The 144,179-nt window shown below is 40.4% G+C and overlaps 5 protein-coding genes across 14 annotated transcripts; 3 read left to right on the top strand and 2 right to left on the bottom strand.

Annotated features, from left to right (window-relative positions):
* The first annotated feature begins 4,721 nt into the window (after positions 1 to 4,721).
* On the top strand, positions 4,722 to 18,502 carry opn3 (opsin 3). Its single transcript, XM_063875477.1, has 4 exons — positions 4,722 to 5,100; positions 9,800 to 10,119; positions 13,151 to 13,402; positions 14,115 to 18,502. The coding sequence occupies exons 1-4, from the start codon at positions 4,788 to 4,790 to the stop codon at positions 14,385 to 14,387; spliced, it is 1,158 nt and encodes a 385-aa protein (XP_063731547.1). The 5' UTR covers positions 4,722 to 4,787; the 3' UTR covers positions 14,388 to 18,502.
* LOC134859138 (kynurenine 3-monooxygenase) lies at positions 17,232 to 33,282 on the bottom strand. The gene is made up of 15 exons (XM_063875475.1): positions 33,033 to 33,282; positions 32,647 to 32,716; positions 32,404 to 32,501; positions 31,553 to 31,642; positions 30,456 to 30,504; positions 28,359 to 28,446; positions 26,509 to 26,674; positions 24,272 to 24,343; positions 21,988 to 22,109; positions 20,805 to 20,952; positions 20,663 to 20,720; positions 20,493 to 20,575; positions 19,652 to 19,753; positions 19,516 to 19,575; positions 17,232 to 17,707 (listed from the first exon to the last, which is right to left on the bottom strand). The coding sequence occupies exons 1-15, from the start codon at positions 33,090 to 33,092 to the stop codon at positions 17,561 to 17,563; spliced, it is 1,413 nt and encodes a 470-aa protein (XP_063731545.1). The 5' UTR covers positions 33,093 to 33,282; the 3' UTR covers positions 17,232 to 17,560.
* A 1,535-nt stretch (positions 33,283 to 34,817) lies between these two features.
* Positions 34,818 to 67,553, top strand: ide (insulin-degrading enzyme). 4 transcript variants are annotated; one of them, XM_063875049.1, is made up of 25 exons: positions 34,818 to 34,941; positions 36,190 to 36,374; positions 37,138 to 37,345; positions 39,210 to 39,379; positions 40,231 to 40,353; positions 40,726 to 40,838; positions 41,551 to 41,713; positions 42,299 to 42,391; positions 43,458 to 43,549; positions 43,872 to 43,952; positions 44,347 to 44,450; positions 45,406 to 45,508; positions 46,035 to 46,157; positions 46,360 to 46,442; positions 47,368 to 47,512; positions 51,486 to 51,596; positions 51,771 to 51,891; positions 53,743 to 53,834; positions 55,499 to 55,610; positions 58,446 to 58,613; positions 59,608 to 59,880; positions 62,421 to 62,482; positions 65,287 to 65,359; positions 65,442 to 65,509; positions 66,769 to 67,553. In XM_063875049.1, exons 2-25 carry the CDS (start codon positions 36,215 to 36,217, stop codon positions 66,862 to 66,864), a joined length of 2,937 nt encoding a protein of 978 aa, XP_063731119.1. In that variant the 5' UTR covers positions 34,818 to 34,941; positions 36,190 to 36,214; the 3' UTR covers positions 66,865 to 67,553. The 4 variants fall into 4 exon arrangements, with proteins under 4 accessions (XP_063731119.1, XP_063731118.1, XP_063731117.1 ...); XM_063875048.1 differs by lacking the exon at positions 47,368 to 47,512 and adding an exon at positions 48,755 to 48,899 and having other exon boundaries at positions 34,818 to 34,945; XM_063875047.1 differs by having other exon boundaries at positions 34,818 to 34,945.
* A 999-nt stretch (positions 67,554 to 68,552) lies between these two features.
* On the bottom strand, positions 68,553 to 97,018 carry marchf5 (membrane-associated ring finger (C3HC4) 5). Its single transcript, XM_063875307.1, has 6 exons — positions 96,556 to 97,018; positions 82,693 to 82,895; positions 73,034 to 73,164; positions 72,025 to 72,208; positions 71,544 to 71,710; positions 68,553 to 69,996 (listed from the first exon to the last, which is right to left on the bottom strand). Exons 1-6 carry the CDS (start codon positions 96,597 to 96,599, stop codon positions 69,880 to 69,882), a joined length of 846 nt encoding a protein of 281 aa, XP_063731377.1. The 5' UTR covers positions 96,600 to 97,018; the 3' UTR covers positions 68,553 to 69,879.
* A 101-nt stretch (positions 97,019 to 97,119) lies between these two features.
* cpeb3 (cytoplasmic polyadenylation element binding protein 3) lies at positions 97,120 to 143,689 on the top strand. Of its 7 annotated transcripts, none has more exons than XM_063874679.1 (11): positions 97,120 to 97,209; positions 99,279 to 100,183; positions 107,752 to 107,905; positions 118,434 to 118,490; positions 123,721 to 123,744; positions 125,430 to 125,597; positions 127,045 to 127,134; positions 139,221 to 139,339; positions 139,961 to 140,075; positions 140,502 to 140,683; positions 143,394 to 143,689. In XM_063874679.1, exons 1-11 carry the CDS (start codon positions 97,152 to 97,154, stop codon positions 143,619 to 143,621), a joined length of 2,100 nt encoding a protein of 699 aa, XP_063730749.1. In that variant the 5' UTR covers positions 97,120 to 97,151; the 3' UTR covers positions 143,622 to 143,689. The 7 variants fall into 7 exon arrangements, with proteins under 7 accessions (XP_063730749.1, XP_063730750.1, XP_063730751.1 ...); XM_063874680.1 differs by lacking the exon at positions 97,120 to 97,209 and adding an exon at positions 97,561 to 97,681; XM_063874681.1 differs by lacking the exon at positions 97,120 to 97,209 and adding an exon at positions 98,794 to 99,025.
* The last annotated feature ends 490 nt before the right edge of the window (positions 143,690 to 144,179 follow it).

Genomic DNA, 144,179 nt, shown 5'->3' with positions numbered 1-144,179 from the left:
GTTGCATATTTGAAATGATCTATGCATCTCTTTGCCTGCGTGGCTTGAAAATACTCGCCGCAATACCAGACACCGAACTGATAACAAACCCCTTTTGGATGTGTGCCTCCACTGTGGGGGAGAAGCTGGGGATGGGACCTCCAGGGGAGAAAAAGCATCCAAAAATACCTGAACTACTCCTCTGTGGCTCTGAACGCTGTAGACCTCCAGTCAATGCTAACCTTTTTATGCGACTCGGAATATGGAAATACAATTTAGATTTGTAATCTTGAACTCTGATGTATCACACATACACACATCTGTCCTATCCAATTACTGCAGGATGAAGATATTGTTTACTTTAATGAATTATTCATAACTTAATTAAGGTGCTCTATAAAAGTCAGCGGGTTAATTCTAGAGTCCGCTTCTCTGAATCCCTTTAGCAGATCATTTCTTAAACTCAGCTGACATCATTGATTAAAATAGTTCTGTTGCTTTGTGCAGGGGCAGAATTGGGCCACCAACCTGCCACTCACTATGACTGCAATTTAATTATGGCTGTCCTCCCAGCTGTACTTGTAATTTGGCTTGGATGTCATGAAACATTAAAACACAATAATTAATCTTGTTTTGAAGGAAATTAAGGACATTGTCTCGCCACATTCTAACAACATGTGGACACGAATAAGGGATAATGTACAGCGAGGCAGTCATTAATGAAAAAAGAACATCGACAGGGTGAGCAGGATCCCAAAGCGAAGCAGCAACCAACGACCTGACTCACAATGTTGATAGAAAATCGTTTCAATGATTTAAAAAAATATTGTACTGCTGCTGCTTGGAAAAAATAGTCCCTTCCACAGCATACCAATGTCGGGAACTGCGACAACAGCTACGTAACTTAAAATGACGGCAGCACTGATCGAGGTTTCTGTCCAAGTCTGTTCACCTTTTCATTTCCATTAACCAGTCTTTAAACACTGCAAAGCCAATACCTTTTCCCTTTAGTGTTTACTTCCTGTCTGTCTTTTTCAGCCGATTTCTCTGACGTCCAGCGCTCTGTCTTTTAGCCTCTTTCCTTCTCTAGTGCTCTTTTTCTTTTCTATCCTGGGGACACTTTAGCCACCATGAATCCAACGTTTCCTGCTCTCCACAAATATAAAAATGAATATTCAAAAAGTATCCCATAGTTTTTCTTGATTGAGGAAATTGTATGTTGGTTGTCCACAGATGATATTAAATTGACCAGACTGTTTTCTGCGGATTGATATCACATTGATCAGAGCATCCTCCTTAGCAACGGTCTGGTATCCTTAGCACCAGTCTGCTAGCGAAAAATAGCATACCTCTAGAATGTCCAAATTCTCCAATCATAATCTAGTAATCAACTAAACCGTGTAATAATTTGCCATAATGTTAATCTATTCTTCAGTTATAACTGGATATTTGGAAATCTGAGATTTAATAACTTTAACAAACTTTTTATTGACCTAGAATATCCTAGAAGGCATATTTTAAATGCAATAGACTCAAATGTTCAAACATTAATATTCCTGACAGACAGTAGAATCTCTTTGGCGAACGCCAAGCGTGATAATGACAGTGACAATCTTTGTCCTAGAACGAAAATGTTCTTTTACATCAACCCCTGTGCTCTATTTAATCAAACCGCTTGAATCCAACAGCCTGCTGTAAAATCTACAAACCACTTTAGCTGCTACAAAAGGGTAAAAGAAAAACAGATGTGAAAAACTAGAGGCACACTTTTTTAAATCATGTACATATTTTTTTGTGACAAACTTTTTATTTTAAATGTGTTCATGTCTTCACACATTTAAAATAAATAAAATCCACACATTCTTGACATAACATTTAATCTTTGTACACTTAACAAACCATGAGTCCTCTCCTCATCATCTTCCCATATATCAAGTGGTGCATTTATTATACTATCATATTTTACATAAAAAATATAACCAGGTCAGCTGCTCATTTAATAGCCTGTCATTTTTATCTTTTAGCATTGTGCACAAATGTGGTTGACAGCTTTGAGATCGGTCATGTAAGGAAGATATTCACTGTTCGATAAATAAAATATGTGGGGGTTTCGATCATTTCATGAGAATATTTTTCGTCTGCCAGCGAAAAACACGCTTTTCTGGTGGTTTGAAAGAGGCCTTTTTATGCTTTTGGGGTTCTCCCTTTCCTGTAGTGTGTTATTTAGGTTTTTGTGCATGTAAATGGTCTGCAAAGGCAAACATCCCTGTATCTCTCTGATCCCCCCATTAGCAATCAGACACATTGTACATGATTTGCTAATGGGCAGGACATCTCTAGGGGGCGGGACGGGATATATTTGGAGAAGAATTGTGATTTAGCAAGTCCTCCACATATTGCGAACAGCTCAGTAAAGCCCCACAATTCCCTGTCAACAGTTCATGTTCTCCTCTTATAGGACCTCAGTGGGAGGAGGGGATGACAAGGTTTTAGAGAGAAACTGATTTTGGACTGTTATAGTAATGAGCCTGGTCTAAATTTAAGTCAAGAGGCCCCTTCACTGCCACTTCAGGTATGATAGCACACTGTTGAGTGGAATGCTATTTATCTCTCAAGGACTCATCAGCGTCATCACTGACTGAAAGAAAGCAGACCCATTAGAAACAAAGAATGAAATCAGCACAAATGAAAGGGAACATTATTCTAAAGTACCTAATTCCAAACCCAGAAGATTAGGTCACTATTTGCTATAGATTCTATCTACAGCAAATATTGTATTGTGGGTATTGTACTGAAATAAATTATTGCCATTGGAAACTTGACCTAATTGCACAAACTGTATTTAGAAATATCAAAGCCAATAAGCAAACTCAATTAAAAGCATCTGTATTAAAATAACTGGCAACAAACAAATACAAAATGAGTGACGCAGGCAGAGAAAATTCAGTGCCAAATTATTTCTTGTCAAAAAGCCTGTTCAGTTTCTTTGAATTCTTTTTCTGACGTTTAAATGCTGTAGACCTATTTTCTCAATTGGATTCATTTTGCAGTGTTGCAGGCTGGAACAAAACATGCATGGATTGCTGGTGACGCAACCGTTTTCCAAAACAGTAGCACTGCCGCAGTCAATCTACACCATAAATCCTGGCACCCCTGACATGACTCATCTTCACCTCACACTAAATACATTCAAACTATGAATGAACACAGTGGATGAGCCTAATCTCACGCAGTATAATTAGAACTTTCCAAGAGTCTGTGTGTCTGTTATGCACATTCCCAACACTGACACTCACATCCGTTGTTTTGTTCAACAGAGATGTGCTATTTTGGATCAACCTTTGTGCACTGAGAAATGAGGTCAGATGTGATGTGATGTGGAGTCCAGCAGCAATGTGACATTTCTGTGTGGACACACAGGCAACAGATGACAGAAAATCCCTTTGAAATGTCACTGGAAGTCTAGACAAACATTACAAATCTGCAGAATAGTCGCATTTCGATGCCTTCTGCATTCATAAGAAATCGGGTAGTCAAAACGTAGAGGTCATTCCACAGAGGATCCCAAAAGAGTGGTACAGGAATGAGTTCGAAAACCCAGAGTGGCTTCGCATTTGACCAACTCCGGTTCCCTCGTCACAAAGTCAACAATTGTTTAAAAGTATTTTTGGTAAGGTGCAGAAGAGATTTTTATTACTGTTTTACGCCGTATAATACGTCAGTTAATACCCCACTGGTGAATGTCCGAAGCTTAAATGTGTAATAAAAACTGTGGTGGATAATAAGTGACTAAATAACGTAGCGTATTTAGCGTAGCGGTGTTGATGCTAAGCCAAATGACTGTAAAATAGTTCATTTATAGCCTAATGTTAGCTTTTTACTATAGTGATTCCACTTCCACTTCCACTATTATTTAAGTTCTGTTAAGTTTATCCTCTTGAACAAAACGTGTAAGAATCATTAACAAGTATTTGTAAAGATGTTATTTCCTCCTTCCAAAATCAAATGGAAAATTTCCATTGCTGTTGTTGAAGCTAAGCTATGGCCTACAAAAACAAGCCATTACTGCAACACTCTATGCAAATGAACACTACTAAAAATGCCCTTTTGGTGCATCATTTCCTTTTTTCCACACTCTCTCCTATAATTTGTACCGTTCATTTCCTGTCACACATCAAGTGTGTAAGTGCACCCTGTTCCAGATTCCGCAGATGGGGAGTGAGATGCTGGTCACCAGCGCTTCAGGTGAAAGAACTCTCTGTTCAATATGCTGGAAATGTTGTTGAGCTTCCACCTGTCTATGTGACATTTTTTCATGACTGTTCTATAAAAAGACGTCAAATTCTACGTCTGAATAAATAATTTGATTTAAGACACATCAATACAGTATGTATTAAGGTTACATTATGTTCATGAACTTTGGTGAGAGTGAAGAGTGAAATTGCCTACTACTGCATCATCTGTAGTACATTCCTTATTTTTATAATATTACTTTAGAAACGTTGTTTTTATATGCTAACTCTCAGTTAAAAAAAACAAAAAAAAACAGTTTGGTGCCAAACAGTTCATCGTAGTTCAAAAAACCTTTTACTTTGAAAGTATAGGCGGAAATATACTGTGTATATTCATTTTAAATTCTGGTGTGACAGTGTTATATTGACCCAGTTTGAACACCAGTCTCGGTTAGGTTTGAATTAGAGGCGCGGGGAGCTCGTGGAGGAGCGGCGTGGACTGTGTCTCGTGTACCAGACGCGCGCTCACTCAACCTCGCGCAGCACAATGCTGGACACCAGGAGTTTGTCCCCGCTATGAATCCTGCCAACGAAACGGAGAGAAGTGCAGAACATTATATTTTCGCACTTGGCACCTACAAACTTCTCGCTTTCACCATTGGGACTATCGGGGTGTTCGGCTTCTGTAACAACGTCGTTGTCATCGTACTGTACTGTAAATTCAAGAGACTGAGGACCCCCACCAATCTGTTACTGGTCAACATTAGTTTGAGTGACCTGCTGGTTTCTGTCATTGGAATTAACTTTACCTTTGTTTCGTGCCTCAAAGGCGGATGGATATGGAGCCAGGCGACATGCATCTGGGACGGCTTCAGCAACAGCCTATTCGGTGAGAGAAATAAACACCAGGAACATTAGTTTATACCATAAGAGTTTACATCACAATTATCAACAAACTTTTAAGAAAACAGAAGTAATTTTAAAAAGTAATTACTCCTTTTCGACATTAACAGTTAATATTCTGACAATATATGAGAGTATGAGCAGTCAGAGTCAGGTATAAGCTTACGGTATAATTGATCATATAACACATGGAAAGGCATAGCCTACAACAAATAAATGATTTCTATAAAATGTGTTTTTAAATGAGTAAAACCTAAACATTTGGTCAAAAACAGCTCACTGACAATCTAGTCCCCATTATTACATTATGACCTTCAATACATTAGACTGAAATACTCTGACAGTGTGTGTTTGTATTGAAAATGAGCATGATGTACTGGTCTGTGCTTTATGCAGAATACTGTTTTTTGTCACCTGTGTAACCCCACTGCCCCCATTAGCTGTAAAATGCATTAGCTGCATAACAGAGTGTGAAGGTCTCAACCTGCAGAATAACAGCTCAGGGAGGGTGGGTGTGTGGTAATGAGCTCATTACTGCCCTGTTCTATTTGTTGTCGTTATATTGACAATTGCTTATTTTGCACATGTTCTAAAGAACGTGATTGCCTGCCTCTGGTGTCACAGTCATTGGCAACACTGCAACAACTAATTGAAATCAGAATTATGTTTTTACCCAGGGAAAGGTCCGCATTGTACTACAATATAATCATGTATAACACACTATTTACAGCGGTATATAAGTATACATAAGCTTAATTGCACAATTAAAATGGATAGTGGCTGTTGAGGTTCTCTGGTGCTTTATGAACATATTCATAATGCACTGTAATTATCTTGTGTGTATACAGTGTCTTGCATTTTAATGCATTACAATCACTTTTGTAATCCATAATCAATAAGGACATAATGTATAACAACTACAGGAATTATGTTACACTGATCCTCAAAAGAAAAGGTGTGAGTGAGCAGCAATTATGAAGTAATATGATATCTGACATTATAAGGCATAATAACATGTCTTATAATGTGTTGCAATTATTGTTATGAAGCAGTGTTGATATTTCAGACTGTCTCATATATAACATGTTGCTATTACCTGATTATAGTGCGTTATAGGTTTGTACAGCATTAGATATGGAAACCGTTTTTGTGTTAAGTAGGTGTTCATGCCAGCCTCCTGCAGATATAGATATGTATATAAAAAATACACTTAATTCATCATGTTATTATAGTAGAGCGGAAGATGAGCTCATCCAGAACCAGCTCACCGAATAATGCATGGAAAAAGCATTTTCCAGAAAGAAATACTTTTCATAAAATACATCGTTTTGACATGATTACAATTTAGATAAGCCCTACTTATTGATAAAATGATCTGCTTGTAGTGCTGTAAAATTATAGTGACTCTCATTATAATGCATTATATACAATCAAAATGTATCATTTCTATAGGAGCTAATATACATTAAGATACTTGGAAAAAATAATGTTGGTGAGTGTTAGTTGACAATACATGTTGTTAAAAAATGCTTTATGATGTGTTGTGATGAATAATATAAAGAATGTGTAAATATTATGTAGTATGAGTGCTTAAAACTGTCAATGCACAGCGCTATAAGCTGTGTATAGGTATGTTTATTAAGCATTATAGACTTGGAACATTTGTACAAAGTAGGTGCTTCAATCCAGATTTATAGGTGATGTGGTAATTCAAGATATGAGAGTGTGTTCTTGCTTCTCTTATTTGACATTGAGTAGTGGGGATGTGATGTCCTGCTCTTTTTGCCCCTCACTCTGATGGGCAAACCTGGAATATAATGTAAATGAACTGTGTGACATTTCTAGATGAGAGAAAAGCGTCATTGTGTCATTAAGAGGAAACCTCCCTGCACCTGCCCCTGATAAGACAAGCACAATTTATGGCTTCCTGCTGACACAAGCTGTAATATAAAAATGGAAATGTAAAAATACAAACCCCATACTGTAGCTCTATCTGTGTCCTCTAGTCCTCCAATGCCGTCATCTCTTTTGACGTATTGCTCAGAGGAGGCTGGTGTCAGTGTGACCGACACACACAGCGCTGCAGAATAAACTCCACCAGCTCCATCAGTGCATGTCTGTCCTCCTGAAACTCGAGCGGGGTAACTTTAGCTCAAGTGAATAACAGAGAGAACAAGTCCCTACAGTATGTAGTTTGTTTGTAAAATACACTTCACTGTAAGGGGAGATATTAAAGCTAACACGGGTGAAAACAATCTTTTAAAGAGGCCCTATTATGCATAACAAAGTGTGAGTGCTATTATTTTCAGGTTCATATTAGTATTTTGTGTCTCTACTGGGACATGTCTCCATGCTTTAATGTTCAAATAGGTCTTTATTTTTCTCATACTGCCGGTGATACAGCACCTCTTTTCACCCTCTGTCTGAAACCTGAGCCCAGTCTGCTCTCGTTGGTTAGCTGGCCGGCAACCGGACCAACATCTGTCTTATTCACTACTGTAGAGAGAGTGACACTCAGGGAATAATACAAACATTATGCGGACTGCGGCTTGAAGATAATTGTGTATTTCACGTGTTATCAAAAGTTATTTAGAAACATGCAAAGTCAGCGTTATCAAATGCTGACTTTGAATTCATTTTTTTGCATTTTTTAATTGAATTATAAAAAGTTAACTCAATCTGTATTTTGGATGTTGAAGATATGGCTATGGAAGCATAATGTCCAAATATCAATGTTTCCCCTTTCCTGTAGTGGGTTATATAGGTTTGTGTGCACGTAAATAGTCTGCAAAGGCTAAAATCCCTGTTTTCCCTCCAGAGGGAGTTTCTCTCCCACACACTCCGTCCTTGCTTGAAATGCCTCCATTGGACTCCTTTGTTTACTACTAAAACATAGTGACATCATTATATAGCATTTGCTCCAAGATATTGTACGTGATAAGCTAAGGGGCGGGACATCTCGGAGGGGTTGTCCAATCACAACAGAGCCAGACAGCTAACCAATCAGAGCAGACTGGGCTCTGGTTTCAGACAGAGGGTGAAAGAGAAAGATAAAGAGCTTTTTGAACGTTAAAGGATGGAGACATGTCGCAGTAGAGGCACAACATATGGGTGATGTGATGGTGTTGCCAAAAAAAGGCAGATTCAATTTTAGATACTGTCTAAAAACTGTCTAGCAGACATGCTGGAAATGAATGATGCACCAGATAACAGAAGAGCTACAATGATTCAAAGCCCATTGGAACCACATCATGTTACCTTTGGTGAATGCAGGTTGTGCAATGCAGCTGTCAGATGTATGTGTGGGAGTCTCTTTCTGTGAGTTTCAAGGACTCAAGTGGATGAATGTGCAGCATCAGGATGTTAAGATTCTGTTTGTGCATAGAATGATGTTGATCAGCCTCAGACCCAGATCCCACCAGAGGTGTAAAGTACAATTACTCAAGTACTTAAAGGTCTCCTATTATGCTATATTTGAACAATATATTGTAGGGCAATATCTATACAAAACATCTCTGTGAAGTGTTTTGCTCAAAATACCAAACAGATCCCCCATTGTAGCATGCCTCATCCCCCTCTATTTCAGCCCTGTTCCTGAAGTGCTGATTCTGTGACTGTCGCTTCAAATTTGAGCTGACCTGAAGCTGGCCACGCCCCTTTGGAGCGCATGCAGCTCTCTCTCCTCTGTGAAGAGAGTTTTATACAGGGAGAAACTGATACACGTGGCGCATTGTTTCTGATAAAGCAGATAGCTTGACATGTTCTTTGTTCAGTGTTTACCGCCAGATAAACGCCATTATATGTATTATATATAGACAACAACTCTAAGTCCCTCCTGCAGACATCCTGCTGAATACACAGACACAGAGAGGTGCTGCAGAGGGGATTCAGCTTGCCGACCTTAGATGGGGGACGATAGGTTGGGACGTGTCACATGGGCGGGACGTTGCCAGGAGTTCAATGGAAAGCCAGCCCACATTTTCCTTATTACCTCATAAGGAAAGCAAATCTGGATCAGCTCGTTTGTACCCCCGATTTTAGAGATGTGGGTAAGGAGGAGAAGAGAGAGGGTTGTATTTTCTGACACATTGTGAATCTTCTTACACACCAGGGACACATATTTATGTACAGCAGCAAAAAGTGCATTTTGCATAATAGGGGACCTTTAAGTACAACTTTTAGGTCCTTGTACTTTACTTGAGTATTTCAATTTTCTGCTACCTTTGTACTTCCACCTCACTACAATTCAGAGGGACAAGTGTACTTTTACTCCACTACATTCACTGAATACCTTTAGTGACTTTACAGATTTGGATTAATGATGAAATATAATCAGCCCTTAAATCAGACTGTAGTTCACCTGGAGTAAATCCAGCAGCTACCCTGCAGTATACAGAGTCATTCAAACTAGCTGCACCTTTACCAGCTCTGAGAACACTTTAATGATCAATCATTATAAAACATATCAGAGATATTATTCTGAAATGGACCAATCAGACAATGACTACTTTTAAGTAGATGTTGATGTTAATCATTTTACTTGAGTAACATTTTGAATGCAGGACTTTTACTGTATCAGAGTATTCCTACACTCTGGTACTTGTACTTTTACTGAAGTACAAGATCTGAGAACTTCTCCCCCCTCTGGATCCCACATTAGCATCACTCTCTCCCTCTTCTGCCAGGCATAGTGTCCATCATGACTCTGGCTGCTCTAGCCTACGAGCGATACATCCGGGTGGTCCATGCGCAGGTGGTGGACTTCCCCTGGGCGTGGCGGGCCATCGGCCACATTTGGCTGTACTCCGTGGTGTGGACGGGCGCTCCTCTGCTGGGATGGAACCGCTACACGCTGGAGATCCATAAGCTGGGCTGCTCCCTGGACTGGGCGTCTAAGGACCCAAATGATGCCTCCTTCATCCTCCTTTTTCTCCTGGCCTGTTTCTTTGTGCCTGTGGGCATCATGATCTACTGCTATGGAAACATCCTTTACACAGTGCAAATGGTAAGATGGTTAACATATTTCATAGATAGTGTGCTGCAAGGACGGTGGTATTTTGAAGGCCAATGTACCCCTGGTTCCCTCAACAAAAAAGCCAATAACATTTTCCAATTGACTTTTAGAATACCACAAGCTCTGTGGCCAAAAAGCATTTACAATACAAAGGGATAGCAAGATAAACTTCAAAAATTAAAAAGGCAAAGATGAGTCCTAAAATCGGAAAGATTAGCATTTCAAAGTCAATGGTTTCTTTTAACGCGTCTATGGTTAGAAGCCTGAAATAATGTCTGTGGTTAACACAAGCTTTCCAGATTTTCACAGTTTGTTCTACGACATTAAATACATCACTAAAGACCCCACTGGTAAATGTCTGAAGCTTCTATGTGTCATCAAAAAAGCGGTTGCTAAGAAGTGACTAAATGAGACTGCTAACACGAGTCTGCCTTTAGCTTAGCGTTGGTGATGCACGGCCATGCTACCTTGATGTCATTCGTTAATAGCATTACGTTTGCTTTTTATTTTTTCAATTGAATTGAAAGAAATATGGAGATTATCCTCTCCTTATCCTGAACAAAACATGTTAAGTGTCATAAACGTGTGTTTGCCACAGAGCTTATTTTATGCAATATATAAAAAATCCATTGCTATTTGTAGACGAATCCTTGCAATGCTAACTTCCGGGTCAGCCTACAAAAATGTCTCATCACTGCACCCCTCTATACCATAGTTTTTCAGTTTACACAAATAGACAAATAATACATTTTTCCAGAACCTCTACTTCAACTGACTTCCAGATAAATGTATCGCCTGCGCTGCTACTGATAAAGAGTTCAATCATTTGGAATTTTTTAAAGGCTGACCTGGAGGTTAGCATGGCAAAAAGCAAAGGGATTCTTCCATTTGATTTAGGAATATTGTAAAAAATAAGGTCTGTTGCAAGTTTATGATACTTAGGGGATTTGTTGAGCAGGATCATACCCACATATTGACACCACTTTTATGTGTTTTTATGGGTTAATGCAATCGGCAGGAGTAAAAAGCTAACGCTAGGCTAAAGGGCCAGCTACACCATGGTCACTGCGCATCGCCACAGTTTATTTGACATTTGTAAGCTTCAGACTTAACGAGTGGGGTATTTACTGACGTAATTTATGTCGCAGGACGAATCCTGAAAAGCTCTTGAGCTTGTGTTAACCACAGACCTCCTTTTAGGCAACTCATCAAAAAAGTGTTTATTCCGAGACGAGGGAACCAGAGGTGTTAAAATGCCGACTCAATTCAGGTTTGGGGACTGATTCCTATTTCAACTCATTTCAGTGCCTTCACTTGAACTTTGCTCAGGATTATACTTCAGTTGACACTTCAACTGTTGCTTCTATCAGCGCTTACTTTAAGTAGCCAGCACACCTGCATTTTCATCAGAAAGTATTTTCTTTACCTATTAAAGAGGTCAAAGAAAGCATAAGATTTATGCTAAATTTAAAGGGCTTCGGAATAATAATACTGTCAGACCATCTCTGTTAAAGACTCCTCTGGGCTTTCATTTTGATGAAAAGAAACTCCTTAACTTCACTCCCCAAGTGCTGCCTCTCACTCTTCTTCCATTATGGGCTCCCTTATGTGTATGCAGGTGTGTCCTGAAGAGTAAAAATCAGTGAAAGCTGATTGTTTGTTGTGCCTTAGAAGTGAAGCCTTTAAGTGTCACTGATGTCTTCAGTCACAGCAGACAGTGTGTTCATATGTGACATGTAAACAGGCTGTGAAAACAAGGGTAATAAGTGTTCACGTTAAAACACTGAAGAAAGTGTGTCGGATAGAATTTGTGGAGCCACAATATTTTCCATTCTATTTGTATAGATTGAAAGTGAACAGGATATTATGTGAGCAAACATATAAATCCGTAAAACTAAATCTGTATCAGTTTGGTAGTTGCTATGTTTCATTCCTGATCTATTCCAAACCCCCAAAATCTCCCTGAACACCTCAGACTCTTGGGAGGAGTGACTCATCACACGTCATAGAGTTGCTCTTGAAATCTTCGAAGAGAAGTATTCTGAACCTTACAGAATATTTTTGGCTTGATAAAAAAGAGGCAGTCGGCCTGTGTTGAATAAACCAGACAATCTCACTGCAGACGTCTGAAAAGCGTGAGAACCCTAGAACCCTGACATGGGAACAGATCATGAAAAGGAAGAACAGAAATAGAAACACAACTTGTGAATTCATGAATATAAATAAAAAGCTTAGTAAGAGTGATCAGGGAGTTCCTGAAAAGAGTGCCAACTTTATTAGCAAACTATAATTAGATATTGCACTTCACTGACTTTATGACTCTTTTCCAATTTCACCTTTCGCCATTTGTTGGCAGTAAAAAACGGAAATATTCAAACAACTTAGGATTTGTTCACGGTCGTTTGAATCGGTTATTCCTATCTTGGGATCAAGAGGGATCAGAAGATAAATCAGAGGTCGCAAAATCATTAACACGATAGGAACGAAGATTAAAAACAGAAGGTTTTAGCTTTTCAGGACACTCAAACCTGATTAAGGCTAAAACATGTGCGCAGCCTGTGAGAGGGAGTTACAGATAAGCAGAATTGGGCTATAAAGGACCTCTCGCCAAAAAGGTTCGGAACCAGTTTTTTAGTTCCCGAGAATGATATTAAACCATTTTGAGAGACTTTTCTTCATTCATATGTGTCAAACCCATAATGATCTGCACTGAAAACACTGAAACGTTGACGTAAGTTAAATATCAGCAGATTTCACATAACTGTATTAGGTTAGTTTATAGCAATAATATTACGTTCAGTGATTGCTTTCATCTATCCTAATACAGTTGTGAAATCTGCTGACATATTAATACATTTAATCAAAGTCAATGTTTCAGTTTCAGTGTGCGTATACTTGAATAGTCATATATGGGGAAAAACTACAGTTAAACACAAAACTTAAATGGAAAACCAATTAGGTCAGCCTTTGATATTGTACGGCCAAAATCCCCTCTTGTCTTTTTCTCTCCTGTTCCTTGTAGCTGCGCTCCATCGAAGACCTTCAGACAGTTCAGATCATCAGGATCTTGCGGTACGAGAAGAAGGTGGCCGTTATGTTTTTCCTGATGATCTCCTGCTTCCTGGTGTGTTGGACGCCCTACGCTGTGGTGTCCATGATAGAAGCCTTCGGCAGAAAGAGCATGGTCTCTCCCGTAGTGGCTATCATCCCCTCGTTCTTTGCCAAGTCCAGCGCGGCCTACAACCCCCTCATCTACGTGTTCATGAGCAGAAAGGTTGGTCGTCATAAAGTTCTGTAAATAATAGCAAACCCTGCAAATATGGGACTCTCTGCTCTCCTTCTTGCTCTGTGCAGCCTGTAAGGTCAATAAAACCATCCAATGATGTTTGCAGAGCCAATGTGTTGCATCTTGAATATATTCCGTTTTTTGCTAGAGAGTTCTGATTGGCAACCTTCCTGTGTGTTCCGCCAATTATTTTCCCTCCAGTGACTACAGCTGAATTGAGAATTCAATAGGACAAATCAATGTCATCTCAAATAGGGGAAGTGATTTGTTTTCCTCTGGTGCTGCTCAAGTTTGTGGTTAAGGTAGAAAAATCAAGGCTTTTGTTGTTATTGTAAAATGAAATTGGATTTTTTTTTAGCTTTTGTCAGAGGATTTTTACCCAAAGTAGTGCCTACCTTATTTAGCCACAGGTAGGCTACTTAATGAGAAATCTGCCAAATAGTAGAAAGAGATTTATTTAGAATTGAATCTTATATATATATAAGTATAATTATTCCATAATTTACACATTTCACATATTTTCCCTCCAACAATCCCCTTTATGCAAAGAAAGAAAAGAAGAAGCTGTTTTATGGAATGAAACCCATGTACAGTATTCATTCATTGTTTGTGTAGGTCTTAAACTGTGTCGGAGTGAGAAAAGGGTGATATTTCATCCCTTTGTTGAGTCATATCCTTTAATCTTGCTGTCCCCTCACAGTTCCGGCGCTGTTTGCTGCAGCTGCTGTGCTCGCGGTTCTCTTGGTTGCAGCACAGCATCAAAGAGCGCCCCATTGCTCCGGTCCAACGCCCCATACGACCCATCGTCATGTCCGGAAACTACGGCAGGAGAAACCGACCTAAGAAGAGGGTGACTTTCAGCTCCTCCTCCATTGTCTTTATCATCACTAGCAATAATTTACACCAACTGGATGTGACCTCCAAGGCTAGAGACCCTGCGGAGGTTAATGTCATTCAAATCAGGCCCCTCTGATCCGCAAGGACTGGACTTCTCACCCCACCATCACTTTGCCTTAGGACCTAAATCAAACCAAAATAACCCTGTCTAACCTCCTTAGATATTTCTTCGTATATACACAGTTATGAACTTGTTAAAAGTACTTTTAAATATGTAATTGTCAGCCCAAGACCTCAGCTGAACCTCCTTACACTGTGTTGTCTGTGTAGCAGATAGTATTACTTCCTGAGTTACCATCAGCTATGGTGATATAATGATGTAGTTACAACCTGTAATATGTATTTCTTCACAATGAGTTGTTGAAAATGCCACATTTGACAACTGCAGAACCGTGTGGAGTTGTTAGCAGGGTTAATGGAACTGAGTATGTGATGATTGTTTTGGTTGGTACCCAACTGTAAAACCACAAAAACAGGCCTTAGCTTATTAACTAGCAAACTGACATTATTGAGTATTGATTCAATAAAGAGATCCTATTTATAGCTACCTGTCTTATGTAACTAATCTCCTTTCAATTAATCTCCGGATTGGCGATAGCAGGAACTGTGAAATGACATTTGGTGGATCACCACAGATGAGGACTACAGGAGTGTAATTATATAAGAGGCGATGAGAGCGAGACCTCAGTGAGCCACTCCTTTCATAACATCCTGGCCTGTCAGCTATGAATAGACTTGATGAATGGCTGTCCATCGCTGATAAAACCCTTAATCCTTGGAGACGTTTCACTTATCAATCCGGTTTCTAGAACTTTATTAAAGCTTGCTAATAATTGTATCCTGCCCTGAATGAAATAATTGGACATCAGACATGCCTGTATACATGTTAGCTGCTAGCTTAAAAGCTGTGATTACTCACAGTAGGAATGTTCATCGTTAATGTTCATAATGCTAATTTAAGAAGGATTGGCTTTGGAGAAGCCTGAAGACACTGAGACATGCTGTCAGGGTTGGCAACGTTTTTCTACAATTGGAGATAATGATGCTTGCTACTTTTAAGATTAGCAGCATTTGTTTTCTTGGTTGGATACTTCCAAAATCTACCATCTTATTGTTAGTTCTTAATCCATTGCTGAATGAGTTTCAGCATAAACTAGATTCTCAGTCAGAGGAAATTTAGCCATACAAGTTTGGCACACCAAAATGAGCGACTAACAGGTATATCGGGTTTAGAAGTTAGCGTCTTTTATGTATTAGCTTCTTTGCGTTGTAGGATTCAACTGATATTGGATGACAGCAATGTGGTGAAACATACAATTCTATCTTGGGATCGTTGGATAGGTAAGGAGGGAAGATCCAGGGTCCGGTTAACATCTAATACAGGGGTCTCCAAACTTTTTTCACCGAGGGTCACTTATAGAGGTGAATATTGCCTCAGTTAAAAAACCGCCTACATCCCCTCTTTTTTTAGGGTTTCATTTATTTTGTTGGCAGCTCCTTCCTTAAAACAGAAGCCTCAGATTGCTTATAATAAGAGCAAATATGAAGGTTACATTTGAAGCTTGTTATGGAAATAAGTTATTGGGATTTGTTAGAAAATGTTTGACATTTGAAATGAATACATTTATTTCAAATTGGGTTTATTAACTCATGAATACTGTGTCATATATTTTAACATTTTGAAAAGTACAATAGAAGACAAGCAAAAGTTTAATTTGTGGGCCATATTCCATTATACATTTGGAATTTGCAGAGGGCCAATTCAATATGGCCTGCGAGGCCGCATTTGGCCCCCGGGCCGTAGTTTGGACACCCCTGATCTAATACCTTCTCTTTTTCTGTCCAAACATTCATTAAGTTAATGCTAACTCTCGCTCTCCGTACTGACAAGTCCCCTTTGTGGTGGAATTGTTATGTTTCCATGTCAATCAGTCTCTGTTTGCCCATAAGACAAAGATCGGTGTCATTGGTGACATCTTGCGCAGGATGAGTATGAATTTCAGATTTCTACAGACGTATAAAGAAAACCCCTTTTTCAGAAGAAGAATGGGAAAACCCTCTCTACTGGCAAACTTTGAAAAGATACAAGTCAGTTCAGTCAAGGTCAGACATTTTAGGGGACTGTCAAGTGTCTCTTCTTGTCCCCTAAAGTGTCTAACCTGTCTCATCTTGAACTAAATATAAAGACAAAGTCCACTAACTCAGCTTGAAGGTGTTTCCAATACATCACAATATTTTTATATAATAACAATATCGGTTGAAACAATTCAAAAATGGATTAGGAAAGAACCCACGTGTACGTCCAGAGCCTAGCAGCTTGTTTGAAGTTACTTGTTTTTTATGTGACATTTCTGATGTACTTCTGACTTTTTGCTGTTCTGTTCTAAGTCTGTTGGTTGTACTTTTATGCTAAAACATTTGTTTATATCTCAATGGGCATACATGGCAGATTTAAAGAAAAACCTATTTTAAAACCTGAACCAGCAGCTCTCCTCAGCTTTACAGAAAATTAATATGTTGAGTTTCAGCTTTATGATTTGCTGTTCCACCCACAAATGCACTGTTCTGGTTTGCTGTTAGTGGGTCTGGCAGCAATTATCCGACTCTCTATAAAGGCATCTGTACTTTAAGCACCGCACACCACTGTAAGCAACTGTTGATAGAACAAGAGCACCTAAAGATCCAGATATTTGTTTAAGGATTAAAAGACTGAACCCGGAGCTAAAAAAATGGGAATTTGTTGTAAATTCTTCAAGTAGACACAAACAGGTCTCCAAATAAATGACCAAGTTGCTAACATGTTCCACAACTGAATATGGTTTCATACTGTACATTGTTTCTACGGCCCCCCCAAGTGGCCTAAATTGTAGACGTAAAAGAAGTCCCTCATTCTGCATAAATTCAATGATGATGAAAGATCTCAGTAACAGTGGGGAGTTTATTAGCTATTTAGGGAATGGTTGTTCTCAAATTGAAAATCATGGTATGGAAATATTCAAAAACGTTAGGAATTTGTAGTAACACAATCAGTTAAGCAGCGAATAAATGTTATATAATTATATATCTTTCTGACTTCTAGTAGTTAGGTTAGGACAGTCGCTATTAACCAACATGTATTTGCCAGGCTGGCAGAGCCTTCATTGTGGTTATAAGAGGATTCAATCGAACTCTTTTCACAGAATGGATTCTCTCATTTCTGTTGTTCCTTGCTGCACTCTTTGCACTTTTCTGTCGGATCCGAGCCGGTGCTCAGGAAGTCCAGAGGGACACGAGCCTGTCCCACATTTTCTCAGCGGGGATGATGAGCTTGTTGATATCAGGAGGGTTTTTAATGAGAAGGTAGGAGCCTCCCAAAACAGCTCCTGTAGCACCGAACAGCAGGCCCCGGTTTATCACCTGTGAAAAATACATCCATACATTTTCTTAATTCTATAGGGTTCAGTTTTATCAGTTGCACACAAACAGATGTTGTTGAGGAACATTAGTCATTCGAAAGCATTAAGCACAACATATTTGTTATTTTTTAACCTCATTTAGAAATGAACTGTCACATGATACTGTATTACAATAGTACCAATAAATGAATCTCAATTCACTGCTGGTGTAACCTATACCACATTTTACTGAACATGTAAAAAATAAAGTTTCCAAGAACAAATGCATATTTCTGAGCAGTAATGGATCTTAGTATATTTATATCAAACTGTATTGGACAAATTCAAAGTTTTATGGAAAAGTGAATACCTATGTACGGTATGATAATGTGTGCTATTATGACTAAAAATAAACCTAGTTTTGTGTATAAATTGGTATAATGCATTTTCTTTGTGCTGTTGTGTACTCACTTATCTCCCCTACAGTATCATTGACCTTAAAACTCCAACATCCTCTTAGACATACCGTTATGTTTGTCTCTTTAACAGATCTCAGGCATAGGGGGTAATGGGTTGCATGTAACTGGATTATGTAATCAGGATGCAAAGGTTACTGTATTCCCTCACGTAAAAAAGATGTTATCAGATTACAGTTTATTTCTCAAAATGTGGGATTACTCTCAGGATTACAATGTTACAAAGAATCTAAAAAGAGCATAGTGTTTGTTGTAAAGGATCAGATGTTCTCTCTCCTCTGTCAGTTGTTCTGTTCTGTAGGCTAATACTTTAAGTGTTAATCTATACACCTACTGCCTGAATCTGCTTTATGGTTTCTCTTTCTTTGGTTCATTTGTTCCGTTTTTAATTCAGTATGTGAACCTATATGTTCATAAAATAGTTTGTATTAAACTAAAATGTAGCATTTTCTGTTTGCTCATAGTTTATTTCCACAAACAAAGGAGAGGTTATCTTGCCCTTTGCCCAAAAAATTCCACAGAGTCGAAACAATTTACCAAAGAGGCTGTAAAGTCCCCCTGTCCCTCTGACAGGGGACCATTACTGCAGAAGACATCAGGTCATCAGACAGTTTAACACAGTACCAAGGACTAACCGTCTCATGATGTCCTAACAACTGAAATGAGAACAGATTGTTTTGCTGCAAATCTGTATTTGGGAATACAGTTTAAAAAAACAAAGTATATGAAGAAGACCTATTACGGTTTTTGAGTTTTCCCTTTCCTGTAGTGTGTTACAGTGTAGTGTTTATGAACCTACAAATGTGCATATGTCCTCTTAAGGTATGAAATCAGTGATCAGTGAATACAACCAAGAACATTTACTTAAATACTGTACTTCTGTAATGTTCTCAAGCTTCGTGTGTATTTTCATTAAATGCTACTTTATTATTATTCTGGACTGCAATAAGAGGCAAATACAGTTACAGTTACTTTTTACATATGAAGCACATGATATGCTAATGTTAAATTCAGGACTTGTACTTGAGTATTAAAAGAACATACACTGAAAAAACTGAAATGTTGAGTTTAATTAAATGTATTTTGTCAACACATTTCACATAATTGTATTATTAGGTTAGCAATCAATTTAGGTTTCAATAAAAAAATATTAGGTTCAACTTAATATTATTGCTTTCAACGAACCGAATACAATGATGTGGAACCTGTTGGCAGAATACATTTAATTAAAGCCAATGTTTAATTTTCCTTAAATTATCTACGATTACACCACCGCTGGAAATATATCCTAAAATAAAATGGTGTGCAGTAAAGATGAAATAAAAGAGTCTAAAACAAAGACAGATTTTCTTACGTTGTCCTGCCAATGCCAGCGGTCCACAGCCTTATGGTACCTTGTCCTGGTGAAAGTGACCTGGAGACAGTAAAGTACAGCAATGATAACATCTTCTTGTGTTGACATTGATCATTTCTTTCACTAGGACACTTACCATCGTGTAAAGTGGAATTATTGTGTTTGGCATGAAGAAGTGGAGGAGGTTATCGACATGTTTTCTGAAAAGGAACCACTTTGAGTTGACATGGGCTCTCATCTACAAAACCAAACAAGAACAAGTGTTTAGTGACGTGAACCACCTGTCATTCATATTGCAATGTCCTTTACTCTTTAATAACTTTTTGAATGCCTGGATTTTATTGGACACATTGTTAGGGAACTGGCTGCCTGTCGGATGTACATTTTTACACCCAGAACCCAGGCTGACTTTCCTCTAATAGTGAATGGCCATTTATGGGTAGTGAACGGGCCTACCAGGACAAGACCAGGGCCCCAACGTGTCAACACCCCGTCGTCTTTAGCTACATAATGTCAGCCAAAAGGCACCTGCCAACCAGGAAGTGACTCAAAATGACCACAAAGACACTTAAAATGACTAAAAGTGGCAAAAGGACCACAAGGAGAGCAGCGCAACTACAATGAGAAGCAAAACAGTAACACTAAATAACTAATTTACTGATATAAACAAACTACATGGTGGTAGCATGGCTTGATGTTAACACATGGGGCTAATGTTTGCCTGATCACATTTAGCAGTCTCATATCTGCTATAATTGCCCAAAGGACGCATCAACATGGGGATCTAACCACTGACATCCAAAGAAACAGTTAGTTAAGTTCATTTCTATGGTTGTGTCACCTGCTAGCTTGCGCCACTCATACAGCTGTTATGAAGTCCAAAGGTCAACGCTAACATGGTCAAAGTTTTTGGTTGACTGGCCCACATCAGTTCGGATCTTCTTTAAAATTAGACATATTAAATAAATGTGCATTACTTCAATGTAGTTGTACATGGCCAGGTCTGCAATGGCGTGATCATCTGGAACTCGCACTCTGGTATACTCAGGCAGAACAGCACCTGGGTGGACACGCAAAGGGAAAGGGCCACACTTTGTTATGAAATCCTCTGTCTCATTTAATCCATGCTCATTTAAAAAGTACTTACTGAAATCCTCATTGAGCTGCTCCATTACTTCGTCGAACACAATGCAGTCCTCAAAGCCCTATTAATTACAAATGTACGGATGAGTTTCTATTTCGCTCTTTTCTGCCTTTTTGTTGTCCTTGATTGAGTGAGTGTTACTTACAGCATTCATCCCCTGCCCGTAGAAAGGCACCACTGCATGTGCGGCATCGCCCATGAGGACACATTTATCCCCAATGTGATACGGGGAGCACTTAACAGACACCATGGCCTGCCCGGGCAATCGGAAATAATCCCTCTTGAGAGCATCACTGCGAGTAGAAATAAAACAGTTAGGAACTTGTTTTAGTGCTATAATTCTCATTTTTGCTTCGCTAGAAATATGTTGCATCAAAATAAGCTGTGACTCAAAATAGTTAAACAGAGAAACAGAAGAACAAAAGCATTCTCTCGTTATTTTAATGGATGTGCACTCAAAATAAAGTAAACTCAGTAAATGTTCCTTAAAGAGGCTCTATTATGCTTATTGGGGTTTTCCCTTTCATGTAGTCTGTTATATAGGTTTTAATGCATATAAATGGTCTGCAAAGGCAAAAATCCCCAAGTTTCCTCCAGAGGGAGTTTCTCAACAACAGTGTTTGAACATTTAAGCATGGAGTTTAAATTATTGCTCAAAATGTTCTAGCCTCAGCTAAAACGGAGCCAAATGTGGGTTCACCACAGATGCAAAGCCCTGATTCAGCAACAAGCTGTCAAAATGTTAAAGGATGAAGGTGGAGATTAAAACAGGGCTTCATGGATAGGGGTTGGGTCATCTGAAAAATAAAAGATACCACTGTCAGTCCGACTGGGCGGTAGCGCTTCGTTCACTGCTCAAAATTGTCACGGATGCGGTTCTCATAATTAAATATTACAATCTTTTTCAACCTGTAAAAACTTCCAATGCTGCCTTGACGTGTTGGAAAAGAGGTCCTGACTTTTAAGCTGGATCTAAATTGGGCCTCTCACCTTCCAATATTTTGTCTATCTCTCTGTTACTGACAACATATGTTGGTGGGAAGGGATGACACTGCAGTGCATTGCCATGCTCGTTGGCGCTATGACTAGGCCTCACATTGAGAGGTAAAAGTCCTCAGTCGGGGACAAGAGCAGTTTGGAGATTGTGTTCTCAATTTACGGCAACATCCTGTTTCAAGCGGAGTCCCTCAAGGGTGTTACATGTAACAGAGAGCGTTTAACCAACAACATAAGGTTTGCTTAACATTCAAACAAACCCATGTGACAGTAAGGCTGCAGAGAGAGAGCGTGAACAAAGAAAGAGAGGGGGAGGTTAGGAAGTCACCTACACTCCTATCAGAGATATGGTGTCCGGGAAGTATTTCTGAAAAAACTCGATGACTTCATCTCCTGTGGTGATCTTCTCAAACTCTTCAAAGGGCATGAACAGGGTGCAGGTGAATGTCTTGTCCTGAATAAAATAATGAAAAAAAACAAGTGCACAGGATAGTTAACACTCGGATCCATTGTGGCACATTCAATTAAAACAATCTACTTGGTGGTGATTGTATGTACACAAAGACAGACGTGCTTATTGGTGTCCCCTAAAGCAAATTCAAATACATTTCTAGATGACTTGCAAAGAAAACTACAAAGATGTGCCATTGCATAAGATTTAATGCAAGAAATGTCATGTAAAGTCCTCAATATCAACAACCTCTTTCATACCTTTAGACAGAGGAGGAAGAAGTGCTCGTAGATAATTTACTTAAATAACAAGTAGTAATAGTAGAGCTACAAATACTCAATTACAAGTAAGTTCTGCATTCAAAATTGTACTTAAGTAAACATAAAATAGTATTAGCATTAAAAAAGATTTTAAGCTCCAAAAGTAAAACTTCTATTTTGTAATATTTATTTTTTTAAATGATTGGTGCATTAATGTGTTCATCACTTCAATGTTGCCCTTGGTAAAGGTGGGGTTTATTTGGATATTATTTACAATACTGGGTTGCTTAGCCTATAACGATATATAATAATGTGCATCGTTTTATATTTTGTATTAATAACCTAAATCTGTAATGCACCAGTTACTAAATCTGTAAAATGAATGTAGCGGAGTAAAAGTATAAAGATGCATAATGTGAAAAGTAAAGTAATTGTTCCTCAATTTTTTACTCAGGTACAGTACTCGAGTGAATGTAATTAGTTACACCACCTTGCTGTTCATAGAACATTACATATCATGATATGATATCTCCTGGTTTAACGATATGTCCTTGTTATCCAGATGAAAACTGGATAAAACGTAAATGTATGTAATTCTAAGGTCAACATTTAATCTACAGGAAAAGACTGATGAATGCTACATCCTGTTGTATACTGTACATTGTTGGGTCCTATAGTGAACCCGGAAATGTTGAGTACTCCAAGGATTATGATACAAATGTTTAGTAGGGGTCTACATGGAAACAGTAGGATGCTAACTTGCATATATTGGGCAATTTGCAAAATTGGCACAAGTTGCATTAATTTGCATTAATTAGCATATGCAGACAATAGTATAAAAATGGCTTGGTGGATTGGGACAAGTTTTGGGGGTTACTGAGATGTTGAATCAATTTCTGACATTTCCTCGATCAAAATGGCACTTACAACCAGAAAGTGGTCACATTTGTTGGCTGATTACATTTGTTTAGGGGATTCAAAACTGCCTCTTCGGATCCTTAAAATGGCATGAATGGATTCAGCATCCTCAATTAACTCCAAAACCAAACCAGTCCAAAATTGTCAACAGCAGCCAAGCCATTTTTAACCTTCAGTGTCTGCATCAGCTAATTCATGCAACTTATGCCAATCGTGCAAATTGCCCAACGTATCAAGCTAGCGTCAGTTTCTTTGTACAGGGGACCCGTACTATACTTTTCTAACATAAAATGTTGGGGTACTCAACATTTCCGGGTTATCAAAGCTGGCAACTAGACTATTACTTTAATGGACTTCCATGCTGAGCTTGTTTTAGGATCTTCCAGTATAATAATAATAACCAGATTCCTGTGAGTGTGGTGGATGAAGTGCACTGAGGTTGTGGGCGTGCCATTTTCTGCCCGTCTGAGCAGGTTTTATCGATCAAGATCACAAAGTCCTCCCTTAGGACCTTTCAGCACTGTCTCCGTTACCATGGTATCCACAGCAGCAAGGATGAGTTAGTGTTTGTATGTCAGCCCTAATGGGAACTATGGTGCACACCAAAGCCAACTGCTTTACCCTTGTCTCACTATTATGCTGAGTCAGACTTGCAGAAAAAAACATTCTGGGATTAAGAAGGACAGAGGAGTCAGAGCGATGTCTTTCACACAGAGACTGATGGGAAGGGGAAGTGTGATCAGCATATTTCCAATGAGAAAGCCCCCGGTGGCAATGATGTGTGAATAAGGCTAATTAACTACGATGACATCCCAGAGGTCAGTCATGTGCTCAAATCTCCTGAAAGCTGTTGTTTTCCTGCCAGTGGTGGCCAAAAAATGGAATCTCAGTCACAATGATGAAGCACACATTGTTCAATTAACATAAAGTAGTGAGAATCAGCCAACTATAACACTCAGGAGGGATTAAGATAACATTGACACTCACCAAATTGGGCAGGGCGATCATCATGAATGTGTTTCGTGGCCAGATGTGCAGAAAATTAGGCTTCATTGCGAACTGGGGGCAAAGATGATAAAAATGTATTAAAATAAACAAAATAAACATTGGTGTCAAACAATTGAGAGTCCAACACGAGCAGCATCACACAACATTCAGTTTAAGGTCTCCTATTATGCTATATTTGAACAATATATTGTAGGGCATATCTATATAAAACATGTCTGTGAAGTGTTTTGCTCAAAATACCAAACAGACCGCCCATTGCAGCATGCCTCATCCCCCTCTATTTCAGCCCTGTTCCTGAAGTGCTGATTCTGTGACTGTTGCTTTAAATTTGAGCTGAAGCTGGCCACGCCCCTTAGCAGCATCATGCAGCTCTCTGTCTGAAGAGAGAAGTTTCTAACAGACACTCAGCTAAACGCTGCCGGGATTAAACGTCATATTTTGTTCAAAACCACATCCAGCATTATTTCTGAAACACTTCTCAGTGTTTACCACTAGAACAGAGACGTTATATGTATTATATTTACAACAACTCTAAGTCCCTCCTGCAGACATCCTGCTGAACACACAGACACACAGAGGTGCTGTGGAGGGGATTCAGCTCGCCTCTGTATATTGCAATGATAGGTTGGGACGTGTCACGTGTCACGTGGGCGGGACGTTGCCAGGAGTTCAATGTAAAGCCAGCCCACATTTTGGTTATGACGTCATATCAGCAGCAAATCTGGATTAGCTCATTTGTACCCCCGTTTTTAGAGATGTGGGTAAGGAGGAACAGAGAGAGGGTTGTGTTTTCCGACACTTTGAGGGTCTCCTTAGACACCGGGGACACATATTTATATAAAAGACAGCAAAAAGTGCATTTTGCATAATAGGGGACCTTTAAATAACAGTTTGATGTACAGAGGCAGCAGGCTTGGGGAGTGATGTAGTGGGATTAAGCTATTAGCATACAATAAAAAGGGTAACTGTTGCAGTTACATTAAAAAATACTAAATCAGATTACTGGTACATTTTTAAAAAGGGGGGGGGGGATTAATAGCAGGATTACACTGTTACAACACATTTTAAAGTAAAGATTTAACAAAGCACTTATTTTTTTATCCATATCCTGTTGTAAGAGCATATTGTGCTTTTTATAAAAGGAGCAGATTTGATTTATTCTTTGTAAGAAAGAGCAGCTCCCGGGGAGATTTGTACTTGCACAATGTGATGTATATATTACCCAATCTGTATATGTATCTGTTTCTGAAGTGTGTGTCTATACATTTTTGTTGCTAAGTGAAATTGTCTATTGTAGAATATTCCAAGGTATTCAGTATTTTTAAAATTGTGTATTAGTTTGATTAAGATCTGCTGAGTATATATTTGGTGTTAATGTTCATGTTAATCTATCTACTGTATCTAAGCTGTTCTGTTTACACTGCCTGAATCTGCTTTATGGTTTTCACTTTCTGTGGATCATTTGTTCTTTTTTTAATTCAGTAAGGGAACCTGTATTGGGTGAATGTGGCTGTGAGGGAATGCGGTAACCTCTCAACCAGAAGGTTGTGGGTTCAATCCCAGCCCGTGCAGTCAACATGTCGATGTATCCTTTGGCAAGATACTTAACCCTGAGTTGCTTCCAATGGCCAACGGTGTGTGAGTGTTAGCTTCCCTAGAGCAAGGTGTACTGCTCTGCATGAATGAGGTGTGAACGGGTGAATGACAGGTAGTATGTAAAGTGTTTTGAAGGGTCGAAAAGACCTGATAAAGCGCTATGTAAGTACAGTCCATTTACCTATATGCTCGTTGAATGTGTGTGTGAGCTTAACTGTGTGTATGAAACTAAAACGGAGCATTTTCTTTTCAGCTCAGATTTTATTCCTGCTTTTTTAACTGTAGTATGTGCTCATGTGTTTCATTGTTGGTGTATTTTGCCTGAATATGCTTCATGAAAGACAGGTTTTCCTATCAATAAAATCATTTTTGAGCCTTAAAATCTTGGTTTCTTCTTTAGGTCACATTGTTCTGTTGTCTTAAGTAATACACTTAAGTAAAAACATCTTATTGATATTTATTTTCTCTCGTCAGGTAAATTAAAAAGTAACGGAAAGTAATCAGGTTACATTACTTTATTATTTTGATACTCCGATTAGTTTACTGATTACATGTTTTACAGGTAACTAGTGATTGTACACATTTCTAGAGTAACCCTCACGACCCTGCAGAGGACTGACCTCTCCGTTGATGGGCGGCATGGTGAGCTCCATGTATCCGTGGGGGATGTAGGTCTGGCTGTAGTTGAAGCGGCTGCGTCGGAGGAACTGCTTGCGGATGGCGGAGAAAGCTCCATCACAACCTACGATCAGGTCTGCCTTGATCTGATCATTGGACCCATCCAACCTGAGGAATGTAGCAGAAACACGACTCTTAAATGTATCGCTACAGATGTTAACTATTCACACATTTTCTTTTTGGGCCTTTTCACACGTCATGTTTATACAGGTGAAATGAGGTGAGGACAGTTAAGCATATGGTGGTAATGTAATACTTATGGATAGCAACCACCGTGAACCTCAACGGAAGAAGAAGAAGATAACGACCAACATAACCTAAATATATGCAGCAAGTTAGCATATCGTTTTTTTTGTGACCACGGAGCTGTTTCTGTCAAACTTACATTATTTTATCCTACTTTTAGTCTGTGTTATATGTAAAATGGCCCTTAAGTAGTGTTTTAATTGTCAGATAGTTTAGAGATTTGTATCTCTGTATATATTTTCTGCTCTTTAGTTCTGTTTTATTTTATATTTGAGAAATGTTTATTTTTATAATTGTTTATTTTCTACTTAATTTCTAATTATGCGCAATGCCTTGTTTTTTATGCTGCTGTCACGGAAGAAAAAAACCCAATTTTGGGATCAATAAGGTATATCATATCTAATCTTATTTTAACACAGAATGAACATTATGCTTAATTTGCTATGTCTACAAGAAGGCTAGCAATTGTGACCAAGAACCGTCAGGGTAAGGGTTCATTTTCTCATGTACTTCTATACAATCCAACTCCTCTTTGCAGCCAGTAAAGTTGCTTTCTGCTGGACATTAGAAGATGTAGAAAAATCTAAACAACTATGGAGTGGAGAAAATACAGTATGATGAAGAACCCTCTAGCCTTTCAAGGGGAAAAATGTTTGATGCAGTGCTCTTCAGGGTGCATTTCAAGTAGAGAAAAATGTAAAACCGTGCCCTCTATGGTGCCCTCTTAGTGGAGAAAATGTAATTTAGTGCCCCCTTTGGTGCCCTTCCAGTAAACAAACGTTGATCAAGTGTTCTTTAGCAAGTGGTCAAGTGGAGAAAAGATGATGAAGTACCCTATAGGCTAACCTTCAGGTGGAGAAAATCTGATGCATTGCTGTTTAGGTTGCATTATCAGTGGAGAAAACAAAAGGCAAAGGGGTGTTGTTCCAATCCCCACATGCAAACACACTGCTTGTGTACTTTTGCAATGTTTTATTAATTATATCAGTGTCAAGTGCACACCGGGTTGACATTTGGATCCTTAGCACACACACTTGATTTAATTAAAGTGAATTTAAGTGTTTTTTCATCTCGGCAATGAATGCAGAGTGACTCATTCTGACGCACATTTTTAAGTAGGTTTGATTACCAAACACGAAGATGAAAAATATATAGAAATGAAAACATTAACATCAAATGCCTTTTTTGAGAGAAGTCTGACTTTAATTGAATTACTCTCTGATCAGACTAACGGTTGCTGTTTCACTGCATGCTAATTTCCTCACCTGCAAAGACCTGGAGGTGTTTCAGTGTTAATTGGGTTATACATTGTGTGACATTTAGCTCAAGGACTACCAATTACAGAGCTGCTGAAAGGTCATGCAGAGCAGCTTCAAAGGTGATGAATTCATCACCCCCTCAGAGCTCTGGTAGTCAACATGTACAAGGCAACATATGTTAACATGTAACAAAGAGGAGGACATGATAAATAAAGATTGCGTTAAAACAATGCAGATCCTCCTCCTGGATTACTTTATGTGTGTGTGTGCTATTGGTAATTATTTACCTGGTAAAGGTCATTAGCCCTGTTTCAGGACTCCAATCCTTGAGTTTGTGGTCAAAGTTCAGCTTCGTGTTTGGATATGTCTCTGCCTCTGTCGGATAAACATGTTACACAAAGGAGCTTATATCACAGACACAAGCATGTCATAACACCAGCAGGTTAATCAGACAGGAAATATCTTGTTAAAAAGCACAGAGAGCCATAACATTCTAATAAAGTGCAATAAGGACACAGACCGTCAGCATATTGATGGAGTGGAATGACTTCAAACTGATAAGAAACTCATGCTCACACAACAGAAGAAGTCAGTGTGTATTCATTTGTTAAAAACCCATGTTTAGGTTGTCAAAATCTCCTCTTCACTCCAGGAGTCTGGATTGGCCCTGATAAGAATGATGTCTTCAATCAGCATGCATAAATAAAGACAGACTCTCGCTGTCTCACTTCATTTAACATAAGGCAAAATCCCTTAGGCGTAGAAAGAAAAACAAATCCCCAGACGTGATTACACAGAGAGTATCTGCGGTCGATAAGGCTGAGCACGCTGATTAACAACCTAATGTGGGACAATTCGTGTTAGGAGAGAGTTTGTCACAATATTCAGTTTATTAAAGATTGAGGGTTTAATCTAGGTTAAGGCTCTCAGAGAATTTAAGGACATTTATTAATAGAATACACTGAAAAACCTGAAACACTGACTTCAATTAGATTTATTATGTCAACAGATTACACATACGGTAATTGTTTTAGGCAATAATATCACGTTTAAATAAAAAATATTAGGTTTAACTTAATATTATTGCTTTCAACTAACCTAATACCGTCATGGAACATTTGTTGACATGATACATTTAATCAAGGTCAGCGTTTAATTTATAATTTCAGTTGAGGGTGAACTTTTGGAAAAATCTCATTCTATAATTATAAAGCACGGTTGCTCAGTAAAGATTTTAAAGGTCTTTTTATACTGTTGATACATACACACATTGAAAAACTCAAAAGTTGACTTTAATTAAATGTATTATGTCAACAGATTTCAAATAACTGTATTACGGTAGTTGAAAGCAATAATATTAAGTTCAAATAAAAAGTATTAGGTTCAACTTAATATTTTTGCTTTCACCTAACCTAATACAGTTGTGTGAAATGTTGACATAATACACTTCATTTAACTCAAAGTTTCAGTTTGTTCGGTGTTAACCTTAACTCAAGGCTCTACAGCTCACACTGCACTTCCTGTCCTGGATTTAGGCTTGTTGTAACAACGTTTACTTTGTGGAATTTCAAAGTCCCTTGTATACTTTAAGGCCAATTTCATACTGGCAACTTTTAGCCCTTGAGAGCTGTCAGACTTTTAGATTTTAGTCTAACACTGCTCCTGAGCGGAACCAACAAACACAGCTGAAGTCAGGGTTAGCCATCTCTTGCGCCTGTGTAAAGTCATTGTAGGATTGCCTATTGTTTTGACTATCAAATTTATCCAACAATAGTCCCATTGATCTGACTGCCCTCTTGTCCAATGACCCGTTATCCGAAAGACAAAACGCCTATCCCTACTAATAACAGAAGAACGTAGCAATAAATATGAAGAAAACATCTCCTTTTTTTTATTGTAAACTTTGTTTTGTCCCAGTCACACCAGGAGGGTACAATTGTTTTAAAAGTTCAATAACATTAATAGACTCGTGTTCCATAGTCAAGCTTTAAGAAGGTAGACAAAGAAGAATTTTCTCTTTTGCTCCTTCTTTGTACATGTATCCCCTTGTCCTGCTGCTGCTGACTATACCTTAATTTCATCTCAAAATATCTGGAATGGTGCCTTTGAAAGAGTGATAAAAATGATGGTGTGATTGCTGTCGGAACTTTTACGTAAAAGTGACACAGTTGGTTATTCATGCATGGGAGAGACATAAAATGGGGAGAATGTCTTTAAGAGAGTTAAAGTAAGACAAGTTTGCATTTTCCTTTAGACAATGTGTATATTTGAATATAAATCATATTCAGATTTGGCTAAAATGTGGTCATTTCAGTACAAACCTTTAAAATAATGTTAAAGCTCCAATAGAAAGTATAGTAGAAACAAACATTTAATGTTCTTACTGGTTAGCAGCTCTTTGTTCAGGTTGGCTCGGTCCACTGACAGAATGAACTGAAAGGAAAACAACCTGCATTAAACACAACTCCACTACAGCTACACAAACACAACCGTGACATTTAAATATGGTGGCAGGAAGTGGTACTTTTAATGTGTTCTAAAGTTGACAACCTTTAACAGTGACATGCTTTCCAAAATTCCAAGATTCAAAGACTTGAGACGAATAAAAGTAAAGGTTCTGGTATTTATATATCATATAGTCTTTGGGCAGCAATGGGATAATGTAGCAGGCCTTCATTACCAGAAAGTCAAATTGACAAGATATAATAATAACCATGTAAATAGTAATCTAACCTTATAAGATATAATATCTACTAAAAGGTCATTAGAACGTTAGCTAGTAAATTAAGTTTGCTGCAACCCTTATGTCTGTGCTAGACTGTGGTGATGTTGTATGAATGCCTCTTCTAAATGCCTAAGATTGGATGGTCTGACCTTACACCCGTAGACTCAATCATTGACATATCTGCTATTTCTGGTGTTTTTCTTCCTCCTTACCTACAGATATCCTTCAGAACCAAATGGCTTCACTAGAAGGACTTGTTTTGACTAACTGTCCACAAAGTCACCATGAGCTGGCGTGAAGGGCGTTTAGTTCTGCTGCTCCTGTTGCCTTGAACCAGCAGCAATATGAGCTGAAACTCAGGGAGCTGAGCTATATATTATTCTGAAATGGACCAATCTGCACAATGACTACTTTTACTGTCGCTACTTTAAGTACATTTTGATGCTTATACTTTTATACTTTTACTTGAGGAACATTTTGAATACAGGACTTTTACTGTGACAGAGTATTCCTACACTCTGGTACTTCTTCTTTTACTCAAGTACAAGATCTGAGTACTTCTTCCACTTCTGCTCTCAATGAGACTTTGATAAAGATTAAATAAAAAACATTGTTCTGTGTTTTTAATATGAATTTGTCTAATATTGGATTTATTTGAAAAATTGTGCGGCCTTCCTGTGAATGATTTTAGTAATTGGCAGTGATTCTGCATCTTTGTGTGTTTTGCATGATTTTTACACTCTAGCAAGGACTTACCTGGCCTTTCTTTCCATAAGGGATCGGGGTCTGATTCCCACTTAGGGAATGGATCATTCTCGCATGCATAGGGATCCCCTGGGAGACAATCTGAGGAAAAAGGATGAAACAGGTGGGTCCAACTTTTAAACGACATTAATGTAGAATAAAAACTGATGTTTCATTCTACATAGGCTGTCCTGCAGGGACAGTCAAGCTAATAAATGTCAACTCTCTGCCCTCCAAAAAGTTGTAAAACAAGCCTTGTTATGTCGTGCTGAAAAGTCATGCAAGTGTGAAGAAAAAGGGTCTGATGCAGACTTCTCAAGTGTGCATAACATGCTCAGTGTAGCGAACATAGAACCCAAAAAAGGACTGCTGGCGCCAGAATAAAACATTTTGAGTGGATAAAGCAATACATCCTGGTGGACAGACTCCCTGAGGCCCAGCTAATAGAAAAGAAAGATCAATAAGATGTTTTTTAACACAACATTGTGAAAAAACAAGATATTTAGTCTCAGAAATGTGTCCTCTGCTTAGAGATTGTAATTATAGGAAAACATGCCTTTCATTAAGCATATTCAGGCAGTATTTAGTATTTATTTTAGTTTAATACACGCAGTTAAGCTGTTTCTGGAACATATAGGTTCACCTCCTGAATTAAAAACAGATTTTTTCCCTGTAAGGGAATGAAGTTAACTTTGGTTGTATCGAGTTACATGTAAACTGTTACTCCCTATCCCTGTATATAACCTTCAAACGTTTTTGTTTCTTCCAATACCAAAGCTAGGGCCAATATGCCCCTGCAATCCAGAGAGAAATCTTATCTTATTTCCTCAATATTATATTATAAGTGTATTTTACTAACATACCTTGTCCTCCATCCCAACATGCTTCAGCGCTTGGCGGCCCCTGTGAGACAGAGCCAGGTTGATGCTTCTACCCTTCACCACTTTGGCTTGTCGGATATCTGAGCAGAATCAGACAAAGTGTTAATCTTAGCATTGTAAAATGTGTGGTTATCAGTTGAAAAGTCGCATTTCTTGTGTGGATATTGATTATGGTAATGTTTATTAATGGGTTATTCCTTAAAATAAGGAATTAATTGAAGCTACCTTCCCGAGTTTCAAAGACTTCCACATCAAAGCCTCTTTTGGCAAAGAAGCAGGCATTCAGCGCCCCAACCTGTGGGGTGAAGGACAGACATCCACCAAAATCAATCAATCACATTTTATTTATGCAGCCTGATTTCACAAGCTGTTCAAAATCTGTACAATGACTGTGTCAACATTATGCGGCATAGCCATAATACACACTCTTTGTTAACTTGTTTCCTCTTTTCCACACTGGTAAATGCATAAAAAAAAGATGATCTGCTTCTTTCCATTAAAAAAAATACCTTACTGACTCACTTTGAAGGAAGACAGAGACCAAATGCAGTCATGGAAATAAAGGACAAGATTTAGGGGTTAAATACGTCACTTTTGTTTTCCTTTCTTACCAACCCCCCGCCAACTACTGCAACTTTCTTCTTGGTGAATCTGTCGGTTGGTTCCTCCATTGTGCCTGAGTGCTCTGGCGCTCTGACTCTGCTGACTACCTGGTTCAGAGTGATTTACAGAAATAGTGGGTAATGATTTATAAAGTAGGAGGAGCACAGGGAGTCCCATGAAAGTTCCTTCCAAACTCAGTTCCCCTTTCAAGCAAACACGAGGAACAGATAACTGAGGGCTCTCCTAACAGTTGCTGTAACCCTAAAGGCCTGATGTCCTTGTAGACTGCTTTAGCCAAGTGGGAGGGACTTCCTGCTACAGGTTTTTTTTTTTTTAAAGAATCCTTTCTATATTGTTTTATTTATTTTACAGGTTTGATAGGTTTTTAATTGTTTTATCTATTTAAAGATGTATTAGTTACATTTCCTTTAAAGTGGGTCTTTTAATCTTTTAACTTTAAATATTGTTACGTTTTTATTCATTCTATTTTCTTTTATAGGTTTCCATATTTCATTGGATAAATTCATTTTGTCTTATATCTTCCTTTATTTGTCCGAGAGGGATCATTATTTATTTTATTGTATTTGATTTTTATCATCATACTTCTTATTTACTTGTGTCTTTTAAACTGTTAAAATGTTATATTGTGTTGCGATGCTGCATATTTTGCAAACAGGTCCTACCATCAGAATGTTCTTGTTTCTTGTGAAAAGTGCTATATAAATACAGCTTTAGTCTTATTATTACAATGATAATTTGTTTGTGTCTTGTCTATAGTACAACTAGTAAAAAGAAGGGAAGACACGAAGATTAAAGTGGTGATTACAGGTGAGAATGTCTTTAAACAAGGAAAACAATCTGTCGCAATCTAGTGGCTGTGTGGTGCAACTACATAACCGCTACTCAACATGTGTCTTCTCATTATGTTATCTGAAACACACCAGTTTATATAGAATTATACATACACAATATCACAATTTATGGTGCTTTCAACCAAGTTTTTGATGTGTACTTTTTCATCAACTGCTGTAATGTTAAGAACCCTTGTCTTTTTATTTTACATTTTGGTTATTTTTATTTATTGATCTATATCTATTTTTGCTTGTTGTCAATGTAGCTTTGCTGTTTCATAGGCCTATAGTATTGAGAAATCCCAAATCAATATTCCTACTGAAATAATCAAAATAAACATAAACGAGCGTAGGCACATTACATGATTACTGTTGTCATAAAAAGTCACATTAGTTAATCATCCTTTCTTCCTAACTCATGTTAGCTTGACTGAGAACCAGAAAATGTCTGTTTTGAAATAAGGAACCTCACATTTGTTATCAATATTAACGTTGTGTACATTTTAACATGTAAGATCAAACCCAGTTTGAACCTTGTATTTCATTTTGTTCATTTTATAAAATTGAGACGTGTTTTTTTTCTATAGTCCTACTAATACTGTTCTCAATAAATAAAAAAGTGCATTATCTCCAATATATTTTGTGACATTCTGCATATGCAGACAAGGTGATGGAGCAAAGCTTGAAAACCAATCTGACACGCTGAACGTAAGCGTGAATATACACGCAGGCTTTCTAATCGATGTCAGTAGGAATTACTCAACATAATTACAGAAATATGCTAGACATTTTCAAGTGTACCAGTCACATTAACTCATACTTTCTAATTGATACTCACTGTCGTTGTCATTATGTCAGTCACCAAATTAATTGTAGAATAGTGACATACCATGTTGAATTACGCTGGGCTCAGTGCTCGATTACTTTTGCCTAATCAAATATGGCGCAGTAAAAGCCAAGGTTTGTTTTTCACGGGTGTAAAGTATGTTTAAGTGCATTAACCGAACGGCCCAGTTTAACAGTTACATCCACTCAGCAGGCAGCAGTTTCATTATCAAGCTCAATTGTAGGTAAGTGTTGTATAGCACATTTCTAAACCTTTTGTTAAAAATACACAAGTTATGTTCACACCAAACGGAAGGTTAGCTAGCTACTGAAACTAAAGCCGGGATGTTGACCTGAGTTGAATAAGACTGACTCTGTTAGCTTTGTTGCTACCTAGGGAGGTGGATCTGCTTAGCTTCTGTAACAAACTAACAAACTACAATACGTTTGGCAACAGCTGGGAATTAAAGGTAACTATAATATTAGAAATACGTACACGGATATCACTTGGTTGCCAGGGCACTTTTTTTTTAGATCGTGTTGCTATTTAGCAAGCTAACACTAGCTTGCTTTATGAGAGGGGATTATTTGATGCTCTCTAGCTAGTAACGGTAGCTAATCTGCTGTACTGTGTGCGAAGCAGTTGTATTTAATCAACCGCCTTAAATTAAATTATGAATTATAACAATATGTTTTTATCAAGTGTGTTTGTCTATCTAACTGTACTTGGTGGCAAAAGTACTCGAATTATTAATTTATGTATTAATTGTCAATTTCTCTGTGTGTGTGGTACAATCATGGAGATGGAAATGCCCTTTCTCACCCTCCCAAAGTATAACAGTATAAACATATATCATATGTTGCGGTTGTGTATATATACCTGAACACCCACGTAAAAGTAAAAAAGTATTAGCATTAATTAATAGTACCAAAATGAAAACTACTCGTTATACAAAATAGCTAAATGATAAAACACTGTTTGATGTTGCACTTTGTAAAGGTGGGGTTCATTTGAAATACTTGATACACTACTGGGTAGCTTAACCTAAATAATACATGAGAATGTGTGTCGATTTATATTTAGTATAATACAATAACCTAAATCTGAAAAGTGAAAACATATGTAAAATAAATGTAGTGTTGTAGCATACTGTGAACATAGTTAAGTAAAAAGTCAAGTATCTCAATGTTTTACTTGAGTGAATGTACTTAGTTACATTACACCACTGAGTAATATTGTAGCAAAGCAGCAAAACAAACTAAAGCTATGAATCCAAGTTCCAAACACGGTTGTTGTATTTTAGAGCTGTTTATAACTGAAACGTTTTCATTTAATAAATAACATCAATAAATGCTATATTTTCCTACAAAGTTGATCTAGTTCAACCGTGAGGCTTTTTTTCATACTGATGTTACTAGAATGTCCTTAGAATATGAACTTGGCTAGCTGCACCAACATTAAAACATAAATTTTTTTCCTCCATTGCAGGCTGGTGTCATCCTTGCCACTCAGAATGACCGACCCGGCTGTGAACAGGGTGGTTAGTGAAATCATTCGCTCTCCGGAAGACAAACGGGTTTACAGGGGCTTGGAGTTTACCAATGGCCTGAAGGCTATGCTCATCAGTGACCCAACCACAGACAAATCCTCAGCTGCTTTGGATGTCCAAATAGGTAAAGGTCTTTCATCACTACTGTATTGCCAAATAGCCATGTGAATTTCCTTTGCTCTCACATTTTTGTAAAGAAATTACGAAAATGTGAGTAAATTATGAATCCCTTTTCCCCTGTAGGCTATGAAACTAGTCCACATTATTGTAAAAGTCATTGGGGGGAAATTTCTTCGCCCTACTGACATTCATAGCGTTACATCAATGCTGGCTAAATGTTTGTCCTATCCTTTTTTAAGTCACACTATTCCTGTCAACATGAATAAACTAGTAAACAATATTACTGTTTACTCAGCTGGTTTCCAATTTACAGATAAGACAGAGGCCGAGGATTTTTTTTTTTTGTGACTTCCACATAAATGTTGTCTCTGACAAAGCAATAAGTACTTTACATTTGCTGCATATGGAGGAAATAATCATGATGATACTGACTTTTTTTTCTTCCGACAATGACATTCTCCCGCTGACTCATGCAGCGATAGTAAAAGTGCAGTTTAATGTTACCAAGCCACTCAAAGTAACCTGTGTAATATTATAATATGTCAGATATCTCCGCAAAGGTTACTCCTGATTATTTAAGTCCTGTTTTAAATGCCATCCCTAAAAACAAATCATTGCTTGATAAACAGGCTTCCTAATTCTCTGTCTACAATTATTCATTATTGCTTTCTTCCTCAGTCTGGCCAACACATCTATCATAGTGAAAAGTCAAGAAGTTGTAACCTTTAATTAGCTGAGAACTACATATGTTCTTCTCTAATTCCCAGGTTCATTATCAGACCCATCAAACATCTCAGGCCTGGCGCACTTCTGTGAGCACATGCTGTTCCTGGGAACAAAGAAGTACCCGAAGGAAAATGAGTACAGCCAGTTCCTCAGTGAGCATGCAGGCAGCTCCAACGCCTTCACCAGCGGGGAGCACACCAACTACTACTTCGACGTGTCCCACGAGCACTTGGAGGGAGCACTAGATAGGTACCTCTCTCCTGTACATTTTGCCATGTTCTAAATTAATACAGGACGTGATTTAAATGTATATGAGATCATTAAGGTCTGTGTGTTTTTGGTTGTGTTCAGCTTTATTCATTTGTCTGGACTTTGGCAGCCTCCTGGTCTCTCCAAATGTTGCTTGTAATCAGCTGCATTAAAGGTTCTTTCTCTTGGAATTTGGATCATATCCACGATTAAGGGACTGTCTGCATACAGTTCTCACCATGGCGATGGCTAACCCGGCAGTTAGCATTTAACGGTGTTAACAGTAGCTTCTGGCAAACACCACTTTTAAGATTTTTGTAGAGCAATCGCCAGAAGTAGAAAAGCTAATGTTATGATATAAAGAAACTACATCACAGTCACATGACTTTGTCACCTCGGCTAAGCTACATGTGGCTAATGTTTGCTGCTAAACCATTTATTAGTCTCATTTAGCCACTGTTTTTAATACACATAGCATCTTGGACATTCACCCGAGGGGTATTGACTGACACATTTTACGTCACGGAACAAAATATGAATATCTATTAACCACAGACCTTTTTTCAGCTATCAAAAAACATGTTAAAAAATACATTGACCTAGAGACAAGGGAACTGGATGGGGTAAATCGCTGACTCATTCCGGTTTTTAGGACTCATTCCTGCAGCTCTCTAACAGGACGGATGTCTCTCTCTGCCTACATGCTTGTTTATTTATTAGTAGTGTATAATGTTTCCCTTGGGAGTCCAAGTGTTAGCAAAAGTGAGCTGCCAGGTCGTCTTCTGTCCGCCTCTGGTTACCGCACCAAACTTCACTGTGCCCTCTTTTGTAACCATTAGCGTAGTTCATACCCCCCACTCAGGCTAGAAACCCTAGGCACAGTGTGAGACTGATGGCCTCAGCCTCGCAGGGGTCTCTGCTCACCTGTCAGCACTGTTAGTGTGGGTGGATTCAGAATTTAACACACTGGGATAAGCTTACCTAATTATAAATGAATGATAGTCTAGATAGTCTCTTTATTTGGGATAATTGTTCCCATGCGCCACAGCATTGTGAAGACCATCTGGACTGTGGTTGTAGGAAAGGATAGTGCCGAATGGGTTGAAATATTGATGAGCTTGCTGATCTGAAAATAGAAGAGTGTCTAAAATGATTATACATGTCGTTAGCTAGCTCTATAAATGGACGGCAGTAGATCTTTTGTAACAGTTTTTAGTTAAAGGAAACAATTTAGTTTCCATCAATTCCCTACACAAAGACCAGCGCTGTTTGCCGCAGTTACACAGATGGAGCATATTGGGAGATTTGGTGTTACCTGAGGCGTGTTCATAGGGGTTGAATGCCAAGCGTTTCCAGTGAGAGTTGCAGCATCGAATGATATTTTCTTTTGCAATCTCGCAACAAATAGCACTCAGCTGCAAGTCTTTATGAGCTTGTTGGCACAGTAATATCAAAAGGACTATAACTTAAATGACTTGTACTTTGGGACGAACCAGACCTGATTACGATTGATGTACAATTCATGGAGCCATCAGCGGTTTATTAAGGTGTTGTTTACTTAAAACAACAGCCACAAAAATGTCATTGTTGAATTTTGAAAGCCTCTTGCTAAATAAATCGACAAAAGCTGACCTGTGACATGGCTTTAAAAACATTCAAAGGTTGTGTGTGCCTGTTTCCTCGTTTGCTTGGCAGTTACCCTCACTTTGAACTCATGCAAATAGATTTGAATCTGCTTCATGTTCTTTCGTGTATACAAATGGTCCTTCGCATTTATCCCAGAACTGCATCAGAGCACATCTTTCAAAGTTGAAAAAGCATAGTCTCAGTAATTGTATCATTAACACTTTAACTATCTCCTTAGGTTTTCCCAGTTCTTCCTGTGCCCTCTGTTTGATGAAAGCTGTAAGGACCGGGAGGTGAACGCTGTGGACTCCGAGCACGAGAAGAACCTGATGAATGACGCCTGGAGGCTGTTCCAGCTGGAGAAGGCCACCGGCAACCCCGACCACCCCTTCAGTAAATTTGGAACAGGTAGAACATCTCTTGAGTTACTGCTGTTCTGCACACATGACATTTCTAACACTGTTTTTATTATTTGTGTAACGCCTTAATAGGTGAAAAATAAAAGTTATCTCATTGATTCTAGATCACCCCGTCCCTCCCTCATGCCACCCTTTATTCCCCCAAATAAACAATATACCTACAGGGAGGAAACATAAAAAGCCCTTGCGTGTCAATATATATTTGTGAAAGCGGGTAAAAGGAACAACATTTATTTACTTTTTAATAAACTGTAACAAAAACGCTATTAGAAATAAGACAGACATATCTGACTCACACTTGAAACTCGCTTCAATCTAAACTTAATAAGGTAAGGGCTAATATAATATATCTGAGTTCACTTTTATTGACTTTAATCAGTGCTGCGTTCAAAGACGTCAGGGAAGCATCTTCTAGAATGAGAAGCATGACTTTACTCCCTGGACCAGTGAATTCTCACATCAGAGGGACATGGAGCAAGTTTAAAAATAACCACCTGATGGCACTCTTGAATTATTTATTTACTCGAGTTAAGAATAGAACATGCTTTTTCAGTCTCTGCCCTTTTTAATAAAAAATCAAATGTGGTTTATTTACAGATGGCAGGCAGGCGGCATGTTCTGTCACTGGGTCGCCCTAAAGTGATCATATTGAATGTTTATTATATATAATTTAGTGCTCTAAATGCCCCGATGCTCATGCATCCTCTGTAGTCCAAAAGGAGCAACCTGTGCGGTGATAATTAACTTATTTATTATCTTCATTGTTAAATTCAAGACATATAGTTGTCTTGGCAGGATTTGGAACGACCAATATTCACCGTTCCATTCTTTCTCTTCCAGGTAACAAACTGACCCTGGAGACCCGGCCGTGCAAAGAAGGGATCGACATCCGTGAAGAGCTCCTGAAGTTTCACTCCACGTATTACTCCTCCAACCTCATGGGACTGTGCGTGTTGGGAAGAGGTAGGAGTTAGCCTCTCACACACGTCATGTCTGAATGTTGCAAAAGCATCACACCCTTGTTACTCAAGAGAACAAAGAGGAACCAACAATGCAAGTCATTCGTGACTCAGCGGACCTGGCCTAAAACCATATTATTTCATGTGCGGCATTCAAGTTGTTATACAGCATTACAACAGGTGATTGTCAAATCAATCCTGATGCTGCACTGTTCTCAGTCAAGACTGAGTACATTTTTTAGTTTGTAAATACACATTTTATGCTACACTTCCTCTTCTCTTCTTCTTTGCACCCAAATAAGTTACCTGTTGTCCGTAAAGAGACATTGACATTGGAACTACCTTTCCAACTGTATGTTTTCCTCTTCACCTCCAGAGTCATTAGATGATTTGACCTCCATGGTGGTTAAGCTGTTTGGAGAAGTGGAAAACAAGAATGTACCTGTCCCAGAATTCCCTGAACACCCCTTCCAGGAAGAACACCTAAGAGTGAGTCACCTCACTGTGTACACTGTTTACTGTTTTTTACTATAATCTACACCCGTAGAAAATATGAAATGATGGTTTATATCAGGGATTTGTATTTCTTCATCATGAGAACTGGCCATGAGCTAAATGAAAATACATTTTAGATTAAACTTAATATACTATCATCATCCAAAATTGAGATTTTTTTTGCATCATGTTTACAAGGCAAAGCACATATTTTAACATGTAAAATAGGTTAAAGTAAAATGTATACCTAAACAGTAGATATATACTGTTCATATCAACAGTGGAATGATCTTTAAAACATGTTTTTTTTCTCTTGTTCTGATAAGTATGTGTTTAGAGATATTTATGTATTTATTACATACATGTTTATTTTTTTGAATGTATAATATACAGTACATAAATAATAGACCAACATACTTAAATACTAAAAGTACATAAACATAGGATATACATACAAACATTATACTAGTGTGCAAAGTGGTTTGATTTTGTTGTTTTTTAGATGCCATAAGAAGTGCGAGTACCATATGAAAATGTTCAGGGTTATAATTGTTGAAGTTTCTCAATTATTTTTGGCAAAAATATATTAAGATGTTCAATAATATGATGAAAGTCTTTATTTATCATTCATCACAATATAATATATATTACAGATTTACATTTTCTTAAGTGTTTCTTGAGTTTTTTTCTGTCTGTTTTGTTCCAGCAATTCTACAGTGTGGTGCCGATCAAAGACATCAGGAACCTGTATGTGACTTTCCCCATCCCAGACCTGCAGAAGTACTACAAATCCAATCCAGGACATTATCTGGGACATCTGATTGGTCACGAAGGACCAGGGAGTCTGTTATCCGAGCTCAAATCTAAAGGTAGGACATGAAGTACAGCTACAACATGAAGAGAAATTAGGGATTAAGAAAAATGTGCTACACACGTGCAAAACATATAATCTAATAAAATATAGAGAGAATTCTGACTGTTATTTTTTAGTATCAAAGATGTTCTGGTAAATGTATAAAATGTTTAATTCTCAGTCTTGGATCTAATATGTACTAATTAGGGCTGCATGATTCTTTAAAGAAAAAGTATCTGAACATTTTGAATGCGATTTTGATATAAAGGGAATTGAATACTTTTGCATTATTAAATCCCTGGAGGAGAGGAGCCTAGACCCAATAAAAGGCTGGAAGGAATATCATTAAACTAAGTATATTAAAATGATCATAGCATGAATTTATAAGCATACCAAACTAATTATGGTTAGTTAATTCTTTAGAGGACGATTTGTACGGCAATATATATCTCTGCAGCCACACAGTAACACATACATCGATGAATACTGTGCTTCCCGTGGTTTGACCATTGCTTGAATCCATATTGAGACTTTGAGAACATTTAGATTAATTATGCGGTTTTATTACTAACCTAACATGACGATGATTCTTATATTTCAGGCTGGGTGAACACACTTGTTGGAGGGCAGAAGGAAGGAGCCAAAGGATTCATGTTCTTCATCATCAACGTGGACCTGACTGAGGAGGGGCTCTGTGAGTGCACTCAGCTGAATATGCATTATATATGTCATTTCTGAGGGGCTTTGCATCTGGTTTTCATTATTTCCTACCATGGTCAGATTTGTAAAAAAGTTAAGTGTAGATCCTGTTCATGTCATGATACATGAATGTAATTATTTGTATCTGTTGCTCTCTTATTAAGATCTACGCTTGCATGAGCTGTTATTCCTGGGGTCCACACACTTGGTCTCACACACATTTACACAACAATTAAGTAGGCAAACTGAAATGATCATCCTTTCAAACCATCATTCACCCAAACACAAAATTAACATTCAAACAGTTCCTCAAGTATTTATACCGCACTCGTAATACAAATAAATAATAAGTCATGACAAACAAGTCCTTGTCAGAAATGACCTTGAATTGCATATTGATCAATCTTGTGCCTTTTTTATAAATTAGTGTTTAAAAAGTAAAACAAGATTCAAATTTGACAACATTTTTACATTTGTTTGGTCACACCGCAGTTCATAGTTCACACACTGAGCCTCAATCAGACACCATATTTTAATAAGAAGAGATGATTTTGACAAACGCAGATATTAGTTGGACGCTGTATTACTTTTGTCAGTATGGTCACGCTACACATAGGTAATTCCCCAGTTCAATGCTTTTATATGTTTCTAGTTATTGTGCTTTTAATCATTGTTTTAATATTTTGCTCCTATTGTATTATTCTATATTGTATTTGTTCCCCGTACAGCACTTTGGTCAACTGAGGTTGTTTTAATTGGCTATGTAAATAAAGATTGAGTGGTTGAATTACGGAAGTCATGACCACAAGTTTAACTCCATATGATTACTAGCACTAGAGACTAGAGACGCTAAAAAAATGGGTGACTCCTAACCCTTTGGGAATATTTGTCCATTCCTCAATTACTGCTGTTCCATTTGTTATATACGTTTGTTTCGTCAAGAATATTTGACTATTTTAACAACAAAGCATTACTGTCGTTTTCTCTTCTTCATGCACCAGGTGTGTGTGTATTTACTGAATGCAGTTTCCTGATGCATATGTTCCTTTTTTACCCTGCAGTGCACGTTGAGGACATCATCTTCCACATGTTCCAGTACATCCAGAAGCTGCGGACTGAGGGCCCTCAGGCGTGGGTGTTCGATGAGTGCAAGGTAATGAATGTTTTCTATTCAGATCCTCAGACAGAGGAGCAGGACACACTTGACCTACTTATTTTTGGTTAGCGAAATGAATAGTCCTTTCTATCAAAGTTTGTGATGCTCTGATGGATTCAAGCCTCTCTTTACTGGTAAAGGCAGCAATGTAGAATTCATCTTAAAGTAAAATCAGTTTTGAGCTAAAATGATCGAGAAGAACATGTACATTTTATAATATGCAGCTCTTCCTTCTAGAATCTGGCTCTTAATCTCTTTCCACTGTATGTAACGGTTATATATGTTGTGGTTTGACCTGTTGCACTCTGTGTCTCTGCAGGATTTAAACAAAGTGGCCTTCAGGTTCAAGGATAAGGAGCGACCCCGCGGCTACACCTCCAAAGTAGCCGGTCTTGTACACGTAAGTCCCCCTCTCCATCTGCAGAGGTTGTTTCCAGGGAGACGCAATGCAGCTCCTTGTCCCTGCTGTCGTCCCCAGGCTGCTGCTTCGCTCTGTATTATTGAGAGACATTAGATTTGAAAGACACAGTCAGATTAAGGCTGCCATTTACAAAACTAAATCACACACATTCAGGCCAATCTATCGGTGCAATACATCTTCATTTATGTTCATTGAGCCTTCCCTAAGTCAGTTTGCAGCCTCTTCAAGTGGGCCAGCCTCAAACTTCTCTCATTAGATGTCTGCCTTACTCTTATGTGTAATGGAAGTGTATGACACAAAAACAAAGCTTTGCCATCCATCTTGGTCCGCCTTGTTGCTAACAATGTTAACAGCCATGTGCTCTGTGTTTCAGTACTACCCTCTTGAGGAGATCCTCGCAGCAGAGTACCTTTTGGAGGACTTCAGGCCAGATCTGATCGAGATGGTTCTGGATAAGCTGAGACCAGAACATGTCAGGTCAGTGAGAGAATATCAGACATATACTGGAAAGCTAGTGCCAGCTGTGCACTTGTTTATTCCTTAGTGTAACAGGAGTCATATTTTATGGTTATTATCACAGTAGACTACAAACTACAGAAAAAGGAGGAATTATAGTAATGTACACCAACAGTTATGCACGAAAATGTCTCTAACACATCCATGTAGTGCAGAGTTGGTACGTCCTCTACAGGAAATAACATTTTAGACTGTTTAATGTATGTATTTGTGCATAACACCATAGAAATGCTTAAGAAGGTCTTGTGCACTTGGTCACTGTGATACATAACACAAGGGAGCCACCACTCTGCTAAATCTTTTCAGAAGCTTTTGGGTGACGTCACAGAGACCATATTTTATATAGTCTATGTTGTAGCTTCATCTCAATTTAATTGTATCTAATACTTCTTGTGTCAAGCAAAATCCAGACTTGTAACTAGTCCTTTGCTTTAAGCTTACAGAGGAGATTGCATGGCACCACTGGATGACCCGTTTGTGTGCCAAGCTCTTCCAGATGTAGCTATTTTACCCTGGCCTTTTGCCAGCGCTACATCATTATGAATTCAATATCATTTCAGCAGCTGTACTTGAATTCACAGCATGTCAGTTTGCATCATTAACATGCCAGAAACTATATATAATTGGGCACACTATTTGTTTTCTTAGATTTGTAGTTGTTAAACAGGATCCTACTTTTGCCTCTTTGATAAGCCAGCACTGGTGAAACAGTTTAAATGCAGCACACTGAGGACATTCTAAACAGAGCTCATCAATTAGAGGCAGACGCGTTGTCAATGAATCTCCACTACCTCAGACATGTTCAAAATGAATTTCTGATAGAGAAGCACTGGGTTTGTGCGGTGGTTACAAATGGAGAGAGAGAGGGCTCCGTTCCATGATGCATAACTAGGTCCATTTTTCTTTTTATTTCCAGAGTTGCAGTGGTGTCAAAGTCATTTGAAGGGAAAACAGACAAGACAGAAGAGTGGTACGGCACGCAGTACAAACAGGAGGCCATTTCTGCAGAGTCCCTTGAGGTGAATCCCTGCTCAAATCAAATCACACACAGGCCTGTTGCTGTAATTACATTATAGACCTATCATTATACAGACATGACATCCATTATTTTTATGTTATAGAGTTATCATACATGATATAGACATGACATCCATTATTTTTATGTTATAGAGTTATCATACATGATATAGACATGACATCCATTATTTTTATGTTATAGAGTTATCATACATGATATAGACATGACATCCATCCGTTTATAGACCCACTATAAACTATGTAGACATGACCCTCATAATTTCTTGCTATTGTGCATTTTTGTTTATAGTCCCTTTTTTATTTGTATATTTAGTCAATGTGAAATGGTATACTTGCATTATTATGCTCTTATAAAACATAAAAGGGGAATAAATGTCTCCCAAAAATGACAAAATCGTATTATATTTGGACAATATCACATTCATCCAAAGTAGTTATTGTGACCACACACCACTGGGAGATTAGTTTTTTTCGACAATGCTTGCTTATCATACGCCTGTGTTTCAGAAATGGGCAAGTGCAGATCTCAACGGCAAGTTCAAATTGCCGACGAAAAACGAGTTCATCCCTACCAACTTCGAGATCTACCCTCTGGAGAAAGACTCTCCCTCCGTCCCCACTTTAATCAAGGCAAGTGTTTCGTATTGTTCTAATACAGTACTCAAAGTATTGTCCCTCTTTATTACCCAATTGCGCTGGTTCTTGGCCAATTGCAGATCTTGGGACCAAAATACATTTAATACAGTTGGTTGCCATCATGTCACGATCAGAGGGACTTTGCGTAAATACAATTCTCTAAACATGAAGTTAACTGTCTGTTCATTTCTTCCAGGACACCGCTATGAGCAAGGTCTGGTTCAAGCAGGATGATAAGTTCTTCCTGCCCAAGGCCTGCCTGAACTTTGAGTTCTTCAGGTGTGTAACTTCCTGTAAATCTTTGGCAGAGCAGCTGGAACTACAGGAGCAATAATCTGAGCAGGAAATCGGCTCTCTTGATGATATTTGAAAGATTGCCCTAATTAAATTCAGTTTTTGAGTCATAAGAAGCTAAAACTTGCTGAAAATGATCATCAATATTTAAAAATACCAAACAGTGTCTTGAGAAAATATCATGATGCAGATTAGTTTTTTAAAACGTTATAGATCAGGAGGAAATATTGATATTTGATTATGAGTAGCTTGACTTTATTTCACTCTATAATAATAATCAGTGTTTCTATAGCACACTTCAAAAACAATGTCATCTCAAGGTGCTTCTCAATGCTGTGAGGGGAAAACTGAAATCAAAAGTTACCTAAGAAACATATTTAATACATTACATTTTTTTTCAATAAAAGACTAGGCAGCTTTGTTTTAATAAGACAAAAGGTTAAGAGCATAACATTTCAAATCTATACTAAAGGACAGTCAGTAAAGCGTGGTGAGGAACAGGTGGGTCTTGAGGTTTTTCTTAAAAACGATAGTGATTCTACCATCAATGACACCAGATCCCAGACAGCGGAAGCTCCGTCTCCCTAGATGAGCATAAACTGAAAAGTAAAGCTAATCTCCAAACTGCATCCCCTAAATGACGCTATTGCTATAATGTTAATAGGATCTGAACATGTGACCTCATGACGGGTAGAAAAAGTGGTTGGCATAATGCATATCATTTCATTTATGTTTGACTATCAACTGCAGCCTCATAACTAAAGATCCTTTACGTTACATTTGATGAATACGTTTACTGTTCCATGTTCTGTATGCTTCTCGTATGGCGCTCAGCTCTTACTGTGAGAAAATGCAGACTCCCATTATACTTTGTTTCTATGCTGTTTGACCTCTGCCATTTTCTCCACAGCCCGTTTGCGTACGTGGACCCGTTGCATTGTAACATGGCATATTTATACCTTGAGCTCCTCAAGGACTCCCTCAACGAGTATGCATATGCAGCCGAGCTAGCTGGCTTGAACTATGACCTCCAAAATACCGTCTATGGGATGTATGTAAGTATTCCAAATCCCTCCCCATCGGCCTCATGCTGCATCCCAAACTTGACGTCCCCACCCCACTATCATCCGCTCTCATCTTCAGCCAGGCCTGGGCTGAAGGCTAGTTTCTTAGCAGTCTATCTGGCCAAATGACAAGGTTTTAATACCAAAGCATCATTTAGGTCTTGCCCCTTTTCACACCTGCTATCGCTATGCTAAATACGATCGGGCAAGGACAGTCCAGTGGATGGCGGAAATGCAACACTTTCCGTTGGTTAGATGCTTGTAATAAGAGCTCTAGTTGGCACACGCATGGGAGATTTTCCCCCTTTTTGTCCTACGATATAAAAAACATCAGTAAATACCACACTAGTGAATGTCCAAAGCTTATGTTTCAGAAAAACAGCGGCTGCTAACAAGTGACAAAATGTGACTACTAAACATCATCTCAACAAGCATTAGCCGCCTTTAGCTTAGCATTTGGGATTTCAAGTCAGGTGGCCGTGATGTAGATTGTTTATAGCCTAACACTAGCTATTTACATCTGGTCATTAAAGTCTCAAATGTGAAGATCCTGCAAAAATGTATCTTAATTTCTGCAATTCTCCAAAATCCAGTGGAAAGGTCCCATTGGTTTTTGTCGGGGGACCTCTTGAAATGCTAACTTACAAAATACCAAAAATGTGTCATCGCTCTATTGATTTATTTTAGTAATTTAACATCCTACCAATTATTTAATTGGTAAATCTAGTTATCAGATTAATTAAAGAACAACAGTAAAACACAGAAAGTTCAATATGAGCAAACCTGTAGTTCATCGTCTGTTTTATTCACTCATTTGAGAGTTGAGTCGAGGTAAACTCCACCCATGATGTTTTATAAAAGAAAACCACTCCATACCCAGCCCTGGCCAGCCTCTGTTCTGTCTATATCTTCCTCTTCATTCTGCATCAATCCTTTTTTTTTGGCTTACCCACCACCCACAAACCTACCTAAGGTAATGGCGAGTCATTGCCATTTCCTCTTTCAGGATTATGGTTCTATGCACACCTGTAGTAGTCACACCAGTAGAAACATTCCACCAGTGGCGACATGGTGGCATGAGATAATTGATTGACAGTTTGTATGGGAGGAAAAGCCGGTTGCGAGGCTGCATATACATACTCACCTGATCATTCTTTTCTTACCTGCATTGTTTTTTTTATATCCCCTCATTCCCAACACATTTTGTTTCTTCTTCTCTTCCCCCACCATTAGTCGTTACATATACGTAGACCCCCTGCACTGCAACATGACCTACCTGTTGCTCAGGTTACTGAGGGATGATTTAAACGAGTATTCATATGCAGCCCGTCTGGCGGGACTGGTGTATGGCGTAGCCTCGGGGGTGAATGCCATCCTCGTAAGTAAGCCGTTTGAAGTGTGCTGGGAAGTGAAGGGGCCACTCTGAGGCTTTGGCAAAGTGTGGACATGGCTTGGGTTTCTACTCCAGTTTGATTATGTGAAGTGCTGTATCCTGTTCAGCCAACCTGAAGGATTTACAGGAAGCTCTGCTTGCAAATGCATCCCCTTCCCTGCAAACACCGACTGAATGTGATTTAATTGAAACATATCTAAAAATAAAGCTCTAAAATAAAGTATTGACATTGATAGGTCTACTTTTGATTACAAGATTAACCTCTAGGAATTATATTTAAGAGGAGAGTTCACTTTTCAATAGTTGCAATTATCTTGTGGTTCCTGGACACTTACCCTCCCCGGCCCCTGCAGTTATAAAATGTAAAACTTTTTGCAGACTTGCAAATATGCATTAAATTCTGTCTGTTTCATTCAAGGTCACATTAGGGAGTGGTTTTACAGATCCTCTTCCAAGATTCATTCAGAATTTAACAGACTCTCTCAAATTATTGTCTGGTTATTTGGCTGCTGTTCTCTCAAATTGAATATGCATGTTTGACATCAGGAATAAAGCATTCGCTGACATATTTATAGTCATATTTCTGCCACTGATGCAAGTGCACAAAGGACATTGAATGTGATCTGTAGTATCCACGAGGTTTCATGGACATAGTTATAAGCCCCCCCTTTGTTAAGCCAATTTATGAATACAGTTTCCTCCACTCAGTGTCTCTCCTAGGGATTTAATGTAGGGAAGTTAAGTTATTCTTTTTAAATGGAAAGTGAGACGGAGAGGGTATATTGTAAAAAACAAAAACAGTTAGGCCTACAGTATATTGTTGAATCAATAAAAAAGGCTTTTTTTGTGGATATTACTTAATTTTCAGAAATCCTCATTTTATGTTTTAAATAACTTTATTTAAATGAATTAATTTTCAAAAAAATCACCCAAGTTTTCAAACATGTCCCAATTATAAATAATCTTCATTTTGAAAAATCACCTTGTCTATAAATATTTTATGTTTTTTAAATGACCTAATTATAAGGAAAACTTCTCACCTACTACAACTATCTAATGTTCAAAAACTGTCTGTAAAAAAACTGTCTGTCATTCTATTTTAAACCAATAAAAGAATTACAAATTAGAGATAAGGTTTGGTGTGCATTTTCAAAGTATCATTTGGTTACTGAATAATGGCATTAGTGCTTTCATGGTGTATGGAGATTTCTGTATTTTCAAATGGTGCTCAGTGTGGACAGTTTACTGTTCTCTAGTCGACTACTTTAACTTTAGGGAAAACGATCATTAGAAACATCTCACATTTAATGTCACACAGCAGTGTAACAGCTTGCATGAGACTGGTTTGGGGTGGTGGTGCTGTCCCTCTTCTCTGTCATGCTTCTAACCTCCCTGTCACTCTGCACCCTTCTTCCTATGACCCAGTAACCTGCATTCATTAGCTTCCTCTGACTCGTGATTGCTGTGGTCCTTGCAGACCCGTACTCAGCACTGTGTGTAGTGATGGGATGGGCTGTTTGTTGAGTCAGCAGCACTGGTGTGGCTGGCTGTTTGTCAAGGTTAATGATGTTAGGAGAGATTACAGGTCTCACTGCAGGAACCTGGGGGGGGGGGGGATACGATCTGAGAGGGAGCCATGTAGCTGCAGAATTTGCTGAATCATGAAGGGCCATAAGGGGCCACTGCAAAATAAACACTTAAAATAACCTTGAGTGTTATTCCCATTTCAGACACATAGAAACACCTGATCACAAACTCCCTAAGAGACTACAGGGAAATGTGTAGAATGCTGCTTCCTATAACCATTTCTACTCTAAATGAATAACTAATTGTTTTACTTTCCCAAAAAAAACACATTTTCCTTGCTTGTATCCCATAGTATAATATGTTTTAAATGTTTACCCACGATGTACATTTAAATGTAATTTTACATCCTGTTGTGAGCAGAAAAAGTTGTGGAATTCAAAATGAAATAGTAATTTTGATAAAATAATTTCCAATCGATGATTTTTAGGAATTGTTTCTGAAATGTATGTTTTTTTTACATTTATTCTTCCAAGTAAGCAAATATAAAGCGCTTTTATATAATTAGTGATATATGTAAAGCAGTGATAGAGACTAGGGCTGGATAATTAATGTGATCCAAATCGCCACATTTGCGTGTACAATATCCAAATAGCACAATATTGCTAAATAATCTGAACATTTCAGAATGAAGTATTGTGGTGCTGCAGAGGAGTCACAACCTCTGAATCAAACTAACTTAAAGTCCTTGTTTGTTAGAGATCCTAGTAAAAAACCAACACACCAAGATCCAAGATATATTTTCCAATCATAGTGTGAATAACATTTCATTCACCATAATATCAAAATGTTCTAAATCAGTTATTTTTTCCAAATCGTGCAGCCCTAGTGTTGACTCAGCTTAGGCGGGGGTTCAATGGGTTTCCTTGACAAACATTTGGTCAGCCAATAATTTCACAAAAAAACAAATGATCCATGAACTGGTCAAATGAAGCTCCAGTTTCAGCTCCTGCTTATGTTTCTGTTTATGCCCCGTCTGTGTTGCAGCTGTCTGTGAAAGGCTACAGTGACAAACAGCACATCCTGCTGAGGAAGATCGTGGAGAAGATGACCACCTTCGAGATCGACGAGAAGCGCTTCGACATCATTAAGGAAGCGGTACGCTCCGACTGCGACTCATTTGACAACCAATGACTTGCAGTTTATTGATAAGCTTGCTTCTGAACTTTTAAAAATCTACAATAGGAGAGCAATAAAGTCTTTCTGAGTTTCATCAAACCCCAGTTCATCAACGACTGTTGATGTCGTTCTCCTCTCCCTCCCTCCCTGCAGTACATGAGGTCTTTGAATAACTTCAGAGCAGAGCAGCCACACCAGCACGCCATGTACTACCTCCGTCTGCTGATGACCGAGGTGGCCTGGACCAAAGACGAGCTCAGGGAGGCCCTGGATGGTGAGGACGGCTTCTCTAAACCTCCTCTGTCTCCCTCTGCTTCTGTCTCAGTGCCCTGCCTCTCTGCTGCTCATTAGCAGTGGTGGAATGCAACGCAATTTACTCAAGTACTGTAATTAAGCACAACTCCACAAGCAACCCACTCAACAGCTGGTGTAACTAATTATCAGAGGTTTTAATTAAGTAAAAGTGGCAAAACCACTTTGTAATAATACTCTGTAACAAGTTAAAGTCCTGCATCAAACCTAAGTATTATGCGTAACGGCCTATTTCAGGACAAGTTATTTTAAATGACTGCACATTAATGTGTATGTCTGGTAGAGGTGGAGTTTTACTTGATATACTGCTGCTTCTTATCTTGCACATAATTGTCTTTTTTTATTAGTTGATTTATATTTTGTGTCAGCTATGATCTGATTGTGTAACCAAACTAAAACCTTTAGATTTTTGGCTTCTAGAATGTAGTGGAGTAGAAGTTTAACATCTAAACACTCCGCTAAAGTACAAGTGCCTCAAGATAGAAGTAGTGCAGTACTGGAGTAAATGCTCTTGGCTTAGTTTGTTGCTAAATTAAATGGTCTTATTAATTGAACTTGCAATTATAATAAACACGCTTTTTGTAAAAACTCATCCTATACAGCTCTTTAAAAATGAAGAGACCACTTCAGCATTATCAGTTTCTCTGGTTTTACTTTTCATAGATACGTCTTTGAGTTAAATGATTTCTGTTTGTTGTGTTTTATAAACTACTGACAACATTTCTCCGTGTTGGACTTCAACAGACACTGGAATGGCTGCAGGGATTGAGATTTATGAAACATTTGGAGTGGTCTTTTCATTTTCTCCGGGGGCTGTGTGTCCACTCCGATAGATTGACAGCCCTAATATAATATAGTCATTTCAATAAAAACATTTCCATCGAGGATTTTTAGGAACTGATTCAGCTGTAGATGGTAAATGGAGACAAATAACTTGTGTCTTTGGCTACATATGGTGTGTGCGGTTTATTTACTCAGCTGTCAACACTGTAAAGCAAAAATACTGTCCAACTATGTTAGTGTGAAGGCAAAACATCATAGAAACACAGCCCTAATTTAAAAATCAAACAAGTTTGTGAGGGGAACCATATCTTCCGTTGAAGCGCTAGCGTAAATGCTATACCATAACCAAGTCGTTGATTCTGATAAGTCGCCAGCAGTGTCTTGTGATTGGTTTGCTCACTGCATGTGAAAGCCTCCTGACATGTTCATCCCTGCAGCGTTACTGCATGCATTTACAGCACAGCCATACTGGCCTTTTTCCCAAACTGACAATTAGTAATAAATGTAAGGATTTCTCAGTTTCATGGGCTTGAAATCCTGATCTAAAGGGTGTGTGTTTTCGGTTTACAGTTGATTGAGAACTACTATTTCCCTCCTCGCATACGTCTCTCCTTAAACCTCATTTGAATGCTGATGCTGTCCTCCAGCAGATGCCTCCCAGGCTGTAGTATTTCCTCCGCAGTGGAACCTGAAGGGCAGAGTTCTCTATTTCTCTTTCAACACAGAGCTCCCACAGACAATCCTAAAATTCACATGGCACTTAATTAACCTGCAGGGTCAAAACCTCCTAGCCCAGACACCGGGGGCTCCAAAAAACCCCGACATGTCCTCACCCTCCACCTGTCCCTGTACGGGGGAGTCACTTTCAGTCTCCTGGCTCCGTGTGTGTGTGTTGTCTGTGTAAGAGCTCATTGTGATGGACCTGCATGTGTGTCTGACTGTTTAAGTGTGTGTGTGTGTTTGTGTGCATCCTTCTTGATGGCAGCTTGGGAAATTGCTCTGTGATTGATTGCTCTGATCTTTATTCCAGATGTGACGCTTCCACGCCTCAAGGCTTTCATACCTCAGCTTTTGTCACGGTTACATATTGAAACCCTTCTCCATGGCAACATCACAAAGGAGGTAAGTCACTGCTTTGTTTTTATTTAATGCCAGCTGAGGAAATGTCATTCAGTCCCTTCATGTTGAGGTGGAAAACATGTGCCTTGTTCTTAATGAATATTTAAACACCCTTTATTCCCTGGGTCACCTGCAGCAGTTAGTATTGCCCTCCAATGATTACAGAGGATCCTATTCTTATAAGATCCTGCCATCAAGACAAAGCTATTATCGGAGCTCCCATCCTAAATTGACAGTCTTGTGGAGAAAGCATTATACTCATCATCCATGTCATTTTCATCGAGCTACATTTTCACCTGCTCCTAAAATGACAGAGCAAGAAATGTACCAAGTAGTAAGCACCTACAAATCCTTATTTAATATTAGCCTCACAGGCCAATTAGAGGGCAGGAAATATACAACAAATATAGATTTTTAAAGAAGGCATTGGCAATCGAGCATTACTTAATTTCATGTTGTTTCGAGAACAACATCCCCAATAGAGTGGCGGTGCAGTGATGACGTATTTCTGAAGGCCGACATTAGTAAAAGCAAAGGGATTTTTTCATTGGCTGTCAGAATATTGCAGAAAAGTAAGCTTTGTGCAGACTCTCATTTAAGATCCGCTCACATTTTTTAACAGGATGATATCCACATATTTACACCACTCTCTGATTTTTAAATATATTTTGAATGCTACAAACAAACTCCACGATGACTTCACGTCACCACCGCTAAGCTAAGTGCGGCTAATGTTCTGTGTGATGACGTTTAGTAGTCTGATTTAGTCACTTGTAAGCACACGCCTTTTTAAAATACATAGCAGTTTGAGGTGATCATGGGTGGGGTATTAACTGATTTATGTATTGTTTATAGAACGAAACGTGAAAGTCTCTCCAGCGTTTATTAACTTCAAACTGTATTTCAGGCCTCTAACTAAAAACACACTCTTTTACTTTGTGTACATTTACTTCTACTGAAGTTTTTTCAAAATAATACATAAACTTTAACTGCATAAGTGTCCAATCCAGGAACCTGTACATCACCCTGCATACCATAACACCTTCCAGAGGGATTTATACACTTATGGCCATTGCACGCACAAGTGTACACTACACACTGCAGTAAAGGGGGCTTCTTTAGCCCTCTGTGATTTAAGACTCAGTAATGTAGATGACCAACCCAAATATTTTCCTGTTTTTGAAATACAGTGGATTCTTTTTTTTTTCTAAGAGGTTCTGTGATTTATCTGCTACTTCCCAGCACAGACTCGACTACTTCTAACCCACATAATTCAGCTATTGTTCTGCTTTATAGGGTGCTTAAAGAGTCCGCAGTGTGCTCTGTGGATTATCTTGAGTGAGCACTACATGTATTGTTTGAATGGAAAGTTAATAGTGGGAATATGAATTGAATTTGGAATATGAAGCTGACCTAACAGCAGTTTTTAAGAGTTTTTTGAAAGAGTAAAGCATTACTCATGTTCCATCAATCAGAGTTTAAATTAGCAAATTGATGAAGATGAAGTCAACTTAATTCTATGCTGATAGATCCAGCACTAAAAAAAACACTGACATAGGAGCCATCTTAGTGGAAAGTGTGTATAATAGAAAGGTAAATGAGACATTATTAAATGAGCTAATGATCAGTGCTATATGGAACAACATTTTCCTCCCTGTCTTCTCCAGTCTGCTCTCGGCATGATGCAGATGCTGGAGGACACGCTCATCGAGCACGCTCACACGAAGCCCCTCCTCCCCAGCCAGCTGATTCGCTACAGAGAGCTGCAGGTTCCAGACGGTAAGTCCAGTACCCCCCCCCCCCCTCCACACATCCCATTCACACAGTTGTACAAAGTACATTTATTCAACCAATGTACTTAAGTACGAATGTATTGTATGTACTTATATTTTATACCCTAAAATACTTTACTGTCATCCATGTTGTAGTTTTTTATCCCCTACATTTATTTACAAACTCAGCTACGAGTTACTCTGCAGGTTCAAATTCTAAAAAGAACATTTATAAACTGTCATTATGGGTCGCTCCACCTTTACCAGCCCCACATTTTAAAATGATTTACATATTAATGTGTCAATAATTATAATCCAGTGATAGAATATCAAATATGTTGTATATGGTGATTTATCTTTCACTGAAAATTATTTTTAGGTTGAGTTCTTTAAATGTATTTCGATGCTAACCACATACTTGAATGCTATGCTAACCATAGTAAACCGTAACATTTAGAATGCAGGACTTTTACTTGTAACAGAATATCTTACACTCCGGTAGTATCACTTGTACTGAGGTAGAATGACACACCTCAACTTGATCCTCATTTGCTAGTTATGCCTGTCTCCACGGGCAACAGTGTGACAGATTCCATCCCCGGCGCTCTCGCCCTCATCATCAGTGACACCTCCGTGTGCTAGTTACGACTTAATTCAATTGGACATCCCTCATTTCCTTCAGAGGAACACTTGCTGGAAATTGACGTCATTGAGAAAATTGCGCACTCCCCTTCCCCTCTGCTCGAAGACACACACACACACACGCACACGCACACAGGGCAAGCACAGCACCTGCGATGCCTCTCTGATTACATTAGAGCAGTGGAGTGATGAGGAGAGGAAAAGCAGAGCTGTACATCCACCTGGAGACTTCCTGTGTCTCACCGAGGGATTTTCCAGGCCGGGGTCCAGACTGCCAGTCAGACACATAGCAGGAGTGCAGTGGGAGGACAGAGGAAGCAAAACACCCAGTTGGATTATGAATGAAAGACGAAAGTTCCTAATAATATCCTTCATTAATCTTTGTTAAAAGCACCATTTAATCCAAATCTAATCAGAAAGATTCTAAACACAATTTTGGAGCCTGCTATATAATTTTGAATGTAGCAAATGCTGGCTTTACTGTCATTGATATGGTCAAATAAGGATTCATTAAGCACAGAGTTTGGCAGTTTGCAATAAAGACGTAAAGAAATATATAGATTTAAATCTAAGGGTGATGCATTATTTAGTTTGAGTTTTCAGCAGCCTATACACCAACAATGAGCACAGACTACAGTTTAAAAAGGAGAAATAAAACCTGAGCTGACAGAAAATGCTTCATTTTAGTTTCATACACACAGTTAAGCTCACACAAACTATTTTATGAACAGAGCAAATGAACCAAAGAAAGTGAAAACCATAAAGCAGATTCAGGCAGTAGGTTTATAGACTCACACTTAAAGTATTGGTCTACAGAACAGCACAGCTGACAGAGGAGAGAGAACATCTGATCCTCTACAACACACACTATACCAATGACACAGCAGCCACAAATGCCAACACATTGGTGCTTTGGTACATCAAAGAGCTTCTCTGCCCAAATGTTTCACTGTTTTTATATTTCAAGTTACACTTTAGTTTGAGAATGCTAGGAGATGTTAACAGAAAGGGACGTGACACACCCTGAGCGTTAGTGCCCAGTCAGCATGTACACAAAGGAGCCTACATTCCCCGGCCTCCACTCGGACTCAAAGTGAGCTTGATAACAAACTGAAGCTCAAAGGAACCCGTTTTCTCCCTGCGAGAAAGGATGGCTCCTCTCCAATGTTTAGAGTTACGGAAGAAAGGATGGAGGAGAATAATTTGGAAGCACTCTGTTGGCGTTCAGTCTGTCTCCGTCTTCCTGGAAAGTGTCACCCCCATCCTCTCTCTGAACTGACACTCGTATCTGAAGTGAGCATGATGTCTAAAATTAAAACCGCTCATCACTTGTTTTACTATAAGCAGCTTTGAAAAGTATTTAACCCTGTGTAGAATTACTGTTCCAAGTAAAAGTCCTGCATGTTTTAAATTTCAGCCGTCTGTCTCCAGAAACAACTTTGAAATATGTCTCTGATGTCCGCTCTAATTTGAGTAAACTGATTATGTTTTAGGGGTTAAAGGTCACTCTGACATCAAATCTGTCCTATTCTTATGAACACGATATCTCAGGTATGGATCGAGGGAATTTATTCAAATTAGTCAATAATGGATAAAGGTGAGAAAACAAGTTGCTTTTCTTCTTGATCTAATAAGCTAATTATGACAATTTCAGGATCAAATCTTGAGGTGAAGACATTTTAGAACGGTGTAAATTATGTTTATGTATTAGTTGTAACAAAAAGTTGTTTGAAGAGAAGAACAGAAAAAGGATCTTTCCAAAAGAAAGTATTTATTTTCTAAAACTTGATGTAAATGACTTTGTCAATCCAGCACTAGAATAGTTTTCCTCAATTACCTCAGGGCTTTTATACCACATGCATACCCCAAACCATTCAAATGCTTTTTAATTTGGTCTTCCAGTCTTTTTTTTCAAAAACTGTAGCAGACTGGGCTGGAGCTTCAGTATTTTGGAAATACAAAACACTCTTTTAGTTGCTACAATAATACAAATATGCTCTTCCTGATTACTACAGTGCCTGTATCAAATACAGATATACAAAATAGATGCTGCTGCTTCATTTTGTTTACTGCCTTTAGTCTTTTATTGAAATAAACAGAATAGGTTGATAAAGAGCCCTGCCTGTTCCCCCTCTGTCGTCCAAAGTAACTGTGGGGTTTTGCTGCAGATGAAATGACTAACTGGTTGTGCTCCTCTCAGGCGGCTGGTACGTGTACCAGCAGAGGAACGAAGTGCACAACAACTGCGGCATCGAGATCTACTATCAGACGGACATGCAGAGCACCAACGACAACATGCTGCTGGAGCTCTTCTGCCAGATCATCTCCGAGCCCTGTTTCAACACCCTGAGGACCAAAGAGCAGCTGGGTGGGTCCCAGAGAACGATGGAAAACGTATCCTCTGTAGAAGTTTCAAAAAACTGTTGTATTGTGTGTCCGTACGGCAGCTGGCAATGCCTGATTGTTCTTAGGAAGATTTTTTCAAATATGTCCACTTTAATTCTAGGAAAAACTGATTAGACTGTAGGGGTTAGAGGTCACTGTGACCACAAATCTGTCCCATTCTTATGAGCACAATATCGACGACATGTTTCCAGGTCATTTCTATACAGTATATTTGGCTGATCTGCTTGGATGACTCGATTCTGATGGATAAAGCAAACATTCCAAAACAAATTCCTGCTATGTGTAATCCTACTTGGTAATAAAACCTATTCTGATTAAGGTTATGATAAGTTATTTGTCAAAACTCTTGAACTAATTATGATCATTTCCCATTGAGCCGATGACATTTTGGGAAACGGAGTATTTATATTTATTGTTTCATATATTAGTTTTAGGCATGGGACCATAAAACAAAATTCATATCAACATTATTCTGACCCAAATAATTGTGACTTCACAACCTTTTCCTTATATCTATATTTCAATGAGGGGAGTGTAGAACTTCCCCTCACATTTTTCTGATTCATTATTTTAATTGGACTTTCTTAAATACTGCAATAATAAGTCATAAGTGCGTGTCTGTTCTGACTACATGATGATTCCTGTGTTCTTTTAAAATCAGCCTTCCTTTTTTTTGCTTCCCATCTCATTTGTCAAATCACTTGTGAGAATGCTTATGATTATGCCCTTTATTCACCAAAGTGTGCTGCCATGTTGTAATTATTAATTCAGACATTTTTCTTTGAGAGTTTTGCAGCTGTTTTTCGTCATTAGCTCTGGAAACTTCCCTCCTAGAGATCGGTCTTTATGAAGTACTTTGAGAATGAGTAAATCCCATTGGTAGTCATGCTGTAATTCTGGGGAGGGGCTGTTATTAATATGAAAAGGACACTGCTGATTATCCCCTCTCCCCCCAGGCTACATTGTGTTCAGTGGGCCCCGGCGGGCCAACGGAGTGCAGGGACTGCGTTTCATCATCCAGTCGGAGAAGGCCCCACACTACCTGGAGAGCCGGGTGGAGGCGTTCCTCTGCACCATGGAGAAGGCTGTGGAGGAGATGGCTGACGAAGCCTTCCAGAAGCACATCCAGGCCCTCGCCATCCGCCGCCTGGACAAACCCAAGAAGCTCTCTGCCGAGTGCGCCAAGTACTGGGGGGAGATCATCTCTCAGCAGTACAACTTCGACAGAGGTGAGCTAATGCTAACACCTGATCATATTTAGCTTTTATGATTTAAAGGGGCCCTGTTATGCTCTTTGGGGTTTCCCTTTCCTGTAGTGTGTTATATAGGTTTTAGTAAATGTAAATGGTCTGCAAAGGCTACACACCCATTGGACATCTTTGTTTACTTTTCCATAGTAACATCACTGTTACACTCGCGCTTTGATTGGGTAGCGATTCAACACATTGTACGTGGTAGTCAAGGGGGCGGGACATCTTACCTATCACAGTTCACCAATCACAACAGAGTCGGCCAGCTAACCAATCAGAGCAGACTGGGCTGCGAGGTGGAGCAGCACAGACAGTATGAGAAAAAGAGCTTTTGGACATTAAAGAATAGAGACATGTCCCAGTAGAGGAACTACATACTAATATCAACCTGAAAATGAAAACCTTTTCTTTAACTCATTTTTTTTGTTATAATGAAATATATTTCAAAACTTCCCAAACGTATAACATCCAAAAGTCTCTCTTTCTGGTCTCCCAGCTATTACCATATAAAGACATTATGTTGCTTGGATTACCGGTGGTTCTTGAGAATCATCAATATCCCTTCAAATGGAGCAGGATGCTGCTCAGAGCCGCACATCGATTAGAGCCTGGAATAATCTTTAGCACACCTCCCTCCTGAGGGCCGTAATGGATTGTAATGGGCCCCGATTCACTGGTGATCTACCTAAAGCCCGCAGTGATAGCAGCACTGAAAGGCTGCCAAGGGAGGGAGGGCTGATTACTGACACTAGTGTGTGAGGAGGGGAGGAGGAGGGCAGCTAACACGCTCATGCAAAGGGCACAGGAAAAACACACACCGGTACTGTGCTGCAGCGGTGGCAGAGAGCTGCTGTTGGTCTGTCGTTTTGTGCAAAAATATGCTTTTAAAGGTCAAATATATTAAAGCCTTGTGGTAAAACTGTTCATGGCAGCAGAGAGATGTTTGATTTAGTGGTGAAAATAATCAAGTATATGGTATCCACAGGCAAATAAACACAGCAGGAACATGTGTGTATAGGGCGCCATGAAGACACATGGAAATGTACAGCATAACACATCATGGAGATAAATGAAGAGGCCACTCCAAATGTTTCCTTAATCTTTATCTCTACATGTATGGCAGCCATACCAGTGTCTGTTGAATTCGAACACAGAGAAATGTTGTCAGTAGTTTATAGAATAGAATTTGACTCTGATGATGCTGAAGTGGACTCCGCGGCTGTATGTGAAGTTGGACCCCCCAATAAATGAGCTGAAGCTTCAGAATAGGCACTCCAACACTAAATGCATAATGTATATCACTAAGACATTTAGGAATGGAGAGTTTATGCATCATTAAGAAACACCTAAATCCACATGGAAACCTTTATCTCATCAGCTGCATTATAGGTTAGGAAAGATATACTGAACCCAGGCACAGGACAAGGGGAAATAAAGGTAGCAATTAAATGAAAGTAGAATAACTTTTAGAATTCAAAGCATTTACAGTTGCATAGACGTAAGAACTAAAAGCAAAATAACCCAAATAGTTGCATATTAAAAATAAGACATTTGGCAGCAAATTTGTATTTTATTTTTAACAACTTTTTTTCCCCAGTTTTTCCACAAACACACTATGTCCAACATTCCTGACAAAAACTTGGAGAACCCCCAAACGCCAACCCCCTCCAAGTGGAATTCACCAATGAATAAACGCACACGACAGAGAGATACATAATTGATCATAAAATAAAATATAAATAAAAGAGATCAATAAAATAAGGAATAGACCAAAAATAAATACAACAGGATAATGCAGTAAACATCACACACAAACAAAAGACTGTATTTTGTTTCTGTTCTGCTCTTCTGATTGCCAGCCTTCTAAACCCCTAGGGTGATCAGGTGTTGATTGATTTTGGCAGAGGTGCTTTTTAATTTTATGATTTTGGTTGAGTGATAAAAAGATGTCCATAAAGGATATTACATTGTCTAAATGTATGTATTATGTAAAAATGTAAATAAAGTGTGAACTGCTATTTTCAATAATGAAAGATACAAAAGGACCAGGTCCGTAGCAAAGAGGCTAAGCTCTGATTCTGAGGGAATCTGAACCGGTGTCAGGCGTTTGCACAAACTAAAAGCTGCTCCCCCTCTACAATGACCTGAGGTTTGGTTAATTCATAATGGATAAAAGTAAGATGAGATGTGTGTGTAGACCTGAGAACATTCAGTGGATGTTGAAGGTTTAAAGGTCTGATTGTCATATCGGCTTTATAACAGCTACATACAACGCACTTCAGAAATCAGAGTGAAGCCGCGGCCGACAGAACGGTTTGTTGCCGGGGTGATTTAATGGTCTGTAATGGTCCCGTGTGCCTCCTTTTGTAAATTATAGCCTGGTAATAATATTTGAAATCTATCTTTTGACACTGCAAGACAATGCAGTGATGTATGGATGTGTTTCGTTAAAGATGATTAGTGTCAGGGAGCTTTTTAAAGAGTGTTTTTGTAACCTCTCGCGTTGTGTTCCTCCGCAGATAACACCGAAGTGTCCTATCTGAAGACGCTGACGAAAGAAAACGTAATGCACTTCTACAGAGTAAGTACTTTATATTTATTGTACAGTGTTCCTCATGCAGGTGTGTTCGTCAGAATCATACGTATATTATGGTTTTGTTGCTCTATACTAAAATGAAATGAATAAAAATATAGAAGATGTTTAAACGTGAGAATCAAAAGAAGAAATGTGCAATTAAAAAGTTCAAACAATTCTATAAGTAGAAGAAGTTATATGAATGTAAACGATTTAAGCTATAATATTTATCAACCCTTGTGCCTAATCAATAAACTGAATGAATATATTGATTTACACATGAGTTCTTAAAGTAAGCATCTGCTTCAAACAGATAAGATCAAATAAATATATTGAAATAAACATCTGAAGTATAATGATCATTATTCCTGTTATGAGCCGTGTTGGAGACGTACATGATGGAGGTGTTTTATAGTGCATGTTAACGACTTCCTATTAAATAAGGAGTCTGATTCTGTAATTAGTGCACGTTAAAACCATAAACACCAAACAAATCCCAGCCCTGAGCCTTCCAGCTTATCATTCACTGCACAAACAGTGTAATACTTCTCTAATGCCCCCCCCCCCCCGGTGCAGTTACTCCTGCAGCAGCCGGTGCTCTGTGTGCTCAGCCCGGAGTGATGGCGCTGTAGCCGCCGGGCCCCGTGGACAGCAGGGGCCTCATTAAGAGACATCAATCACAACGGTATTTTATGACCAGGAACATTTCACAGGTCCGTCCATCAGCGCTGAACGCCTGTTCCTCCTGATGGGCGTTACATTACCGGCTCTGAGAGGGTCCGCAGCGACACACTCTGCGGCGAAGCCTCTGCTCTAGAGGCGAGGCTGGGGTATCCATAGTGCATCCATTTCATCACTTCGGTTTAATTACAACTTTTAGGTTGGCACTGACTACTGGTTTTTTGGTCAGTATGATTTCTTTTTTCTCCAAACACAGAATAACAGAGTAATGTTATTTCTATTTGCGGACCAAAGCTCATTCTTGACCTTGGATATGGAAGTTTTTGGAAATCTGAACATTTTCATTTCCATGACAGCCTGATAACTTTATACAGCCACATTTGAACAGCACGAAAAAATTCACCACAACGTCACTTCCATTCAAAGTTCCCGCCCCGCCCACTTTCCAGTGAGAGTTATGCACGAGAGCGAAGCGGAACATAATAGTTTGTTCTTGTCTTAAAGCTGCTGAGTCATATATTGCACCTCAAACAACAAATAAATCCAGAGTTACGGTTTCTTTTCTTCCTCTAAATAAAAAAGGAGAGTAAAAGAAACAATGTAATTCAGAAATCTCAGTTTCAGTGTCAGCCTGCTGCCTGCCACTCGTCCCCCGGCAGACCCACTGGACATCCATCCCCTATTTATTCTCCATAAAAACAAAGCTGTCTCTGCCGTCTGACGACACATTTCACATCATCTTCATATGTCTGGAGTCATCATATCGTTTTTGACAAACAGAAATATTATTTTCTGGCATCACTTTAACATTTTCCAGGAGAAATCTGCATTTTGGTCTGAGGACGCACGCCGTCAGTAAGAGGGCCCCTGTTACCCAGTTTAGACAAAACCCTGAGCTATGAATCCTTTACCTCTTGTACATATGTAGCTTCATTACGGTGTGAACATCAGTGATCACATGTCTGTTTTGATTTTATATAGTATGTCCTCCTGAGTTCGATGCAGGTCTGAATAATTTTGTCATTTTGGAATTCATGCCACTTTTACATCTCCATTCCTGCATCCACACACACCTCTGAACAGAAGCCCAGCTCCTAACGCCATCATTTAAAATGTGGCTCTTTCTCCTCGTTCTCATCTGCTCTCAATCCTCTGGTTTCTACCGCAGATTATAAACGACACCCTGAAGTGTGTTCAGCACCAATACCTCTCCTGGCATAAACAACCATGACATTCCAATTACATTTTATCTCCGTATAATTGGGAAGCTGTTTTGTTTTTTTAACTGCTTCCTCCATGAGCCCACTCCCGGATAACGGGTTGGCAATGGATGGATTTACAGAGGGTGGCATTCGTGGCTTAAGAAAAATAGATTTTGAAGGGGGGAGACAGAGGATGAGAAAGGGTCTGAATCGAATCACTGAGCCCAGGTATCTGGAACAGAACCATTCCATTTCTGAGGAAAGAGCGGTGTCTGCCCCCCAGCCTGAGCACACACACACCCTGTAAATCTATGTGTGTGGTCAGCCTCACTTGGTTTTACTGGATCAGTCTGCCCCTAGCTTTCATCTCCTCCCGCCCACTGCTGCTATTCATAGCCGAGAGGTGACAGTGATGGGAGGCTGAGCGGAGGAGCTGCAGTCCTGACGGCTCACTGTGTCAGGGTGGAGCTGCAGACTGGGGGGGGGGGGGCTGCATCTCTGGTGATGTACAGGCTTTATTCTTATTTTCTTATTTAATTTTGGGTGGTTGTTTTGTCTGGGAGCCAAATCTGCTGACCCTCCTGCAGAGATCCCGGAGTTAAATCTGAAAACTAATTTCAAGAGCAATCATAGAAACAGAACATGGAAATATGTTGCTGATAAAAGTCATTTCTGCCCTGAATGTGACTGCAAATATGTCCTAAGTATGGCACCAGGGTCAGTAACTGTAGTAGTATGACTTGTTTCTTTGTTTCTACATAAATTCAGTTTTATTTAACTTCATTTGTTTTTGTAATATTTGTATTTCATTCTAAGATTGTGCAACGATCACAAAATCCAATTTCCCCGAGGATAAATGAAGTATTCTGATTCTTAAAATAAATCCTGGTGATTAATTGTGTGTGTGTGTGTGTGTGTGTCCTGCAGGAGCGTCTGACAGTGGATGCCCCGAAGAGACACAAGGTCTCCGTGCACGTCCTGTCCAGAGAGATGGACTCCTGTGAGTACAGCGGCTGCCCCTTCGTTCAGACTCTGTTCCTTCAGTGTGTCTGACCTGTGTGTGTGTGTGTGTGTGTCCTCAGGTCCCATCGTGGGGGAGTTCCCCGCTCAGAACGATGTCAACCTGTCCCCTGCCCCCTCCCTGCCTCAGGTAACCTCACCTTTACCCACGCTGCTACCTCTAATCTGAAATCACCCACTGAAACGCGCTCACTGCATCGATGCCTGACGCTGCGGAGAAACCAGCTGGTTGTGTTACCATGGTTACCTTACCTGTTAGCTTACAGCGCTTCAAACAGCTGTCACCTGACTGGTTATGCATCAAAATGTCCGCAGTAATCGAGGTCAAAGTGTATAATTTGAACTCTGACCGTAGCGCTCGGTGACAAATTCAACCTGTCCACACACCGGCGGCTCCGCTGTCTCCATAGCAACACAGCGCCAGCAGAGCAGCTCCGCCACGGATCATGTGCATGCAGCTAAACACACTTAGTTTTTATCGATTGAATTTACTTTTCAAAACTACAAACACATATTCCCTTTACTGTCCGAGCTCAGAGGCTGGCAGAATCAGGGACGTCTTTTAAATCACTTCTTAAAACTCAGCTTTTTATTAAAGCTTTGAACTAATGACGCCACTCTGCTTTTACTCACTCCACGCTGTATTTGGACTTTCTTTGTATTTCTGCTGCTATTGTTGAAATGCTGTATATTTCATTGGGAGGGTTTGACCCATGCTTTGTTCCTGCCTGAACGGCCTGTTCTTCACCCATGAAAAGCACTGTACCTGTTTTAAAAAGTGCAGGATAAACAGAATTATTATTATTATTGTTATTATTATTATTATTATTATTATTATTATTATATACTGGCTACTTTATTATTCTCAATTACTGACACATTTCCGCCTTATTGTTCCCAATTAATTTGACTCAATTCTTCTGACGTATTCGCTTTTTTTTCCAGCTTAATTTTTTCCTCAAATACGGAAATAATTGTCCTTAAATTTGTCAACCTCTGAGAACAATTCTATAAATGTTTTAAACTACACACACATATTTCTTTTTTCCCAAACATGACACATATATATTCCCTTTTTTTAAATCAATAACTAACTTCCTGTGTTGACTCATCATCTTTTCTGAAAGTGTGTGAATGTTTATGCTGTATTTTCTATTATATATGTTTTCCCTCCTATTTATCACATCGTTCCCCTTGAGTTGTGGAATTACTTTTTTATATTTTCCTGCGAGGGTCTCAGGAAAGAGGGGGTGTAAAGCCCCCGAGACACGTGTCATTTTATTTTCCTAAACAAATGAAACTTGTATATTGTTTTCTTAACTTCTGAACGATATTCAAATATATTTCTTCCTCTGACTCTGACCTACCTCTCTCTCTCCCCCCCTGCAGCCCACCCTGGTGCAGGACATGACGGAGTTCAAGAGGAGCCTCCCCCTCTTCCCGCTGGTCAAACCTCACATCAACTTCATGGCCGCCAAACTGTGAGGGGGTGGGGGGGGGGCGCAGCTCCACACGCAGGAAGACCAGCATCTCACCGAGCCTGTGTGTGTGTGTTTGCGGGGCTGCGTGTGCGTGTGCGTGTCCGGCTGCAGTCAATAGAGGAGATGCTCTGATCAGACGCGTTTTCATTTGAATCACCATGTTAGCTCGTAGCTCAGGTAGCGTTTGCACACTGAGAAGCTACACACACACACACACACACACAGACACAGACACACACACACACACACACACAACTACAGGAAATAGTAACAACCTATCAAAAGGCCACACCCCTTTAATGAAGAACCTGGAGGCGTTTAATTTGGATTGTTTTCAGACATGCTGCTTTGACGAGGTGTTCGGGGTTGTAGAAGATGAAGCGTAGCGCCGCGTCGTTTATCTGTCCGTACGTGTCACCAGGAGAGGACTGTCAAATAGAAGATTTTATCTGAATGGTTTTCCTGAAGAATGTGTTTATGATTTTTGATTGTTTTTAATCCCGGCGGGTTATGAAATGCTTGTAAAATGTTGGGACCCTTTGAGGAGCGGTTAGCTGGTCACATTTATTTTATTGCATTTTACAGTAGGATGTCATTCAGAAACCTCAGGGGAACCTCTTTGCTGTTTTCTTTGTTTTTACATTCAGTTTTACTAGTGATTGATTAAAAATAAAAACACTTTTATCCTTAAAATGTCTTTCAAATCACTACTCAAGTTGGTCTTTAAGTTATTTTTGTAAAGCTGAATTTAATTTCAGCTCCCTGTGCCTTTCCAGGGGTGGGGGGGGGGCTTCAGTTATTCTGTATCGGGCTGCTCCTGGTCCGACCAGGGGTGAAGATACCCCCCCCGATAAAGAGCTCAGGCTCTTACAGCAGAGATGTCATAAAGGGTGTTGAACGAAAGCTCCAGTCTGGATTTATTTCTGAATATATGCACTTCTCTCACTGAGCAATAAGCGGGACAGGGAACAGCCGGGCACCCCTCTGTTGGAACAGCCAGAAATCATCAGTTATGATTTACAGTTTTCATTTCCTCAGACCTGCTCTCAGGATCCTGTTGTTCCACAAGGTGCTTCAATGTTTTCCAGTGTTTTGCTACGTCTCAACCTGATCATCAACGACTATTCATCAGCTGCCTCTGTTACACGGCACCATAACCTTATGAGGTCGAAACCCAATAACCATGTAACCCCCCCCCTCCCAACCAACCAGTCAGTCACTCACAGGTCATGAAGTGGACAAACACATCAGGCTCAGGTCTGCCACGCACTATTTACCTTGTGAAGAACCTAGAGATTGTTTAAAATCTGAAGGGTTATTTTATTTCAGAAAGTCTTGTAGAGAAAGGAAGAGTTTGGGTCAGGAGTAAAAAGAGGGGGGTGGATTTTTAGCAGTTGAGATAAATCAAAATGATACGGAACAGCAGTAGGGCCACATGGGAATGTTTGGGGGGGATTTACGAGACAAGTCAGACATTTTAATTTAATCCTTGAAATGATAAAAAGCGTGTGTTATTAACATTCTAACTTATCTTAAATGCTAAATATGTATTTCTATCCGCCTGTCCCTAATGGTCTTCCGTACAGGACCCTTATTGGCTTGTTATGACATTTTGAGTTCTTTGTCTCTTGTTTCTAACGAATACACTACTGAACGGAACGGTATGTATTAATGCAACACGCGCTCAACTCGTGCACTTGGAAAAAATACGTTTATTCACACAAACCGACACCATGACAGGAAGTCTGGTTTGGCAGAGTGGAGAGTGATGGTGGATCGACTGGAGGAGCAGAGGTGTGAAGCAGTGTGTGCACGTTAAATACACAGGACTGAACATCACTCCGTCACACACTGATGTTTGCAGCTCCTCTGAGGCAGGAAACGGCAGTTAGATTGTGCACAAACCACACAAAGTGAAATCACATGATCTAAAACACACTTATAGAACTATACTTTGTGTAATGCTATAGAAGACATATTTTCACACTATTTGTCCAGGTTTTATTTTCACTGTGACCTCAATGCTCTTATTTAGTAGGAGCATTAAAACAAAAGCACTGACCAATCAGAACTGATATTCCCCTTTGAGTGTAGAAGCTTTCTTTTTTAACTGAATACATTCCTTACATCTTTTTAACCGAGCTTGGCTTAGCTTTCCCCCCCACCCATTACAGATGTTTTCCTACATATACATCATGAGCACAAAACTATTTATATCAGACTCATCTTTTGCCTCTAAAGGCTTCCACACAACCATGAAAAGGCATTGAGGTAGACCGAGTTGAAAATAAATCTGGAGTGAGAAAATATGGCTTTATTCATTTGGTTGCAACGACCCTTTAATTTCTTTTACGTGTCCTACCAAAATGTCAACCCGCCCAGTGAGTCCTTTTCAATTAACAAGAGTCCGGGTCCACTTACAACTTCCTCAGTCTGACCCGGGATCAGGTCCACACTGTTCATCTCAGTAAATGAATCCTCCGAAGCTTCAGAGATGCTTTCATTCCAAAACCCGGTCTCTTTAAAAAGCCAACAAGTGTCCATAATATCCACCCATCTGTTAGGTACAGCGTCAGGGCGACGGGCTCCGACCGAACTCGGCGTTTGTAAAGCTGAACACGGCCAAGGCATGAGAGAAATCAAATGCTCCTCACGTAAGGCGGGGGTTAGACATTAGTTTATGGCGGCATCAGGATTCATATCTCCTGCAGCAGGATACATTCGACACCGCTCTGACTTTATTCCTCCACCTTTGTGAAATCTCAAATAATCATAAATCATTCATTATAATTATAAAAGTATTTAATTACACATGCCCCACATTATTTATCTTTAAAATACAGTTATGTTACAATAAGTATTAGTTATTGACAGTCAGGCTCTTCCTCCTCCTCCTCCTCCACCACCGCAGCGTCAGCAGTTTAAATACAGCTGAACGTCACTCCAGTGAGTTGAAGGGAGGATAAGGGGTGACACTGATTCAGTCTGTTTTGTCCAACTGTTTGTCCCCCCTCCCCCCTCAGGCCTCCTCCTGCTCGGGGAAGTCGAGGATCTTGCGGTGGGCTTGTCTCTGGTACTGCTGCTGCTTGAAGTAGACCTTGAACGCCCCCTTGATGGCCACGAAGGCTATTCCTCCCTGTGGGGGGGAACGGAGAGAGCGTCAGTGTGAATGTAGAGATTCTCCACCCTCTTTTCTTTGGGGGGGGCGGCCTCTCTGACAGGTTGCATGTGCATTAGTGACGCCTCGATGAGGCTCTTTTCTGATTGACTGATCGCACCAACAGATCCCAAGAACACGTGTATCTGATGTTCAATATGTCGAGCGGTCATGGTGTGTTCACCTGGCAATGTTCTCTTTTGTGTTGCGAGTTGATTTTTTCAATCGTTTTTTACTTCATTAAGATGACTTTATTAATCCCCAAGGTGTTGTTTTACAATTACACACATAGGCCACATAGCAGGACCTATAGATGTGCACTCATGGAGAGGGTGTAAGCAAAGGAGCAGTCGAGGGGCATCTCGGCATCCTTTCGATAAACACATAAGGCTCCTGTAATCTGGAACGCTGCAGGCCGGCAGTGTTCATTTCAGAAGAAGAAGAAACCCTTACTGGTCCCACAGAGGGGAAATTAACATTCTACATTCGACCCATCCTAGTGTTAGGAGCGGTGGGCTGCTGTATGCCGGGGGCAGTGTAAGATAAGATGTACCTTTATTAATCCCCTCGGGGAAATTCAGTAGTTAAAGCAGCAACAGAATAAGAATAAAAACAGGACAGTGTGGGTTCACACAGGATAGAAAATAAACATTAAAATGATGTACAGGTCAGTATCTGTTAAAACAGAAATCGAATTTAAGGAATTAGGGAACAGTGTCTTGCTCAGGGACTCCTCGGCAGCACTTGGTCTTTCGGGGACTTGAACCGGGGACCTTCTACTGTAGTTCCAAAGCCAAGTCCCTATGGAGTTCCCCACCCTGCCACAGTAATGAGAACAATGACAGGAGTGGTTGGTCTTGTTCTTTTACTACTATTAGTACTACTATACTTAAATGTGGTTTTAGAGGAAATATTATTTATGTATACACACACAATAGAGGAATGGAATACTTTCTCTCAGGTATCGTTTTCCTTTTTGACAGAATTGCACTTTAGTATTTTCATTTGATGCTCTTTTGTACTTCTACTCCACGACATGTATCTGTCAGCTTTAGTGGTTCACAGTATGATCCCCTTCTCCTCTCTCTCTTATTAATACGTTTTAAATCTAATTTTAATTTCAGCACACCAGGCTTGTTCAGAAACCATTACATACTGTCTATGCGATAGAAAATGTAACCCTTCAATAAATCGATCAGGGTTCATGTTCGCTGTCATCGGGTAAAAACAAAGCAGCATCATTTAATGGTTCCCATGTCTTCCCTCTGACCTCAGTAATAAATGCCCCCCCTTAGGAGAAGCAGCTCTCCCCTGCAGGCTGTCTCTCAGTGAAGGAGGACAGATTGTTGGATAGTACCCCATGAGCCTCTCTGGTTACCTGTCTGTCCGCACCACCCGGTAATGAGGAGAGATAAGGGCTCAACTGGATTCATTTATTAATGAGCATTGTTGCTCCCCCCCACAACTCCTCATCTCTACTGTATTTCTGCCAGTGTTCTGCTGTGTGTGTGTGTAGCGGGACCCACCAGGATGGTCCTCTGCAGGTTGGAGTTGACGCTGCTGAACATGAGCTTCCCCACGATGGTGGCAATGGTGGGGAAGACCAGCGCGCCGCACAGGATGCGCGTGGCAGAGACGTGGTCCGCCAGGGGGCTGGCCTCCGCCGGGATGCGGGGGACAGGGCAGCCAATCCCTGCGGAGACACAGAGAGCAGGGGAGGCCACAGGAGGAGTTCAGTACAGCTGAGTAAGGCGGAGCTTTAGATTAAATGAGCCTAAACCAGAAACGGTTGAAAGAAAATGCAGCCACAAGGCCTTGTTTAAGAATATTTGGGGCTTGATGTGAAACTGGGGGTGGGGGGGTTGATTGGATTACAGTTTGATACTAATACAGGGACAGCTCCTGCTTTAATTATTAACCAATCAGCACTCGACTCCCGCAGACCCTCACATCTAACACTGTTTTTATAGTACTTTTTAAGTGGGGGCTGCTGGAGTGTGTGCTGACCTGGGAAGATGCTGTTGAGGATCTGCAGCTTGTTGGAGTATTTCCTCCACAGACGCAGCACGTAGTCCTCCCAGCGGATCATCTTGCCCAAGATCAGCATGACGGGGATGGTGGGCAGGCCGATGAGCAGGAACAGAGGGTCGGCCCGCTCCATGACATCCAGACCCTCCTTATGGCCCACCACCTGAGGAGCAACATGCAGAACTCATTTAAAATCAAAGAAAAGGAGGAGGTGGCGGAGCAGAAAAGAGCCTCTGGGACACGAGCAGTACTATACTTTTCCACATGCAAATTATTCACTCATTTATTTATGTCATGTTACACTGTGGAATACTTTTTGAATCTTCATTTTTATCTTTGAGGAGAGAACACAACTTTGGATTCATGACGGCTGACCTGTACCCAGTAAAGAAAAGAAAAAGAGGACAAGAGAAAGAAAAAAGGTAAAAAGACAGGGCTGGATGTCAGAGAGATTAGCAGAAGAAGACAGACAGGAAGTAAACCCTATAAGGAACAGCAGAAGAAGACAGACAGGAAGTAAACCCTATAGGGAACAGCAGAAGAAGAAGACAGGAAATAAGCACCAAAGGGAACAGAAGAAGACAGACAGGAAGTCAACACTATAGGGGATGGCAGAAGCAGAAAGGAAGTAAAAGCCATAGGGGATGGCAGAAGTAGACAGACAGGAAATACACACTATAGGGAACAGCAGAAGAAGACAGACAGGAAGTAAAAACTAAAGAGAACAGCAAAGGAAGACAGACAGGAAATGAACACTATAGGGAACAGCAGAAGCAGACAGGAAATACACACTAAAAGGACAGCAGAAGAAGGCGGACAGGAAGTGAACATTAAAGGGAACACGGTATGGGCTCTGGCTGTGCATCACCACCGCTAAGCTAAAGGCGGCTAATGGTCAGTGTGATGATGCAGTCTCCTTCAGTCACAGCTTTAGAGTAGTTTATTATGGAATGTGCCCACTGCACATATCACCAAACAAACGTCTCACCTGCATGACCGTGACGGCTCCGTATGTGACGGCGGTCCAGTAGATGGAGCCCACCATGATGCCTGCAGCAGCGAAGGGGCCCGCCTTAGAGATGAGCCGGTCGGCCAGGTCCAACACATAGACCACGGGACCTGAAGGGGGACAGGAGCTAGGAGTGAGGACAACGTTTTTTTAAAGTTCTTATTAACACTGTTTCTTGGAATTGTGAAATTAAGCAATAGTTTAAATTCAGTGCTAAAACAAAACTGCCTGTACTGTAGAGTTATGTAATGTACTACAATGTGCACATTTTAGTACAACCTCTAATGTTTCATTTTTTATATCATTTATTTGATGTTTTTACAGTAGCCTATTTAAATATCTGCATTTGATCACTGATTTTGTATCACTAGGTCAACAATGTAAAGCTCTTTTGTATGAAATGATAACTGATGGCCTTTTTGATTCACTTTTTTTAATGTAATCCCAGTGAATTAGTGGAGAACGATTTATGTAAATCCGCACATGAACATCCTGTCACTGGCAACGAGTCAAACACATCTGGGTCACAGAGGGTTAGACAGACTGTGTGAGATTGTACAGCAGGGGTCATGAGACTCCTGCAGGTAATACATACAATGGAACAGGAAAGGAATCAAACATATACGAGCTATTCGACTCCTAAAAGAGGTACCAGATGGAGGTTGATCCGCTTTTGCGTAAAAGTTAAGCAGGTCAAACTACACCTGTTCTATTTACGGTACAAAAAAATATTAAAAAAGCTAAAAAAACAAGAAACTTCTCACTAAATCATCACAACGAGGTCAGGCACATCTTTAAGTCCACATGACAACAATGCAGTCATGTGATGTTTACGGAGGGATCAGGTGCACTTGATCTGCAGGATTTCTCTCCCACAGTCCCCCCCCCCGCCTGAAACGCCTCCATTGAACTCCTTTGTTTACTTTTATAACATTGTGACATCACTAGGTAACACTTGTGCTTCTATTGGCTAACGCTCCAACACACTATACATGATAGGCTAAGGCGCGGGACATCTCTAGGACCCTAACCTGTCATCATCAGAGCCGGCCAGCTAACCAATCAGAGCAGGCTGGGCTCTGGTTTCAGACAGAGGGTGGAAACAGGTGCTGCAGCACAGGCAGTATGAGAAAAATAAAGAGCTGTTTGAACATTAAAGCAGGGAGACATGTCCCAGTAGAGACACAAAATACAAATATCAACCTGAAAACAAGCAAATACCCCAAACGTGCCCTTAAGAACACCACTGTAATGATAGGACTTAGAAAGCTGAATAAAAGGGTTAATCCAAAATTCCACCTTGGGCAGCTTCAGCCCTGCCTGACATCAGGAGAATGACCTGAATAAAAAAGAGACTCAATTCTCCGCTGCGTGCTCCTCTCTGGTGTTCCAGGCTGACTCGAGGGAAATCATACAATATTTACAGGAAGGCAACCTGGTTTCCTCAATCAGACAGGCCCAGCCACATCCTATTAATAAACTGCCCAGGAGTCAGTGGGGGGGGGGGGGGGGGGGGGGGGGCTACACAGCACTCCAGGCCTCCATGTGTTGCATTGCAACCCTGTAACCTGCATGATAAGCTCCACAGAACAGCTTTAGAGTCCCTGAAAACACACTTTCTCAGAAAGCTAACTGTAACCAAAGCTGCCCTGTGGACATCAGTTTCTGACACACCATGAGGACTATTTTACACAAGAGATTTCTGTAAACAACCTGTTAAGCATTAGTTACAATGAATACACCTTTCTGTTTTCTCCCTCCAAACCATTCAAAATTAAGAGAGACAGAACCAGGATCCTGGTTTCTACTGCTGAAATGTCAACAGGCAGATTTTAGCAGCTAAAGTCCAACTTTATTTATATAGCACTATTTGTACATAAAAGGTATAACCAAGTGCTTAACAAGCCAAAAACTAAACACAAATAAAGGTAATTAACAGAGTAACATAGCTTTATGATAAAAAACCCGACACTTAATACCAACAAGGGACTGAATAAAACAAGAATGCAATAAGTTTAATTCAATTAAAGTCAAATTGAAAGGTGGGTCTTGAGTTGGCCCTTAATAAAGTCTGAACACTCCCTAATGCCCTCTTCTGGGAGGCTGTTCAGCAATTGTGGGGTGTAATAGCTCGGCATGCCTTCAGAGGATGGTTTTATAACCTGCATTGTTCCAGTCTTACAGTGTAGTTAGTCTTGGTGTTACACTATGAAATAATGATCCTACTCTGGTATGGTAAGGAAATGTAAGCAGGGATCCTACAGCTTAAGGAAGGTTCTATTTAAGACTTTTTAATGGCACTTTAAATTAAATTCAAGTCTGTATGCTGAAATGTTCCTTATCCGGATCTGGACAATAGCAAGAAGGACTAACGCACGTGTTGGCAAACATAACGCTGTCTTGGATAACAACTTGTGCTGGATATAATAGCTATAGCCTATGATTGGAAGCTATGTTTTCAGTGTTTTAATTAGGTTATTACGAGCCAAACTATGTGGTTGAAAGTTGATATTCATAATCCCATTTTCAAACCTTATCTTGACACACGTCTTGTGTGCTTGGGAAATAAATGGGTGAAGAGGCAATAAAGCAGTGCTGAGTCATTGGTCTTTGTGAAAGTAGGACTTGGTTCAAGAACACTCTCCCCTCTGGCCGTGTCAGCGGCACATTGATACATATTTTGTCCAATTTCATTTACGCTACCATGCTGGTGCCAGTTAAAAACACATCGACCTTGAAGCACAAAGAGCCTCCGTCAGTTAAAGTTAAGGACGGCTGTGCTGCCAATGGTTACAGGATGTTGGCATGGAAATACCGACAGAGCTGCCATCTCCAAGTCATCATTTAAGATGTGGACAGATTTTAATGCTCAAACCTGGGAAAATTGATTGGAATTTTCAAATGGATTTAGGAATATTGCAGAAAATAAGATATGTGACAAAAACCAGTTTATGATACCTGCACATTTTGTTCAGCAGGATAACTTCCATTCTGTAATAACACCACCTTTATGAGTGAGCTAACTATTGACTTTAGACAAATTAGATGCTGATTTCACGTCTCCACCGCTAAGTTAAAGGCGACTAATGTCTGGCATGATGACGCTTTCAACATATTGCAGAAAATAAAACCTTGGGGAAACACATTTCTGATCACATGTTATTAAGCAGGATGAGCTCCACATATAAAGACAACTTCATGATTTTTGAAGCGTAAATGCAATGGTCAGAAGTAAATAGCTACACTTTAAACAAACTACATGTCTACACCGCTAAGCTAAAGGCTGCTAATGTTCGGCGTGATGACCTTTAGTAGGCTAATTTACCCTTGTTAGCATCTACTTTGGTAAAGACACTTAAAAGTGAAGTTCATCAGTGGGGCATTAACTGACGTAGAACAAAACGTGAAAACCTGTTGTGCTTGTGTAGACCTTAGCCCTTGCGGCATCAAACCAAAGACATTGACTTCAAAACGAGGGAGGAAGTGCCAAAATGTTTACTCATTTCTTGGTTAGGACTCATTTTGGCACCCCTCTATAAGCTACCACAGCAAGTGCAGAAAGAGCAGCAGCTTTCTAAAATAACTGTGGATATTTTGGGGTTAAGGGTTTTTTCAGTCGGGACACAAGACATAAGGTTTAGCTGTTGGAGCAGCTAGGTCCTGGTGACTCTGTTGCCCATAAGTACTTCCCACAGGATAAATTCAGCCACTGTTGGCTGTGTACCTATTTTTGCAGCTGAGTACATTGAGTCTAAAAAGGCTTCCAGTCAGGTCAGTGAACCAGTCGTTCATGCTAAAAAACACTTCACCTAGCAACTACGAAGCCAAAGAAAGCCGCTTTAAAAACACATCGGAAATATCTCACATTTTATTTAAAGCTGTTATAAACACAGATTCTCTCTGTCATCCACTTCCAGCCGTTTTAATGCTCTCCAGAGCTCCTTTTTACAGCGTTTCCACTTGGATTGATCTGGCGTAGCTCGAGCATATTGTGATGACGGTCTGACTCCCTTCGGTTTTTTCCCTGTCTAAGCATTACGCCATCACTTCCAGGCGGAACTGGGTTGCCCTTTATGGCTGCTGGCAGGATGGAGAGCTGAGCAATTCCTTTCAGCCACTGGCAGCAGATTCCATAATTAAGATAATTAAAAAGAAGGAAGGAGGAGGAAGTGAAGAAGAGAGGTGAAAAGTGCAAGTGCAATTCCTCAGTAGTGGGCCCGCTGCTCCAGCTGCTTTGTTTACACTCTGAAGGGAAGGAGCAGCAAGGACACACCGTCCTCCGAGTTATATTCCTGGCCAAATTAGCATGATGGGCTGGCTTGGCTCTGCAGCAGGTGCTGGCGGGAATACAGCCAGCGCAGCATTTTGCTACTCTACTCTTTGGTCCTGTGTCCAAACAGTGTCTATTTCTGGCAAAAAGGTGCCAGCAAACACTCCCAGTGCTTTTTATAAAATGATATCTTGACAACATATCACTGCTTTTGACTTGAAGACACACCCCTAATCTACGTGCGCTACTAAGTATTGTTTTTTTAACCTTGAGCAGCATAAGCCTCACCACTCAGTACACTGACTGGCAGCAATAATCAGTCAATCTTCTCCCAGACATATACTGTTTTTGGTCTTTGTTAAGATAAATGACATCTGAAAAACAAGTTTCTCTAAATTTCTAAAGAAGAGTCACCAGCGCTTTGCTGAAAAGTTTGATTTTTCTAATAGAACTGTAGGAAAAGAGGCTTGGAGCAGCATTTTTCTCAGGAACTTGAAAAAGAGAGATAGTGCTCAGAGAGGCATGCTGTTTGGACAAAGGCCTCAGTGGGCTGCTGCTGCTATCTTCTCTTTCCCCGTGCCACAAGACAGCAAAGAGAATGAAAACCTGGGTTAATAGAAAGGGTGATCTGGGGGTCAAATCAACCCCAGTTTGACTAGGCAGCACGCAGGGGTCACACCCTGGGAGGCAAACACGAGTAATGCCTGTCAAGGTTGAACAACAAATAGATGAAATGTAACGTTTGAATTGAAACACATGGGAGTGATTACCCTTGTGTGTTTAGTCTTGGTTCCCCTTTGTTCCTTGTCCGGTTGTCGTCGTCATTCCCATGCTCGTCGTTTCCTACATGGTCTAGTCCATATTCTGTGCCTGTTCCTGTCCATCCGTCTGCCTTCCTGCTTCCACCGGAGGTCCCGCCAACACCTGTTCCTGTTCTGTTGGGGGTCCCGCCAGGGATCCCACCAACATCGTCTCCTGCCCGTTGGGTGTCCCGCCACCACCTGTTCCACCGGGGGTGAGGCCAACATTGTCTCTTGCTCCGTTGGGGGTCCCGCCATCACCTCTTCCGCCGGGGGTCCTGCCAAAACCGTCTCCTGCTCCGGCTTCTGTCCAGTCGGTGGTGCCGAAGGTTCCGGCTCCTGTTCCTTCGGGGGCCCTGCCAAACCCAGCACCTATTCCTCCAGGGGTCCCACCGAATCCAGCGCCTGTTTCTTCGGGGGTCCCGCCAACATCTTCTCCTGCCATCCTCCAGCCCGTCCTCCAGAGGTGTCTCACCGCCCTCCAGCCCGTCCTGCGGAGCTGTGTCGTCGCCCTCCTGCCTGGCCCCCAGAGTTTCCCCTGCTCCCGCTCCTTGAGTCCCTTGTTAGTTAGTGTTTCTTTGTCTGTAAGTACAGTTTTAATTTTAATAAAGTTCGCCTTTTTGTTTAAACCCTCATACCTGCCCTCCCTGTTCGTACTGCGTTTGGGTCCATTTTTCCACACCCCTTGACATCATATCTATAACTAAGAACAAAAAAGTGAAAGGAACACTGCAGCAATGATGCAGCAAAAGTGACAAAGCTATACTCCTCTTGCTAACTGTGAGGAGCACTAATGCCCCAGGTATTCTGCAGCTAGAGACTAGCTCTATTTGCAAACAATTACAGCACCGTAAAGGACATTTCATTTAAAAAGGTCTCCCAAAAGCATCAGAATATGGAAAAGCAAGTAATACCAAGTACTATGTAAATTAAGCTTGACCTAAGGCTGACATCTTGCAAATCAGCAGGCCACTTTTGCATGAGGTGATGAGGTCTGAGGCCTGTTTCATATTCTGTAGGATTATGACTATCACAGACTTCTAACGACGTGAGGTTTTAGTATCAGGGAAGCACTTGAGGACAGCTGCAATTTCACAGATTTCTCGGCAGAGCGGCAGCGTAACTCCACTCTTCTACACCCCGCCAGCCTTTAATGAGCTGCTCCTTCAGCTTCCTCCTGTGACCTTATTTCTCTCTCCCAGACACATCAAGCCTCTCTGCTCCATGCGTCAGACACTTTTTAAGGGGACTAGAGGAAAAAACACTCTCCTAGTGGATGAAACTCTCAGGAAACTGAGCAGGCTCTGTGCACATAACTCACTGTCGCTTAACTTCCTGTCCTGATCCATTCTGGGCTAGGGGATGAATTCAACGTGTAAAATCAAACGGTGGTGCAAATTATTAACCAGGCAAGTATTTACTAGAACTGCCACAACAATGTGTAAGCTGACCCAGAAGTTAGCACCGCAAAAGCTCCCTCTACAAAAAAATATAATGAGATTTTTCTTTTGGATCTCAAAAAATTGCAGGAAAAAAGTCTTAAGTTTATGATGCTTATACATTTTGTTCTGCAGGATCATAATCTCCGTATAACAACAACACGTTTATGATATTTGAAGCCTAAATGCAATCGTCAGAAGTAAAATGTTATAGGCTATAAACTGATGACAAGCTGATCACCACCGCTAAGCTAAAGGCAGCTATTGTTCGACATATGATGTTTGGTAGTTTATTTAGTCACTCGCTAACAACCGCTGCTTTTATTACACATTGAAGATTCAAACATACACAAGATGGGTTTTTACTGATGTGTTTAATTTCAAAATCATGTTCCAAATACTTTTATTTGAAGGGGACTGAAAGTGGGGCAGAATCTGATTTAGACCTCATTCCTTCTCCACTGATTAATGGTAGGAAATATGGGCATGACATGGATCATTTTTTGTTATTGAATTCCCGTGCACAGCAACAGATTGAGAAGATGTTGGGGTGAGCCAAATGATCTCAAAACGAATTTGGCAAATGTTTAGTATTACACTTATATCATTTTAATTTATGTAACAGAGTCCATTTATGATTTACTTTTATTTCCAAACATTCACTGTAGTCATAATGTCAACCACAGCAGCAGGGTCACCTCTGCCGCTTTTCTAAGTGAAAAGTTTCTCTTGTTTCACAATTTCCAATACCTTAGTGGTATAATAGGATTATTCATAAATACATCTCAGCTCCAAAGCTCAGCTGCACTATTTGCATAAGATAAACATCCTGATTTTCAGAGAAAACAAACATTAAGAGACACATCTCTCACAGAGTTATTTTCTCAGAGACAGCCAGCTAGATGTGGCTAAACCAAAGTTAACACAACCCTCTGGATGCCTATACAAAGCCCTATATAATGAGCGGTGATGGAGGCAGTCTGCTGCATCATTCTCTCAGGCTACCATCACGCAGTCAATCCGCCACAGTAAAGAGGAAGCTCCCTTTCAAAATAAACCACCGGCCCATCCATGATGACATTGTATTGCTGTTGGTCAAACCACTTGAGGATTTGAACACATTACAGAGAAACACAAACTAAGGAGTGGGAGTTTGGCGCTGATGAGTGTAAACATTTTACCTTCCGAGCCACCACTCCTCTCAGGCTAAGAATAACGACGCAATGATGTGGCAGAAAAAGTCCAAATCATGACTTCAAAAGAGTTTAAAGAGGCCTTATTCTCCCTTTTGAAGTTTTCCCTTTCCTGTAATGTGGTATATAGGTTTGTGTGCATGTAAATGGTCTGCAAAGGTTAAATTCCCAAAGTTCTTCCCACCCCCCTGCCTGCAAACGCCTCCATTGCACTACATTTACTCACATTACTAACATAATGACATCACTCTGTAACACTTGCTCTTCTGTGGCTAACGCTCCAACACATTGTACGCGATAGGCTAATAGGTGGGACATCTCTAAGTGGTTGACAAATCACAACCAGCTAACCAATCAGAGCAGACTGGGTTCTGGTTTCAGACAGAGGGTGAAAAGAGGGTCTGCAGCACAGGCAGTATGAGAAACATAAAGAGCTTTTTGAACGTTAAAGCATGGAGACATGTCCCAGTAGAGACACTAAATACAAATATGAACCTAAAAATGAGCAGAAATACAACACAATTTAAACATCCGATGGGGGAATTTGAGCCATTACTATAACCTTGAATAGAAAAAGGAAAGGCCATTCACCAATACCCAGTTCGCAGCCAATAATCAGCTCTAGAGGAACACTGGGTTATTTATTGGGGAGGATACATTTGTAGAAAGCTGAGCTGAACTTTATGCTGATAGAACCAAAATGACTGACAGCACAGCATTGGTCACCATAAATATACATGAACCTGTTTACAAGCCAGAGCCAGGCCTCCTGCAGACATGCATTGTCTGGGGGCCAGCTACCTCTCAGATTGCAATTCATTTTCTTTTTTTTCTGGAGGTTGAACTGACAGGGGCTCATTGGCTGATCGGATAACTTAGTGATATAGCTATATATAACTGAATATATGTCCAAGTTTTGGCTGTTGGCTGTAAAACTTCAACAAAGGGAGTCAATTATTCTTGTTGCTGTCCCTGGAATATGTTTCAACAAACAGGGCAAAGTTGCCCGGTTATGTATAAGCATGTGTTTGGGAAAACTGGAAGCCATAGTCACTCTCTCGTGTCAGGATAATTGAGGCAGCGTCTTTCTTTAAACTGCTGCTGGTCAGTCAGTCAGGAGCTGGGTCCTATAGCAAGAGAGCGCCCTTCTGTTCCTCTTCAGACTGAAAGGAAATATTTACCCAGATCACTACAGAACATATGCTGGCGGCAGAGTAAATAAACATGCACTGAGGCAGCACAAACAGAATAGCAGTCAGAGCACAGTTGCAGGCCGTCTGCTTACAAGGAAATGTGCTCTGTAGTGAGGCTTTAATGTTAACAGGTGCAAAATGAGTGATTCAATGTTTTTCAGAACGAGGGTTTGGATTTAGAACTATTCGTTTTTTTGCACTTTTTTTAATCTATTTTAGTAAACCAGCAGACAGGCACAATTGTGTTGTTTACTAAGCAGCTTCAGCATTGCACTCTCATATTTCAGTGGTGTAAAGTACCAAACTTACATAAGGTACCTGTACATTACTCGAGTGTTTTTAACTGTGCAGCTCGATACTTCTACTCCACTATGATTCAAAGGGAAATATTGCATTTCACTAGATGTGTTTACTGCCTTAGTTACTTTATAGATTCAGACTTAGTACTTTTATTATATACTATAATATATTATTATAATACTCTATCAACTACTGGTTATGCTAGTAGCAGCTAACGTAACCTCAGGCCGTTAGCTTCAAGCAACTGATCAGACTTCACACAGCTCCATGTAAATCCCCAAAAGGCTTTTCAAAAGAGGAATTTGTATCCTTTAACACTCCTACATTCTCATTTATACGTTTGCCAAGCCCAGACACCTTGATCTGAAATGTGTGACAATTAAACTGTGCTCACTAATCAGTAAGTCTAGTCTCAGATGTTTTCTGTGCGAGATGCAACATACCCAGTTTGGGAAAGACGATGAGGTATTCAGCGTTGCATTGTGGGCAGGCCACGCGTGCCGTGCTGTTCCCCCGCTGCTTCTCGTCCACCCAACGCTGTAGACAGGACTGGTGGACCCACTTGGTGGAGCCGCGGCAGCGACACGGGCGCACCCACTCTGCTGTGCGGTCGTCCTCGTCTGTGGCGAAGCACACCCAGCAGCTCCTGAAAACACACAGAGGTGGGATTAGGACAATGAGATAAACATTTTTGGAAACCCTAATCCATTTTGCCTAAGTGTTGACAAATAACTACAGAGCAGTTGTGTTCCAATTGATGATGTGATGTTGAGAGGAGACGTGGCCAGGTTGGATAGAGCCTCTGCACTTCTAAATCAAAGTGGTGTTAAAATACATGGAGCTCTAGTAAAATACAACCAAAGCACAACTCCTGCCAACTGGCATCACACACAGGTAAAGGCAAAAATTCTGCTATGAGAAACTGCCAACACATGTGACCGTATTGTCAGTGTTCCAGTAACAGGGACGGAGCAGGTTCCTCTGAAATGTCACCCACAAAAACAAGATTGTGGAACAGAAATAATATAAAAAGTAAATTAACTATCACACTAGAACCTTTTCTGTCTCATGGGGGCCCTTCACATTTTCTTTGTTGTTATTTAGTACTAGCGGTGGGGATCTCTCACCAAATATACTGAAATATATATTGTTATATATTATAGTTTGTACAAATGACTTTATATTCTTATGTTAATAAAAACGTTTTTGTATTCTATTTTATTATAATTTATTTTTATTTATCAATCCTATTTTTAATTATTGTTTGAATAAATATTTTTTTAATTCCATTTGTTTGTATCTTTTATTTTTGTATTCTTAAGTGGAGCAATGTCAGAAAACCCAATTCCCCTAAGGATTAATAAAGTAATCGACACCAATTAAAAACCCCACTCTCCCATCTTCCTGTAGCTGTCCATGGTTGTTGTTTTGTTTGTATCTAGGTTATATGTTTTTAATATTCAGGCAGGTGTGTGTGTGTATGTGTTTGTAGGAGCGAGTGAAAGCCAGACTAATGTAATCAGTCATGTCCCCTTTCAGTGACAAGCAAGCAGCCAGCATCCCATAGTCACCTCAAACATGAGTGACAGGGTTTGGCCTTTTAGGATACTGAGAAATATCTTGTTGAGGAAAGAATAAGCCATTTTTCACCAATGATAGTGGCTGTGATGGAAGTCTCATGTAACTCCAGGCTCTGGTCATATAACTGTGGCCCCATGACTCTGCATGAAAGCAGGCAAGATCAATACATAAAGCCTGAAGGCAAACGAGCTGTAAAATGCTGAGTGCTTATCAAACAGGAACTGTTCAATGCACACCAACTCACACTCACTCAAACAAACAGAACATTCATCCTCTTGAAACAAAGCAAAGCATATCCAGGGGATTGTACTTTAGATCAGAATGTCATAACACTTAATCAAAAACTATTGATTTGGAACATTCAAAATCAGGCAGTTCAGTCGCGGCATACACATTTTCACTCCCTTTTCCCTGAAGATCTCACCTGCTCTAGTTTGAGCTGTATTGTTCTGACATTGCCTTTAGGACTTATCACACTGCTACTCAAACCTAAATTCATCGGGGCATCACGTTGTAACAAGTGCTAACAATGTTCTGATGGAGCACTGCTAGGATATGCAGTAAAAGCACAGGAGGGCTCGGTTGCAGGCATAGTTTTCCTAGCCAGACAAAAGCCAAGTTATTGTTTAAGATACCCCATCCTTTCCACTTACATCCCCATAGAAATGGTGCAGGAATGAGTCCTAAAACCCAGCAATGATGTCTAAAATAATGTCGGTCTGTGGTTAACAAGCCGATCAGAAGTTTGTGTTACGACATAAAACGTGATGTCAATAAATACCCCAGTGGTAAATGTGTCATCTATGTGTATTACAAATGACTAAATGAGACTACCCAAGGTCATTACGCCCAACATTAGCCCCTTTTAGCTTAGCAGTATTCATGCCGTTCAATGGTACAGTTCATTTGTGACATCAGCTATTCAGTTTTTGGCGTTTGCATTTATATTCCAACAATTATAAAAAGGTGGTAATATGTGCAGATTATCCTGCAGTTCCATAAACGAAAAAAAGTATATACCTGCCGACACCAAAGAAAAATCCCATTGCTTTTGGTCAAAGGAGACCTTGCGATGCTAACTCCAGAAAAAAAAAGAATACGTCATCACTACACATCCTCTTCCCACTCCCCCCACACACTCTCACCAAACTGTTTGTCCATTTAACAAAGGGGTGAGAGACACGAAGGGTCCACCTCATCAATCCTAGGCCTCCTTATTACAGGGGAGGAGACATTATTATGTTTGGCCTGTATACATCCCAATTAATTGGACTATTACACTCCCTCGCCTCTTGCGCTCCATGTCAGTCCAACATCTGGGGAGGTAATGTGATCTCCATGTTCCCTGACCTTACCACAGAACATCTCCGGCTGTGACATTATAATGCTTTTCCATTATTAATCAGTAGCATGCGACTGGCTGGAAGGTTCACTTCCCCTGTGAGTCCCAGCATGAGGCTGAGTTACAGAACCCAGACCAGTGGCATTCTTATTTTAGCTGCTAGATACTGATGAAAAAAAAAAGTCACAGGTTAGTCCTGAATAATTGATTTAGGAAAATCAGCGAAACCAGGTTATTACTACCACAGTTAAGCTCCCAAACTGTGTCTATAGGGGTCCAAACAAAGTAGGAAAAGTGTTATAATTAGTTGAAAGGAAATAAAAATAACCAACTCAAATCCAAAATGTCAGGACGTTCCCTTTAGTCACATTTAATAATTAGGCCTGGATCTAGCTTGTTGCCAGGATTGGTTGTTCACCCCATATACAGCCTGACTATCAGCGTGTCATACTTTCATATTCACACTGAACCCATTTCCCATAAAACCATGGCATATATACAACGACAAGAAACTATCTAGAGCTAGATGTAATAATATAAGATATAGATGTTTGTTTTTTTCTCTTAGGCTGTGATTATGTATTCTGGTTATCATTTACATTGGGACATTCCTGTTGAAAAACAAACTAAACAATAAGTGCAGGACTCAAATACAGTAGATAAAACAGGCTACGATGTGCATTATGGGAACTATTATTTTAAAACCAAATGTCCTTAAGAGGATACAGTACAGTATCACAAACATAACGGTGTAATACTTGTTGTTTTTGTTCCTTTCGCAGATGAAAGTTCATTCTGTGAACAACTGTTCTACACTTGCACGTTTCCACTGAGATGCATGGCCATTCAATAATGCAAGGTAGGTTTAAAATTGGGCCTAACGCAGGTTGAGATGGACGAGACAGGGCAGTATATCTTCTGACAGAGTTAACATTACTGGCTGCATGTGTCTAACCTGATAACAAGTACATTTACTGTTTCATTTCCCTGCTCTAACAACCGGTATGCCTGGAATGGAAGAAAACCTGTTGCATTTTCACTCTCACTAGGGAGTAGGACATGCAGCTAAGAAATGTCCAACCGTGGAAGGAAATACAGCTCTTAGCCTATTCAAAGCACATAGAAAGCCAAATTACCCTCAAATGGAATTTAAGTACGGAAATGGTCTGGTAGGTTAACTGACAAGCCAGTGACCCTGAATATTCCACCACTTTCTGAGATGGTTCAAATCCAAAAACCTTCAGCTGGTGCGAAACGCTGCAGGCCGTCTACTAACTAAAACCAGGAAAATGGAGCACATCATTCCAACATTAGCTGCTCTACACTGGCTACTGGTAAAGCACAACATTTATTTTAAAGTTCTTCTTTTAACTAACAAGGCGCTAAATGGTCAGGCACCTTCGTAGCTTAAAGATCTTTTAATCCACTACTGCCCCGCTAGAGCACTACGCTCCCAGGGTACAGGTCTGTTAGCGGAGCTCAGAGTGGTAATTCATTTGAATAATCTGAATGTTTTATGTATTTTTATCGTCTTTTGTTGTTATCCTATTTGATTTTTTGATTTGTATTACATACACCATCTTGTCTTCTCATTTCGCAGTAACTCCATCATGTACACAGTTGTAGTTTGTTTTTCATCTGTAAAGCCCACTGAGACAAACGTGTTTTGTGATATTGGGCTATACAAATAAAGTTTGATTTGATTTGAAATCCAGAAGTTAAGCTTTATACGTCATTGTTTTCAGTTCCGTCAACCTCCACGGCTCACTGATAAATAGGACATAATGGTTAATGTTAACATGTCCTCTAAACCCATTATAATGTAAATATTTTTGGAGAGATGTTGGTGTTCTTTCTAGTCACTAACGTTTCTTCTTGGCCCTTCCTGCACTTATAGAGTACTTGGCTCACAGAATCGCCATTGTACACCATGTTTATATTAACCCTCCTGCTCCCACAGTTGAATAATGGATGTCAAATCTGTGGCTTTCTGTCATCATCATATTCAGTTATAGGTGTGTTCTGTTACTGGGCCCACAGGGGAGTAGAGAGGGGGGGATCGTGAAAGACTCCCCAACTTGGATTATTTACTCGGGTTGCTGCCTACTTGCCTGCAATGGATGATTTTCCAATACTCCCCTGGTGCTGAATAAAACATGGCGATGCAGGAGAGAAGCCTTGGGGTCGAGGCGCTCAGGTGACACGGCAGCCTGAAGGGCCAGGACGGGCGCACCGCACGTGGTGAATCTGAGTCTGATGGAAACATTAACCCTTTATTCACACTTCTGTGCACGGTGCTGATGAGGACACATCACACAGCGACTACCCTACACCCTGATGTTTGTGAGCCTTCACCATACTCCGCTGTCTGACATCACGTGTAATGCACTAAGCACATTATTTTGCACAATGCTGGAAAAGGCTAATGTATGCACACCTGGAGATTAAGTGGGTCCCCAGTAGAACGTTGTTTTATTTAGAAAAATGCAGTGTCTCTCATATGATGATTGAGACTATGAATCACAAGGCAGGGTTTCCTTTAGCCGGTATTGACAGAGAGAATATGTCCGACAAATTTAAATCCCTCTGGTCATGATGTTCAGTGAGAGTTATCTCCAATTTGAAGTGTATTAAAATTATATATGTTTTGCACTATGCATGAGTTTATTGGTTGGACTTATTTGATTTGAAATAGCCTACTTTTTAATAACATATAAAATCGACATGTGTTGATGATGTGACTCTTTACATAGCATTGTCAATTGGGTTTCAAGCTCAACACAAATTATATTTAACTTGAATTTCTCCCATTTGTCCAGCAATATTTCCATAAACCCTGCTGCCTTTTGGATTAAAATGTAGCAGGGACGCAGGAAGCATACCTATCCACATCACTGCACATCCACAGCACAGAGATTAAAACTAAGGCCGCTATAAAATATGAGGAGGGAAGATTTGAGTAGGACAGTGAACAGATGTCTCCACAGGAGCAGGACGGCGGAGAAGGAGACCCAGCGCTGCCTTAGATTCACAGGCTCCTGTTCCTGTAACCCAGCCCCGCAGCATGACGACACCTAATACAACAGAGCGGACATGATATCCTCCGTGTGAAACCTTAAGCACCAGCTCATTGTTGCCCCAACACTGTTTAACAGAACACTCGGGCAGATAAGCCGGCACAAAATGTCTCCTGCATACAGAGAATCCTGGTGCTGTTTGTGATGAAAACGTCCTTTTAAGATGTACCCAAACAGAAACAAAAGTCTGTCAGTGTAGGTTAATTATACGCAACAGGCGGACTGGTTTGCAGGGGATAATACAATGTGATTACAACCAATATTTACAGTATTTTTACACATAACAAAAAAGAACCTCCAGACCTATAGATGCATATGCTACCACACATCTCCCTGTTTAAGGGCCTTAGTAACCATATCTAGCCTGTTTATTCAAGCAAATCAGCCAGGAGGACACTGAAAGATGCTTCCGGTGAGTACTTTCATAGCTGTACGTGGACTTTCTTCCTCGCTCTACCGTTGTCACGCTGAGCGCTGTAGTTCATTTATACAAAGTCTGAGGGAAGTAATCTTCATTGGTGTTCATAGTAAAAAAACAATGTCATGAAACGCTGGGAGAAGGCTCTGCCCAGCAAGAATAATAAGCTATATGGACACAGGGCCCAACAAGGTCTGGAAGGTTTCAACAAAAATATCCTTTAAGAAAATGAGATCTGATGATGGCGACTTGCCTGAACTCTGCAGAAGTACAAAAGGGACCTGCCAAGCTCAAGCACTTATTTGCATGTTAAACTGGCAACTCAAGTGGGGCTTTGCGGTTTCCACAATAAGGCTTTAATCCACCTAATGCTAACCGACTTGCTTTGAAACTTCAAGGGGCAGGCGTACAGTTTTGTGTTTTATCCTTTTTTTATTCCACCAGTTATTTTGACAATCTTTCAAGCTATCAAAAGAGAGTGTAAAGGACCCTTCCAGCCAAGCTAGGCAAACATCATGAGAGGACGTCATTTTAAGAATCTAAGGAGGTGCAGAACTGTGAGAAAAACACAGGAGAGGGGTGTGTGATGGGGCCACTGAAGTTGTACAGTGTGATTGACACTCTGTAAAAGATGATTGTGACAGCAGCGCTACTTTCTCATCGCCTCTGAAGTAAGGGTCACGTTCTCTAGGAAGCGCATAAGTAACCCCACAAAGGCTCCTTTCACTCGGCAGACATCACGTGACTGTGGGAAAACTGGGTGTTCCTCAGAACAAAGCCAAGGCACAGGAAACTGTCCCACAAAGATCCTAAAGGAAGGTTAAGGTCTGGAGGGGCTTCTCAATGTCTGACTGCTTGTACTCAATCAGAAACCAGTCTTGTCCATGTCAGTTCAACAACAACAGAGGCTGTTTGCCACCCTGAAACAGTTTATCAGCAAACTACCAAAAGCTGCTCTTCCTGTGCCATTGTTTTCCTGAATCAAAGTTGCCACTGAATGCTGTGATCAAAGTTTAAATTATTACGATTATTGTCGCTGACCTTTAGATGAAATAGTACAGCTTGATGAAGCGGCACAGGCAAGCATGGGATGTAACCATAGAACGAAAATCCCATTAGCTGTTTTCCCCGCAAGTCTCTGAACCTTACTTTGTTTTTAGCAAATACAAAAATCGCAAATAATTTGAAGGCAGCTAAACATGCATTACTGCATGGTACCCACGGATCTACTCAACTGAACTCGCTGGGAACCTTTCTTTTTAGGGTTTTATATTAGCCAAAGTTGTTAATATCACTTGATCCCTTTTGTGGTACCACTTCTGACACTAAAAAGAAGGAGTTTAACACTGTCTAGTACTCATCATTCAAATATAATATTCCTTACTGTGACACGTGACATCCTGCACAAAACCAACATGTTTAAAGCTCAGAAGCCATCACAATCACTTTAAATAATTAACCAAAATTAAGTAGTCAGGGAGCAGTCCACAAAAACTATGGTGTGAAATTGGCAAATCCAAACGAGTGACCGAAACTGAACAATACGGATTATTCGGCGAGGTGTCTTTATGTTGTTTGTCAGTCATTGACAAGTAAAGTTGGTTTACCAAGTCACAGGAGCCTCCTGCCCTTAATACAGCTTCAGGACGTTCCAAAACAAGGAGGTAATTCTACAACTAACATTACTAGGCACTGTGACCTTTGTAGTATATTAACCTGTGTGAGCAGGGGTCCAGGAAAAAGCTCTTTGTTTACGGTTTGATTCGCCCATGAGTGGCTCACTTCCAATGTTAAGAAAACTATGACCATTGGTCGATGACAATCCATTAATCCAAAGTGTTGTTTTCATGGCCCAAATGTAATGGTTACTATTTGTTTGTCTTAACTGTTCTGGGGATTGTATTGTGCTGTATGTACAGTGGGGCAAAAAAGTATTTAGTCAGCCACCAATTGTGCAAGTTCTCCCATTTAAAAAGATGAGAGAGGCCTGTAATTTTCATCATAGGTATACCTCAACTATGAGAGACAGAATGGGGGAAACAATCCAGGAAATCACATTGTCTGATTTTTAATGAATTAATTGGTAAATTCCTCGGTAAAATAAGTATTTGGTCACCTACAAACAAGCAAGATTTCTGGCTCTCACAGACCTGTAACTTCTTCTTTAAGAGGCTCCTCTGTCCTCCACTCGTTACCTGTATTAATGGCACCTTTTTGAACTCGTTATCAGTATAAAAGACACCTGTCCACAACCTCAAACAGTCATACTCCAAACTCACTATGGCCAAGACCAAAGAGCTGTCAAAGGAGACCAGAGACTAAATTGTAGACCTGCACCAGGCTGGGAAAACTGAATCTGCAATAGGTAAGCAGCTTGGTGTGAAGAAATCAACTGTGGGAGCAATTATTAGAAAATGGAAGACATACAAGACCACTGCTAATCTCCCTCGATCTGGGGCTCCACGAAAGATCTCACCCCGTGGGGTCAAAATGATCACAAGAACGGTGAGCAAAAATCCCAGAACCACACGGGGGGACCTAGTGAATGACCTGCAGAGAGCTGGGACCAAGGTAACAGAGGCTACCATCAGTAACACACTACGCCGCCAGGGACTTAAATCCTGCAGTTCCAGACGTGTCCCCCTGCTTAAGCCAGTACATGTCCAGGCCCGTCTGAAGTTTGCTAGAGGGCATTTGGATGATCCAGAAGAGGATTGGGAGAATGTCATATGGTCAGATGAAACCAAAATAGAACTTTTTGGTAAAAACTAAACTCGTCGTGTTTGGAGGAGAAAGAATGCAGAGTTGCATCCAAAGAACACCATACCTACTGTGAAGCATGGGGGTGGAAACATCATGCTTTGGGGCTGTGTTTCTGCAAAGGGACCAGGACGACTGATCTGTGTAAAGGAAAGAATGAATGGGGCCATGTATCGTGAGATTTTGAGTGAAAACCTCCTTCCATCAGCAAGGGCACTGAAGATGAAGCGTGGCTGGGTCTTTCAGCATGACCATGATCCCAAACACACCGCCAGGGCAACGAAGGAGTGGCTTCGTAAGAAGCATTTCAAGGTCCTGGAGTGGCCTAGCCAGTCTCCAGATCTCAACCCCATAGAAAATCTTTGGAGGGAGTTGAAAGTCCGTGTTGCCCAGCGACAGCCACAAAAACATCACTGCTTTAGAGAGATCTGCATGGAGGAATGGGCCAAAATACCAGCAACAGTGTGGAAAACCTTGTGAAGACTTACAGAAAACGTTTGACCTCTGTCATTGCCAACAAAGGGTATATAACAAAGTATTGAGATGAACTTTTGTTATTGACCAAATACTTATTTTCCACAATCATTTGAAAATAAATTCATTAAAAATCTACAATGTGATTTCCTGGATTTTTTTCCCCCATTCTGTCTCTCATAGTTGAGGTATACCTATGATGAAAATTACAGGCCTCTCTCATCTTTTTAAATGGGAGAACTTGCACAATTGGTGGCTGACTAAATACTTTTTTGCCCCACTGTATGTGCAAACAGTAGCACTGAAAAAGGTTCTTTGTCACAACGTGGAGTTTGATGAAGACACTGTAAAGAGTGCGGCTTCTGGTTGGTAGCAAACTTGCTAGCTAAACCACTTGCTAAAGACATGTTATTGGGCCTGACCTTTCACCGAGTCCGAGACATGCACCACAGGTTATTTCAGCAACTATAGTTTATTGAGCCATGACATGTCAGCGGCTCACCAGCTATTCATTTCTCTTTAGAATATGTCCATAACTTAGTATGAGAAAATGTGGTTAAGTTAACCAAGCAGGTACATTTCACGTCACTCAGCTACAACAAACAACTATAATGAAAACATTTTGAAGAGCAGAAAGATAACTTATAGAACGTGTTCTGTTCAAATGAAAGCAGAAAATGCAACAATACACTTTAACTTTAAAATATATAAACAAACTGATGACTTTTCAAATGTCTGAGTGTTGTCAGAATCAAGACCACATAACATGATCAGTTGTCATAATTGTGATTCATTTGCATTTTGATTGATCCTTTTTTGGAATGTGTGTGTAAAGCTAGTCGAGAGAGAGATAAAAGAGACGGTGAGGGCAGTTATGTTATAGCTGTGAACGTACCAGTTTGTCCGTGAATATATTTTATAACCGCTCAAGACGCAAGCAAAGTTACCATCATGTCTTGCTTGCAACCTGCTGGTTTAAACAAAAGAGGTTAGCTAGCCAAGCTACAAGCAACACAGCTTCTTCTTTGTTTTTCACTGTAGTGAGAATCCTCTCCTTCCATCTTGGGCTCTGGGCCTAACAGCTTTTCTGGCAGAAACCCTGGATATGTATATCTATAGAACCCTAAGCCCTTTTTTTGTTGTTTTTTATTTAGCAGAAAGAAAAGTGAGTGCACTTTCTCGTGATTAAAGAGAGCTGTTGATTACACAGCGACACTACCCCATATAATAAATGAAACTAAATCATGGCTGCAGGGTGAGTCATTTATTCAACCTTAGGCACAGAGAATATTAACATACCCATTAATACAGAGCGCGACAGGGTCGGGGATTTGGACAACAAAAGCAGATGAGAAAAGAGCAAAAGAACAAGGAGGTTGTGTAAGAGCCAATAAAAAGGTCAGGCTGAATTGAAATGTGTCTCCCACATCTAATTGTGAAACACTGCATTGCAGGGGCAGCTGGCTGCTCGTGGCAGGCCCGATAAGAGCGTGTTGAGCCTTATGTTTGTCAGCGATAAAGGCTGGGTACACAACTGTCTAGAAGCAAGGGGACACGACATGCATCTTCCTGCTATCGGCTCCTCAAACACCGCTAGGGCTATTGCCACACACCCGCAGGACACGGAGTAAGAACATTTCAGAAAGCTCACATGCCCCTCGTCTCTTTTTGCTACTGTACATGTGCTTGGGAAATTAGTTTCAAAGTCCAAAGTTCAATATTGACAGAAAGTGCTGCGTCAAATGCCTTTTAGTTTCTCCCTGCACAAGCTATCAAATGCCAGGAACTATTTTAAGGGGAAACGGCACACCAAAGTGCTCAGATGTTATGGCTCAGCATTTGCTCACCATCACTCCCACAGTGGATGCTAAATTCTGGCCGTATATATCGTATAATAAGACTTTAAAGGGGGCTATCATGGCTGTGTCCGATTTTAAAAAGTGAACTCAAGCTCATGCTTTAACATTATATACAGAACATGGGTACGCACATTTTAGCCTGGCTAGTTGCGAAAAATGCTTTAAGTTTTATCTATGTCCGAGTTCAAAACAAATGCAACCTTTGTAACAGTGCACAGACGAAATGTTAAGCCATGAGGATATAATCACTAGATTTAACAGAAAGTGTATTGGTTTATAATCCCAGACACTTTTACAATGCAAATGCATTAACATTGTTATGATAAGAAGAAGAAAGAAAGGTAGAAGGTAGAATTCTCATCACAAACAATAATGGTTTAACAAACATGTCCGCATCTCCATCCTCCCCTTCTTGAGAGAGCTTTTGTTCATTCTATTAATCTCCGACGTTGCTTATTCTGTGCTTTAAAGTGTTACATCAAGGGTTCCAAAATGCAACTGCTCACTCAATTGGTATTTGGTGGTTAGACAACAACAAATACAACAAATAAAATTCCCTTTGTTTACTAGCATGGCTCCAATAATTTAGGCCAGCATAATTTATCCTAAACTGTGTTATGCAATTCAAAGCTTCCTTCTAAATCTAGATGGCTATGCCACAGAAAGGCAGTCCACATTTGAGTTTCCATGCCTTTCATATAATGTAGTTTCAACACTGCATAGTGTTTAGCTACTGCTCCAAGAAATAAGCCTAACAAATTGCACATCAACCAAAGCTACTTCTCAGAATAAGAAACAAAGCCTTAAATGTTAATAAAAGTTCAACCTTAAACGCAAACGTAACGCACTCAAGATATTTATCTGTGCTTAACACAATACATCAAATTAGTGTGACATTGTATGACATCAAACTTTATGCCCCTTAGGGGAGCTTATAATGTTTTCACTATAGAGTGGTGCAGGAATGAGTGCTAAATTATTCATGACAGAAGTAGCGAAGGACGTCCTGTGTAAACACTGCACAAATACATTAAACATTAGCTAATGGTGGGGAATGAGTCCAATATTCTAAAATACAATGGAAAAAGCCCAATGCTTTTAATTAAAAGGGAACTCTAGCAATGCTAAATTCCAGGACGACAAAAATGAAATCACTGCCCCACTATATTACCATGTTTGTTATGGTGTTAGTCTGAATTTAGACTTTGAAAAGCAGGTGCAGAGCAAATTCATTTCAGAGAAGCACCAACAACAAAAAAATGCATCACCCAACGACAACACTGGAAATATTTAAAGCCGGAACTGAGCTGTAGCCAACACCTAAGAAGCCAAACACAGGCAGAAGAACAATGTGCTGATGTGTATTTAACTTGAGCCTCGAGAGGTTGGTTGCTAGTCTTTCAGCCATGAATTTTAGGCTGCAGTGTGCGCATTTCATTTCTGGTGTGACCACCAAAGTGACGAGCTACAGCTTTGTGACTAACCTCACCCTGCTGCAGGAAACCTGCAGAATTGGCATCTGTGGGCCGTGACATCATTTAAAAGTTGGATTTTATGCATTTGTGGCATTAAAAAATGATCCACATGTCCCTATGACTCTCCCTTCCATGTGATCATGAATCTGTTTAACCTGAGGTGCTCCATTTTCCCGAGCAAGGATTTTGTACATCAAGAGCGTGTCAGAACATTCAATGTCACATTTAAAGTCAGCTGTAAAAATTGCCACTGCAACACATCACAAGGGATTCAAAAGAGTTTCACTAACGTATGTGTGCAGGCATTTGACAGTTATGACAGTTAGACATCATGACGCAAAGCTAGCCATGTTTAAGTCTCAAACGTTGTTCATTAAGAATAAAATGTATTCTCTTGATGCTTCATGCTTTTTTTTTCGCAGTTTTGTTAGTTTCAAACGTTGACGTTGCCCCTTAAAACACCGACATTGTAGTTTTTGCATTCTGTTCTTCTTTACTTTCCAACCAATTTAGTGCAAAAATGTCCCCACACTATTGACGATCTATTGACATATGAAACCTGTTTGCACTTCCTCTCTCATACCATATTTCCTAAAAACGTGAGAACCTTAACTATTCACTCAGGCATTGTTCTCAATGCATGCTAAACATAATCTATTTTATAAATCTGTGTGGCAACACAAACTTTGTTCAAGCATACAAAAATAAATATAGTCAAGTAACTGGATATTTACAGGTCTTGGTTGTTGTATGCACCTGTGTTTGTTTACATAGTACATATCCAGGAGAATTTGAGTTGGAAATAGTATTCAGTGTCTTATGTGACAAAGGATAAAAAGACGGGCTATTCCTTCAGAACCATCATAATCGTTAACTATGAACGACATTTTTACAAATATTACTGGGTACAGAACCTTTCTTTGCAGTAAAGGCCAATAGTTCATCACACGTGGCAGTTGAAACTATGAATTTCAATTCCCTGTAAATACAGTTATATAATCATACATAATGTAAAGAGGAATAAAGTCAAAATGATATGCAGCATTCAACATGACTTCCTGTGATGATATTATTTCATATGACAGTAGCAAAGGACATCCTGTATAAACACTGCAAAATACCATAACCTTTAGCTTAAGTTGATGATAGTTAAAATTGAGTTTAAAGACAGTACTACGTTTTAACGATTCTTGCACATCAAGGTAAGGTGTGTCACATGGGGGGGGGGGGGTCAACATGCCCTCCCCGCCCCTCATCTGTCAGATTTTACGTCAAGCTTCGTAGCTGCCATTAGCATGCTAGCATTAAACTCGAACTCACCTGTCCAAATTCTGCTGCATGACCACCGCACCCTGTTCCGCCATTACCGCAGAAAAGCAACAAACACGTCAATGTTGTCTTGAAGGCAGAGCAGATTAACTGAGTTACAGTAAAAACATTAAAATGCCACGCCTGTCAATTTGCTAACAGCTGATGTGGCGTTAAAGCTAGCTAGCTGGTGAACTAGCTAACAAGCTACATAGGCCTTTGTGTTGACACGGCGAGTCAGCTGCACACGAGCCAATTCCTGCGCATGAACCAATGCTTCTGCGGTCATGGTAGTCTGATACCATGTATCTGCACCCGATGCACTACCACGCTTTTAATAAATCCGGTTTAAATCCGCTAAAGCCTCGTTTGTCACTAACATTATCGTTTTGGCGTGACCGCATTACTCCATTAACTGCCGTCTCTGAGGTGACGCAAAAAAGCACTGCTGTGCGTAATTGCGTCATCAAAACAAGGACGGTGCCGGGAAGGGCATCACTCCTCATGCATGGGAAATGTAGTTTCATAATGCCTCCCTCCGTTTAAAGCCCAAATATATCAAATGAATCTTCTCATATCCACTCCCGGCAGAACAGAGACCACGACTTATGGAAGATACAACTATCGCAGAGATGCAAATATGGCTACAGAACACTTTTAATAGAGGTAAGATGTTTTATTTAGGTAGCATTATTGTGTACCCATTTGCTTGTCTTCACCTTAGTATAAAAAGTGAGGACTATTTATTCCATTGTTTTTGCTAAATGTATGAAAACAATTCGTATCGACCTTATTTGTAATGCTATGTCTTGTCTGGCAAACTAACCATCCAGAGATAGAAATAAAGAAAGACACAGAGATTGTTGTTATCAATCTTTACTATTTCTACCTAAAAGTCAACTTTGAAACTGCTATATGTTTTACCATACCTGTCGAGATTTGTTGACCAGCCACTGCATAGTGAAAAACTACAACTCCCTACACTCTCTGCCGCATCACCCATGCGCCACAGTCAATCAGCTGTTGAGGCAACTGCTGACTATCTCCGCACAAGGGTAGCTCGTCTGTCACACTAAACCCAGACGAGGCAAACAGAAATATCTTTATTTACAGAGTCCCCAAAAGGTGAACGATAAAGGTAATTCAAATTTAAGAAGATCAACAACCACTATCTGTGTGTGCATGCTGTTTTGTCGTTTGTGTGGAGGGACACACATGGTTTAAAGGGGAGATATCAAGGCAGGACATATTTATGAAATGTATCGGATGGCACGAGTAATAGGCGTTGGAAGGGTCAGGATTTAGCCGTGTGTGTGGTTTAAAGGGCCGGTGCTGATTATGCTGCTTTCATGACCTTGGAAGCGCAGCTCTTGGAGGAGAAAAACACGGATTAGCCAGTAGGGTGTGTACAATGCTAGAAATTGCGACTATCTTGAAAGTCAAACTTGTCAAAATTATCCGACATGTCATCTGGACTGTCATTATTAAAGTCTACAGTCCACTGCATTCATGTTATTGAGAGGCCTCAGTGCTGTCTGCATGCTAGCTCTCCTGCAGTCACAGTTACGGAGCCTCATCAGTGTTATTGTGGGGTTTAAATTTAATTATGGGTTTTCATTAAGCATGACTTTAACGTTGGGTGATTTGACACAGAGTATGGTTGTGCCTCAATGTTCTCAGCTGACTTGATGTGTTCAATTCCTCAGCCTTGCAGTGATCAGGCATATTGTGGTCTATTTACATGTTCTTCTACTGCACTGTTGGGTTTTATACTGTGGTTTTGTGAATGCAAAATTGACGTCCAGATAATAGCCTCTGCCAGGCTGGTTTGTAAAGTGGCAAGGCGTTGTCTCCGAAATGCAAACTAACATATGCATTGCATGGTTCAATTTAAGGTGTGTAACTTTGAATGTACGACACATAGAGCTTTCAAAGATGTTTCAGCATTGCCTATACGTTATTCAGATGCAAGTGGGTACATCTTGTATAATGCTTAGGCTACTCGTTGCTGTGTCAATGCGGACCTCAGGGAGAGTCCCTGTTTGCGCTATAATAAAACCCCTGACTATCATATCATTCCTGTATGGACTTTTTGTATTGAGTATTACGTTACTAGGTTAAATTGTCTTTTTCATCGTGTTAAAAATAGCATAGCCTAAGATTGACGTGTTTTAATTGTAAGGGTAAGAGAGACGTCTTTGCGGTATAATAAAGCTGCTCAGGTGAGTCATTTCCCACTGCGTAAAAAGGGGCGAAGTGTGCCATTTGGAGGAAGTCATTTTATTTCATTTTAACAGCACTGTTGTCGCGTGTGTCGAGGTGCCTGGGTCAACCTGCCTCGTTTGAAGGACAGCTGTATTAACTGACGTATGTAAATGAATATAGGGGAGGTCCTTGTGTGAAAAACACACACACACACTGAATCAGTTTGCAGCTCCGGAGTTCCTGCGTGGAAGGAAAAAACGAGACGTGGCGAAATCTGGTGAATATCTGCAGCAGCTGTGTGCTCCGTGTGTCATTTGTGGTGATCATTATGTTATAGCTTCGGGAAGTGTGTTTTCCTCTACTTCGGTTTGGATAAATGGGTGATCACGCGTTTGCGTCGCCCGCTCCCTCTAACATCATATCCTTGTCGGAGTTGTCCCAGTTCATCAGATACTACAACAGCCCGGTGTGTGATCTCCTGCATTACGGCCAACATAATAACTCCTCGTCTCTGTTTCCCCTCGTTGCAGCTCAGCAAACCATGCAGGATGATTTACTGATGGACAAAAACAAAGCCCAGCCTCACCATCAGCAAGACCCGACGCAAGTAGACCCTCCTCCCTCAACCCCGACCCCGTCATCGGAGCCTACTTCGTCTTCATCGGAGTCGGAGAGCCCGTCTTCGGCTTCAGCGTTGAACAGCAGGGACAAAATGCCAATGGAGTCGCCGATCCTGCCCGGGTTGAGCTTCCACCACCAGCCGCAGTCTGAGACCGGCGGCCCCCTGTCCTCCCCGTCCTCCTCTTACGGGAGCACTTGGTCCACGGGAACCACTAACTCCGCCGTGGACGACAGCTTTTTCCAGGGAATACCCTCGGTGAACGGGACGATGCTCTTCCAGAACTTCCCCCATCACGTCAACCCGGTGTTCGGGGGGAATTTCTCCCCGCAGATTGGTCTGGCACCCCAGACCCAGCAGCACCAACAGCAAGCCCAGCAGCAGCAGCAGCAGCAGCAGCAGCAGCAGCAGCAGCAGCCCCCCCAGCAGAGGAGATCCCCTGTCAGCCCCAACCAAGGCCCCTTCCCCCAGAGAAACGCTTATCAGACCATTATGAATAACAGCAAAGTGTCATCCTCTTCTTCTGGCTCGTCGTCCGCTTGGAATAATCACCAAAACGCGGCTTGGAGCACAGCCTCCAACCCGTGGAGCGGACTGCAGGCGGGCAGGGACCCGCGCAGAGCAGTGGGTGTCGGGGTTGGAGTCGGCGTCGGGGTGCCTTCTCCCCTGAACCCCATCTCCCCCATGAAAAAGCCCTATAGCAGCAACGTTATAGCACCGCCCAAGTTCCCAAGACCCGGTCCCCTCACCCCCAAGCCTTGGATGGAGGACAGCGCCTTCAGGACTGACAACAGCAACAACATACTGCCTTTCCAGGTAAATACACTGCCCAGGCCTTGGCCTAATTATATACTGCTTTAACCTATGTTTAACAATGTTGATGACTTTGGAATGGTGTTAGGTTTACCCATGCTTTTACAATATGAATATAAAGGGTGATTGTTTTCATAGTACTCTATTCAAATATTAAGGGTATGCATCAAAAACAGCCAAAGTAAAGGCCTAGGCTAGCCTTTGATAAGGTCACCCTGAACCCATCAGTGCCATCATTAGAGGTCCCTTTATTGTAGTGATTAATAGTATATGGCAATAGGAACAAATAGCAATTATAGCACAAATCATATAAATTGACACATTTTCATGTGCTATATTTGAAGTATATTTCACAAGTTATATTTATTTTTGGTCGTCACTTTTTAGTATCATGCTATTATTTTTAATTGATTGAGATGTGGTTACTTCAGCATTAAAGACCTTTGTTTCAGTGTGCATACACCATGTGACTTAGTTGAATTGACAAATGGCCATTTGGTTTTGCCGGTAGCAGTCACATTTTCATCTGGCTCTCTGTCAGGTTGTCAGATTGTGTGGTGTAGGTCACAGATATCGAATGAGACAGCAAGCCCTTAAAGTATGACTCATCGATCTCAGCTATTTTTACGCTTTCAAAGACAAACACATCGAGTCATTCCTAGAAATAGTTGCTTTGCAGGGTTTACTGCAATGAATGGTTAAATGTCCCTCTGCCTGTGCTTTAAAGGACATATGACGCATTCAAGTGCTGCTCGTAACCTTCTGGATTCACACTGACAGGACCAGTTAGTGCACTTAATTACCAGCTCACATGATCAAAAGAGATTCCTTTTTTTCAAAGAGTTATTGTATAAGATACATATTTTTTAACATATAGTAACTTACTTCTTGTCTAATTGCTTGGGACCTGTAAGCTTAAGAAAGCCAGTTTAGAGTGAATGGCAACTGTGTTATCATGCTCATTATTCTAAAATGAAAACAACATTACCTATTCAACTACTACTAAACCTACAACAAATATTAATAACAACATTTTTTACATGTGGTAATACATTTATGTTGCCATGCAATTTGTTTATATTTCGGACAATATTTTCAGTAACTTTTGTGGTTTGATTGGCTTTTGACCACATGGTGGGTGAGGTTTGAATCTAAGATTGAAAAGGAAGGCAGGTCCAACCAATTTACAGTAGCCAGAAGCCCTTCTAAACTCTAATAACGAATTTTACCAATTATATTTTACCAAATAAAAATGCCAACATTGTTGCACGGCCATGTTTCTGCTGAAATACCTTCTAAACACATTTTAATTCTGGTCAAATTAGGTAACGTTCTTAATTAACATAGCAGTATAGCCTAGCTATCATTACTGCTGTATGTAGTTGACGGCTGACAAGCAAAGGGTTGCATTACATGTAGATTACTAGTTATAGGAAGGGTTACTTGTTTGAACCAAATATGTTTTGCTGTTGCGTCCCATAACAACATGTGACTAGCAATTGTTAGCAATATTAGCACGATTAACGTTGACATAAGAAAGGGCAGGGATATCCTGTTTTTTCTTTAAATGCAGAATGAGATATACAATAGGATGGATAAATGTGAACATCAATGTTAGTTGGTAACCTTCATATCACAGTGTGTCTGTTAAATCCTAATATTTCCCTGTATTTCTGGTTTTATCCCCAAAAGGCACACACAGAACAGTCCCAATACTGTATGGCTTTTTCACATGGCTAGTCATGTGTTTCCCTATGTTTAGTTATGCTGCCTGACAAACAAGCCAACATGAAAAATAAGCCGGCTGAATGCTCCCCCCTTAAGTCACCACCATCTTACTTAAAAAGGAGCACTTGTTCCCCCGATCAAAGTGACGACTGCGCAGAACGGAGAAACGAGCCAAAAACGTTAACCTGTTACTGCAGAGAGGCCTACATGTGCAGACGAAACACAGCCCGGCGCAGGGTGGAATTCCAGCCAGCTTGGAACGTATAGCCTTTAGAGGAAATAATGATTGTCTGTGTCACTCAGGCCTCCTCTGGCTTTATTACACAGTTTCCTCTGTTGAGTGCCTCTATCTTTTTTCACGGACTTGGCCAGCTTACAGCTCCAGTTATCACCAGGAGACAAGGTCAAAGGGCCAAATGTCATGCTGCATAGAGTTGTTTATTTGCTGACGTGAAACCCGGGCACACAGCAGCGATCAGGTACCCTCATCTATTCTCACATTTTTAAGTGTCACCAAACAGTTTAAAAATGACGCAATATTTTCTGGTTAATTGTTTGAGTGCACTTACTATATATTCCCCTTGTTAGGGTCAGAACAAAAGCGAGGGTTTGGTAATGTCGGCAAGTACAGGGATCGTGGGTGTTGTTGCCTGAATCGTCAGCTTCCACAAAATGAACCACAGAGTTCCCCTTGTCTTCAAAAGAAGTGTGCTAGGTGAAAGAATTAAGATTAAAACACTAAATAAAGCAGTTTAACGTGAAAAATTTCTTACTATCAAGATCTAAGACACTTATGTTTAAAATAGGGCTTAAACTTAGTTATTCAACAGCTTCTGGAAAGCAACCCCTAGATTTAAATGACTTATTTCTCTAGGTCAGAAGGAAAAGTAAACAAAATACAATTTTAATGCAGAAAAGTTACCTATTAGACCTTTAAGACTTGTGGGTGCCTCAGTGATGCAACCCTCCCGTAGCTCACACCTATCTGTTTAGCAATTACAGCCATAATTGGGGAAGAGTTATCACCAGGATGCAAGGTCAGGGTGCCACATGTCAAGGACCCTGTTTGCTGAAGTGAAACTTTGCAGAACTCGCTGAGGCGAGCAGCAGGCAGGGAACACACCGGTCCACCCACACTGTCGTGTGGACAGCTGGGGACAGGTGTTCTTGCTGTCAGTCTGTAGATCCCACTCTTATTCAGCTGCCCCCAGGTGAAACACAGGGCGAAATGTCAAGTCCCTTGTGGGCTCCTATATCTGCTCGTACTCGCCTGCTGCCGGCTGCCGCTTAAAGGCAGAGGAATGTGGGGAATCCAACTTAACATGTCAGCGTGAGGCTTAAGACACACAGTCACATGAGCTTCTCTACAGATACCTTGATTTGAAATGACGTTCTGGGCGAACATTGTGCGGTCCCCTGTGATCGTGATAGTAATCACATCATATCAGATCAAGAAGTTGGAAGTAAGAAGTCAGACTGACATGTTGAGTCTCACACTCAAATGCTAGCTGATGGTTATGCAAGAGGACAGGAGCTTGGATAAGTTTGTGTGTCTAATGTAATATAAATATCAGATGGGATAAAGCTCCATGTATTCGTTAGGGTTAGGGTTACAGTGGTTGTTTTGATTGGGAGACAGTGAAGGTGCACATTAAAAGCAATGGTTTGGTCTTTCGACATGAGGTTGGACTTCAGTTAGTCTGTATATTAACTTCAGGAAATAGTATTAGGCGTGCTCCCAGTTTGGAGAAGCGGGCAACAATATCGACCCGGGAGCAAAGCAATGTAGTGCTGTCGACGGGGGTTGCAGCAAAATGCAATGTAGCCACCTAAAACAGGTTCTACTTAAAAAATCAATATCAGTTATAGTGTATGCTATATTTAAAGCATTTTCTCTGCTAAACCTAAATGACGGGAAAGTAAAGCCGTTATCTATGCTTTCTTCAAAGCCACCAGACTCCACTGACAGGAACAGTAATTTTAACTTCCAGAACATCATGAATCAAAACTAGCCAAAGTAAAACAATAACAAAAACATACTAACCAGTTTGGCATTGGTAGAGCAGCAAATCCTGTGTTCAGGAAGGTTAAATTGCTGTTTTTGTCAATGGAGTCTGGTGGCCTCAAGAAAGGAGTGAGTTCAGTTCCCCGTCGCAAATGGCAAGGTAAAGCGGTGCAAATATTCTAGATCTGGCTAACTGATTTATTTTTTAGGTAATCCATTTTTTAAAATAATTATGCTGCAGCAGACGGAAGCAATGCCTATCTGTTTCTCCAAACTAAGGGCAGGATTAAAACAATAGATGACAGCCTATAACCTATCCAAGCCGACTTTACTAGACTTACTTATAAAAGCTGTTCAGTCACATTTTAAATATTGTTTATTGTGACCCCTTTCATAAACTCTTTTTGTCCTGTTTATCTGCCATAAGGAAGATGAACTGCAGTGCAGCTAACCTGAGCAAGGGCTCCACAGTATGTGGATTCTTATGTGATGTTTAAACAGTCTGTTTGGGACTTTAGTACATATGATCTCTTTAGGTCATTTGACTACACTGAGCTCTCAAACCCCCAACCACCACTGTGCTCATCCACATGTGTCAGAGAGGACGGGGAGGGGGAGAAAACGAAAAGCTCAGCGTTTCAAGTGTTGACCGTTTGTACCAAGTGGGCAGATTTCTATCTACGTGGCGCTGTCGGGTTCAGAGTGGAGGGAATAACACTTTTGAATGCTCAGCCGAATGGGCAACAATAGCTCTGGTGTTCAAACAATGTGGCCCCGGCTCGGGCAGCGGACACAGGACACAGCTGCCAAGGCTCCAGGCTCTCAGGCTTTACCTTTGGCACACATGACATTCTCATAGATTCAATGAAACACAGCAGGGGTCTAAACATTTCATAAGCAATGAGCAGTTAAGCCTTTAGGTTACTGTTTTGGTATTGACTGCACTCAAAAGGGAGGTACATGAATGAATCCTAAAACCCGGAAATGAATCAGCATTTTACCACTACGGTACCATAGTCTCGAAGTCAAGGTTTTTAGAATATTTTTGGTTAGACACCTGAAATAAGATCTGTGGTAAAGTGAGGTCATAAACGAAAAAAGAACACTGGCATGGTGATCAGGATCCTGACACAAAACAGAGAAGGTGCTGCTCCACATTATCCCACTCATTAGACAGCTACCTACTAAATAACCAATGACTTGACTAAAAATATTAATAACAAATAATATTACTGATTTAAAAATGATCGTATTGCTTATGCAAAGAAAAAAACTAGTCCGTTCCACACAGACCGACAGCTAGAACAACAGCAACCATCTTACAATGGCTGTAACTGTCCAAGTCTGTCACATTTTATGTTCCATTAACCAGTCTTCTAACACTGCAGAGCCCATACCATGTTCCCTTTACTGTTTACTTCCTGTCTTTCTTCTCCTGCTGTTCCCTTTACTGTTTACTTCCTGTCTTTCTTCTCCTGCTGTTCCCTTTACTGTTTACTTCCTGTCTTTCTTCTCCTGCTGTTCCCTTTACTGTTTACTTCCTGTCTGTCTTCTCCTGCTGTTCCCTTTACTGTTTACTTCCTGTCTGTCTTCTCCTGCTGTTCCCTTTACTGTTTACTTCCTGTCTGTCTTCTCCTGCTGTTCCCTTTACTGTTTACTCCTGTCTGTCGTCTTCTGCTGTTCCCTTTACTGTTACTTCCTGTCTGTCTACTTCTATTGTTTCTCTGTAGTCCAGCACTTTATACTGTTTTCCTCTCTCCTTTTATTGTTCTCTTTTTCTGTCTTTTTTACTAGGGACAGTTTAGCCATCATGATTCCAAAGTGTTGTGCTCTCCACATAAAGTATTCCATTGTGTATTCTAATGGAGAAAACAAATGTATGTGGTCCGCAGCTGATGTTACATTTACAGATTGATATAACTACACATAGTCCCTTATTTCATCATTAGCTACTGTCTGTTCTCCTTAACAGTAGTCTATCTAGTGAGAAGCAACAACCTCTGAATTGTCCAATTTGACCAATCAGAATCACATGAAATATGTCAGTAAATAACCCACTCTTACATTTCCAAAGCTTCTATGTGTCTTAAATACCTAAAAAGGGTCTAAATGAGACCGTGATAGATGGATAGATAGATAGATAGATAGATAGATAGATAGATAGATGGATGGATGGATGGATGGATGGATGGATAGATGTACTTTTGTTAATCCCCATGGGAAAATTCTGCAGTTGACCCATCCTAGTGTTGAGAGCTGCCATATGTACGGCGAACGGGGAGCAGTGTAGGGAACGGTGCATTGCTCAGGGACACCACGGTGACCTTCCAGTTCCCAGGCCAAGCCCCTAACCACTTTGCCACCACCGCCCTAAGATATGTACTTTATTGATCCCAATTTGGGAAATGTTTACATTGCAGCAGCTCGATAAAAAATGAAATATCAATAAAAACAAATGTACAAAATGAAATAAAAAATAAACACAGATCGAAGCAGAACTGAAGTACTCTTATAGCCTAACATTAGCTTTTTCCTGCAGTTTCCATTTACCATTCAGAGATTATAAAAGTGAAGTAAATATGTTATGTGAAATACATTTACTGGTTGGTGGGGCAACATTTTGAGGTGGTAACTCAAATTTTGTATTAATTTGCCAACTGTTTTCCTGATAGTTCGGTCCAAAGTTATCAGTATCCATCTCTTATTCTCAGAGCACAGGATGTCATCGTTAAGCTGCTTGTTTTGTGCAACTCAACAGTCCAATCCCAATATTATTATATACAGTATATTTGATTTGCTATAATAAATGAATTACACAATTTAAGGCAATTCAATTATTGATCTCTTGGTCGAACATTTTTCTATTGTTCGATTAGTCTGATAATTAAGGATTTGTTTCAGCTCTAGTCAGAGCCCTTTCCAGTTGTATGGTAGTCCAAATTGTTGATACTCTGAATTAAACCTCCAGAATGTCATAAGATAAGTGAAGAGTACATTGCCTATTATGAGAACGCCTAAGGAGTAGCTGTTTTATCTTTAAGCTGCCTCTCTGTTAAGACATTCTGTGCTAAATGAAATCTAAATCCTGACAGATGGGGCTCCTGAGGGAAGAATCTCGTCTGTACTTTAATTGTAGCTTTTTGACATATAATGGATTAAGGAGCCTCTGAGTAAGATGCATATCTCGCTTACAATATCAGCTCAGCTGTATTCAGCATAATCCCTGGGGCAAATACATACATTCTATTTTCCCCTTTTTTACCTGTAAAATGGAAACCCAGATCCTTAATTTAGATTACTCTAGTCTTGCTTTTTAAACTTAAAATATGAGCTGTTCATACATGCATGTTTTTGCCAATGTTCTGCCCCTGAGCAATGCAGGCAACCTACAAAAGGCCCTATTATGCGCCCCCCCCCCCCTGCCTGAAACGCCTCCATTGGACTCCTTTGTTTACTTCCGTAACATAATGACATCGATATATAAGACTCGTGCTTCTATTGTCTCGCCCTACAACACATTGTACGTGATAGGCTAAGGGGTGGGAATTCCTAAGTGATTGACCAATCACAACAGATTCAGCCAGCTAACCAATCAGAGCAGACAGGGCTCTCGTTTTAGACATCATTAAAGTATGTCTACATGTAACAGTGGAAGCATAAAATACAAATATGAATCTTAAAATGAGCATAATATGTCCTTTTTGAAAAGCAAGGCTAAATGTTTCCTAATCTGTTTGTGATTCCAAACAGCTACGAAATGATCTGAGTATATCTTTCCCTGTGTTTACTTTGTAAATGTGTCAACTCCTAACCCTCTTCCTGTTTTGCTGTGTTGCAGGACCGGAATCGGCCCTTTGATGCTTTTAGCTTGCACTCTTTGGAGAATTCCTTAATGGATATGATAAGGACTGACCATGACAAAGGTAAACCACACCCTGCCGGTGGCCCACCAATGACTATCGCTGATATTATATGGAGGAATCATTTTGCAGGTTAGGAATATTCATACGTCCATGCTTACAGTATTTGGATTGTTATTTTGCTTCATGGGCATTTATCATCTCTGGCACATTTGCTTTTCTTTTGCTCTCTTTTGCCAATCTCTCAACCAATACACTACAGATAATCATGTTCTGTTTGAAATTAAATCATTATTAGCCTTACCTGCAAAATCTTTTGTTTATATATATGTTTGTGTGTGTGCTCTCTGGTGATCTTACTTGCAAATTGCATTTTCTTTTGCCCTTTGTTCTCTTTTTGCCTGTTAGCTTCCCACTGATTGGAATCTATGGATCATGTGATAATAAATGGTGCTTCTGTTGTGTTGGGACCATAAATATTGAGTGATTAGGTATATTTGTGGTTTTCCTCAATGGAGCACCACCTTGAAACACTTTTCTTTCTTAGGAGTGATTCATGCCAAAATGAATGAACAATGCATTGTTCTTCTGGAAAGTATGGGAACTGTATGATATCATGGAATCATGTTAAGACATCACCCCTTTTAAGGCCATCCAATGTATATCAGCCCTTCTAGGCCAATATTGTTGCAGCACAGGTCATATGACTGTTGTAAAAACTTTGGATCCAGTCTCCCAGATGGGGCCCTGTCAGGTTGGGTGTAGGTTTTTTATGGTCCCCCATCCTCCCATCTTAACAATGGAAAGATTGGTGGGAGGGGTTTAATGAGCAGAGCATGTTGCTTTCTCATGCGTGGAGTCTGTTTTCCCAATCTCGTGCTGAGAGGGCATTGTTATAGCTAAAGGTCCTCCCGCCCCGACCTTACTTCAGTGGGAAGGTGTTGTCATGTCCTGCTGGGCGTCCCCTGTGTTTATCAAGGAACAACAGTGATATGAGGAAAGACAGGGAGGGTGGGGCCTGGATTTAGGTGTGCCTGTCTGCATCTCTGTTTGGGTATTTACCATTCTTGCCATCATGTAGACACCGTGGGTCTACTGTAAGCTACTGTGCTAACCACAGAGCAGCTCCACCCTGCTGGCTTACCTACTCGCTAAATAAGGACCCTGTTTTGGAGATAGGGTAGCTGCTAGTAATTTTTCTCAGATCAGAACTTGTATAACAAAAATGTGGAAACAGTCTGGGTCATTGTGTTATGTTGAGCTTTGGGTGATTCTTGATGATTATCCACTCTTCACATGATTTAGTCTTTAAGACATAAATGTTTGAGTAGTGTCCATACAAGGAATTGGTCTCTTTTAATTGCTCAAATTGTCTACTTCCATGTGTGCCAGGGAAAGGGACAGATTATAGGAAAAGGTGTTGACTAGCTATATCACAGTAATTGAAAGATTGCCGCAAACATGTAATTTAGCGTCCCAAATGTGACAGTACCAGTTGGGTTTACTCAGGATGTAAAGGCCTGGTCCAGTTTCAGGTTACTCAGTTAAGAATACCAAAAAGCCATTTCATTTTTAGATTATTTTTACCAGACTGACATTGTGTTGCATTATTTCCTGTTGTGGAGTTTAGTTTTGCACCAGCTAGTCGGTTGATAGAGAAAAATCTACATATGTATAGCAATTAGATCTGGTTTATTGTTTTTTGGGATCTTAGGGTTGTTATTTTTCTTCAGAGAGAAACGTTAGCAGGGCTGCTAACGATAGACGTGTTGTTAATGATAGACAGCAATGGAGAGACCATTTTGTGATGAACGTCTCTGTATTATATTGTAGTATGTGTGCAAAGAGATGATGCCCTGTTGCTGGTATCTCTGAAGAAAACAGAAAGTGATCTGACCACGAGACCAAACATTATACCATTCGGGAACACCGGGAGGGGCTTAAATGGACTTCCTTCCTTTGAGAAAGAAAAATCAACCATAAAGATGAAATAATATGTACTTTCAATTTGAAAACATACGTGGTTCTGAAGCTCCCGCCTTTGCAATTCTTAAATAAAACCAACTTTTTCAAGACTAGATCACATGGAGCATGTTTTTTTATGATAAATTGTTTCCTAAACCAGCTTCAATCATAGTCTGTTCATCATCTCACTTTGAGGATACTACTCACCAGCTGATAGCCACCAGTGAAAACTCATTAACCCAGTAGGCCCAGTTTTGCATTCCCAACTGAATGGGTCCCCACCCACACTCATCCCATCACAGACAATTCTCGCGTACTTCCCATTGTGACTGAAATAGTTGTTTTTCCTTGAGTGTTTTACGAGTCCCTGCTTGATGTGTGTGTATGTTTTTCGAAAGAAGAAGTTCTGTGATGCAAATATGAATCAGTGGGGTGAGAGAGTGTGAGGGGCCCCCACCCGCACACCCCTCTCTTTTTCTGTCTTGTCAACAGAGGGAAGAGGGCGAGGCTGTCAGTTTTTTTTCTAAGCACTGGTTCGGAGAAGAGTCAGTTTCAGAGGGTGTGTGTGTTTGTGTTAAGTATCGGGGCCAGACATACGGGGAAAAGATAATGGGTGCTATATATATATATATATTAATGTTTGAATACTTTTTCGACTTAGCTTAATGTCAAAATGTTGAGAATAAATTCTAAATATTCTTGAGAATAAATCAAATTGCTAAGTTCTGAACGTTTTTGTCAAAAAAAACAGAAAACACCAACTTTCTCGTCAATTGGTTGCTCTTTAGTAGTGCGCGTGTTGTCCGTGAGAGAACTTTCTAAAAGCTCTTCACTCCTGGGCGAGGGGCCGCGGGGACATCTGAACAAACGGGCCCTTTCTGTAGCCACACTCACACTGGTCTGCATGTAGTTCCTGAACTGGGTCAGCTGAACTCACGTGGGGAGAGCCAGGCACCCCCACATAAACACACACCCACCAGAGATTCTCCCCTTGGCCCTGGAAAAACACCACCAGTCTGACAACAGCCACCAGCGCCACTGCCAGCAATGTCCTAACACACTCACACCCAGGATACACACATCCAAATTGTTTAAATCAGCTGTGACATTCCATGCAAAGCGCTCTGAACTCACGCACACTTTTTCCCATTGTTGTGTTTGGCAAAGACGACTCAGCAGACATAATACACACACGCCTAACCTGGTTGGTGTCAGTCACAGTTTAAATTACTTAAAAGTGTAAATAAGTCTATTAATTCTTCATTATACCACCCCACCCATTAAGTCTCTCCCTCAACACACGCACACCTCAGCTGGTCTGACTCACATGCGTCAGTTTCGATTTGCATTGTCTCTTTGTGTCTCTGATGCTTTTAGGAGATTAAACTCCATCAACTCAAAATAGAGCTTTAGCTTCTGGCTATCAGTTCATTTTTCAATCAAATAATTAAATGAATAGTTAGACATTTTGGGAAATTTGCTTTTTTTGCTAGATGGATAAGAATTTACCATCCTGATTCTAGTACAATAAATATGAAGTTACTGCCAGAAGCTACTTAGCTTAGCCCACAGAGGCTTAGCCTAAATACTGAAAGAAGAGGAGAATAGCTAGCCTCGCTAACTCCAAAAGAAAAACTGAATCTGCTTACTCTATATAGCTTTGTAATGAATATGTTGAACTGTGTTTGTGTAATCCATTCAAAAGGTGTGCAAATGAGACGTTGATGTTTTACGGGGGGTTATGTTTAGGACAATTGCTTTGATGACATAGGCAGTATAGGCAAATGCTAAGGGCGCATCCATCCAGGGGGGGTAAAACTTTTTTTTTAAACTATGAACGATCTTTGAAACTAGCCTACATTGCGCACAGCGGCCTGAAACGATGGCATGCCCACTCCCCCCCTTAGAAAAGCTCTCACTGCGGAGCCTGCCGTCTACAGTTGTGTGGAAAAATGTATTAGAGAAATATATTTGATAAAAAATTGTTGAGTGAATCGACTTTTTGAATATAGATCACCAACTTGTATTTGTTCTAAGAAATGCCAACTAGTTTAGCTTCACATAAGCATTTTGTGTTTGTTAATGTCCTGTATGAGGTTTAATGTCAAGTTTATAATTGAAGTCAGCAGTGCAGAGAGAGCAAACACTGGGGCTGTTTGACTTTGTGCATCGGATAATAGCTGACACACAGGAGCTTTTATCAGGAGGTAAACAAAGATGGCAAAAGCAGTGGAGGTCAGAGGAGTAACAGTGTTATTAAGCAAGGTGTTTGCTGATAAGGAGTGGGTGTCTCCATATAACCTCTCTTGAAACGTTTGCATATATAGAGCCCACACAATGCACTCTGTCTCAACATTAACAAACGTTGTGGTGTAAAGGTTTCCATAGACAGGTAAAAATAAAGGTTCATACATTTTGTTAAGATAAGACTATGCTTGATGAGAACTTTGTTTTTTTTCAACCTGAACCCTTTAGATTGGCCTGGAATACAGTATGTCCTAAAACCCAGAAACTAGTCAGTATTTTAACACTTCTGGTTCCATTGTCTTGAAGTCAGATGTGTTAATGGTAAATTCATTAATGTGTTTCAGGTTAGATGCCTGAAATATGATCTGTGCTTACCGTATAGGCTGAATAGATTCTTATGTCATAAAATACGTCCATATATACCCTACTCTTGAATTCCTGAAGCTTCTATGTGTCTTAAATATGGTCATTGATAATAAGTGACTTGTTGAGACTACTAAATGTCATCATAGCTTAGCAGTGGTGATGAGCAACCATTCGACTGTGATGTAGTTTGTTTATAGCCTAGCGTTAGCTTTCTTTACGTTTGCTGATTGCATTTAAGCTTCTAAAATCATAAAAGTGGTGTCAATATTTGAACAAAACGTGTGAGTGTCATAAACCTGTGTTTCCCAAAGACAGTACAATGGAAAGAATCCCATTATTTTTCGACGAGGAGCCCTTGCAATGGTATTTTTGGGATCAGCCCACAAAAATACAAGGTTTAACATCTAAGAGACTAATGGGGAGAATAACCTTTAAATTGGGTCCAGTACACACACAAAAACATGTGAAAATAGAGTCCAGGTTGAAAGAAAAGAGGAAAAGTTACCCTTGAAACAAAAACATTACCTTGTGTTGGGTTAGTCCTCAAACTTCCTGTTGTTTAGAAGAGCTCATGTGATCTTGTGTCTTAGTATATGTTCAGTGTTACATACCCACCAAGGTCTAGGGGACCAGGGGACAGTAACACACAACAACCAATAACTGAGAGAGTCAGGGTGAAAGTTAACAAAGGTTTATTCCTTTTAAAACAGGATATTTTCCAGCCGTCCTTCAAGTGAGGAGGAGGAGGAGACGAGGGAGAATGTGCCAAACAAAAGAAATAAATATAACAAAACAAGGTCTATCTCTAAATATATCCTTAGAAACAAAAACCCTCACTCTCTGCACTACTAAGGATGGAACAAAGCAAAACACAGGGGTTGCAACAATCCACTAACCTAGTGTCTCTAACCTGTTTTAACTACGTGATGAAATGTAGAGGGTACCCCAAATTTACCCAACGCCTCCACCTCCCACCACACACACATTCACAGTAAACAGAAGCAAGATTCTCTCTAGAATCAGCGATTAACAAAATGATCATAAAGGCTATGGTGTCAGCAGCAGGCCCAGGTCAGAGAGAGAGAAAGCTTCCTGGCTGCTTCCTTTATGATCAGCCCTGCCTGCTGATTGGCCAGCTGAGGGTGAGGTGATCCAATCACCCATCAGTCTCCGGTGAACCAGCAGGTACCGATCAGCTGCAGTGAAAAGAGGGGGAGAAGACAAAAGAGCAGGAGGGAAAACAACACCACAAGTACAGCATGCCTGGCATGTAACATTCAGTGACGGGTCACCCAGCTTAACCTGAGGGCAAAGGTCAATGTTTAAAACACTTGATTAGACTGAAATTGTGGAAGTGGACTTGACCTCTCAACTGTTCAACTCTTAGAGTTAACAACACCTGATAATATAAACGTAGGAGGGATGCCTCTGTACTTTCAACAGCCAGTAATGACTGTATGGAGATAAGATGATGTGTTTGTTAGCTGTGTTAAAGGTTAAGCACACACCTTGCTACCTATAAACTACCCTGTCAGAGTGCTATGTTTTGTTATGGTGGAAAATGCACGACTGCTGTAAGCATGACTAAGCTTATCCAGTCCAGGCAACAAAACAAGTCTGGGCTTGTTTTGGTTATTAAAATCACAGTTTGTCCAGAAATACTACTGAAGTATCGAACACTGCCAAGTTGTGGATCAAGCTTAGCTGGATTCTGGAAATCCTGTGTTATTATTGTTCATAGTTTTACAAGTATTACTTTTAAATAACAATGGGGGGCTGGCATTTTAAAAGGATTCGCTTCTAGAAATATTCCCTTACCAATTGTTTGTTATACTGCACATTATATTTTATAGTTTTTACATGTTGTGGAATGATACCTAAAACTTTGGCCTGGTTTTATCGTCTTCTGGAGGGTTGTTGGGTTCAGCTGGAGCTGGTATATAAGGAGAGAACTAGGCCATTCTGAAAAAACAGTCACACACATAACTCTCTCACCAAGTTCTTACAGGAACATCCATCCCACTCAAACTTCTGTCAGCTCTGTGCAAAACACATGCCCCTCAGTGGGTATTGTCATTGAAGTGTTGGTGATTGAAAGTTTCTTTGGCAGTAGTCAGCAAGAATAGCAGCTTTGGGGCACCCTGCTGCTGAGGTGTTTTTTCATCAGCGCTAACATTTCCACACCTCACTGCGGGGCACACCCACTCTCCTCTCGTAACTTCTGCGGGAGCTTTCGCCTCGAGGTGTTATTGGGGGGCTTGAGTATGTGCTATAATGTGCAACAGAGGGAGCAAAACGTGACAAAAGCTGGCGAGAAGAGCTCCACGTGGGTCACAGTCGTAGGTGATCAGCCACATGAAAACTAATAAAAATGTATCCGCTTAGAAACTTGAAGCGAAGCACTCATGTAGGCCTAAATAGTTTCGTATAGTCAGTCCATGTGGACCAATAATCCCTGTTTTCTTTGCTAAAACTGTGCACCAATAGTACCACCTACAGTGTCCAGCACATTGATGGTCATGGTTGTTGATCAGTGCCAGTGACTCAGTAGTTAATCCACTATATTTTCAGAAAAATGAAGATGTTGCCATGAGGGTGTCTGCCATCCAGCTACTAGAAGATATTGATATACTCCCTCAATAATCAGCAGAACAGTGTCTCTGTTGGCGTTTGATAAAAAATATAAATTAAGATATTAAGAGGCTTTCAAAATGATCAGTGAAAAAGGGTAAAGGTGTTTTTGGCCTGGACCTCTATGCTTCTGGGACACATAATTGATGTATAAAGATAACTGGATGCAGCTTTGGAGGTAGGACCTCATTAATTCCAATAATATTGGTTGGCATATGTAGATATACTGTATATGTGGAAATTCCAGCGATCTTCCGCACACATTGGTCCCATGAATTGAGCTATAAGTGCATTTTACAACATTGTGACCTAATGATCTAAATAAGGGTTATTTTCCCCAATATAAGTCAATGGGAAAAACTATCTTGGGCCAAATCGCATCACTTATTGCATCACGTGACTGACGAAAAAGTTATAGTACCACCGTTTGGCCATTACAAAACTCCCTCCTTGTGGAAAAGACTGCGTCCATTCATGTCATCGCCATGCCTATCTATAAGAACAGATCAATGTTTACAAGTGCTTACCTTTCTTTTTAGATAGCCTCTTAATTTGATTACCTAAATGCATTTACCTTTTATAGTCTACTATATTTTCCCCCAGAAAATTGCAGTTAATGTCTTCTCTTTGATATTTACACTTTGCAAAGTCAGCCCGTATGTTTGACACCCCTGCCATAGAGGGTCTGGGCCCACCTGCCACAGTCTTCAAAGATCCTGTGGAAAATGCTGGGTCACCATATCCTAAATTGGGGGCCACTGGCTATATGCAGCTAATCCATCCCATATTCTTTATTTCATTTCTACGAAAGTGGTCACAGTGAGGTCACTGTCCAGTCAGATGGTGAGCCGTGTGAAAGGGAGGTACTGCTAGACCGGTGGGTAGGGATTTAGATGGTGAGTCTCCCGGGTTATCGCGCTACCATCATGGGGAGGTTGAGAATAGCTCAGACTCTCTGTGAGGAAATGTCACCAGAATAGCAGCAGTGGCAGCAGCAACAACTCAGGGGCCCCTCAGGCCCTGCTACTCAACTCCTTTGGGGAAGCAGATGGCACATGCCCAGAGCTATTTAAAGGCTTCATGAGGGCAACTGTCCCCCTCTGTCACCCAAAATGACTGGTGTTGATTGAATGGGAAGCACTGACCACAGTGTTTGTTGTGACTTTTGCCCTCCAATCAGCAAAGTCAGTCTTTTGAAAGTAAATCTGTTCAGTGGGTTGCTGTGGCTCTGGAGGTACAGTGGTTGATGACAAAATGTTAATTTCCACATGATAAGAGTGCAAAGAGTGTGTGTGTGTGTGTGTGTGTGTGTGTGTGTGTGTGTGTGTGTGTGTGTGTGTGTGTGTGTCGCTCTGCATTTTCCCTGGAGTCCTACTGTTGTCTGGATTGTGACTGGCTGAGAGGAGTGTGGAAATCCCCCCTTGTCCTCTCACTACCCTGCCTCTCTGGTTTTCAACCAGGTCTAACTGCTAGTTCCTATGCTTGTTTGTAGGCCAGGAAGAGCCCCCCCTGTTGTGTCAACTTTTTGTCTTTTCTGGCTAAATTTGGAAAATATTGACATGTAATCTTGTTTGTGCCATTTCAGCTTGCAACATACAGCTGGTCGGACTCTCGAAGTCCATGTTACAAATGGATAAAAGCAGCGTGCACTGGCATTGATGCAATATATTAGTTAGAGTCGTTCCTCTTGACCACCACAGTGTTACGTTGCAGGTTTGCAAAATGCTGGAGCTTATGCCAAAAATCGATGGGTATCCCAGTTGCGTTACTTTGTCTTTCCTGAATGACTTTATCCAGGCTGCTTGTTTTTTGTGTGTTTAGTCACATTTCTGTAGGTGGATTTTGACAGAGCACTAATTTGAAGTGGTAAGGGATGAAGGGTGTGTCTCTGTGGCTGCCACTTCAAATGATGTTGACAGTGAGACCACAAGTTTTGTTTTAACCCAGGTATGTTTTGAAAGGGGGTGGTAGAAGGTATATCTATCGTCAGTGTATTAACTAGAGTAGATGTCTGTCGGCATGCCCCAATTTTGGAGAAACACTCAGAAGTTATCGCGTGGAAGTTGAACAATGTGCTTCTACGTTATAAACATATTGTAACTGACTTAAAGAAAAATCCCAACAAAAAATATATACTGTATGCTATTTCTAGAATATTTTCACAGCTATAATACAGCTTTATTCAAAGGAACCATCTGCTCCTCCACCAGGCTCCATTGAAAAATAAAAATATCTCGCAATAATCTGGAGTCACCGGTCCCACCGCTGCCTTGATTGATTAGCTTTGAGTTTCCCGTCAGAAATATAGCAAAGTAAACATATTTAATATGCTCAATAACATACACTGCAACTGATATTCCATTTCTTCGCAGGCGTTTTTGTAGATGGCTAAAATACACTGCCCAGCCCAAAAAAAGGGTCACAAGCCTGGGGGGGCAGTGCTATGATCTGGGGTTGCTGCAGTTGGTCTGGTCTAGGTTCAGCAACGTGCATGAAAAAAAAAGAGTGGTTCAGGGAGCATGAGACATCATTTTCACACATGGATTGGCCCCCACAGAGTCCAGACCTGATCCCAATTGAGAGTCTTAGGGATGTGCTGGAGAAGACTTTGCACAGTGGTCTGAATCTCCCGTCATCAAAACAAGATCAAAACTAAATTAATGCAAGACAGAAATAAATGTTGTGACATTGTAGAAGGTTGTGGAAACGATGCCACAGCGAATGCGTGACGTAATCAAAGCTAAAGGCGGTCCAACGAATATTAGAGTGTGACTTTTTTTTGGCTGGGCAGTGTATGTTTTGCTACTTCCACTATTCACAGCTTTTATGGTCGTAAAATGGCAATTGCTTAGCTTCTGTGCAGTAACTACTGAATGCTTCCCCGAACTTGGAGTGTGCCAACCGCCATGTTCTGTAAGTGATACAGTGACTGAGGATTAGTACTTCATGCAAGTACAATTTAAAACATCCAAACCATCGCTTTTTTGTGTATCTTTCTTGTTGTCGCCTGTATGGATAGGATGAATGAGATCGAGATAACCAGGAAGACATTCCATTTAGACGTCCCACACCACCCGTCTCCCCACAAAAGCTGACAGATGGGCTATTGTACCATGCACAAGTTGTCACCATTGCAGAATGCACGCTCTGTTGAATATGTAGCATTACAGATGCCTTTGTTTTTGTACGCGGGTGCTTTTGCAAATGAGGGATGTGACAACAAAAGAATGTTTCCATCTTGTTTTTTTACATCTGTAGTTTGTGAGTTTCCCTTTGTGCCATTTGAGTCATCGGGTGAAATAATTGTTTACTCATTTCATGTTAAACATTGGCTGGCACTTTCACATTGACAAAAAAGAATGGAAGATTAAATGTAATAAATGTAACAGAGTGGCTTTTATGAGAGATTTCCCTCTTTTGTAAAATCTTGTTCTTGTTTTTCCTTCAACAGGACGCATGGGCCTCAACTTTCATCATCCTGGAGCAGAGCACATAATGCCACTGAATAGTAAGTGACATTTTATTGTAATACCTATCATGTTCTGTTCCATCTGGAGTTCATCAGAATCGTCACAGTTTTGCGGATGAAAGTGTTTTACCTGCTTTTTGGCCTTTGAAGGAATTAGGAATGGGAAATGTTTGTGTGGTGCGTTCCAGTGAAATATATTTGTCCCCTCACCACATCGGCTCGTTTCAGTGTTCATAGAGTGGTGCTGTGATGACGTATTTTTGTGGGATAACCAGAAAGTTAGCATTGCAAGGGGCCGTCAACATGTTTTGTTTAGCAGCATAGTCTCTACAACCTCCAGAATTAAAACGTGAAGGTTGCTGCTCTTCACCACCACTAAGCTAAAGGTGGCTGGCGTTTGGTGTGAAGAAGTTAAGTAGGAAATGTAGCTTCTTGTGAGCAAACGCCTATTTCATGACTGAATAGCTTCGGACATTACCAAGTGGGGTATTTACTGACATATTTTACGTCTTGGACAAAACGTGAAAAGCTCCTATACTTGTGTGATATATACACGTCTTATTTCAGTCATCTAATCTAAAACACGTTGAAAAAATGATTGACTTCAATACAAGGAAACTAGATGTGGTAAAATGCTAACTCATTTCCAGGTTTCAGGACTCATTCCTTCAATTTTCTATTGGAGACTAGGGTTAATATTTTTTAACTGTCCACTGTCAGCTAAATAACCAACAATTGTTGATATATTTGCACAGGTTTGCTTTTGTCTCGTTGTCATCATTAAGTTAGGAAGAAGTTTTTGTTTTTTAATATACATTAAAGCCTCATATTGTCTCATATTTCACATGTCACATGTACTTAGTGACTTCTGTGGCGCTTCGTCATCGTCTCGTGTTTGTCCAAAGGTTGCGACAAACAGATTTAGTCATTGTTTTTTTGTGACAAAATTAACCCTGCTGGGCACACCTGCCTACCCTTTGCCGAGGTCTGGTTTCCCTGACACCATAAACCTAGGATGGATCTCTGAGCAATGGGGCGAAGCGTGGTCAACCTGTGAAAAGCACTTCCAAAAATACTTCAGCATGTAAGACTAGATCCCCCCTAACACAGCAGATGACCAGCAGTGACACAGAGAGTAGTCAGGTCTTTACCAGATATGCTCTACATGGATGCCACAAAGTTTTCCAGCAACCTTCTAAATGCTCTTTATAGAGTGGTGTAGGATTGTTCTAAAGGCCGGATATTAGTTAGCATTCAACCACTTCCGATTCTTACAACTTAAAGTCAACGCTCAGTCAGATATCTGAAATAAGGTCTGTGATTAATGAAAGCTTCGGATATTTGACCATTTTGTTTCACATAAAATATGTCAGTAAATTCCCCAACCATGAATGTCTGAAGCTTTCTGTGTGTCATAAAAATAGCGGTTGCTAACAAGTGGCTAATAATAAATAAGTCTAAGCGGTTTTTGAATGCGTTTTTGGTTAAATGCCTGAAAGTTGGTTTTTGGTTAACACAAGCTAAAGAGTTTTTGTTCTACAACATAAAATATGTCAGTAAATACCCCGCTGGTGATTGTCCCAAACTTCTGTCCATCATTTAAACTGTAGTTGGTAACAAGTGACCAAATGAGACTAATAAACATCATCACGCAGAACATTAGCCGCCTTTAGCTTAGCGATGTTTACGTGAAGTCATGTCACCATGATGTAGTTTGTTTATAGCCTAATGTTGTCAGGGTTGTGGTAAAGGACCCAAGTGCAAAGTGAACAAAGGAAGGCAGGTATGGGTCCAAACAAAAGGCAACCTTTATTCAAGTTAAAGCTGTACTATTAAACAAAGAAAAACCCCACCTACACTAACCAGGGGACACAGGGACACAAGGAACAGGAGCAGACAGACGGACGGACGGACAGGAACAGGCAGGTAACATGGACAAGACAAGGTTGGAAATGACGACAAGAGGAACAGAGACCAAATACACAGGGGTAATCACAAGACAAGACACAGCTGGAGAGGGGAGGAGAAACACAGGGGCAACAGGTGAACACAATGACATAATGAGGCACAGGAAGTGAAACTAAACATGATCCAAGGGGGGAAAACATTTCAAAATAAAACAGGAAACAAAAGACACAAAACAAGGATCATGACAAACGTTAGGATTTTACTTCTGGAGTTACGCTTCAATGACTATAAAAGTGGTTTGAATATGTGGAGGTTATCCTGTACACGTATGCCACAGTGCTTATCTGTTTGCTTCTTTTTTTCGAGGATCCCTAGTGATGCTAAGTTCCGGGTCTGCCTACAAAAATATGTCATCACTGCACCACTATATTTGTGTTCGTGGGTCAGATTTCTTAGGGTCTTAAACACCCATGTTTGGTCCTTCTCCGTTACTTAATGGGAGTGTTTCTTTTCCAGTCTTTTTGTTCAAACCTCAGTGAAATATCAGGGATGTCTGGACTGACTGGTGATCAAACCAAATCAGTGAAGCCCTAGTGTCCTCTTTGTGCATGTTCAATCAGCCTACAGGGTGTGCAGTCAGATAAAGGCAGAGGATATCCAACATAAAAATAACTTTCTCCCTGAATCTTGACAACAATGGTGCTCCTCTCCATTGTTCTTTTCATCGTTTGCCTCCCCTGAGAACCTGTCCCGGAGTGATTTTACTGCTCTGTCATGGGACTCAGGCAGATCTTCCAAATCTGTCCGAACAGCTCCTCTCCGTAGCCTGTGATGTGTGCAGACAGGGAATCTTTTGGTTTCTCTTTTAAAGTGTTTTACTCCGTTTCTCCTTCATTTGGTCCCATTAGCTCCGAGGCTTCACGCTGTGAGAACGCTTTAAGGGGCTAGAGTTTCTCCGGATGGTGTTGGCACTTGAAGTGAAGAAGAAAGAGTGGAGTGTAGTAAGGTCCTCATTCCAGATTTATTGGTGTTGTTCACTTGACATCTTAGTAGAAGTGTCTGAAGCTTTGAAGCCAAGACCTCAAACGTATCATGCCCAGCGGAATTACCCAAAACATTTGTTCCCTAACCCAGATACAATGAGTCATTTTACTTTTGGAACTTTAAGTATATTTTGATGATAATACTTTTGTACTTTTACTTGAGTAACATTTTGAATGTAGGACTTTTACTTGTAATGGAGTATTCCTACACTCTGGTACTTCTACTTTTACTTAATTAGAAGATCTTCTCCCACCTCTGATACTTATTGTTAACCCTCACTTCTCCTTTTCCTCCTTTCCCTCATTGGACTGTTTCCCACATCACATTTTTTCCATTTTGCCCTGGTTGCTAGGTGACTTTGTTTCTGGCAGACGGTGAGAGGGCAGTGCTGCAGAGAGGCTGGGTTAGGTTTTGTTTTGGGATTTGAGAGCTAGATCTTTTTTAATGAAAACATAGCAAGGGAGAAGAGGCTCAGAGACAATATATTCCCCGACAGAAGCCAGAGAGGCGAGTTACACAATGGGGCTCTCACAATGCGAAGGCCCAAATTGTTTTTTGAGGTGATGAGTCTGCTTTGTGACTGATGCGTTTAGAAGACCCGGAGGATCTGTTCAGTAACCCTCCTGCTGTTTGTTTGAATTTGCCCTGTCTTAGGCAGATTTTGCCTCCAGTGTGGCTTGAATTAGTGGCACAGCAGATTCAAATTACACATGTTTGCGAGACGATTTTGGAGAAACCCTCAAACACAATCCTGAAACAAGATTTGTGATGCCCATTATGTGTTTTTTTGTACTCTAGAGTCCTCTAACTCTTGTTTTCTTGAGCTTTCAAGTGAGTAATTGAGTCTTTCTTAGTGGATTGAGATTGCTCAGTTGTCATCACAAGGCTGAAGAATATAGTGTCTGGCACACGATACTGTAGATAACAGGTGATTGTAAATGTGGGAAGACACTAACATGTAATGACCGCAATGGGGGAAAAAAACCTCCCAACTAAAATGTTCACTTACTAGCTCTTGCTGAACCTTTCAACTACTCCTCGGTAGATGGATATCGCTCAGTTTTCATCACATTAACTTATTTTAGAAAGTTTGGCACATGATACCAAGTCGTTGTGTGTGGGAAGACCAAAACAAGCTATTTACCACAACAGGAAAAAAACACCCCAATTCAAAATCAGCTTACTAGTTTTTACCAAAGCTTTCAACTGTGACTCTTGGTCTTCCACAGTAGATGGAAATTGCTCATGGGGTTTGTTTGATGATGTTTATTTGGAAAGTGGACCTAAATTCCGGTTGAACTTATAATCGATATTTGCAACATTGTTTTCTGAAACTGGCATGGAACCAGTAAAGAGCTTGGTTGTTATCTTTATTTCTTCGGATTTCATTTAATTGACTGCATTGACATTAAAATCCGTTCAGCCTTACAGAAAGCAGAAGGTTAAAGGTCAATGTAGAGCAGACATGCAAACGTTTTAGTTTCTGTCGATCTACAAACAGAACGCTCTGTATGAAAGCTTGCATGACTTGGCATTTTCTTGTCAAATCGTTTCTCTCCCACTTAAAGATGCTGGCATTACTCCTCATGCTGAAGCTCCACCAAACTGCGTCAATAAAGGTCAATAAATAAATTAGGAAAAAAACAAAGTCTGTTCAGCCTTGCGATCATATCCTGCTCTCCACTGCCACCCCCCCCCCCCCTCTTTGTGTGTTATCCTTTCCTATTTAAAGCCCTGTTGCTGCCAGGCCCCTCCGTACACTCTCTCCTCTCCTGTGGGAAGTTTCCACTTACACCTGGCCTGCCGTACCCGATCTGAGAGCTGCCTTTTTAATATTTCACCGAGGCCATGATAATGACTAACCTGCTTTACCTTGGATCCTGCATGGACTCCTCTTTATGGCCTTATTTGTGAATATTCACAGCAGATTATCACGGATGCGAGCAATTACGGGTTCATTAAACCCAGATTACGATCTCTGGCCATGGCTGCGTCGCATAATGTTGCTAAATATCCGCAGCGTTTCCATGGCAAAACCTCATCTATCGTGCCACACTCCCCCAGCATCTGCCGGCGACTGTTGGCAGGTGTAGCAGCTTTACCGTGGGCGGGGGTGCCAGGCGGGTGATAATCACCCCCCCGGCAGCTCAGGTGTGGCCATATGTGGTTTTCTCTGTTGCCGTAGAGATGTTCTCCGTTTTGGTTTACTTTCACAAAACCCATGTCTCTGTATCTCTTTTCCTCCCCCCTGTTCCTGTCCCAACCCTCTGTCTTCTCCCTGTCTCCCCCCCACCCCTCCCCATTCGCTGACAAGCAGCCCGGAGCTATGGCCGCAGAAGAGGTAACATTTTCTCGATTGGGGTTTCTGCTTGCCATGCCGTCTCAGAGTCCGGGGGGGGGTGTGTACCGTGGTGTCACTGTGCTTTTTATCTGTGCTGTGATTGAATGGAATCATGTTAATTTTGACACAGTTTTCCACGCATTTAATCAACACGGGGTCACCAAAATCTGTCTATGTAAATGAACTCGGTGTGCTTGATGGTGAGAGGGAACATATTCTGAAAACAATTTCCTTTTCTCTCTATTCTGAGTCAGTGCTTCGGCCGCAGTGTTTATAATATAAACAATACAGGAAATTAGGGATGCAAATACACATCCCATTTTACGTAGTAGACACTTATTAATACATACAAAACATATGATCTATTTTGCTCCTTTCTCCTGCAAATCTAACTCTGAACCTTTTTAAATATTAAAGCATGTTTGGTTGGGGTAATTCTGAAATAAATCCGGAGTGCTTTCATGAACGATTACGCTGACTCAGAAATGACTCATCATCTGAATGGCAAAGATGGGAGCTTCCAACGTGGCTCATCTCTGATTTGATTTGTGCTTTTTGACTAACTCTGTCTTTCTTTAGCAAGGAGGGAAGCGGCCTTGTGACTTTTTTAAGGTCACCGCAGTATTGGGTTACATGTATGGTGGTTATAGGAGACGGATCAATGATCATCCCTGCTAAAGAAAGAGAGACAACTGCAAAGATCATACATTTTGCATTTGAACAAGCAAAACAAATGTTGAAAAATCCACTAAAATAACAACAGTTAGAGGAAGAGTTACACCAAATGCATGGCTCAGATTCTGATTCACAGAAAAAAAGTCTGTCTATGATCAAACCAGTAATACATACATTGGGTATACATTTATAATAGGCATATAAATCACTTGCTTTGACATAGCTAAGCAGAGAAATAGCCAGAGTAACACAGTGGTGCTTTTTCAGTTAGCAGTGAAGAATGGTTTGTTTAAAACATAAGTATATGCATCATTTTCTTTTGTTGGCTGTTAAGCAGAAAAAGTTCAGTAAAAATATGTTTAATATAAAAGTAGTAGATAAAAAATGTAACTTTTAAAAACGCTACGAACTTTTGCTTTTATGAAGTCAATTGTACAGTCAATAAAATATGACCTTTAGAAACTACACAGTTAATACATTTTTTTGTATCTGGTCCAAATTATTATTATTGTTGTTTATTTGTGTGTTGACGGGAGTTTTGAGCTTGATGTTTCTAAAATATTATATACATTTATTGAACTGGACACTAGTACATTGACCTTTATTCAATTCAGCCCTTAGTTTAATGAAAAAACATGCATTTTAGAAGTTTATCAAAATTAGATGAGAAATTCTTACGTAATTTGACATTCCCAAGCAATTTCACCTACGTGGATGGATGATAATTGTTTATTGACATTGTAGTTGTGGCCTTGTAGTCACCACAATAAACATGAACATATAATCACGTGGAAATCATAATGTATCATCTCACTTTAGTTTAATTACATCTATGAGGGAAGTCTATACCTCCAAACTGATTCTGCTATAGAAATGTTTTGCAGTATTTAATTCATTCTCTGTAACAGCCTCTCTCCCCTTTCTTTCTTTACTTCAAACTCTTTTACCTCTCTTTCTTCCATCCACTCCGTCTGCCTTCCTGGTGTCCTTCTCTTTTCCTGTCCTCCCAGGTCGTTCCTGTCTTTTTCCCTTTGAAGATGGTTTCCTCGATGACAGTCACGGTGACCCCTCCTTGACGCCGGGCCTGAACTCGCCGACCCGCTGCCAGAACGGAGAGAGGATGGAGCGCTACTCCAGGAAGGTCTTTGTCGGAGGCCTCCCCCCTGACATAGATGAAGGTAGACACAGGATCCTTTTCCGTACACTCATCCAGAGAACGCTTCTCACCTAACTCCAGGCTCTGCTTAAGCCTCCTGCCTATTGTACATTTATACTGATACACAATGTATAGCACATTTACAACTGGAAGCCCCACAGTGCACCTTGTTACTGGCTTTTTGCTGCTCACAGTTACGCTACGTTTGATTCTTCGGGCACTTTGGAACCCCTTGTTAAAGATATTATTTCATATAGCGTGGTGCGGGAATGAAATCCTAGAAGTGAGTTAGCATTTTAGCACTTCTGGGCTCCCAAATCTTAAAGTTAATAGATTTTTTAGTTTTTGGTTAAATTCCCAAAGAAGCTCTGTGGTTAACACAAACTGACAGATTTTCTATTTTTGTTTTCACGACGACCCCACTGGTGAATATCTGAAGCTTTTAAGTGTTTTAAAAACATTGGTTGCTAACAAGTGGCTAAATGAAACTGCTAAACGTCATCAATCTGAACAAGAGTCCGCTTTTGGCATGGCGGTTGACGAGAGTGTCATGTGACCGTGATATAGTTCAAAGTCTAACGTCTACTACTTCCTAATAGCCTCCATATATTAGTGGGGGTTTGCTGTACCATTTAAAACTTCTAACATGTGCCAGAGAGCTTATTTCCTGCAGTATTCCAATATCAAATGTTGAGGGGGCCCTTGCGATGCTAACATCTGGGTTGACCCACAAAATGATGTATCACTGAACCACTCAATTAAGCAAAAATACAAATTTGAAAAAGCCTAGGTTTGCTACAAAATTGGATGCCTTCAACCTGTCAATCTAACTTTTTTACTTAATGCGTTTGCCTTTAGCCTACAATATCTGTTTAATATGAAACGTCTCCTTTCACATGGTTCTACCAGTGCTGGTTCCACACTTGGGATAGTGGTGGGGGGGGGGCATGCTGGGGCCTGTTACTTTATTACAGGGGCTTGATTTGTGTCAGTAACTTAGTTAAAACATTATTAAATTGCATTATTGGAAGAAAAAGTCAAACTTAAAACACATGACTGTTAACTTTGGCTCAAGTTACAGCACTATCACAGATTGTATTATCATAGACTCTTCTTCCGGAGGGGGGACACAGGGGGTTCAAGCTCAGTGTGACAGGGGCACTGGCCACTGTGGACCTCCCTCCTAGAACCGGCCATGATGTCTATGCTGTTGAAGGAGCACATGATGCACGATACGTGCCTTTAATTGACTGAAAAATTCATGAGTTTCCGCGGCACGAGTCTGGATGTGCCGGCCTGTGTTTCTGTTTAATGCAGCGCCCAGAACACAGCAAAAAATAGAAGCGGTGCCTATCTCAGAAGAGTGTGTTTGTGCATATAGTCTTTGAAATGCATATTACATGAGAGTATCTCATCATGTCATGAAAATAACGTTCAAGTTTCCTTTTCTCTTTCCTTCGTTTTCACAGATGAAATCACCAACAGTTTCCGTCGCTATGGGCACCTGGTGGTGGACTGGCCCCACAAAGCGGAGAGCAAGTCCTACTTCCCACCTAAAGGTACGGTCACATTCTCAGAGTATTATCGGTGTTTTCCCTTCACACATCAAAGTCTACACCAATAAATATCTCCTCGGGTGCTTCTCCGTTTTGAAGTTTTGCGAAGAATCGTGTTACGCAGGATTCGTGACCCACGCTGGCCCACCATGGTGGTGTCTGTTTATCTGAGCAGACCCCTGTTGTCATCTCACAGAAACACACACGTAGTATATAATGACTCTGTAGCGGTAAATGACAAAGAAATAAACCAGAAAATTTACTCCAAATATAACTGCCACTGTGGCACCAGATAATGAATCTCAGGCAGGGAAAAATACAAAGTTCCAATAACAAAAGAACAAAGGGTTTACGTTCTTTCCTGCAGCCTTTCCTGTGGCTTTCCTTCTTTCACCTTGGTAGAAAACCATATGCCAATACTGCTGCTATAATCCTAGCACCACCTGTCTCAAATATATACATCATCACCAGGTGCCCAAATCACATCTAGTGTTTTTTTTCAACTCAGCTTAGATTTAACCACGCCTACTTCTGCATCAATGTAGCTCTGAGTGACTGCATCATGGATGTATAAAGAGAACGTCCCTACGTTAAAAACTTAGAAGTAATATCACGTCGCCTCTAGCTTGGAAAAAAAAGATTTGGGCTGTTCAGACGTTAAAGCAGTCTTGGGTAAACAGAATATTTTTATCCTCTGACAGTGTGGGAAAATACTTAGTACATATACTGGTTATATATTGTTTGCTTGTTTATTCTTTTTAAATCCATGGTGAATTATTATTAAAACAACAGTAACAGTGATCTTGTTTCATATTAAAAAGCGCTGTTTTCATCAATGTACTTTGAAAAAGATGCTCTATGAACTGACTGTAGTTGTCAAATTCATATTTTGTTGGATAAAAACTCCAAGGGTGATGCTCAGACGTCGATGCTTTCGTCATGCGGGAGTGGGTGTGGTTAAATCTCAACTGGGTTGGAATAACGAGACGCCTAAAGAATATAAATGTTTTACTTTTGAATAATATAAATCAATATATAGCTCCAACAGACTCCATCACTGGAGTCTGTTGGACTCCAGTGATGGAAAATAAACTATTTAAATTGATTTAAATTGTCATTCCTCCTGTAATCATGGTCAGCTTGCGTCCTTTCCGTACAATATATAAAAAGTGGACATCGTCCCTACATTAATTCCAAAATTGTTGACTGAGGTATTAAGTCAAATAGACATAAGATATTTTCTTGAGTCATGGTATTTTAAGTAAAGCAAAATGTCACGGTGAACGCCCCTTTTTCGTTAGTCCTAGATCATATGAAGTTTGTCTAAAATGAATTGCTGAAATTGCACATTGTAACTTGGTGGGAGTAAATATGTATTGTAAATATTTATATGGGAAAAAATGGTGTGCTAAACATGCTGCTAACAATTTAACTGTTTAGTGATCCATGTGGTTGATCAGTCACTCATTGTGGTTCTCGTAGTAGAAAATGTAGGCTAATTTAATATCTGTGATGGATTCAAGCTAAAATGATTAGCTTAACAAATGTGTTTATTTATATACATGTGGTTATTTATTTATATATATATGTGGTTATTTATACATGTGTGTGTCAAGTCAAACATTTTGATAATTGATCATTGTTGATTCCTGTGCCTATTTTTATAAGAGATGTGCAAATTTGTAAATGGTTGGTGTTCTCTGGTTTTTAAGGTTTTTCACCTGTACTGTCTGGGCTACAAAAGGAAGAAAAATAAATCGGATAAAGATATAAGAAGCCTGGTCATTGAGTGAAACCCAGTTAAAACATTCAGAATTGGTGCCTCCCTATCAAGTGGGGGTTAAGCACAGCCAAAAAAGACGGAACACTTGACACAAAATATTAAAAGATGAAGGAAAAATCAAACGTCTAAAATGTAGACTGAAACCTTTTAATGTTTTTTCATCACATTTATCATCCAAATAATAATGATATTATAATTTGGATTTGTATAGCACCTTTCAAGAAACCCAAGGACGCTTTAAAACAAATAAGAAAATAAAAGGTACAATAAACAAAGGCTGGTCACAGAGATGTAGAGAGGCTGATTACATGGCTTCTTGAATAAATCCGTTATTTGACACAACATATTCATTTAAAAAGAATTGTATTGCTTCCTCTATTACGTCTTCTTCTGCCAAGAGTTCCGACCCAAGAACTGTTTTCATAAAGTTTTGTCTCTTAGGTTTCATTTTCAGGCAGGTGATCAGAGCTCCTCTACATCAATCCCCCTGGCCCAGGAGCTGCTGTGTGTCATATTAGGAAAGCTATTAAAGAAGCTCTGGAAATATCTGACATTCCATAGGCAGATGGTAATATGCTGCATCTGGAGAACCTGCTGCCAGTTTCTCCCCCACTCTCATTTTTCAACATCCCTTTTTCTTTTTTTTTTTTTAGCTCGCGAGGATTATTTTGAATAGGCTTGACTCTACTAATATCCTAAGGCAGAGGGGGAAAAATGCAGCATCCTTTTAGGGGAATGAATGAGCTTATGGCAGCTGGAGAAAACCGTCATGTAAGGGGGGGGGGGACACGTGGGACCGGTGATCTGTGTAGAATTCATCTCACCATAACTCCAAGAGAAACTGATGAGATTTCCTGTTTATTCCACACTCTCCATTTTAACTGGCAACGGGGCTGAACTGATGCCTGGTGCCAGAGTTTTTAGCACTAATAGCTTCAGGGTTGAGAACGTGTGTGTGTGTGGTTTACGCATCAATAGGTCATCGGCCTCTCCTCATGTCCTTCCAAACTCGACCGAATGGAAGATGGTTGTCACTTTCCGTCCTGCTTCCCATTAAACTGCGAGCGATGTGTGTCTGCACAGTTATGAAAGTGTTTTGGTTTAGGGATGACTCATATTGTGGCTCAGTCCGACTTTAGGGGACTCATTTGGTACTTGGAGAGAAGGAAGTAGAATCATTCCCTTTATATTAGAGTGTAGAGGGAACTTTCTCTTAATTTTTCAGTTCCAAATATTTGCTCTCTGGCATGCTTTGTTGTGCATTTTCAATCTGCATTCGTGTCTCAGAAGCTAACGGTGATATCACCATATTTTACGGCCTTTTTGCAAATTTGTCGACTCGTATGGACTTTTCCCAGGAAATGCGCCGGATGTATTTGTAGTGGCCAAACGGTGGTACTGCAACTTCTGTGTCATTCCATGATGTCATTCGGCCAAATATACTTTTTCCTATTGACCTACATTGGGAAAGAGACGTCTGTAAATCAGCGGAATGATTTTTGAACTAGATCAACAAACCAGTAGGAACATTTTTAGAGTCTCTATTTTAATTCATTTGGGTTTAAAAGTTGCAAAATGCGCCGAAGTTGAATCTATAGTTATGTTTCCCTCTCCATTCATTTAACTGAGCCGAGATCGGCTGTGATGCAGGGCTATGGTTCTATGGGCCCAGATCAGATAGGGGTACTTGGTTTCTCTAGAATCAGACTATTTTGTCTTAATGCTCCACTGAGCAACTTTCATAGTAATGAAAAGTTTAGATACACCGCCTCCAACGGTGTATCTAATTTTCTGTTTACATCCATGTATTATTCAATGGGCGATATTTAGGGAGTAGCACGAGCAATGGCCCAAAAATGCTCATACATGTTTTTGGGCTTTTTTTGCAGTTTGTTTGTTTGTTAAAATTAGCAAAAAACTTAACTTTGTGGGGAAAAAACTGTTAAAGTTTTAGTGTGTCTAGATTTACTTCAATAAGTGTCCAGAAACTTACCTAAACATAAATGCTAATATTCCTTTACTGGATGTGTAAAGAGGCAGCAGCTTGCTAACACATCCATGTAGCCTTTATGAGAAGATAATATGTCAATATTGTGTTCACAGCTTGTTCCGAGGCCCCCCCCTAGTGGTAATAAAATAAACAACTTAATGTTGCTTGAAAGATACCAGTGGTAATACTTTTTTAGGTCGTCATACTCTGTAAGTGGGCTCCATAAGCTGTGGTCACTATGGCGCTGTCGCTCACACCCTGGCTGTTGTTGCTAAACGTAGGGAGCTATTTCTGTCTGTGTTGGGAATAGAGGGAGGAGGTGGTGCTGGCAGTAACGCTGGGAGCTATAAACTGCTACAAATGCTAATGCTCACGTCATGCTGCAGTAACAGTGTGTCATACTTGTTTCATTTCAAAAGGTTACAGCTGTAGTTTTCCATGACTGCAGCCGGTCATTATCAGCGTTTTTATGGCGTTGTGATGTGGGAACACAACTGTAGACAGTATTTTTGCAGAGAAATGCTGCACAGGGAACAATCTCACTGCTTTACGGGGGCCTTGATTTATCTGTTCACCCTCATGCTTGGATTATATCCAGCGAGTGACTTGATCCCGCTCCTCCTCTACTCTACCACTCTCCAATTGCTCCAAAGCCTCCGGGCCTGTTTGTTTTTCGGCGAGCAGATGTTTGTGTCTCCCTCCATCCATCCTGCTTAGCCGCCGACATCTTCTTCTTTTGCTGTCAGCAGTCGGTCTGTTTACATTCTGTGGCAGAGTTACAGCCCCCCGCTGAGTTCTTGCTCTGTCTCAGTCCTCATGGGAGAGATTTCTTTCAGTTGTGTCGTTTTTCTCTCTTATTTAACTCTGTGTTTCTCTGATGGCAAATGTAATGTTCAACCGTTTTGCTCATTGGGACCAAGCATGTCAGTGTCCTTGCCTACTTGAAATAAAGGAAGCAATAAGGACAGTAAGATAAACCTGGATTTAAATATCACTTTTCAAATCAGTGAGATGCACATTGAGACTATACTGTCCTTTTGTCTCTTGTTTTAGTAGATTAGATTTCAGTAAAGTCAGCACAAGTCTTATTTGATGAGGTAATGAGGAGAATGGAATGGTAATGTAGGACTAAAACACACCTGCTATATGTGGATCAGCAAGCACCAGGTACTAATGCATTACTTTCACTCAGCAGGGTATTGTTAGACTGTTGAGACATCTGGCTTCATAACTCAAAAGTATTTTCAGTGCCAGGATAAGGATAGCACTTAAAGGAATCATTTCACATTTTAGGAAAGATTACTTCTGAATGGTGCAGTGGGGTATTTTTAATGTAGGCCGACCCAAAAGTGAGCATAGCAAGGACTCTCTTGACAAAAACCAATGGGATTTTTCTATTGGATTTGAAATATTTCAGAAAATATGCATTAAGGATAATTACAAGCTTAGTTCAGCAGGATAATATACACAAATGAACTCCACTTTATGATTTGAATATGTAAATGCAATTGTAAGTAGCAAAAACGTAGCGTTCAGTTGTAAAGGACTGAGCTAAAGGCTAACCTTAGAGCTCTGTCTAATACTCAAGTAGAGACCGAACAAAAAATAATTATGACGGCAGGGCAATGAAGTCCATTTGGATAACAAGCATTTTAAACGTTTTCTGCTTGTCATCATGCGGACAGACCTGACAAAGCATTAATTCCATGCTTTACCTCATCGAGACATTGGAGGAACCGTTAGCCAGGTTTAGCTACCTTTGTTAGCACCAGGCTAGTTGTTTCCCTCCTGTGTTAATGCTACGTCAAGCTTAACAGTCTTATATTAAACATACAGAATAAATACATCTCATCTATCTCTGAGAAATATGTGCAATTCCTTAAATACCTCCCCTAAAAAAATGTAATCAATACCGGTCGAAACCTAGCCTAATGCGGTTTTTACGTAGCAGTTTCTCATTTAAGTCATTGTATGTGGTGACTTCTTCAGTTAATGTCCCATTGAGGTAACCGTTCCTCTCCTCATATCTCAAACTATTGTCCTTCGTACTGGGAAGATTGTCCTGCATGAGGTCATTGCTGCGTCATCGTGACCCATGTGGCACTCTGCCTATCGCTGGTCTTTTACCAGCGATCTGTACGATAGAAAATGCTGCCGGTGTACGTACTCCCTTCCTCCCTGGACAGTGTTGGGAGCTGAGCAGCAAAGCCCTATAAATCTCAGGCACGAGCCACTGCAGGTCTGTGCTCTCCTCCCGCGGTGTGAGACTGCACTGCACTAGGCTGATGGAAAAAGACAGATCCATTCAGACGAAATATCAGACCATTGTAGTGGAATACAGCCCTGTGGAATCTGGGACAGTCTAGAACTTCTGCTATGTACACACGCTGTCCTGATGAAACAGAAGTAAAAAAAAACAGGTGATTTATTCAATTCACGAAGCTCATCGCACAGACTTTCTGTAATAATTTGATACAATAAAAGCCAGTTATATGACAATTCAGAATCAGAACAGAACTCCTTAATCTGCCCCACAGAGGGGAAATTTACATTATTATCTGGGTAGAAAAAAAACGTTCTTTAGAAAAAGTGGGAAAGTAGCAGCAGCAGTATTTATAAAATAAATTAAGTTTAACATGTAGAATGTAGTTTGGTAAAAGCTACATAACAGAAGTTATATATTTCACAGAGTTACTTACAGATTCTGGTTAGGGTATTAAAATGGTCAAAATAAGAAGCAGTTGTGCTAGAAGTACTCAGATCTTGTACTTGAGTAAAAGTACTATAGTGTAGGAATACTCTGTTACACGTCAAAGTCCTGCATTCATAATAATAACATTCAAGTAATAGTATAAAAGTATTGGCAATATATATTTAAAGTAGCGACAGTAAAAGTAGTCATTGTTTGATTGGTCCATTTCAGAATAATATTTCTGATATGTTTTATAATGATTGATCATTAAAGTGTTCTCAGAGCTGGTAAAGGTGCAGCTAGTTTGAATGACTCTGTATACTGCAGGGTAGCTGCTGAATTTACTCCAGGTGAACTAAAGTCTGATTTAAGGGCTGATTATATTTCATCATTAATCCAAATATATAACGGTACTGAAGTTATAAAATAAATGTAGAGGAGTAAATGAACACCTTTTACCTCTGAATTGTAGTGGAGTAGAAGTACGCAGTAGCATAAAATGGAAATACTCAAGTAAAGTTCATGTAATCTCAAAATTGTACTTGAGGAAATCTACTTAGTTACTTTACCGCTCTGCTAAGAAGCCAGTAATAATAATCATTTTAACTAGGTACATAAGCTTTTTGCTTAACAGTGGTGTCGTAGTCTTTGTTTTATTTACAAAGGAAAGCACTTAATATTGATAAAACATTTCTTATTCCCAAATTTGAACAGAAATACCGCCTGTTTCATGAATTAAGGTATATAATGAGAGGCCTTTTATTATTATTTTTAGATGTATAACTACATTTGTTCCCCTAATAATAACCCAATTATTATATATTTGGTTTATTATATGTATTTTAAAGACAGGAAACTTGCTGGGAGTTAGTTGACTTCACTTGACAGCACATTGTACATATAAAGTTACATTTTTTACAGTAAAATCTATGTATATGTCTATGACATGGTAAAGGCTGTCTGTCTTGCATCAGTTTGTTACATTTCTAACAGGGTGCGTTAGAGCAGCACCAGCCTCCATGCCCTCCCGTGCCTTTTCAAACTGTTTGTACGGCACTTATTCATGCTCCCTCTCTCCCTACCTTTTCTCGCTTTTTCCCCCTCTCTTTCCATCTATCTCACTCCTCTCCCCCCTCCCTCTGCCTCTCCCTCCTGCCCTGGGTCATGGAACACGTTGTTCCCCTCCTTCAGACTCTAAGCGCTGCTGGCTAGCTCTGCCTTTTCATGCTGATTTTTTTTTTTTTTAAGACTGCAGTTGTTTTTTCTCCGAGGGGGGATGTCAGTGCTAAACCTCATGATTTCTCCCAATGACAAACCCTCTTTATGTAACCCCGGCAACACAGAGACGGGGTCTTATGCCGGGCGAGGCACCTGGTGAAACATGACGATGCACAAAATCCTCTTTATCTCGAGTGGAATTTTTTGCATCTTTCCCTGAGGGGTTCTGTGTTGAACGATTACAACGACTTTAAGCGGGTCACTTAAAGGAGCTGATTGCAATTAGTTTTACATTGTGTGGTTTTTGTTTTGCCCACCACGGCACAGCTTGTTATTAGAGGAACATTATATCCCCACTGAGGTTATTAGCCTAACGTGACTCTACACAGCTCCTATAACAACCTGCTAGAGACTTTCTATTAGTAGGAGCCACTGTGGTTTCTATACATAAAACAAGATGCAAATAATGACTCAACAGTGGGAATGCTAGTGTGTTAGCGTAGAGCTAAGTTTGACATTAGGCCAAAAGGGACATGTGGGTTATCATAGTGTCTATATTGCCATCACTTATAGATCAGTGCTTATCGAGATCATACTCCTACTTTTCCATACTCACTATCATTGTTGCCCTATAATGACACATCATTGGCTGTTTAATTTACCTTGAGGGCCATGCAGTTATCAGCCTATTGAGTGAGATAATTATGGTGATCTTTCCTTTTTGTTCTTGCCATTTTTGTTTGGATGTTTGGATTTTTTGGGATGTGCGCGGTTTGAGAGAAGACCCTTGATCGTCCCATAGAGGGGAAATGTACATTCTGCTTTTGACCCATCCTATTGTGTTAGGAGCAGTGGGTTGCCATATGTACGGTGCCCGGGGAGAAGTGCAGGGAACCGTGCCTTGCTCAGTGACATCTCAGTAGCACTTGGTCTTTCCTGGACTTGAACTGGTGACCTTCAAGTTCCCAAGCCAAGTCCCTAGGACTTCACCACTACCGCCCTAATCATTTTAAATGCTACTTATGCACATTCATGTTTTCTTGATGTGACACTTCTTGTACCTCATGGATTTTCTGCTGATCTAGATGAAGAAGTGAGAAGGACACACGTCCGGACACTGTGACGGGGGACATGTCACATTCATTAGCAGACACGTCACACAGACAGAAGCCGCCTTCAGAGCAGCAACTGCTTTAAAGGCACAAACGCCTGCTTACACACCTGTTTTTATTCCATTTCCCCTTTGATGCCTTTTTCTTTTTCCCCTCCCTCTTTCACAGCAGCACACACACACACACACACACACACACAGCACATACCACAGCTGACTGGCTCTGCCGAGTCAGCTCTTCCTCTCCTCTGCAGCAGCTCCATTCAGGAATGCTCAAGTGAAAAATGACAGTTGCACATTCCTCTTTACCCATTCCTCTTTACCCATTTCTTGTGTGTGTGTGTGTGTGTGTGTGTGTGTGTGTGTGTGTGTGTGTGTGTGTGTGTGTGTGTGTGTGTGTGTGTGTGTGTGTGTGTGTGTGTGTGTGTGTGTGTGTGTGTGTGTGTGTGTGTGTGTGTGTGTGTGTGTGTGTGTGTGTGTGTGTGTGTGTGTGTGTGTGTGTGTGTGTGTGTGTGTGTGTGTGTGTGTGTGTGACAGTTTTTATAATAGTTATTTTAATAAAGCTGCATTTGTATGTATAGCACTTTTCATACAAAGGATCAGTGGTGGAAGAAGTACTCAGATTGTAAAGGAATATACAACTGTAAAGAGAACACACATATCCTCTGAATATACCAAAAGAAAAACTACTTATAGTGCATAATGCCCCATTTAAAAGATATATATTTTAGATTATGAATAGTGATGCACTATTGTGTTCTTTACAGCTGGTAAAGGTACAGCTCATTTTAAATATTTTAAAGTCTGTTGTTGAACTCTTATAATATGTCAATGTTTATTTTTTGAGTTCAGTTAGATGTATTTTTTTAATAATCTGAACCTATTGAGTAACAAACATTTAAGTACAATATTGGCTTCCAAAATGTAGCGGAAAAGTATGAAGTAGCATCATTTAAAAATACTTAATAATAAAAAGGATTTGATTAAGGTAAACTAAGAGAGAATAAATCAAAAATATAATCCAAAAATAAATTATAGATAACTCTGTTAGTAAATGTAAGACATAAATACAAAAAAATACATCACATAATATAATAACATGTTAAACGATACAAATAATATAAAATAAAGCCCAATAGTACGGGGATATTGCTTATTAAAAGCTTTGTTTAAAAGGTTTCCAGCTGTCGTTTAGAAATGTCCATTGAGTTTACCTCTAATATTTCTCGGCAGAATGTTCCACAGCTGCTTTTTCAATAAAAGCATCGTCCCCAATTTCATTTTTGGGCACTTTGGAATATTTAAGCAGGCTTTTTAAAGCAGGCTTTTCCAGAGACACTACAAACTGAGAGTGGGAACTTGGACTCAGAGATGATACTGCAGAATGGATTTGATCACTGAGCCTGATTTCCACCGGCTATCTGCCACGTCTCAAGGTCCAACTCAGAAAAGACATTGGGCAAATGATGATATTCTAAATTCCATATATGATTGCAATTTGTGCTTTTTATTGCCTCTCACCGCAATAATCCATGTTGCTGTGTTAATGTGCTTGAGATGGAGAGGGAAGAATCTGGAGACTGTTCTAGGCAAAAAAAGCAACTTGAAATTTAGAGAGAGATATTCATAAGACGACTGACACTGCGTCCCAAAATAAAAGCTTCATCTACAACCATCTCTGAGACACTAATAATTGCATTGTAATTGTGTGATACTCTTAGGGCTGCTCTTTGTGAACTGGGCTGTTTTTTCTTCAATACTTATTTAGATAGAAAGAGGTTGAGTATGCCCAGACTGCACATATATCAACTAATTTAAATATGTGCAAATACCACAGCACCTGCTATTTCTTCACCTTTTGCCTGTGTCTGTGTCTGTGTCTGTGTGTATGTGTGTGTGTGTGTGTGTGTGTGTGTGTGTGTGTGTGTGTGTGTGTGTGTGTGTGTGTGTGTGTGTGTGTGTGTGTGTGTGTGTGTGTGTGTGTGTGTGTGTGTGTGTGTGTGTGTGTGTGTGTGTGTGTGTGTGTGTGTGTGTGTGTGTGTGTGTGTGTGTGTGTGTGTGTGTGTGTGATCTTATAAGTCTTGTGCATATTTTGACAGTCGACTCGTTTCCTTCTTCTTTCTCGGTCTAAATTGGATCTCTATTGCCCCCCCCCCCCCCCCCCCCCGTAGCGTCGTGTGATGGATGTACCCATATTGAGGGTTTTTTTTTTTTTCGTCCCTCCTGAAACGACTTAGTATCTCCGACCTTGGATGAGGTCTCTGCTCCCGGTGCTAAATAATTCAGCAGTACAGAGTGAGTGTGAGGCAGAAAGCATTCAAAGACATCACTGAACTCTCTCTACCTGAAGCCACTCTCAGGGAGGATGTGCAGTGTGTCAAAATGGTCCATTTTGCACAGGGTCTTTCAGAAGCAGACCCCTTTTAGGCATTTATATCTGAAGCATGCTGCAGGGAGTCTTATGGAGGCAGGTGAGGACAGAACAGACCACTAGGTCGTATGCCTGAGTGGAGACAAATTTGTTTGAATCTATTAATATTACATGGAAAACGGTATGGGGCTTCATCGTGGCATCTGACAATGTAGACAGTGTTGTAATGCTCACATGTTTATGAAGTGTTGCTAAGAGCAAAGGGTTTAAGCACCATGCTCACAAGGGTAGGACTATAAATGCAAGTTTTGTTTGAAAGTATCTTCTATTTTTTTGATACTTGGACACAAAAGTTAAAAAAGAAATAGCTTTTGGTTTGTTTTGTTCTGAAAATCAAAAAAATAATAGCACATTACTGCAATGTAAGTACAGTCGGCTCTGTCTAATTAATGATACATTCATGTACATTCTCAGGCTTGCATTAAATGTATAATGTCAAAAAGTAAGCTTGCAATGACCCCACCAAACGCTCTGACTGATGACATTTGGCACAAATACACAACTTAGCTAGCTGTTAGCTACGAGACACGAGTCATTTAACCGATGGCGCTACATTAACAATGTGATATAAATCTCTTATCTGCATTACCGCAAGTGTGTTACCCTTCCACGTTCAATTATACATCTGTGTCACTACTTTTATAAATGTTTTTACCACTTTTAGCTCGCCTGAAAATACAGGAAAACAAGCAGATCGCTGCAGCGTATCTTCATACTGTCAGCTAGCTCCAATGAATGATGCATCTGTGTGACCATTCTTCTACATTTATGGACCATACCGTTCACGGGTCCATTGAAAAGCCCAACATTACTTTGGGTCCAACACATATCTTATGATATTGTTTCTTTTGCCCTTTTATCCAGGCTACGCCTTCCTGCTCTTCCAGGAAGAGACTTCTGTCCAGGCCTTGATCGACGCCTGCATCGAGGAGGACGGCAAGCTCTACCTGTGTGTGTCCAGTCCCACCATCAAGGACAAACCGGTGAGCGCCGGACATACTAGGAGTAGCAGTAGATGGTTCAGATAGTGTTAACATTATTATTAATATTCCAATCTGTCCTAATTGTCAATCTTTTTGAGGACACACTTTTACATAATTAATTAGATCAAATCATTCTCAATCTCATAGTTGTACACGAGAAAAGGAATAAGATAAATATGTTGCAGGAGTGAGTCGGAAATGAGTTCGCATTTAACCACTTCCAGTTTCCCGAAATTGGACCTGTGGTTAGCATTAGCCTAAGAGACTTTTACATTTCTTTCTACGACATAAGATTAATCAGTAAATACCTAATTTTTGAACATCTAGAGCTTCTATTTGTCTTTAAAAGAAATGCTGCCAAGTGGCTAAATGAGACTACTAAATGTCATCACCCCGAACATTAGCCACCTTTAGCTTAGCGGTGGTGATGGGCAGCGATGCTACTGTGATGTAGTCTGTTTATAGCCTAATATGAGTTCCAATCCAATCGCTTTTTGTGGAGGAAGTCCTCCATTTCAGCCTACAGATATGCGATATCATTGCGCCCCCTAAGGATTAAAGAAAACTACAAAAGTATAACACACTTTGCCTTCCAATGACAACATGTCTTCCTCTTTGCAGGTCCAGATCCGTCCCTGGAACCTGAGCGACAGCGACTTTGTCATGGATGGCTCCCAGCCTCTGGACCCCCGCAAAACCATCTTTGTAGGGGGGGTGCCACGACCCCTTCGCGCCGGTAACTAACCAATATCAATGCAGTATCTTTTTCTTGCGATCCCCCAAAAGTTTGTTTCATAACGGGCAGAGAGAGACTGGAGGCTGGAGGCTGTATTGAAAAGTTCTCCCTGTGAGAAAGCAATCCTCTACTTGGGTTTCCAGGAAGCGGGCCAAGTGGTCATCATGTAAAGAATTCATGGTGTAACGGGAGGCTGAGTCTTTCTGTTCTTGGGATAAACATCACTGCAATGTGACCCCGACTAATTATAGCAGCAGTTTGAGACTGCTGATCTGATGAATAGTGCAGGAGGGTAGACTTTTACACTTAATAACAATCACAAACCTTTCACTTTAAGAGGGTCTGAATGCTTTCAATGTGTGGACCAAAGGATTCGGAGAAACTCCTGGCTGCAGTTTTAATGTTTTCCTCACCTCTTCCCTGCAGTGGAGCTTGCTATGATCATGGACCGGCTGTACGGAGGTGTTTGCTACGCTGGCATCGACACCGACCCGGAGCTCAAATATCCAAAGGGAGCGGGGCGCGTGGCCTTCTCCAATCAGCAGAGCTACATCGCCGCCATCAGCGCTCGCTTCGTTCAGCTGCAGCACAATGACATCGACAAAAGGGTGAGCGAGTTCATGCGCTTCGTTCATTCACGGCATCCTTCCTCTGAGGGGAAGCAGCGTCTCCACCACAGCTGAGGTTTTTTCGCAGTCATTCCTAAGGCATGCTTCAGAACTGAGCCCTCTCCCATGTATCCAAGCTTTCATTATAGCCGACTTTTCAGCCTCCGCACAGCCCTACAATAACGGAGGGCCAGGCCCCGGCTGTGTAATCACTAAGGCCTTTGGCTGCCGGATTCCCGACAGATGTTTTGAGTTGCAGACACATAGGGTTGGGTTAATTATAGTAGTTCCCTATACATGTATATCCACTCGGGCTGTGCTGCAGCCTGGTTATTTTAGGCACACTGGCCCTTGCAGCCGGAGAGATCGTGACCAAAAGAGACTGGTTGTCAGCCAGGAAGCCGAGCCTCTGCAGGGCGGAGCGGTCCTCCCTAACTCAGATATCGCCATCCATCATCAGTGGGAGATTAGGGGACCGTTATTATGACTGGAAGTCTGTAGTAAACAGGGTTTGAACAGAGTTCATTTATTATTATTGTTTTCTTAAATAGTTTTTATGGTTAAGTATTGCCTTGTTTACAATTGTTCATGTTTTCTCCATCTACCCTTCCACCCAGACCAACCCCTGAACAACAATGATGTGCATTACAGAAAATAACATAAAACAGTTAAAAAAATAAAAAGGCAAACTGCATTTACTTTTGAAATCATCAAGAAGCCAAGGCCAATGCTGCTGGATGCAGAACCGTAACTATAGACAGAGCAGGCAAGGCAATTGTTTTGGGCCCCGTGAGATAGGAGGGCCTGTGGAGAGAGCTGCCCCTCCATAAATAGTTTGAATTGGTAATTGGTTATTGGTTATTGTGAGCTATTTTTTGTATTAAAAGTAGTACGTATTGCCGGAATAACAAAATGACAGAGCTTATTCTACATAAACAAAAAATACTTATGAAAATTAAATGTTTTTATTAAAAGTACTATTAAATACTCTTTGCTACTTATGTCATCTTAATACAAGGATAGTAAGTGCTGGTATATATGTTGATACTGTCAATGTCAAGTCTCTATTTGATCATGTGACAAGACAAGACGATCGTGTTAGCATTTACATGAAGTTTTACCTAAAACAAATTGCTCATCTTGCCATGTAACATTAATAAATTACCCCTTCCCCTTTGCCCTTCCAACAAGTCTCATGAAAATTACCCCAATTGTTTTTCTGTAATCCTCTTGAGTTGACAAAAACATTGACAGATTTATAATAATGCCAACAATCGAGTAAGCTAGTAGATAGCGGAGAACATAAAAGAAGTGACAATATAATACAATCAGGTGAATAAAAGTTGAACTAAAAAGTCATTCTGTGGAACATGGATGCCTGTTTTAACGACTTTTCTTTCTAATTTTCCTTTTTCCTGCTTCGGCATCCACAATTCCATTATCTGTTAATGACTCTTGATGAGAGGACATAGAAACCCATTACCCCTGGTCAGCTCCGTGTGCACTGAGTTGAAATTGGTATTTAACAGCCAGGCAGCATCTTTGATTCTGCCTGGCTGTCTTCTTATTTGTCTGGAGGAGGGTTATTGCTCACAACAGTCCAGATGTTAGCTTAGAGGGATGTCTGCTACTGTTGAAGGATTCAATAACCTATCATTTTGTGGCCACGCTGTAAGAAGGTTAGCATCCACCCCTGCCTGTTCATGCTCTGAGGCGTCTCCATGGTGACTGAGCTCTCGTTTTTTGTGTCTCCTGTCTTACTGGTCAAACTCATTGTACTTTTGGACTGAAGTATACCTGCCTCAGTAGAAAAAAAGAACAGGGTTTGCAACTGGAGCAACCTAGCTGTTATTACCCCAGTCTATTTGTGTCTGTTTGACAACCTATAGAATGACGCAGTAATGTATTATTGTGGGCCAACCAGAAGTTAGCATTGCAAGGGCTCCTTTGATAAGGCCAATGGGATTGGCCAGAAAATAAGATCTGTGGCAAGCACACGGTCATCATACTTGCAAGTTTCATTTAGCAGGATTCCCTCCACACATTTTTGAAGCACAAAAAAGCTAACATTAGACTAAAAACAAACGACATCACTGTCACATGGCTGTGTATCAACAGCTCTTAGCTAAAGGCAACTAATGATTCGATGTGATGAAGTTTAGTTCATTTAGTAACTTGTTTGCAGCCACCATTGTTATACAAGCTGTGGACATTTTCGCAAAGAGACATGGTCATCACACTTTCAAGTTTTTCAGCAGGATAACCTTCACATTAACACCACTTTAATAAAAGCGTGAATGCAATCCCCAGTAGCAAACCGCTAACGCAATGCTATAAACAAACTACATGACTTCACGCTAACACCGTTAAGCTAAAAGTGGCTAATGTTTGTCACGATGACGTTTAGTAGTCTTAATTAGTTACTTACGTATTTTATGTCGTAGAACAAAACGCAAGCTTCTATTAACCATAGACATTATTTCAGACCTTTATCCAAAAACGAAAATGTAAAAAAATATTGACTTTGTGATGAAGGAACCAGGAAGTGCTAAAAGGCTGACTCATTGCCAGGTTAAGCACTCATAACTATACCACTTTATCACTCTGGTATAAAGAATTTGTATCTTCTAAATATTGACTAACTGTGCTGGACTTCACATCTGTGTATGAGACTAAACTAAGCATCACCTCTGGTCCTCCTTCTTTCCAGGTGGAGGTGAAGCCGTATGTCCTGGACGACCAGATGTGTGATGAGTGCCAGGGGGCTCGCTGTGGGGGGAAGTTCGCCCCCTTCTTCTGTGCCAACGTCACCTGCCTGCAGTACTACTGCGAGTACTGCTGGGCCAGCATCCACTCGCGAGCCGGACGAGAGTTTCACAAGCCACTGGTGAAGGAAGGCGGCGACCGCCCTCGACACGTGTCCTTCCGCTGGAGCTGAGGGGGGTACACCAGTCAGCCCTGCCCCGGTGAACCCACACTCAACCCCTACAGGCAGCGCTGCAAACCCCCCCCCCCCCCCCCCCACACACACACACACACACACACACACACACACACTCACACTCACCACACACACACACACACACACACACACATAGCCCCACCTACTCCACCCCACTCCCCACAAACATAAAAAAAGTTAACGGATACCGTCTAACACGTTGGACTGTCTTCATACCACACGGCTTCGAACTCATTGTCCACCCCTCTGATGAAGCATTGTCAGGGAATGAAATGCAAAAGTCTATCAACGTAGAATTGCACTTTGGCACAAAATCTCACTACACACACACACACACACACACACACACACACACACACACACACACACACACACACACACACACACACACACACACACACAGGATGGTATGTTAAACACCAGGCTACTTTGAGTGGCCCGCTGTGTGGAGCAGTTGGTGTGGTACGTCCTCCTCACCGAGACGTGAGGTGGGACCATACAAATATTTAAAAAAGTATATATTTTTTGTTTTGT

This window comes from Eleginops maclovinus, chromosome 22 (genome assembly GCF_036324505.1).
Source record: "Eleginops maclovinus isolate JMC-PN-2008 ecotype Puerto Natales chromosome 22, JC_Emac_rtc_rv5, whole genome shotgun sequence".
NCBI lineage: Eukaryota > Metazoa > Chordata > Actinopteri > Perciformes > Eleginopidae > Eleginops > Eleginops maclovinus.
The sequence above is the reverse complement of the archived record's forward strand: the minus strand, read 5'-3'. Positions and strand labels throughout refer to the sequence as shown.

Coding starts and splice junctions, on each gene's coding strand:
- marchf5 (XM_063875307.1), bottom strand. CDS start 96,599: ATGGCGGAACAGGGTGCGGTGGTCATGCAGCAGAATTTGGACAG. Junction 72,209..73,033: donor GAGCCGTCACGGTCATGCAG/GTGAGACGTTTG, acceptor GTTGCTCCTCAG/GTGGTGGGCCATAAGGAGGG. Junction 69,997..71,543: donor ACCTGCAGAGGACCATCCTG/GTGGGTCCCGCT, acceptor TCCCCCCCACAG/GGAGGAATAGCCTTCGTGGC.
- cpeb3 (XM_063874675.1), top strand. CDS start 99,125: ATGGGTGATCACGCGTTTGCGTCGCCCGCTCCCTCTAACATCATATCC. Junction 123,745..125,429: donor GAGCTATGGCCGCAGAAGAG/GTAACATTTTCT, acceptor CTGTCCTCCCAG/GTCGTTCCTGTCTTTTTCCC. Junction 127,135..139,220: donor GTCCTACTTCCCACCTAAAG/GTACGGTCACAT, acceptor CCTTTTATCCAG/GCTACGCCTTCCTGCTCTTC.
- opn3 (XM_063875477.1), top strand. CDS start 4,788: ATGAATCCTGCCAACGAAACGGAGAGAAGTGCAGAACATTATATTTTC. Junction 5,101..9,799: donor CTTCAGCAACAGCCTATTCG/GTGAGAGAAATA, acceptor CTCTTCTGCCAG/GCATAGTGTCCATCATGACT. Junction 13,403..14,114: donor ACGTGTTCATGAGCAGAAAG/GTTGGTCGTCAT, acceptor GTCCCCTCACAG/TTCCGGCGCTGTTTGCTGCA.
- ide (XM_063875048.1), top strand. CDS start 34,860: ATGTTTAAGTGCATTAACCGAACGGCCCAGTTTAACAGTTACATCCAC. Junction 59,881..62,420: donor GCAGTACAACTTCGACAGAG/GTGAGCTAATGC, acceptor GTTCCTCCGCAG/ATAACACCGAAGTGTCCTAT. Junction 65,360..65,441: donor GTCCAGAGAGATGGACTCCT/GTGAGTACAGCG, acceptor GTGTGTCCTCAG/GTCCCATCGTGGGGGAGTTC.
- LOC134859138 (XM_063875475.1), bottom strand. CDS start 33,092: ATGGAGGAACCAACCGACAGATTCACCAAGAAGAAAGTTGCAGTAGTT. Junction 28,447..30,455: donor GAACAAAGAGCTGCTAACCA/GTAAGAACATTA, acceptor TTTATCCGACAG/AGGCAGAGACATATCCAAAC. Junction 17,708..19,515: donor GCTGGCATTGGCAGGACAAC/GTAAGAAAATCT, acceptor TATTTTTCACAG/GTGATAAACCGGGGCCTGCT.